Genomic DNA, 137,583 nt, shown 5'->3' on the forward strand with positions numbered 1-137,583 from the left:
GTTTTTCGCCCTTTGTTTTCATTGTAATACGTCAAGGGTTTTTTGCTGCTTATTTTCACTTTCATTTTGTGTGGTCCACTTTTTGTGTCAGTTTTTGTGAATATTGAATCCCTCGTGAGCATTTTCGCTATAAGGTAATGTTGATAAACACGTTTTTGTGAATTGGTCGGGGGAATACAAAATATATTATTCCCTAGTATAATGAAGAGAAATGTTATCCCGAAAAAATCCTTTATTATCAATTTAGAAACAAATGATGTAACGGGAATGTGAAGGGAAAACAATCATTAAAATGAGATTAACTTCAATGAAGTCAATATTATGGAATAAGTTACTAGCAAACACCTAAAAACTGTTTTCTATCAGTATTTAAATGCACCAGTGTATAAAGGATAGAAAAAAAAGTATCGAAGAGAAAAAACACATCCCAAATGTCTTACATATTTTCTTCCAAACTGAAAAACACAAAGGAAAAAACATTACACATGATATGAATACAAATAAAGAATAGAAGTAAATAGTACTTGCAAACTCCCTGATGGTATAGGTGAACAAATGAACCACTATATCAAACCAATGCCTGATGAAAGTATGCGGTTAAACTGTGAATATTATTTATGGACAACAAATTGTCTGATAAAGCCATAATGAATATCAAGATGCCGAGCAGTACTGAAATGAGACGAGCTGTTCCGAGCAGTACCGAAGTGAGACGAGCTGTCCCGACCGTCGGACAGCAATGATCGGAGAAGCCGCTACGGTCATTAAACCATGAAAAGCATTGTTTTACAATCGGTCCTCGCAATTTGCATTGACAAGGGCGATACCATATTTCGTTCTGTACAATAAAAGTAAAACCTATCCGACACTTTTTGGGCATATTTATCCGTAAACGGATACCGTTCTTATTCGTTCACCCCATACCGCAGAGAAACCTACTTATTGTATGATCCATATTTTTATCTGTATACTACATGAGGGTTGTATTTTATATGTATATTGCATACATGTGTGTATATAAGAACCACATGTAGAAAGTAGGATTGGTCATGTTTCCAGTGAAAACCGCAATAGCACAGGACATTATGAAGGCTTCTCGAAATCAATAACGTGGCTACAGGCGATTGCCATGAGAACATGTGCTTTTACACATTTCTTCAATCAATACGTCTTTTAAATTATGGAAGATTAGAAAACACTACCGGATGAAGGTTTTTGGCCAAGTGATAGAGTTCATTAGTTGAGTCTCCTCCCGGTCTGTGAAGCCGATACCTGAAACTATGTGCCATGTGGGCGTCTCGGACGTGGCTGCCATAATCATCTACAAGAACAATATTTTGCAATGGTTATCGTGTAGTATTGTATTTCGATGTTGCTATGATACATTGAGAATAACTATAGGGTTTATGAATAGATAATGTCAGTAAATAGCGGGATTTCTAGGATGTATACTTAAATGATTACAATAGAATTAACATTTATAAAACCATTGGAATCCCGTGTCAAAATGTTTCCAAGGATCCCAGTGCTACTCGTACGAAAAGGCTAAAACGACCACGTCTGAAAGTGTTACGTCGTATCCCACGCGCGGATTGTTGGGTTGCTGCATATCACGTGGGTATACATCGGATATTGCTTTCGTGAAACAATATTCAGTGAGTACTCATTTGAAGGAAGGCGTTGCTTGATCGGGAGTCCAGAAAATGAATAAATGAAACACATTTTCTACGTGAAATTGGGTTACTGTTAGATTGTGAATGTGAATACAGTTTTCTGACGGAAAATTACCTGTGCTGCATATAAACTTACATTTCTACATTTCTTTTGAAATTTGAAAATGCATCGTTCTATACACATATTTCAGATATCTCATTGACCGTAATGTCTTAATTCATAAATTACACGTGAATGTCAATGTGCGGCTTACAATTTGGATGTTACCGTGTTTGTGCAAAGGCAGGGACAGAACGTTACATTGCAGCAGGATAGTGCCCGCTCACACGTTGCACAGACTTTTGCAGACTTTTGAGGCAACAAATAACATTGCTGAATTGCCTTAGTGTTCAGTTTCTCCAGGTGTCTTCCAGACAGAATATATTGTGGATGAGAGGGTTGGGCGCCTACGATAGGACAAGAACCAGCCACTAACGCTAGTTCGGTCCGGCCTGGTCCTTTTTTCTTTTTTTTTTTTTGGGGAGATAACATTCTCCAGGCTGTTTTCAATGATCTTGTGTCTTTAATGTTCCGCCGCTGTTTGGTCTGCATCACTCCAAATGGTGGTCACACCCTAAATTGATATTGTAAATTGAGTTGTTCCACCACCTTCTTTTAGACTGTGTCGTGAGCAGGTATGTCAACGCATTACTTATGATTAAACATAGATTAGACGAATAACCAAATATTATATCGTTTACAACATTTACCCCACTTTCTTAGAAGCACAGTTTCCTATTTCCGCTAGCATTATATAAACTTGACAAATATATAATTGGTTTTAATGGATATTCCAAACTTAGTAATGTATTTAAAAAGACGAACGTTTCCTGACTATGGTTACTTACTAAAAATCAAGATGTTTTTTGTGTGTAATTACATTTTTTATACAAATTCTATTTCAGGCACCTTATCGCCATGGCCACAGTTAACAATGTTACCGATATTGGAATTATATCAGCATTTTGTTAGAGCCTTTTCCACCAGTATAATGCCCCAACTCGATTAAGGAAAAGGTCATACGGCTTTAGTGGTTATGGTAATGAGAACAGTAAATTACATTTTTGTCAAACTTGACAAGTAATACGACGCCAAAACATAATGTCTATCTCTTAGTTGAAATGATGCTGCCGAATCCTTTCGTAGAAAATTTGCAAAGAAATCCATTTAATTCGATCGATCTCCGCCTCTGTTCCTTTAAGTCACTGATTAAATCGCCAAGCATCATCCTTAGCATTGGAATTGGAAATATCGACTTCGAAGGAAATCCGAAAAAATCTGGTTTTTCTCCGTGATTGTGCAGACAAGATGGGCTTCAGCTTCTTCAGAAAACAATTGATGTTTTTCTTCAAGGGCACGGCTTGTTCCGTAAAACAGCTGAACATATCTTCTTGGACTACTCTGACAGTTTGTCTTCTTCTAAATTGATGTTTTGAATATTGATACTCCACATTTCAACACCAATAATCTCACGGTAAAGAAAGGAAAGAAAAAAATTGTCTTCGAATTGAAATTTGTTTTTGTGTCTAAGTAGAGTTGTATATGGTTTGTACACAATGTTTTCTATAGTTTTCTGTTGTCTCTACAGTTTTGCTATGTATTCACATTAGACGTCATTGTACACTAACGAAAAGTCAACTCTTAGACTTAAGTATACATGCACACATGGACAAGGACAGGTATGAACAGACATACAGGAGAGACACGTATAGCAGGCATACAAATAGAGGCAATCATAGAAAGGCACACTCGTACAGCACAAACACAGTTAGACAGGCTTACAACAGAGACACGTATTGGCACTCATACCGACATTTACAGGCACCTTAAGCATAGCATCAGACGTACTGACACACCAACAGCACATGCATAGGTAGCCAAACACCAGAACTCTCAGGTTTGATTTTAAATTGAAATCATATCTATGTAAATATTTGGCACACTGGACAAGGACTGTCGAGGTGTTGAAGTTTCATGCGAATTATTTATAGTGAAAATAAACCAGATATGTCAGGTAACACGAACAACTCCAGATTTGACAACGTGGCGCCTGCCAATGTACAATGGATGACGAACATGTGGCAAGTCGCCAGTTATGAGGTTGGTGATATATACACAGTCCACTTAGGTCACTCTGTTCACGACAACCCATAAATCAGAACTATTTCTCGACACTCCCGCTGGTGTTCAGTTTGTGTTGCTGCCACTTGGGAAGTGTTGTTTCAATCACCAATATTTCCAAGCAATGTTCATGTTACATTCTGGTCCATGTGTGTACTGTTGGAGACCGAATACTCCACGGCCTTTGTATTAACGTGTCTTGTCGTTAACTGTTAGCGAATGTTCTTTCCACCTCAGTCAGTAATGGATTAGGTTTATCACAGCCACGCAAAGAATATGACAAGGAATGTTTTAGGGGTACAGTGCCAACACTGGATCCCCATGGGAACGTTAATGGCGTGTATTTGTTTTGGAATATTGTGCACAGTAGAATTCTTCATTAATCTAGTATATCATTTGAATTTATTACTATAATGGTTGTACACGTATCAAGGGGATATTTCTTAGTGCATCTTGCATAATCGTCCCTTCGTGTTGGAATGTTGAGTTCCGATTGGTTCACATGACCTTGGTGAAATGCTTTACATCGGACATCATTTTTGTCACTGATGCATAAAATTTGGGAAACAAATTCACATGTCTACCATAAAACTTCGTGAAAGCTTTACTGAGGCCTTGAATGTTGTAACCTTCATCAAACAACTTCTGAGCAAAAGTGGTATGACGCTCCCGGAAATCCTGATAACAAGAGCACGCTCGATTGTACCCGGTCAAGGAAGTAAAAGGTTTACATGACTGGATTTATCATATGTTCTCACGAAAATGGAATAGTGTCAGCTCTTGGCAATGCAAATGATAAATCCATACTCAAACGTTAACCCCCCTGTCTTCCTAAACAGGCGACAAGGCATCCAAGTATATAACCGGTATTGACGTGATCGACATTAAGTTTATGGGCAATTAAACATCAAAACCCTCTGCCTTCATACAAGCCAAACAAATCTTGGAACAGTTCGAAAACTCAAAATAGCAGGTATAAGTATAAAATCGATCCACGTATCCAGTGGCTTCGAAACTCCTAAAGTGAAGACAATGTCCCAAAGACAAAAAGTGAGAATACTAGGGCCAACATTGGTGTCGGGATAAACAGAAAGCTGCTGCTATTTACTTCCGTGTAATTAAACTGGGAACCTCCATCACACGCTCTGACACAGCCGCAAAGACGAAACACTCAAGAGGTAAAAGGGCCTCCTTTAAGAACCTTAAGTGCACAGGGGAGCAAAGGTAATTTGATAAAGTAATGCCAAATAGTTCCATGCGTGAATTATACATCCGCACGTAAGTGGAATTTGCGCACAGTTTGGCAAGTCAAAGTGTATTGTGAGAAATCAAACATCTTCATTTTCGCATTGATAACTTTAACATAATCTGTCTGGACATGATTGATATAGATATGACCCATATTACATATATACATGTGTGTGTGTGTGTGTGTGTGTGTGTGTGTGTGTGTGTGTGTGTGTGTGTGTGTGTGTGTGTGTGTGTGTGTGTGTGTGTGTCATGTATGGATCATGTGTCATTTGGCCACAATCAAATGAACTGAACTGATCTTATCTTACCTTACCGTTGTATGTAAGATATCGAAGGCCTAATGATATTATACTATATTGCTGTCAAAACTAAATGTTTTCAAAGACTTTGTAAGCGAAGATTCAGAGTAAATACATGTATATCGATTTTATGCATTTATAAAATCAATGAAATGTATTTTCAAAATCAACAAAGAACTAGTAATTATTATTATCGGTACCATAAGATCAGTTCAGTTCATTTAATTGTTGCCAAAGTTGCATGACCCATATTACATATATATTAACAAGTGAAAGTGACCAATTTCCCCACTTTCAACGAATTTTCGTATTTATACGTATAGTATGTGAACCTGCTATATGTAAATATGAAACGTTTAACTTCAAAATCCCATAGAGGATGACTTAGCCTTACCGCTTCTAATCAATATCCTGTCAATTATTGCTTTATCTGTTACATCGTTGCAAGTAGCCATGGTTAGGTTTAAAACCAATTGACAGTATTGTATTTCCCTATGCAATTACAACAGTTTGAGATAGTTCATATGGGTTTTATCCTCTCTTTGTAGTGTTAATACACTTATTTGGCAAGCACATAGTATTGGACAGTAGTATCGATTGCATACAAGCTCCAGCTCCGAGCTAAAACATATTTGTCCATACATGATCACATGAGTCCAACACATTTGCCTTTATCGGAGCATTACAAAAATCACTCGTTTTCCAATACTTCAAAAGGAACCATTACATGTGGATGTTCCTTCCACGGCTATCAGTTTGTCCCTGTAGAGGATAACAAAGGGGAGAGTTTGTAACACAGCTTTAAACATTCCATCAATACCACTTCATATTTCAGACAGCGCCAACAGGATATTAAACAATAGCCCAAACTATATCTCTACAGTTAGAATTATTCATCATCAGAAGTTTTATCATTTGTATTTTGATGTTCATGTCTTTACCGACAATGCTCCTGGAGGAGATTCCGGAGAGCGTGTATTGGGGACCTGTTCGACACATATGTATACGTGATTACTTATTGATGCGCACATAGACACAAAGTGGCACAAAAAATGCAGTCGTAGTTTCCTTAATGTTTGGGAAGCAGATTCAAAGATTTTGTATTCAGACGTCTGTTTGGGCTACCGTAAACTGTCCAGACAAGAGTTTCAAGTGTCCTGATATTATCTGACAAACATTCTCAATTGTGAAAATAACTATGTGAGGAGCTGTTGTGATGTGAAAAGGTACATCAGGGGCGGGATATACGGACCCTTATTTTCTAACATCTGGTGCTACCGCTGAATTTCCAGCAATCCATTCATATTATGTTTCTCACTGTGGGTTCTTTTTTTTCTTTTTCTTTTTTGGCAATTCTATGGAAGTTGTTTCGGCAGATAATCGAGATTGATTGTATCCTGGCTGTAGCACATAATATTTACAAAACTCAGATCTTTTTTTCTGTGAACATTGAAGAGAGTAAGTTGCGTTGAACGTCCGTGGTCGGTTGTTTTCATTCACCATCCGAGATGAATACCAGAATGTTTCAGCTGTATTGTACATCTTTTATGAGTATCCAACGATACTCAAAACGCAGAGAGGTCGCTTGTCTTGAAGATGGCCAGAGCTCCATTGTATAATCAACTTTGACAGCCGGTCTACGTTCAAATCAAATACTGTATACCATTCCAATGGACGTAAGCTTTTGAAAGATAGAGTGATATATAAATTGAACAGTTGTTGTAACGGATTGCATGGCGATTGAGCTTTGTAGTGAATATTGAAACAGGCATTTATTCTTTTTTTGTATCACAGGGATTTAAGAGCCGAGGTTCGTTAAATGTTTTACAGGTTTTGTTACATTTATATGTTGTCGCATTTATGTTCCATCCTACTGAGGAGTAATGGGATATGTATATTTATACTATTTTGACATCCGACGTCACCTACTTGTACAATGTCATGCCTTTCCAACATAACAGTTAATGTCCATCGGACACATTTTTTTTTAAATAGAAAGGTTTGAATGTTTAATCTGTACCACTTAATTTGGGTCTATTTGATGTTTATTACCCGCGGGAAACAGTAATTTCAGGGGACGAGGACATGATGTGAACAACTGCCTCTGAGCCTCTTTCATTGTGACAGTTTCTCATTCTATGCCAGCAGAAACGTTCGGCATGTTGATTTCTGTTGTGGGGTTTTTTCAGGACTGGTACGGAGTATTACTGGTAGTGCAGCAAACTTTAACAGAACCCTTTTCTATGTTATGAATTCAAATTAATTCATATTCATATATATGCTGTTGTTTAACTGGATATGTATCTACAGTGTATGTTTAGTGGTGAACCAATTAATAATGAATATTACAGAAACAAATTTCATATTTTAATGTGTTTATCACTACTAATATTATTGTATTATAATATCAAATGCTCAGCGTTCCTTTTCTATCAGGGGTGGTGGGGTAGCCTAGTGGTTCAAACGTTGACTCGTCACGCCGAAGACCGGGGTTCTATTCCCCACATGGGTGCAATGTGTGAAGCCCATTTCTGGTGTCCCCCGCCGTGATATTGCTGGAACATTGCTAAAAGCGGCGTAAAACCATACTCATTCACTCACCTTTCACATCGTATACATCCGTTAATGTCATTTATATTTCTTTAACATTGTGAAACCATACTGTTATTTGTTCAAGTAAATTAACGTGTTTATCACCATCAACGTCTATTGTTTTCTGCAATTTGCTGTATTTTCACATGTCAACTGGAACAAAAGCAACGAAGAGAACCCTGTAATGTAGGTGAAGTTGCCCAGTAATCAATGTAGTGATTGGAACCTGTGCCCGACAGACATTTCATTCTCTGTTCCACCAGACAGTCAATTAAGCTCTTTTAAGTCTATTCTTTGATCTCCGATACGTCGCGAGTAATTTTTTATAAACATAAATATTTCAGTTCTTGCAAATTAGATGAATATATCTCTAATTCATTAGCTAAAATAATTTGTAAAAAGAAGATGTACAATGCCAGTCTTATCGCCACAGCAGCTCGTTTTCATTCATGTCTGAACAAGCAAGTGCATCCCATGAAATGTCCAATGTAACCCAGGTGGCCTACTGATCTGTAATTCCCATGAATTGGCTGAAACTGGAAAGACACAAATACTTTAATCTTTACAACGCTGTGGCATGTTATTTAAATGACTGTAAATAGTATTTATCGTGACACATGCTTGACTTCAGTGAATCTTGGACCAGATTGTGTTGGATAAGAATGGCTCCAGACGTAACATCGCAGGACGAATACAAAGACAATGCAGCACAACACAGCTTGATAAAAGGTTTGAAACAGTTATTTACATAGTAAGGATCAATTCAAAGGCTACAGGTTCTCCCACAATCTGAGTCACAGATGTAACAGATTTGCTTCATCGTTGATAATTACACATGTGATAAAGGGTGTTTAAACAGGGCTGAGTGATGATGGGGTCGTGACAAGGACGTTTTGTCGATACCCTGATGACGCTGCTGATGGCTATTTGAGGCCAAACAACAAATATTACGGGAGTATTGATGGTTTACGTCTATATTGATGACTCCAATATTTACCTTCAAATTGATTTGCAAAACTAATATTAAATGTATTAATGCCTTTTCCTTTCCCGTGTATAAAATCACCACTAATAGGTTTATCTAAATAAGAAAACAGCTAAGAAAATAGATAACAGTTTCATTTCCGGTAAAATCGAATGGTGAAGCAAATCTGACTGCACATCGAACACAGCTAGCATAGGCCATTCATCACACGGGTTATTTCTTTCACTTTGACGTTTCTTGCATGCTCTGAGGAAGGATTGCTTTCTAGTGCTCTCATTTTCCAAACTAAAGCATAGACCTAGTCTGTTTTGTAAGCTGTTATACATATGTAAGGTAGTTTGACAAGTGTGTCTACATAATTCACGAACTTCTGGTACATTACTCCAGTGATTTTTAACTGATAACTCTTTACTTCTTAAAAAAGTGCAAGCACCCGATCCCAATAAATATCGTCTTTGAACAACTTGATGTGTGTGGGTTTTTTAAATATGACTAACACAGTTGGATTTCTCAGAGACAACCAAGTGTTTCAGTGTTTTAGTTAAATTTTGAAAGCAGATTCATTGTCTTTATGGATTCAGTCATGTCCAAGCCCATCAATGATGTTTCCTGCTTGACTGTGTTGAATTTTCCATCGTAAGGGATAACTATTTCAAAGTAAAATCTGTTAAGGATCTTTTAAATAATGTCAATTATCATTTTGTCATCGAATTCTTCAAAGAAATAGAAAAGATAGATGAATTTTGATTCATATGTTTTGTACATACATGCATTTTTAGTATTGGTGATATAAATGAGAAACTGAATTTGTGAGTGGCTGTACATTCGAAGAGGGTTGACGTAGCGTAAAAATATTGTCCTCCTGAGAGGGTACGTAAGTCCCAAAACATTTCAAGTAAATTTAAGTCTACCAGGTTTTTAATCGTAGCATTTTTGTCATTTTAATGTATGGCTAAATCTCAGCATAAACGCCAATGGCTGAAGGGATGGTGTAAGTCAAGCTAAGGTCCATGCACGTAGCAAAGGCACTGTAAGTGCTGATGGTCCTTAGTAATACTATGGTGATCACCTTCAATTGTTGGCGATTACTAGCCCATTTTTACATTGTATTGTCCCAAAATAGTTTTCTGCTTTTAAAGATATATGCTAGCAAGTTTTAACTCATTTTGTGATAATCTAGTAATTTTACTGTCCTTCGTTGACAGGGTTATATATATTATATGTATATATTATGAATTTAGAACTAGTTTTAGTCAAGATATGGCTGAAATATTGCCGATGTGACTTTAAATTTTAACTCACACACTCACTCATTATATTTTCCCTTCAACCGAGATGTCGAACCAATGTGTCACATCTCCAGACGTTTTTGTCTAATATCTAATGCTATACTTATATTTTCATATAGAGCTATATATTCTTCTCCTCCAAAGTTTAGACTCACTTAAAACACTCACTATTTGTTATGTATATATACACTAAACGCCAAAAGAAACGTTACCCTCCTTCCTTAATGACGAAGGTACCTATCTTCAACTGGTGTTGTGATGCGTGGACGTCCACTTCTTGGTCTGTCTATAGTCACCCTATTCTGTCTGAAGCCCTGAATAAGTCTTAAAACCGTGATACGGTGGCATCCGAGGGCGTTGGCAATAGCATTGTATGTCGACCCCATCTGCACCATTCCAATGGCTCTTTCTCTCTTGTCAGCTGTTAATCGTGGCATATTTCTCGTACTTGTGTATCATATCATCTTTTCTAGGCTCTCTTCATACCCCATAGAATCATTCTACATGTGAAATACTGCTTGTATATTGCTGCGTTTTGGCGATTGATATTGTAATATGTGTAAACAGAAAATGGGAAAATGTTACGAGCAAAAATGTCAACAAAGATCATTGAAGATGTTTTAAAAGACTGAAATCATAGGAATGATTTTTTTACAATTTAACACACTCTACAATAGTTGCTTCTTGTTTTAATGGTTGAAAACTGGTGACATAAAATGGTTTACCTTTGTCTCTTATTGGTTTATTTCGGCATTGGACGAAAATATGACAATTTAACTCTTCTGAAAAAGATGCATTTCACCTAAATACGAATGCGTTTGAGAATTGTTTTCGCGAAGTGCATAAAGCTGTGTTGTTAAGCTTTCTTGTAAACTAATACCTTCTAAAATATCTTTGATTGTTTTTAAGTAGTTCATAAAGGTAGGAGGGCAACGTTTCTTTTAGCGTGTAGTGTATATGGTTACATTGAAGATTCATTTCTCCACTAACTTGGGGGAACCAACTGCAAACGTTATGCAGCTGAACTGCACGAGGATCATGCATCAAATTGCTGAATAACATGTGCAAATATCATGCATGTGAACAGCTGCGTTGCGGTGAAAAGTTTTGTTAAGAATTCGCCAATTTACACTGATTTTCATCATTTACTGAACTCATGACAATAATCTTTTCAACGTTACGAATTTGTTTTACAATACATCAGTTCATGTGTAAACAGTACCTTTAAACAGTATGGCATATTTTGCAAACTTTAGTTTGGAACAGCTGCCTGAAGTAAGTGGCTATATTTATTCTAGTGAGTCTAAACTTTTGATGAGAAGTATATATTAAACGAGAGACTCCCTCTCACGTCAAGAAGGGACACACAGCATTGCCATAGGTTAGTCTCCCGTGTCGATAAGCATATATTTTTTTTTCCGAGCACGCACAGAACAGAACAGTGTCCATGTCTTTATGAGGAAGTTTTGTGTTGCGTGGTATCTGAGCCATGGGGGGTAGCCTTCACTGTGGGCAGATCATCAATACAAAAATATTTTCCGTATCATGCATAAAATGTCTACACATGTTTTACACACACGCATGCTATTGTATTGTTCCTTGTTTTATTGCGAGTGGTTCCAATACCACAGCTCCTCTCAATGCCTTAGCATTGTGTTTGTACAATCGCCGAGTCCAGGGTGTAGTTTTATGGAGTAGTGCAGCTGTTTGGATCAAAGGAATTGATGATGAACAACCTGCTATACAGACATGCTTGGCCAATACATCTTCGCTGTACAAGGTCGCTGGCAGTCTGCGCTTACACGTAATGGCATGGAAATAATGGCAGGGAGAAGACACGTCATGTTACCTGCTTATCAGATGTCTCATCAAAAACTGAACGGGTCTTTATGTGTGATGTTCAAGAATGTTAACATCCTTGCATGTGTATTGTATTTGCTAATACAATAGCTTTAAACATAATCTTTCTATGTTGATTGTGTAATAAACAGTCTAAGAAATAATGATGAGCATTTGCGCATGGGTTATCACATACACAGGAAGGATCTGTGATTAGCCTTACTTTCTACAGATCGTAATTGAATCTGCTAGCTCTATGATGTATTCCCGTAATATTATGTAGTGTGTTGAGTTTTCTAATACCGTAAGAAAAGTACAGTGAAGCTGAGTTATAGGAATTTTTATTTCTTGTTCTTGGCAATGTGATATTGCCTGAATTTCTCACATGATAACGACTCCTGGCGATTACGCACTAAGGAATTATTTCCTTTAGGTATATTGGACTTTTCTTGTTCTGAACATTATAGAACAGAGACAATCAAAGAAGAATATTTGGGAAGTCCGGTAATAATTATTGCAGCTTCCATCTGGAGCCTTTCCAATTGTAAGCTTAGTTCTTTTCCACCACCATCCCAGACTTCGCATTTGTACTCAAAGTGAGGTCTTATGAAAACTGTGAAAATCGTGGTTGTCCAATCATTTAATCTTCTGAGATTTATGTTTACTGAGGTTTGAATCTGTTAAGATTTTCAGAAGCTTTGCCTAATAATGCAAAAGAGCAAATAGTCGAGTTATGCAATCTTAATCATCACCAATATCGTGTACATAAGCAGTGAATAGAAACGATCCCCGAGGGACTCTAGTTTGGAGTAACCTTGGTTTAGACATGACCTCATTGACAAGCTTTAAATAGCAATTACATAATTGTGTAATTGCATAGCAAATCTAACATCCTACCTTTAATACCATAATTTCCAATTCATGTATAAGCCCTCTGTGGCAAACTCGATCAAAAGCCTTAGAAACATCACAAAAGACCATACAATATTGGTCTTTATCGTAAAGATAGTTAGATATATGTTTAAATGCAACTCTTTTAAACAATTTACCTTATAAGTGATGTTGGTCTGTAGTTCTTCAGTTTTATCACCTTTCTTGAATACAGGCATTACATGCGCTAATTTCCATTTTGATGGATACACACCTTTTCACAATGACAATTCAAAAAGCAAACTTGTTCCACTTATCGAATGACCAGTTCCTGTTAAAAGCTTATGACCTATTCTGTCGGGACCCGCAGCTTTATTCGGTGGCAAACGTTTCATTATATCAGAAATTTCCTGTTTAATCATTGTGATAAATTCTAAAGTGGAATGTGTACGTGTATCAAAGGAAGAGTCGTCTGTAACGTCATGACTATCATGGGACATAACAAATATATCAAGGGAAGTAATTCACGTATTGATTCCTACCTCGTTAGGAAGAGAAAGCCGCAATAACTCGGTGCGCCAGAGTTGTATACTCCCCAGGGAGTTGAGATTGATAATGCGATGTGCCGTTGAGATTGACATCCAATGATCGAGGGAAAAAATACCAGCGCCTTGAGCATGCACTAGTGCGTGGATATGTGCGCTATATAAATATAAATACATGTATCCTATAATAAATTCCTTACACATTTTAATTTAAGATAGGGAAGTCCACCTCATACATACGTCATCTTATGCATCTGACGGTGTTCCGTAGTCTGTAGTCTGTACATGGGGAAACAGAAAACCCTTCCCTGAAGGGCAAGTTTGCAGTTTAGCGGATCGAATGATTGGTTGGCTTGTACTACATATATTGAATTAAGTGAAACAATTCAATACATGGCCACATATTGTCAAATAGATAAACTGTTTGCATAATTGCACTCATAATGTTATCATAATAATGGAATATTATCAACACGTGGCAATTATTAATCCATATGCAACCCTCTGTACTCCTAAACACGCAACAAAACGTCGTGGTTTTAAGCCATGGCCAGTATGGACGTTATTGACATAACGTTTATGGCCAGCACACTATACCTTCATATAGCCCATACGCATCTTGGAACAGTAGGGAAACTGAAAACATCAAAGAAAGTGCTTAAATTGATTAGGTATCCACTAGCTTAGACACCCTGAAAGTGAGGACGACGTCCCAAAGACAATGGAATGGGAACACGAAGAACACATTTCCCTCCATGTGTTCACAGTAACGGAAAGCTGTACCTATTTACATGCGTGTAACTGAACTTGAAATCTCCATCACATGCTCTGGCCACGTCTTAATAACTAAACATTATTAAGTTTAAAGGGCCTTCTTTAAAACTTAAGTGTATGGGCAAGCAAAATTAATTTGACAAGCAATTCATTTTCAAATTTTCCTACAGAGGTTGGTGTGCAGCGTGTAATTAAATATGTTTACAAATTGTGCTTGTTTAACCTTCATACATCACTTTCATTTTATCCTCTGCCACGAAATATTAATTACATATTATTTATTTATTCGTCATTCAAAGTACACTTCATTTATTCAATTAACTGAATTAACCATAATTAGATTATGTTTCTTTATGTAATTATAAGCAGCATGAGGTAGTCCACGTAGGGTTAACCTCTCGTTTTTGTGTTGATACGCTTGTGTTTTGGCAAGACACAGCTCTGGAAAAAAGTGTCGACTGCATGTTATCTCACTAGCTCAAAAGAGGAGTGTTTCAAATAAAACATACTTGCCCAAACGTGATTATAAGATTCAAACACATTTGCCCTTACTTAAGTGTTACAATCATCATTCGTTTTTCAATGCTTGAATTGGACCCATCAGGTGATTCAGATAGCTTAACACGGAGTAGCTGTGGAATGAATTGAACCAGGGACTTCACTGTGAGGAGAACCATACACTGGATGCCACACAATATTTAACTATAACTACTTTATACCTACTGTATGTATGCATCAAATGTCACTTCTTACTCCACGCAACCCCATGTTGTTGAATAATAGCCAATCCTACTATTAAAATGGTTCAAAATGCTTATCATTTTGGCGGCGACGGACTTGATCAACATTTCTGCTAAGTGCGATACAGGATAGCGTGTGTATTGTGGACATGGGGGCCACATATGTAAACGTGATTACAGTTTGATGCCCGCATGGAGACCAAATTGAGGCATGAAATGTTGTCGTAGTTTCCTTAATGTTTGGAGTGCAACTTCAAAGAATTGGTATTCCGATCTCCGTTTCAGATATTGTAGTCTGTCTAGACTAAGTGCTCTACACATTGATTGCTCAACTTTGAGGGTCCCGGTATACCCAAAGGTTATAAATAACTTCCAAATGGACATTAAATGTAAGGCTTGCTGTGCCCACTATAATGTTCCCCTTTGTAGGTGGAGGCATGGGCAATCTTCAGAGGTAAGCCTGTCCACCTTGGGGTTATTTGAAACATTAACCAGTAACAAACTGCTGCATCTAGACATCTGAATTATTAAGCAAAAACCACTTTGCATCTCTACTGGGAAACTGATGAGGCAAAGCAAAGCTTTTATTATTCCTGTGAGTGAGCTGTAATTTAGTAACTGCAATTATGTGAGTGTAGGTTGTAACAGGTAGGGCATTACGTGCTGATCCTTCCTGTGAACACCTGCTGTCATCAGTCCATTCATATAATGCTCACTAGTGTTTTGTATTTTACGTCCAATGAAATGTGTTTTTGGATTGAAATCGAGATTGATTATCCTCATATTTAGGAATAGGTGAAGACATGCCTTTGTTGACACATGTCATCGTATCCCAATTGCAATCGATGTTCATGATGTTAACGCATTAATTTCAACGTGGGAATCAACAGGTGACAAAACATATGGGTATTTCCATTCCCCATCGGAGGTGAATGCCAGATGGTGCATCCTTTACAAGGGTCGAATGATACTGTAAACACATTGAGACCACGTGTCTGGAAAATGGCCACAGCCCTTATTCTAAGCAGTCATGTTATTCAAAGAGACATACGCTTCAGTATCCAACAGTTATACATCTACAGAAAAACACAACATATAACATGCAGTGAGTGTGAACAGATGTACCGTACTTATGGCTCTTTGTGGGTGCATATAGAGAAACTGAAGGCAATGTGTTCAGTCTGCATATCATAGGTCTTCAACCGATGTTTTCTTATCATTCTGGACAAAAGACACTGTTGCAAATATATATACTCCCCATCACTAGTGTAAATGTAGCCATTTACTTAAGTCAACTGTTCTAAAATAAAGTTTGCAAAATTTGCCATACTGTTACTTTTTACACATGAACTGATGTATTGTAAAACAAATTTGTAATTTTGAAAATATTATTGTCATGAGTTCAATAAATGACTAAACTCAGTAAAAATTGACGAATTCGTAACAAAACTTTACACCAAAACGCAGCTGTTCACATGCACGATATTTGCGCATGCCTAACAGCAATTTGATGATTGATCCTCGTGCAATTCATCTGCATAAGGTTTTCAGTCGGTTCCCCCAAGTTAGTGGAGAAATTCATCTTCGATGTAACCATACATATATACATAACATATAGTGAGTGCTTTAAGTGAGTCTAAACTTTTGATGGGTAGTATACTTCAACGTCTCGACCTGTAGAGAGTTAACGAACTGTACCATTGATCTTGTGGATCACGCATTTCATATGAGATCCTTGTCTGTCATTTCAGCATTTAAATTCCAGAAATATGAATATCAATAGCAAGCAATACCCGAAGTCATATCACTTACAAAATGACATTCTTTCAAATGTAATGCTCATTGTCCATTAAACACAAGTGGCTCAACCACACAGTGTTTCGGTTTTTGTACTTTACATTAAAACCGCGACCATAATTGCTACTATTAGACGTTAACTTCCTCAGGAAACAGTAATTTCAGAGAACGAGGACATTGCATGGTGAGAACAAATGTTCTTCGATTTCGCTGTTTCACATTCCACGATGTGAAAAACGTCCAGCATGTTAGATGTCCGTTGTTCCTGTTGGACTGGATTGCAGCGCAGCAGACTGTTCTTTGTTTGTCAAAGTCCATTTCAAGAAATCACAGACTATAAACAAATATCAAGTCCGACTTGGATGTTTGTTTATCAAACAGCATGATACATTATCATGATATTAACCTTCACTATAACTTCCACTGAAATTATCCCATATGCATGTATTCGTTACCCTATCTATAAAATAGATAATAGTTGTAAAAATGGATCACTGAAAATCTGTAATGATGAACATATACATAATACTGTGTGACAAGATTAAAGACTTCAACTTTCCACAAATCAATATGTTCTTCATGTCTGCAATATTGCAGCACCGCTTTGAGGTGCAGTAGGGCATGATCCTTCTATCAAAATTGTAAAGAGCATCTGTCACGCAAGTTAAAGAATACCCGTAATGTTTGCGCAACATGTGCACAAGGTTTGGGAATTGTAAGTCGTAATCAAAGCACTTTCCAAAATAGTTATGTTGTTTTTCGCAAAATGATCCCAAAGCACTATGTCTGTAATCTCTTCTGTATGCCAGTTTAGTTTTCACCGTGTGACACACTTGAGCTCAGTGATTTCTTTACTGGATTGTTGTTGGATAGGAATGGTCCGAGACATAATACCACGGGGAAAAACTGCGTAAAATACAGCATGATGAAAATGAGAGTAATTCAGGCAGGAAAGATCAAGTCAAAGTATTGTGGTTCTGATCCTAGTCACAGATGTAATAAAATTACTTCATCTCGGATAATTTCGTGAGTCAAGACGGGGATGAGAGGTGATGTGATCGTGAGGACAATGTCGACACACTGGTGATGTCGATGATGAGACCAAAGAAGGAAAGGTTGTATTGGTGGCTTATGTTGATACAGTTTTCACAGTCAGTGTCATATACATTACATCTAAAACAGTGTGATACTGGTATATCTAAATAATCCTTGTATATGGTTGTCAGCTACGAAAATAGAAAGTTGTTTCATTTCCAGAAGCAAATCTGCAACCCACTTAGCATTGGCCATTAACTATACAGGTTATTTATGTCACTTCATCGTTTCTGGTCTTCTCTTATGAACTAATCAAGGATTATTTATGGGACTTTCAGTTTCTGAACTGTTCCCAAATCTGTTTATGTGTATGTGAGCTACATTGTCACATTTATTCTCATTACTCACAACACGTTGAGTGTCCATTATATGTAGATCTGTAGATATCGATTATTCCAGTGGCTTTTAGCTTGTAACTCTTAGCCTACGATACTATCTCTATATATATCTTTCATTTGGGATCAACGTGTTGTGATTACATAATGTTTTCATGCTTCAGTTGAATAGTGAAAGCCGATGTATTGACAGTGTGGGTATTGTCATGTCCCAGGCCATCACAGTGCTTTTGTCACAGTACAACTTTATATCGCGCAATTGATATGCTAATAAATGGACATGATTGTATCATTGTTTTGATGAAAGATTAATGCTTAAAGTTATCACACTCACGAAATGGTGTTTATATCAATATAATTCTGCGACAGCACCTTATTACCGTTCTATCTAAAGTCCTTTTATTATCCAGTAACACTCGAGATGAGCGTTATCTAAATACTGAACGAAAAGGATATCTTATGGAAAATGGTTAAAAACAATGTATTTGTTAATATCTACTGTATTTCACTAATATTGCTTATTTGCTCTACACATGTTTGCCTGCAGTCCCAATAGAACTACATTTAGTCAATATGGTGTGTGATTTTAAGTCGAGGGGATCCTAGACCAGGACGATGGGGTAGCCTAGTGGTTAGAGCGTTCGCTCGTCACGCCGAAGACCCGGCGATTCCCCAGAGGGTACAATGTGTGAAGCCCATTTTCTGGTGCGCCCGCCGTGATGTTGCTGGAATGTTGCAAAAATTAAACTCATTCACTCCTTGAGGAATGGTTCATTGTAACAGAAATATCCCGTGTGAAGACAGAAAACACATATAATGTCTATAGACTTATATAGCGAATTTTTTTCTTCGAGCTGAAATGTCAAACCAAGGTTTTTCGAAAAAGAATGTTAAGTAAATCTGGCATTTTCGTATACTGTGACAAAAAAGGGTGACATTTGAGGGGAATATAACGCATTTCCAGACGCTTGTCACTATCTTATTCCATAATGATGCCGTCTTTACGGGGAGCACTGCAATATTCAACAGGGGGTCACTCTCACGTCTGACATAAGGTACCTTACTATAAGCGAACAATCAGTTCCCAAGCAAGCTTGAAGCAGAACATACTTTTCGTCACTTTTATTAGATAGGAACAAAGTTGCGTCTAGTCCGCACCAAGGGCAGATAATCAATACAAAAGGTATTTCGCATCGTGCAAAAAGTGTCTAGACATAATTGTTTTCTCCATTGTTATACTGCGACCAGTTTAAATATCCTAGCTCCTCTAATTGTGTTGGTTGAATCGATGAGATTATGGAGCAGTTTTATGAAGTACAGTTGTATGGGTTACAGTAATGGATGAATAACGACATGCTGTAAAGGCATGTTTTGTCGTATTTTATACCTCGATGTATCTGGATCTGAGTGTTACAGTAAAACATGTGTGAATTTGTGCTGAGATCTCGTTGGTTGAAAAACGTGATTAAATGAGACTCCGAGATTGGACATGTGGGGTGGTATTCATAAAAGAACCTAAGTCTGACTTAAGTTTTGACTTAGGAACAATCTAAGTTTCTTTATGAGTACCGTCCCTGGTCTTTCTCGTTGAAAAACTTAAAGTAAATATCATCGATAAAATCCATCGATTTTTTGCCATGTTACGTTGGCCAATAAACAAAGCTATCACCTGATAAATGGGCCAGAAAACCCAGTAGTATGAATGTGCGTTTACTGATTTTGTCGAAAAGTAATATAAGCGACATAAGGATTAATTTTTGAATTAGAACTGCCGTGTAAAAGTGCAGAGATTCCGCTGCTTATAAGTAACGAATAGGTTTTGGAACTACAATTGTTCAGCAGCATAGTGACGGGCTGTTTTTATATCACGGACCAAACACGTCTTTTGTAGTTGACAGATAAATCATAATGCTCCAGTTTTGTACATCCTCAGAAACGGTTTCCAGTTGATGTATAGGGCAAACGCAATTGTGTGATTCTGACTTTATGAGCAAGTTGTTGGGAATCAATATCCAGTAGTGATGATAACAATTCTTTGTAGAAATCCGCAGAAGGATTGATATTGTATCCATTCTAGTATTATTATGACAGAAACCCATCATGGTATTTGCATCTATCCCTGCATTCAAAGACTTAGGTGATGCTTCTGAAGAAATCCTTCTCGTCATTCCTTCATTCAAAGGTCATTTCTGTCTCATAACTTAATTGTACAAAATGAGCGCTAAAATTACCAGTATATATTCCATTTACAAGGTTGCTAACAGTGTCGTCTGCTTAGACTTTTGCAAACTAATGGTCGTGTTTTGCTAGCGAGTTCAGCATTACATACAGATGAAAGTAATAACACTGAAGACATATCAGATCTTAAACTGTACTGTGTTTTATGAAATTAGGAACTGATATTTACATATTTGATGTTTAAATGTATAATATATGTCGTTTATTAGCCAATCATACATTTCTGCATGCAATCACATTGTATTTCTTCAGTCACACTTCAAAATGGCCCTGTGATCTTCCAACTTACTTCCCGATCTAGATCCACCATAACCGTAACGTGTTTAGGCGTACAATCGGTATGACGTTTAGGACCATTTTAGCATGAACTCTTTGCCCTCAAACAAGCCATACAAATCTTTAAATAGTTGGAAAACTCGAAAAAGCCCCGATATTTCTTAAATCGATCAATAAATCCTGAGGCTTCAAAACCCCGAAAGTGATGACAAAAAGTGAAACCACAAAGACCATATTTCCCGCTACGTGTTCAGGTAAACAGAAAACTGCTGGTATTCATTTGTGTGTAATTAAACTGAGAACCTCCACCACACGCTCTGACACAGCCGCAAAGATTAAACACTTCAGTGTTTAACAGGGATGCCTTGAATAACCTGAAGTGAAGGAGCAAACACAAATTAATTTGATAAAGCATTGCCAAAGTGAAACTCGTACACGGTTGGCAGGTCAAGTGTGTAGTGTGTAATTAAAAATCTTCATTTTTATAACTGTCGTTGTTTTTACATAGTTTTGTTTGGTCTTATGTCATGACATATTAGGTAAGTTATGGTATTGCGAACATTCATTTAAATGACTTTATGGATTCATAATCTTGATATAGTTACTCAGGAGATTCTCTAAAATAATCTCAGAAAACATTCAATTTGGAGGACATTTTCAAGAAACATCATTCTTTTTGCTTCTACAGCCTTGTCTTAAACACCATGTAGAAACATACACCTCCCAAGAATACCGCTTTTCAGCGTATTGATGAAATGGCTGGTGAATGCAAACATTTTTTAGGCCTGATACATGTGAATATAAAAACGTTTACCTTCCAAATCCCATTAAGAAAGAATTACCTTTACCGCTTCTAATAGATATCCTGCCAATTGTTGCTAGATCACATGAAGTAACCATGCTTAGGTTAAAAACCAGTTGAGGGGATTAAAGATTCTGTTTCTTTATGTAATTACAAGCAGCATGAGATAGTCCACATGGGTTTAGCCTCTCGTTTTAGTGTTGATACACTTTAGTGTTTGGCAAGCAAATAGCATTGGACAGTGGTATCGATTGCATAGAACCCCACTACGTACGCGATATTAGATGTTATTTTCCCTATGTGGCTATTACTCTCCGTTTGTAGAGGAGGATTCAGAGACAGCAATACAACAGTGGGATACAACAAGAATGAACTGCACATGTTGTACCTATGAATCCTACCAGAAAATCGAACCAGAGTCTTCACCACTGGTCAACCCCACTATTGTATCAATTAAACTGGATGTTTCGAGCTTTATAAATACTACTATTTTATGTGTACAAGTGTGTGTGCGTATGTGTATAAGTACTGTTCATGATATCATGGAGAAACATTTAGAGATGAAATGATGTCGTTCCATAGAGCCTTTACAGAAGTAATATTCTCCGCTTCAGATATTGTAGGCTGTCTAGACAAACGTTTGTGTGGGTGCTCTGCTCATTGAATGCTTTAATCCGAGGGTCACTGTGTACACACAGGTTATAAATCTTCCAAAAGGACATTAAATGTTAAGCTTGCAGTGCCCATTAAAATGTGGATATTGGCAATCTTTAGGGGTAAGGGTGTCTACATTGTTTATGGTCTATTGAGGTTAAACATTAACCTGTTTGAAATAGACATTTGGAATGTTAACCAAGATCCATTTTTCATCTCTGTTGGGGAATCTCATGATGCAAAGCAATACTTCCATTATCCGAGTGAGTGGGCTGTAATTTGCCGCCGGTGATAGGAACCACTTACAATAAAGATCGATTAACATGGAACAAAACGTATTCTATATCGTTTCAAGACAAAAAGTATCATCCAAACGTATGCTTAACAGACATGACATATAGTACACACATGTCACTCTGGTATCATCAGACAACTAGGTTCAACAGTAAAACCAACTGTTACTGTGTGAGTGGCATGTATGACAGGTAGGACACGTTGACCCTTTTCACGAACACCTGGTGTCATCACTGATTTTCCACAGTCTCTTCATATAATATTTATCACTGTGTTGTGTTTTGCATGTAATGGAATCTGTTTCGGATGAAAATCGAGACTGGTTATTATCTGGCGATTATATTTTATTTTTACAAAAACACAAACTCGTTTCTGTGAGCATTGAAAGTATTTTGGCGTTCAGTTGCCCTGGTGTTCTTCACTCATGAAATATGACGTTATGTCTATTCCCCATCAGATACGATGCCAGAGCATTTGTGTTTCAGTTTACATATTTTATCAGCTTCACTCGATACTCTAAACACAGGGAAATCACGTGTCTAGAATACATGCGCAATCAGAAACTCGAACCAGTTGAGGAGGATATGAACCTTGAATTCCAATCAACTATGTCATTCCAAGATACATAATAATCCTATCTAAAGAAAGTGTAGTATGTCATAAATGGAGGTATCGAATTGTGATTTTTGTTGTTGTGGTAATTGTGAAGGAAATGGTGACCGTTCATTCATTCTCTTATGACACAGGTCTTCTAGCACAGATTCCTTATGATTTGAGAACAAGATTGACACATTATTACGTAAATGTTTCCTTCTGTAACGACTGGGAGAACTGCTACAATAGTGTTTGGGATCATACACTTCAGATCCTGATCTGCCATTTCGGATTTCAATTCCTGAGCTTCAATTCAGTTTGTAATCCATGCCATTGTGACACCCAAAGTCACCAAAACTGACATGTCTTTTCAACATAATGCTTAACGACCATCAGACTGAAGTTATTCAACATCACACCGCTTTGATAATTGCTACTTTTACCTCCTCCTTCCCGTTCTGCAAGCAGTAATTTCAGGGGACGAGGACATTGCATGATGAGAACAAATGTCAATGAGCTTCTTCGATTGCCCTGTTCCCCATTTCATGATAAGGAAAACTAGATTCCGTTTTTTCCTGGACAGGTACAGAAAACCATTGCCAGTGCAGCAAACTGTTATTCAAGTGCCCTTCTTTATGTTGAGAATTGTTATCAGTTCCTGTTTGAAAATATTCTAGCATTTGGCTAAGATATAGACTTACTACTACCATGTTCACCGAGCATCGTTACACAATGTTTAACAGTTACGTCGATTAATAAAACAAAATGCAAAATCAAACCAAATATCAACAAAATTTAGAGTCCATTGTATGATTCCGACTACATCGTATCATGCGCTTACTGAATCATCTTGATAAGTGATGATGATGATGATGAAAAAGTGAAACCGCCCAATGTGTTTAAATTCACACTTTAGTGTATGCATAAGTATAGTGACACAGCCATCACTTCATTTTTCCAAAAATCAACTTTTTGTGTCAGCAACTTTGCAGTTCCTCTTGTATATGGTGTCAGAGGTACAATCAAGCATGATCTTTCCATCAAAACTGCAAAACGTGTCACGCAACCCATGCTTGAACATTTTTTATTACGATAACAACACCCAAGGCCTTAGTAGAGCTTTCAGAAACGTTTTATGATATAAATGTGGAAAACACATTTCCAAATCTGGCGCTTCATTGATTAGTCTGTTGACCGATGCAATTCCCCATTTTGACATATACCATAATGTTCCCCGTCTGTTCTAGTCAACACTTATCTTTACGACCTTTGCTCATATGTTCATAGTTATTCATACACATATACATTATAGTACATATCGATGGAAATGTACAAGGGACAGAGTGTTTAGCAGATAGTACTATGACTATTAAAATGACATTGTCTCTCTTATTATCAATGTGACCATGAAAAATACTCGTTTCATTTATTTACGTATTTAATATATTATTTTCCCCTCTGATGTCATTTTTGTATAAGGACATAAGACCTGTTCAAATCTATATTGTATCTACAAGTAGCTTCACATGTCAAACAAAGAAAGACCCCTGCAGTGAAAGTGAACTTTCCGAGTAATCAATGTAGTGACTGGGGCCGGTTCCTGAATCAGAAAAAAGGCCTGACATTCCATTTCCTGATTCTCCAGAAAGCAATTAAACTTCTTTTTCTGTCTATTCTTTGATCTCCGTTACGTCCTCGGTTAACGTTTTAAATAATGCATGCATCATTTATTCCATCTAAATACCGTACGTAATTAAATGTCTAATTCAAGTGCTATAATAGGTCTTAAAAGTAAGAAGTACATTGCTATTCTCATCGCCACCTCATATGTCTTCATTCAAGTCTTTATTTACAAGTACACCCTATACAAATGTCCAATGTGCCCCAGGTGGCAAGTAATCTTAAATTTCCGCAAATTGGCTGCAAATAGGTAGACGCCAATGCCGTAATCTTTCCAGTGCTATTTATGTGAATGTAAATAGTATTCATGGTGAGACACACTTGACTGCAGTGAATCTCTGACTAGATTGTCGGATAGGAATGGTACCAGACATAATACCGCAGGGAAGGACTGAGGACAAAACAGCGTCATAAAATAGAGACAGTGATTTATACATGAAGGATCAATTCCGAGCCTCCAAGCTCTCACAATCCGAGTCACTAGTGTAATATAATTGCTATATCTTTTGAAATTACACATGTGATAGAAGGGTTTAAAAACTGGGATGAGGATTAAGAGGACCCAGTATCGACACTCCGATGATGATGAAGAGGAGGGTATGTAAATGCAGAAGAATAATGGTTGTGTTGGTGGCTTACGTTCATGATGCCTGCACTGTTGACAGACTTATTGATAACAATAATTAGAGATAAAGCTAATGACCTTATACATTTATTCCAATAGACCATTATATGGTTGTCAGCAAAGAAAATAGAAGACAGTTTCATTTCTGGTAAAATCGAATGCTGGAGCAAATCTGACTACACATCCAAGACAGTTAGCAAGGCCATTATTCACGCGGGTTATTTCTTTCGCTTCGACGTTTCTTGCCTGCTGAAAGGAACTGAAGGATTGATTTCAAGCGCTTCCATTTTCGGAACTAAAGGCAAAATCTATGAATCAAAATATTTCCGGGTTTCTGGTAAATGTTGAAATCAGATGTAGCAACTGAGTTTCATAATATATGTGTCCACAATACGCTATATGACAACTACCTATTGCGCTGTAGATATTCCTTACGTTCCGGTTCATCGCCACTCAGGGTTACAATTATCCACTACCACTCGAGAAGAAAGTCAACTTAATACTAAACGGAGAGGATTTATGGATGTTAACAACATTGTATTTGTCAAGCTACACTGCCTTTCACTAATATTTCAGTGTTGGTGCACATACGTTTCTTCTGATAACGCCCTGGGCCTCTCATTGTCAGTATTATATGTTGATTACAAGTTCAGAAGCCCAGAGGAAAGTTTCATTGCACTGGAAGTATCCTGTGCGACGATAGAAAAGACGGTTGAAAGTAGATGTAACTCATTGGCTCCAGACTAGCTGGACACTCACCAAAGGTGTTCTCCTGTTGAATGACCTTAAAAGCCTTTGACCCAAATCGATAGTAATCTTGCGAACGCATGCCTATTGATCCTTCAATTTCCCTTTCAGCTGAGACGTCAGACCATGTGTTTTGATAGATAATATTTAGCAAATTCTCAAAGTCAATTATACAAAAAGGTGTATATACCTAAAGGGTATCGAGATTGACAGATATGGTGGAAGGGCTCTGTAAAATATATATGAATGTGAGGTGAGATTTTACTGGTTGAAAAACGTAGATAATTGAGATTGATATTTCGGTCATCTGGTCTTTCTCCTTGAATGCCATTTACCTGAGGCAAAGTGAAAAAGAACATTCCTAAAACTATAATTACATAATACTAATATTAAAAAACCAGTCTTGCCTATAATAAGAAACAAACATTTCATTTGTTGTGTAGGCCAAAATTTCATGAATGATCAAGTGAAATTTCGTGATTTCACAAATTGTTCTCAAAAGGGTAAGCATAGCTTGCCCTTGAAACACACAATAACCTGCATAAACATCGACTCAGTTCTTGTACATTATATAAGACCAATATCCAGTTTTGACAATCCTCAGACACAGATTGCATTTGGTGTAAAGGACAAAAGCGAACGCAGTTCTATGAAACAGTATCAAATGGTGATGATGATAAGTGTTTGGCCATGTAAAACTCTCAGATAGTTTGATAATTTATTTTATTTTTTATGTCACAATGACAGAAACCACTCGTATTTTTTTATCCCTGTGTTTTACGACCTTGGCGTTTCTGGTGCTGTAAAGGCATGTATCGTACAACTGTAATATTACTGAAACAAATATATACTCATGATATAGTCACAATTGTACAATCGACTGCTTACAGACAGACAGATAAAGATATATTCAGAGCCTCTTCAGTCCGTGTGCATGAAAGGGACGGTCGATGAAGTTTGTTACAAAATGACGACCACATTACGCCATAATAGGAAAGTAATGTATACTGTCGTGCCTTACATTTTCTTATTTAAAGTAGGAGAATACAAGTTGATATTTTGTTTTATTCAGACCGCATCCAGGGGAAACTATAAACCATCCCGTTTCGCTAAGTTGAATTAAAAACAAATCTTGAGAAGTAGTTTTACTGATCGTGCAGTGCAAATGAATACCCAGTCTTCACTATTCTCAGAAACAATTTCAGTTTGGTGTAACGAGAAAACAGCTTTGAAATCTATATGAATGAAGAAGTTAAACGGGAAAGGATGTCCTGCCTTCCCGATAAGAACTGTCATTCACAAATTGTACCTAACCAACGTTTCAAGTATAATTCTGTGCCAACTATGGTCAAAAGAGTAAAAGACTTACATAACAGCCTTTATCAGTATGTTCCTGGGAAATGTGGATGATTAATGACTCTTTGCTCTGTAAATTATAAATGGTCACCCAGTCCTAAATTCGCAATAATTCCAGTTTTACTACCTGTATTGAGTGATCGAGTCGACTTTACAGGGAAAACTTTGTATTCACACAAGACATGCAAATCTTTGAACTGTTAGAAAACTCAAAATATGAACTACATTTCTAAATCGATTAATGCATCCAGTGACTTCGAGTCCCAGAAAATGAGGATAAAATCCTGAACGCAATGGAAAGAAAACACGATGACCACATAAGTGAACATAATGTTGCTGCTATTTACGTGTATGTAAATGACCGGAGAACCATCGCCTCTAAGCTCGTTTCGTACAAGATCTACAAGGTGTTCAGTGTGTAAACAATCATGTCCATTTTAGAATGTTCAAACTTTATACATAGATTTGTATCATCTCATACTGTGGAGTATCAATTATTTATTGTAATACATTTTTAATATCAATAAATACATGTTTAAATCACTGAATAAATTGTGTCTATTTACCCGCGATACTCGCTAAAACAGTATTAGAAAATATTCAGTTTAGAACAAATTATAATATATTGTTAGGATAACAAATAGTGCTGCATTAAATACAGAAATGAAGAAACAGTAACAACTCAGGGTGACCTATTTTCCGAATTTCAAAAAGATTTATACCATGGCTTGGCAATTTTACATTCACCACTTAACCGTTCAACATGTGAATATAAACCTTTACCTCCAAATCCCGTTAAGAATGCATTAACTTAACCTCTTGTAATAGATATCCTGTCAATCTTCGCTTGATAACACACGGTTAAGTTACGATGAAATAGGGCAGGATTGAAGATCCCGCTACTTTATGTACTTACAACAGTATGAGATAGTCCACATGGGTTTAGCCTCTCGTTTTAGTGTTGATACACTTACGTTTTTGTCAAGCAAATATCATTGGACTGTGGTATTGATTGCATATAACCTCGAGAGCTTCAGCCTGATATGTTACCGATAAAACGTATTTGCCCATACGTGGTCATATGATCCCAACATATTTGCCTTTATTGGAGCATTACAAACATCACTCATTTTCCAATGCTTCAAAAGGAACCATTAGATGATATTGTCCCTCTGTGTCTAATACCCTAGAATGATTCAAGGACAGAGGGTGATTGGGTTTAACGAGTTTTTACACTGCTTTTACATAACCCATTAATACCACACTGGCAGCCAGGAAGGATTTAGAATCGGCGTCTCACCGTGTGCCAGTGTCATCAATCGAAACAGGGTCTTCAGTGTAAGAAGGACTAATGAACCCCACAATCATATGTATGGAACTAGCTGGTTTGGTGACGTGTTATTACTATATCCACTACTTTTTACGTTGTCGTAAGAGGCGACTAATGGGATCGGGTGGCCAGGATTGGTTGACACATATCATCGTAGATCGTTGCTCATGGATCATTGAATTGTCTGGTCAAGATTCGATTATTTACATACCTCCACAATACAGCTGGAATATTGCTGAGCGAGGCGTTAAACAAGAAATACAACCTTTTACGTAATGTGACTACAACAAGATGTAGAATAGTACAAATTTAACAGAAACTACAAAATCCTTTCCACCTATATAAAAACATCTCTCCAGAGCAGGTCCGGTTAGACGACTTTGAAAATAGTATTGCTGCCGGTTGTTCGCGAAAAGGTTACTCAAAACATTCAACATAAGAAACATTTATTACTTGTCATTTCACTAGGCAATACACACAACATACCATAATGATGACTGTCTTGACCAACATTTCTCCTTGATTAAATACAGCATATCGGTGTGTGTGGTGGACATGCATATTTCATGTATTTTATGTATTTTAAAGATGACCTTTTGATGGGCAGAGACAAATGTTTCAAAAATATGTCTGTTTCACATGTTGTAGTCTATGTTGAGAAACGTTTGAAGTGCTCTGTACATCGACTGCTTTAGTCAGAGGGTCACACTGTACAGGAACACCAGGTGTTATCACTAAATTCACGCATATAATGTTCATCGCTGTTTTGTTTTTGTGTCTTTGTTTTGGTATTTAGAGGAATCTGTTTTGAAAGATTATCAAGATGGAATTTTCTGTGGCATTTACATTTCATATTTACAAATTCAAATTCTTTTCTGCATTGATTGAAAGTATGTTTTCCTGGTGTTTTTTTCAAAAACTGTCATGAAATGTCTAGCTATTTCCATTTTCCCCCAGGTATTAGTAACATAACGTTTGAGTCTGTATGGTACATCCTTTAGGATCATCTAATGACACTATAAACTCTGAAAGGGCACGTGTCTGGAAGGTAGTCAGAGCCCTATTGTGGTGTATATGAGCACTGACAGAGTTCAAATCAGTTTTGTCATTCCAAGAATCATGACCGTCTGGAACCTTTAACAATATGTCAAGAGACAATACACTATCTCATACCAAGAATACCGAAATATATGCACCCTATTGTAAAAATGTTCCATTTATAATAAATACAGCTTATTTATTCGTTCGTTATAATAGAGGTATTTAAGGAGAAATTATTATGAATTTGAAAACAGTTTTGTCGCATTTATATTGAAATGTTTCTACAATAGAGTTTCAGATCTCCACCAATGTTGTTGATTGTGCACTTCATCTCAGATCCTGATTCAGACTCACACGTCCTGAATTAATAACAAAACATTCACTAGTTAATTTAAGACACTTTTTAACATGCTAAGTTAGCAAAGTTACAAAATGTATTGTTTTCAACATAATTGCGAAAGTTTAGGCGCAAGTTGTTTGACATTACAGTTGCGCTTTCTACTTTACGAAAGACCTAGTTCAATTGACATTTGCCACTATTAGCTGCTAGCTACCTAAGAAAACAGAATCTTTAGGGGATGAAGACATTGAACAAATGACACTGACCTACATCAATTTCCCCATTCCCCGTTTCATTCCCCATTTCTAGCTTACCTGGACAGGTTTACAAAGAATGTTGCAAACCTGCATACGGTACCCTGTGTCTTAAAACTTGTATTAGTTTCTATTTGTAAGTATTCCATTATTTGGCGGGGTAAACAACTCTACAGTCAGTATGTAAGGTACTGACTCTATTAATCACGAATATAATCATCAAAACCAAAAACAACAATCGAGAAACCTTGGAAAAAATAAAAAGGCAGTGTCCATTGTTCATTAGCAGGAACCTATTGAATCGCTGTAGTGAATAATGATGATGATACTAGATAGAAGAGTTTACTGCAACCGTTTTATCTGTTTATGTTCGTGCTTAGAACTATGCGTTGGGCAAGTGACACAAAATAGACACAGACTGTATGACGAGATGGAAAAAGACATCAACTTTCCACAAATCAGTTTTCTCTTCTTGTTAGCAACATTGGAGTACCTATTAATATGTGCACATTTCACATTCTCTGACGTACAGTAGAACATGCTCTTTCGATCAAATTTGCAAACTGATTCTGTCATACAACTCATGCTAAAACGTCTTTGATCATGGTTACAACATTCCAAGCCTCATTAAAGCTTTCAAAAACGTTTTACGGAAGAAATATGAAGAACGCATTTCCTAATGTGACGCCTCGGTGACAAATCTAACGACCGCCACAATTCCCTATTTTAACATGCATCGTATGTTTCCAGCCTGTTCTTGAAAGTGAACACTTTACGTGGCTTTAACACATTTACTTTATAGTGATCAAAGTGATTGACATACATATGCTCGGGAGAAAGGGGAATGGTACAAGAGGCTGCGTTCTATAGCAAGTTCTTATGGGTAGTGAAAGGTTATTGTAGTTCTTATTACTTTCATATTATAAAATCATATAGTTAGCCTTCATTTTACATCGTATACGTCCATTTATGCCAATAATATTTCTTTGATACAACCGGCTTAAAACTGTTCCAAATCGTGTTTTCTAACTATATAAAGTACATTGTACTTTCACTTCGCTATATTTTCACATTCTGATGCGAAATGAATCCTGATGTCGATTTGAACTTGGCCAGTAATCGATGTAGTGACTGGAACCTATTCCTGGATAAGAAAAAACTGGGATTGACAATCTATTTACTGATTCTCCAGAAAAGAGTAAACCTATTTTTCTGTCTTTTCTTTTATGGTTACATCGCCGGTTATTAATAATAAATGTTTCAGTTATAACGCCTTGTTGCGTGAACATGTGTTGAAGTTTTGTGCTAAAATAGGCACTGAACGTAAGATGTGCAATAATAGTCTTAACGTCACATGTCTTCACGAATACATCCAAATCAAATATGAGCGACTGTGCTGAAAATAGGCAGACACCAGTATTTCAAAATTTACCATACTGTGAAGTGTTATTTTTGTGACTGTATATTCACCGATTGTTACACTTTACTGAGGTTGGATAGGAATGTCTCCAAACATAATACAATCTGGAAATACATCGATACATATAACGTGATAGAACGTAGGGCCGGTATTTACACAGGAAAGGTCAATTCTAAGGCACCAAGCTCTCTCCCTGAGTCACATATGTACTGTAATTGCTACATTGTAGGTATTTACACTGTTGATAGAAGAGCATATAAAGGCAGGGGCGACTTAAAATGCGTTCATGAAGGGGACAAAATGTTGACACACTGGCACTTCTGATGATGGAAGGCTCAATGAAGACGTGATGGTACTCTTGGTCGCTTACATGTATGTTCAAAACAGATTTATGTCTGCGATGTTGATACACTAATCTAATGTATGAATTACTGGCACTTCGTTTCATTTGCATAAAATCAAAACAATTTGTGATACTGCCGTATACTAACCGTATATGTTTATCTCTTACGTATGATTGTCAACAACGAAAATAGAAGACTGGTAAAAGTTCTCTTAAAATCGAACGCTGGAGCAAATCTGATTACATATCTAGAGTTAGAACAGAGCATTATTCACAACTATTCTTTCACTTCTTGCTTGCTGCTGAAAAGAACTGAAGGTTTGATTTCAGGCGCTCTCATTTTCTGAACTAATGGTAAAATGTGTGCTGATTTCAAAACTATTCATGCGCATGAATGGTACTTACATATGGATTTCTAAATAAATCTCAATATCCCAAAGAGACCATTTCAAGTAGATCTGTTTACCCAACTGAATTCTAGTTGAAAAATATATCGAAACATAATATCCATCAATATCGTAATTCGTCCGGCTCGCTCAGAAATAATCATCTTTCAGCTAAATTTTGAAACCAGATGTCATGTTTGTACCTATCATTGATATGTTACATAGTTTTGTTATTGTTTCTTGTGATAATTCGCATATGGCAATTACTATTCTTGTCATATTTAGTACAAATTTAGTCATTGTTGAGGTTTTCTTCATTGTTTGAGGGTTTCTATTATTATGTTTTACAGATTAAGATGAAAATGCAGCAGAGAGGGTTCGGGTGATCCTGGCACAGTCAGGCTGGTAAGGCTCATCATCAGCTCAGGGCCCTCGCCCCCTCTACACGCAGCCCAGACAGCGAATGGGACTTCTTCCAGGAAACACTGCCTAGTCGAACCCACCAAGAACTTTCCGGAGAATATGAAGGCTCCCCAACACTGCAGCCTTCTGCATTACCCAGAGTGTCAGAAGGGCTGTGCTCCCGGTGGAGAACCCGGGCACTCTCCTGATCAGCGCCAAGAGATCAGGAGGTACCAAACCAAGAGCACCGAGAACAATGGGGAGCCTGACGACAGTGTACTTGGGATGCAATGCGAGACATTTCAAAGGCAAGGTCCGCATATTTATCATGCTTTTCCTGAATCTTGCCAATCACATTGCTGTCAAAAGGGACAGAAAATTCAATGATATAAATAAATTCACTGGCTTTATCAAAAAGGACAAGATCTGGTTTGTTGGCAGGAATTTTTCTGAGGCTATATATGGGCCTGTTCCACAGAAGTTTGAAAGCATCATTTTCCATGACGCCGTGGACATGTTCAGGGTCGTACCATGGATGGACCTCGGAGTCAAAGCCACAGGCATGGCGAAGACGGTAGTAAAAGCAGCGAGCCATGCCATCATGTCTCTTAAGATATGCTGTTTGTGCCAAGGAAGGACATCCACTGACAAGGTGTTGGACAGCCTCTGTAAATTCATTACACAGTCGACATTTTATATTGATATTTTCTTTAAGAATCACATTTTGGCGATTACGAGTGGGAAGTGACTGGTCCTGAGCAGCAAAAGGAAGCCCTCAGTTTCACATTTGAGACCAGCCGACTTCATCCAGGCGACGGGGTCGGTGGGGTTGCTATTCTGTTCCACACACTGCATGTACACAAGATGTAATGGCTTCTCAGAAAGCCTCTCCACAAAAGACCGACTCTGGGCAGACTTGGTGAAGGACTTCACCTGGTTTACTCCCATCGCTGTACCGTCCAGCAGTACATCGCCATCAACAAAATCAACCTGAAATTTCAGATTCTGTCCAACAACCTTGGCACGCTTAAAATAGCTGTGGAAATCCTTGCTTTCAGCATGAGTCCTGACATGCATCATCAGAGGATCATCCGATAAATAAATATGTGCAAAAGTACACAAAAGATTCTATCATTAAGGGCCTCCACATTAATCAAACCCCGACCTCCAGAATTGATTGGCATGTATAAACGGTTGAGAGAAGAACGAGGGTGGTGGGCTCTGTTATCAGACATGATCCTACTGGTCAGGCGGTCAAAACTCTGAATGTCTTGTTTTGTCCAATCAACTACTCCAAAAGAATAGGAGAGGACTGGCACAGCAAAAGTATTGGTGGCCTTGACCTTGTTTCGAGCATTTACCTCTGAGCTCCAGATTTTCTTTAAGCGAGATTTGTACTCGGCCCGAAGTTTGTCTTGCATTTGGGCTTTCTGGAGCTTGTCTCGAACTTGCATTCCAAGATGTAGGCCTGATCTTCCACATGATGCTCAATAACTCCTCCCCCCTGTAACTTGACCGATCCACCATTAACTACCTTGCCACGTTTCAAATGTAGAGTATTACATTTGTCGAGTCCAAATGTCATGCCAATATCATTAGAAAAGGACTCGACAAGGAGAACCTGCTCTTTCAAATTGGTATCTCCTTTGGCAAGGAGCTCGATGTCATCCATGTAAAGAAGGTGAGTAAGCGGTGTTGGGGATCTGCGCTGAGGAGGTCCGGGATGGTAACCCTCCTCTCTGTTGAGCAGAAAGCTCAAAGGACTTAGAGACAAACAAAAAGGCAAAGGACTGAAGGAGTCCCCCTAGAAAATTCCCCTTCTGATTGGAATAGATTCCGAAGTCTACACCTGCCCTTGCGAGTACATCTCAAGTTGAGTCGACCAGCAACTCATTAAAGACTTATTATTATTATAGGATATTTAGATAGCGCATATATCCAGGCAGCTAGTGCATGCTCATGGCGCTGGTATTTTGTCCCTCGATCATTGGATATCAATCTCAATTGCACATCGTATTATCAGTCTTATGCAACATACATTTATAAGCTTTTAAATGCCAATTCTTAAATGATGTGTTTATGTAATTAAAGGTCACATGCAACGCAAAACACAACTTTGCAGATTCTGATACCTTTCGGTATGGACTTACAGTAACAAATTATCAAAAATGCAAATTCAACTTATAAAGTTGAAAAATAACGCGATGAAAAAAACCCCGCGAAATTGTTGTTCAAACGATTCACTATTTTCACCCCAGCGCTGGGGTTTCCAACCACGCAGTAGTTCACCATCTCAGTATTTGTTGACTGGATCGAACTCAAATGGAGAGAGCATGTATTTACAAAACCGAACATCTCTATACACATTCTTGCTTGACAACGGTATAAGAATCCATACCGAAACGTCGCATCATATACAATAAAAGAAGTTGTTATCCATAAAGAATCTTACTTTCTTATTACTCACCATACTTCTAAAATGCCAATCAAACAGATCATCTCTGTATACACACACACAATGAGCCCTCAGGGTATCGGCAAATGAACTAGCCAATGAGAGACTTCGTTATACTTGAGTGCACACCCACCCGCTCTGACTGGGTTCGGTCTCCCGGGTGCTTCGTTTCGAGGGGAGTAAACCCAAGTACAAAATATTGCACTTTTGATTCGCGATGGTACGCTTATAATTTTGTTTATTTGTTTTTTCACAATCAGAAATGTATATTATATGTAATGAATAAGTGATAATTGTGTTTTAATTATGTTTGTTTGTTGGTTGCATGTGACCTTTAAGTATTAGAAAACATTTTTTGCCACTAAATGTAATTTGAAGTTCTATCCAATAACACTCTAGAAGAACGTCAACTAAATACTGAAAAGAGAGGATATATGAATGGAAAATTGTAAACAATGAAATTGTTAAGATACCCAGTCATTTACTAATAAGAGTTATTTTGATGCATATATGAGCACACTTGCTCAGTACTACATGTTAATCATGCATATGTTCAGGGAAACAAAGAGAAAAGGTCGTCGAGAAGATAGAATATACTAATATATGTAGATATTACAGATTATATCTGTTTGCGGCTCCAGATTACCTGGGCACTACCCAAAGGTGCTTCATTGTAATTTCCTTTTAGGTATCAGTGGTATCTATATGCGAGAACGAGAATATGACCCAATTCAGTCATACATCTACACATCCACATCAGTCATTTAATTTTGCTTCCCGTCGAGGCGTCCAACCAGGTCTTTCGATAAACAAAGTGAAGTTAATCGGGCATTCTTGAAGTCCACTGTGCCAAAACGTGTGAGATGTGAGGTGAAATGTAACGCATCTCCAGACGGGTTTCAATATCTAATTCCATATTGATATCATTTCGACGGAGAGCATTACAAAAGTGTACAGAAGGTCAGCCTCGTGTGACGAAGGGCCACGCAACATTGACAGAGGGTCAAAACTAGATAAGCAAGTAATCATTTCCCGAACACCAAGAGCAGAACTGTGCCGACTTCTTTGTGAGGTAGCAATATGTTACATACTATCTGAGCTCTAGGCTAATCCTCATCAAGGGCAGATAATCAATACAAAAATAGACTTTGAATGGCATGGAGAAGGGATACACATAAGGAAGAGACTTCTTTATTATGAGGAATACGTCTATAGATGTCAACTTCTTTATTATGAAGAACACGTCTATGGATGTCAACTTCTTTATTATGAGTAACACGTCTATGGATGTCAACTTCTTTATTATGAGGAACACGTCTATGGATGTCAACTTCTTTATTATGAAGAACACGTCTATGGGTGTCAACTTCTCTATTATGAGTAACACGTCTATGGATGTCAACTTCTTTATTATGAGGAACACGTCTATGGATGTCAACTTCTTTATTATGAGTAACACGTCTATGGATGTCAACTTCTTTATTATGAGGAACACGTCTATGGATGTCAACTTCTTTATTATGAGTAACACGTCTGTGGATGTCAACTTCTTTATTATGAGGAACACGTCTATGGATGTCAACTTCTTTATTATGAGTAACACGTCTATGGATGTAAACTTCTTAATTATGAAGAACACGTTTATGGATGTCAACTTCTTTATTATGGGGAATAAGTATGTGGATGTCATCTTCTTTATTATGAGGAACACGTTTATGGATGTCAACTTCTTAATTATGAAGAACACGTCTATGGATGTCAACTTCTTTATAATGAAGAACACGTCTATGGATGTCAACTTCTTTATTATGAGTAACACGTCTATAGATGTCAACTTCTTTATTATGAGGAACACGTTTATGGATGTCAACTTCTTTATTATGAGGAACACGTCTATGGATGTCAACTTCTCTATTATGAGGAACACGTCTATGGATGTCAACTTCTTAATTATGAGGAACACGTCTATGGATGTCAACTTCTGTATTATGAGAACACATGTTTCTCATAATAAAGTAGTTGACATCCATAAAAGTCTCTTCCTTTATCCACAAAATGTTTCGTAACTCGTGTAAAATGTGTAAGTGAGATTTGCAGACAGATGTCATTGTATTGTTCCCTGTATTATTGCGAGTGGTTCAAGTATCCTAGCTCCTCTCAGTGTGTTCGCAAACCGTTGTTTAAACCGTTGTGACAAGAGTGTAGTTTTATGAAGTGGTACAGCTGCGTGGATCCCAGGAATTGATTATACAGACATGCTGCGTCTTTTTGTGTACCTCAAGGGTCTGGATCTAATGAGATCCAAAAATCTAAAAACATTTACCCATGTCATAGTAAATATTATCATCAAATCTCAGTGGTGTAAGATAGCCTTTCCGACCACTGAGTGACTGATTATGGTTATTTAGGGCGTCTTTATCCAAGTTCCAGGAATATCACTCCAGAAATGGGTTTCACATATTGTAACCACATGGGGGATAGAACCCGACTTCCGGCATGACATTGGAACAACTTAACCAGTAGGCTCCCTGCTCACTCCGACCAGTTACACCCATCATAAACACACACACACACATATGAGTGAATAGCTACCAGAAAACAATTAAATATATGGTACCTTCCACAGCAAATCCTTTTTGGCACCAATACGTCAAATATTTATGTCTAACATAAAGATTTTTGAAAACATTACTGAGGTCTTTAATACCTTGGGTGCTGAGCCTCAAAACCATCGTTAATATCAAAATTGTAAATACAAACCTAAATCTTCAACCAAAATTCGTAATCTGGTATGACGCTTGTGTCCATTTCAAAAGGATGCACGCCGATGCATCTTATGGCTTCACACATCATTTTAGTTGACTGGGCGGATTGTAACAGCATCACTACGAATAACTTTATGACTGTCTGTTTCTGATGTTGTAGATCACAACGGCCGATAATTGTATATCTCACAGCCAGTACCATTAAGATACGTCCGTATACTTGGAACGGTGCCATATACGTTGTCGAAATGTGGTTAAGCTGAACAAATTAAGCGATAAATCGTAGCTGCAGACACACGAGTAGGAGATGAACATCTCTTTGTATGCAGACACACACCCCAAAGTTCTGTATCTTTCATCACTTCGGAGGAAATTTGCATATTTTCTGTTTTGGAACACCTCTGGCATAGACAGCGAGAAATAGAGATCGCTTGCAGATTTCCTAGGTGTTTTGTGGCTAAGAATAGTTTTATAAACCCCCAGGGTCTGACGTGGAAGAAACCAAGAGGAAGGGTAGAACCGAGATTTTAGACAATTTCCATTCTCACTGTTTCCTCATACAGCAAATGGAAGGTTAATTTAATAATCTGCTTCTAACGCCTGTTCAGCGAGGAATCTCCCTTAATTGAAAGAAAAAGCCTCTAAACAAATGAGCAAATCATGGGATTGATCCATACTTGGTGCCAAACTGCTGAAGCTTGTGCTTGAACGGGGCTTGCCGTTAGCAGAGACCAGATCTGTTGCTGGGGATGAAATGGGACACGCATCAACACTGAGTTGAATCCAAAGGGGGATATTTCATCTCTCCTCCTTGCTTTCCGCTCGGGAGTTTACAGAGGGGTGAGTACTGTCTATGTTGCCTCACTAGAGCGGAGTTACTCGTGTTGATTGATGACATGTCGTCCTCCAGTGCACGCTGTGCTATTATTGTCCTCAAACGAATAGTCGAGCATGCAGTGATCTTGAAATAGTGTTCCCGGTTAGGTGAAGAATGTGCACTCTGTCTCGAGAAATTGTAGGGTTTGCTGAACTGTATTTATTAAATGTCTTGTTGAGTGTGAAGAGTTGTATATTGGTATTGCTGTTATTTCGTCGTTCTCGATGTTTCTCTTTGACAGTGATACTTGAATAAGCGTTAACATCTAGTCACAGAAGTTAATGATGTACCTGTAAATGTATATGTCACTGTTAGAGCTCAACGTGTACTCCTCTTTATAATTAATCATATACCGCAACTGTATTTCGTTTTGAAGAAAAGTATCGTCTCAGAAGGGAAGAGGCAACATGTTTAACAAACTGAGCTGCTAGTAACCCAAGTCTTTCTTAAAACCAAATAGTTCAGTGATATGTTTGAATCATTTACTGGCGTGCTTTCACTGAAGATATTTAAGTGTTCGCGAAATAGTGTACTGCACATGTAAAAGAATTATTCTGTTTCTCATGGTAAACAAGCCAAAATAGGATCATAAAATGCCTGTAATGTCTGTTTAGATCTCAGAACATGATTATATTCATGCGGAAAGAATTGCCTTTTCTTTGAATGAATGTTAGTGTAAGGGACACGTCTGACTCGATCCTGTCTTCTAACTCTCTGTTCAACTCTTAAGATGTCAGAAAATTCACCAAATGAATACAGCAATGAAAAGGATCGATACTTTCAGGAAACTTTAAAATCGAAAAATGCGTCAGCTAAATTAACGTTGATGCTTTCATACGCCAAGCATTAGACATGTTTATCAAATATGAACGGTGTTGTTACCGTTATTCACGAAATAACGGTAGTTATGAGGAATTGAGTGGTTCAATGAGCTTCCAGTAATATTACTGCAGTAACTGTTCCATCATCTGCATATGGTAACATCTGGAATACGCTTATATCAAAGGAATTAAAGTCAGTTGTCGTTTTAAAGCAATTATGCAATGGTTAAGATTCAAAGAGGCAAGACTTCGACCAACTGAAAAGATGACGATAAAGAAAGGTGACGTTCATATTATTTGAAATAAACATCCATCCAATCTCAAACGTACCGAAGTTCGTTACAATCATATTGTTAGATCCATTTCTTCTAAATCCTCAGTTAATTTTAGTCTGAAACATGTTTGCGTAAAACACATCTAATCAAGAGGCTGTGGGAAATGTCATGTGTTGAATTAAAACGAATTATGCATTTCTTAATAGAAACAATGCACATTGAACTGACGCCTTTGCTGTGATTAACTCAGCATAATACATGTAATTCCTTACGCAAGTGTCAACGTTTGACTTGAGATTTATGCAAGACCTTAGCGTGTCTCTTCCAGACATCAAGGTATGTTTCCTCCATAGTCTAAGATAAGAACTATTAATCGTTGTGTGTGGAGGTGACATATCATTTTCTACTGTTCATTGAGAACCATATGCCCTGACGAAACCATTTTATCTTGATGGGGTCTATAAACGGTTAACAAGCAAGTAGAACAAAAAATATATGGAAATATGGAGATACATATGAGCTAGAGTCAAGTGTGTGAACCATATGCTTGTGGCTCGTATGTTTGAATCGATATGCATATAATACTTTCGGGTAAAACAACGAAAACCATTATGTGGAAATCAAATAGTCCATCGGGACATTTGAAAACACCTGGTATCATGTCTATTTGATTGTGATTTATAACCGCATGCTCATGATGTAGTCGGAATCGGAAAATCGACTCTCTTTTTAGCAGAATACTGATAGTTTTTTTATGAATACAAAATTGTTTTATCTCATTTGTTTACACTGGTGTTGAAAATATTAAGACATTGACTGTTCAATCGATGCAACACTTTGCGCTTTGACTATCAATATAAGAAACACTTTCCTATACAATGTTTCATTGCAGGAAGACACAAAATCGTACACAGTCTTGTTAGAAACTGATATAAATTGCACTACGTCGCAATAGATCACATCATATTGACGTTATAATGCAAAAATAGGAACAATTACCATTTCTGCCAGTGTTTGTGTCAATGGGTGCCAAACTGACGGTTGAACGCAGTCAGATAACTAAAACCAATCGATGCAAATTGTTTGCTGATCGCTGTCAGTAGGACTGAGTCGGGATCATTGATGATAACATGTTGGTTTAATGGTAATGCGAATCTGCTCTCTGCTGTTGTGGGCCGATTGAAATGGAAATGCAGAGTTGGGGCAAGTGGGTTGTAATTTAGTTATCAAATAGCCTTTAGTTTATGACTTCTTAATGCTTGTTTGGCATACCGTATATAGGTCACTATAAGCAGGACATGTTGGGTAACGTGTTTAAACGTTTTAGTTGGAACTAAGTCTCCGAAATCATGAACCCAATACAAAACGAAACATGCAAAATCATACAAAAACATCAAACTCAAATAATAGTAATATACGTAATTATGAGAATGGGTCACAACAATTGTTTATCTGTAAGATAGATCGATATATCTTGTTTGAGGAAAACGTTATATGATGAAAAATGTATATGCATATGGAGGTAAACATTGTGATCCATTGTCCGTTGCATATTTTATCTTTGAAAGAAAAGTTTGCTTTTTTAAACTATTATTACTTGATTATTCAACACACGTCATCTTTCGGAGGAACTGCTTCAGCGTCCATTAATCACGCTTTTGTAACCTACGTCATCTGTGGCAGGAACGTCATCTCGTTCTGAAAGCACATCAAAAGCATAACTTCGCTTCATTACCAGACAAACTTTGACACATATTGGTAGTTTCCAATACTGGAACCGAAATAGGATCACTTAATTCATCCACAGCAAATCTTCAACAATAAGATGAACTCAGTATGCAGCAAGGACTGCCTGTTAATGTTGATCCGAGAGACACTGACATTCTGACTACGTTGATAATGTAATGAAATTCAGTCTCCCGCCGACTGAACATCAAATAAAAAATGTAATAAAACAACATTGCAGTGAAATCGAAAGCTTAGCGAGATCTCACCTAATTCATTTTACATGTTTCCGTCAGAATTTTTAAGTCCTTCATTTTAAGTTGCAAATTAATTTTCTCAAAGCAGGCTTGGAACAAAGCGATAAAAACCTTTGATTGGAAACTCTAAGAATTGGAATATAGTTCATTTGAAACATGTTTATAATGTATTATTCAATGAATGGTGTGTGTTTTTAAATGAGAGGAATTTTACGTAAAGGTTTGAAACATGGATACAAGTATTTAGTTGCAGCTAATGTTGTTCTCTGTGTGAACTTGAACTCTCCTCTCTATGACCTTGACATGTTAGCTGGACACAGAGCTGTCCTGTCTGTTATCCGTTCCTGTTTTCTCATTATCCTGGTTCTGTATTCACTTTCAAAGACTCGGTGATATTCCGTTCCCCTCCGCTTTTTGATCTCTCTTTGTTATAGTGTTGACAATGACCGTGTTGACTATCCCCCACAATGACCTCTCTATAACCTTGTTCTGTTCTCTCTTTGACATTGGAGTGTTGTTTATATGACATTACGTTAGCCTCGTGTTGTTTTACTACAACATGACCAATTATAGTTTAAATGTAATTGGGGTAAATGTTAATTGTCTAAACCAGGTTTCAACTCAATTACGAGGAGTTAAGTTAAGGATTATACGACTTCCCACGATCATTGACCTCTGCATGGTTTCATCCGCGTGCTCATAACAGCCGTGGATCATGTATTTGTAGTTTAAGAGCACCCGCATAAAAATAATTAATTAGTTATAATTCTAGCAAGCACTTGTGTCATTGTCCGTGGAGGTGATTAATATGGTTTAAATGCCTCCATCTCAGAGACTACAAACATCTAAAGGACACATGTCAACAGTTGTGATCGTTAAAGCTTTAATAAATAGTATTATGGTCGACATGTGGAAGACCTTTCAAAATTTGACGCAACAGTGAATAAATATATACCTCATTCAATTCTCTGTTGAGTTGTACCCTCTTTACATGTCATTTAGAACGTCGCATCTAATGCAAAAAGAAGTTGTCTATCCATGAAAAAGTGTTCCTCTTGAGTTGTACCGTACGTTACCGTGTGTTTTCAGGAGGACCGTCGACAAGCGTTTCCATGTGTATATGACAGGAGTCACTGATTGGGTAGCATACGCTCACCTATTCGCGAACATCTCGTGTCATCACTTTTTAATAGTGATTAATTAACACTTGATCATGATATAGTCAGAATCGTACAACCGTGTGTGCTTTTATTGGATGTTTTATTTGGGATTTTGTAACTTTTATTGGAAAATCAAAAAGCCTTCATATGGCAAATGATTGAAAATGGCTATACCCCATGATTCTGGAATTTGTGCTTGAACTACCATATCTTTTCACACAAAGCGATCAAAACGCTTTGCCTGGTGTAATTATATTTCATAGCAGAGAAGCTGAAATGAAATATGACTGGGATATGCGACTTGACACATGTGATAGAGTGGCAATGCTGTGTCCAAATGCAGATTTATGTGGCCATTATGCCCATACATTCCAACCAGTGTAATCATTAAAGCAGCTCATAAAAGGAAGCTCTGCGTTGTGAACAAAATCTGTTTTAACGATAACATTGCATAATAGGAATGATATTGAATTTAATTAAACGTTCCTTTCTTGAATGCTTCAAGTGATTATGTAATCCTGTTGCGTAATACGATCGCACATCGCACGATATTGAGGGTAACACGGGTTCACTGACAGTACAGCGTGGTGATTGAGAGAACACGTATACCACAAGGAGAGAAAATGAGTCCAGGGAGAGAACACAATGTCATGGCGAGAACAACTCAAGGTCATGCAGCACAAGGTCATGGAGAGCATACATGGTTACTGGGAGAAGAGCATTAGGTCACAGAGTGAAAAACTAAATGTCATGCAATAAACAGCACAAGGCTATTAAGAGAATACATGGTTATTGGGAAAATACCAGAAAGTTATTCAGAGATGAGAGGTCGGGATCTCTGGAATTGTACCCCGTTGACGTGTATCGTTGTGTGTCTTTATCTGTGTCCAGTGGGTTCCGTTACCTGTGTCCAGAGAGTGTCTTTACCTGTGTTCAGTGTGTTTCTTTACCTGTGTCCAGTGTTTTTTACTTGTGTCCAGGGAGTTTCGAGTTTCTTTACCTGTGTCCAGTGTTTCTTTATTTGTGTCTAGGGAGTTTGAGGTCCTTTACCTGTGTCCAGTGTTTCTTTACTTGTGTCCAGGGAGTTTCGAGTTCCTTTACCTGTGTCCAGTGTTTCTTTACTTGTGTCCAGGGAGTTTCGAGTTCCTTTACCTGTGTCCAGTGTTTCTTTACTTGTGTCCAGGGAGTTTCGAGGTCCTTTACCTGTGTCCAGTGTTTCTTTACTTGTGTCCAGGGAGTTTCGAGGTCCTTTACCTGTGTCCAGTGTTTCTTTACTTGTGTCCAGGGAGTTTCGAGTTCCTTTACCTGTGTCCAGTGTTTCTTTACTTGTGTCCAGGGAGTTTTGAGTTCCTTTACCTGTGTCCAGTGTTTCTTTAACTATGTCTAGGGAGTTTCTTTACTTGTGTTAAGTGTGCATTTTTACGGTGTTCATTGTGTATATTTAACTGAGTTCAGTGTCTTTCTACACCATTTCTGGTGTCCCCCGCCGGGATGTTGCTGGAATATTGCTAAAAGCAGCATAAAACCAAACTCAGTCAGTCAGTCTTTCTACACCTCCGACATGAGTAGGACCATAGATTGCTCTCTGATTGATAGTTAACAATCATTACGACAATACACCGGCGTTATTATGTTGGTGAAATTTGAGTAACACGTGACGTAAAGCAGCTCATAAAAGGAAGCTCTGTGTTGTGAAATTTGGCGTAGCAGGTGACGTAGATTTGTGTATGATCAAAGTAACAATATCAAAATATGCAATTTGTGTCTAAGTCCAACTCTCTGTAGAAACCGATAAAACACATCTGGACTGCTGCTGACCGCTGTCGCTAGCAATGCATCATCTTTGATTACCAAGCCAAGGGTATTTGATCTCCATTCAATTATGAATTGTTCAATTATGACACCAAGGTTCTGTTTGAAATGGGCTCAAAGCAAGTTATTGTATCGAATTGCATGTGCATTATCAACCGTAATATCGACTGATATCCGTGTACATGAGGAAGTGTCATATGATCATTTAATGTACATTTCAAAGTGCATTTACTAATTTCACGTTCCTCAGGTAACAGAGTGCTTCGACGTAAAACAAATGTCATGGTACAACGATGTAATATGACAATGACATCGTGTTGCTTTAGTTGCACAAAATGCTTAGATCAGCAATATAAGCGTAAACAGAAATAGTTCACTTTTAACATATTATATTCTCATTAATCAGTTAAGAGGGGTCTTTCAGTACCAGCTGTGCATGCACCTCTGGAAGGTACAACAATCGATAAACCATTTCCGTAATGTGTTTGCTAGCATTGTTATGTGTAATTGAAAACCAGATTTGACAATTTAATATTCCTAACAGCTTCCACATTCACATGTATTTAAGCTAGCATAACAGTATGCTGCGCATGTCTCCCAAGTGTGAAGTTGCAAATGGATTATACAAATAACCCATGGAATTCTATTTAAGGTAGGTGGTGAGTTTTCAAGGAAATTATTGGAACATACATCTTATCATATATTAAGCCTACCACATGACTCTCCGGTGCGACATATCTTTTTTTCCCAAACCCTGAAATGTTTACGCATTCAGAGCAACATACTTATGTGTTTGCATCCACATTTTATTATGTTCATGCATATGTATACGTCATCTCTTGGGGCCGAAACACTTCCTTTCCTATGATAACTTCTTTGTTTTAACACGTTTCGTGCGGGACCAGTGCATGCTTGATTTTTTATGATTAAGTCAGTTATAATAAGTGTTAAACTATCGAACGGTTTGTCATAATCCTCTGATAGACCAATCGAAAACACGATGTTGTCCCTAACCTCTTTACTTTTGCGCCAGTCTGAATATCAAATTATATACCGAATTTATAACCTTTCGTTACTTTTAAGTGGAACTGCCACCGACCTGGACAACGTTACAACAATGAAATTAATATTTATAGGCTAAGAAATTGTAAATCCAATGCAAAGAAAATGCATTAAGGGACCTTGAATAGACTGTTCTAAACCTAAACCTATAAAAACAAATCGTTATCACCATCTACATGTAGTAGAGAAGTAGTGTTGTGTTATGTTTTTTTGTTGCCGCACTCAGCAATGTTTCAGCTGTATGACGATGGTTTACAATTTGATTTTTGACCAGACAATCCAGTTACTGAAATCATGCGCACGATGACAGCGGGTGTGATCACTCGATCCCGTTAATCGCCTCTTACGACAAGCATGGTTTTGATGAAGACCAATTATTCTAACCCAGATCTTCACGGTTTTGTTTTGTATTGAGTAGACGAATGCATAACCAAGTGAAACATCACTTCAGTTTGCAACCAGAGGAACTCATCAATCTGTTCACACGATTTAATACGAATCTGAACATTGTAAATCCTACTGCTCCATTCTGTTTGAAAATGATAAACAGACTGACATCCACACAGATCATGCATATCTGTCACGCCAAAATTATGTTATATACATTCAAACTATATGTGCATAAAATCCTTATTAACATACTTACCCCACTGTCAAGAGATAATATGAAAAAGTACAAAAAACATGAATAGTTAGGTGAGATGAAATCGGGTTTAACGTCGTGCTTGAGAATATTTCGCTCATATGACGACGTGCATGCGTGTGTATGTGTATGTGCGGCTGCTTGTACTAGCCCAGACTTAAGCTGGTTTTATAGTGCTAGCTCACTGAGATACCATGCCGCAGTGAAGCATGAATACCCCACTCAGACACATTATACTGACTCCGAACCGACCAGTCCTTGTTGTACCCATTAATGCCGAGCGCCAGGCAGGGACCAACAAGTACCATATTTTAACGTCTTTTGATATGACGCGGTCGGGGATCGAACTCGCGACCTTCCGCTCTCCGGGCGGACGCTCTAACCACTACACCACGGAGGCGGTCCGTGAATAGTTAACCGTAAAGAAGACAACATACAAGGACTAAGTAAGAGCATTTACGGTAGGTTTGCCGGTTCCAACAGGTCAAAAGCATATAAAATGAGTGTGAAATACAACAAATTCATTACGTCATTCTGAAATAACAGTAAATGTGTAGCACATATATCAGAAACACTATCCTTACACCCCATATAAGGAAGCAATAAGGCATCCCATTCATCGTCAATGGAAAATGCGATAGAAGCATATTAGAATGGTCATCACTGGTCAACAGTGACTCATGCATTCATAAAATTTACATTGCTATAATCCACAGAAAAATTAATTTATTTCTGAGCATAGTTAAGAATGATGTTACATTACCATGTCAGCTTGTCTCTTGTCAATGTGTCTGGAAGGGTCTGTACCATGAATTATAAAATGATACAATCAAACCGCCGCTAGTATAATTGATATCTTTGTTTATTCGCCATGCTACTTTGTCTGTTTCCTTTATTAAATGAATGAATGATGAACAGAACAATTCACCATCTCAGTGTACCTCCTACTGCTTATGGCTCCAGCCAAGCATGCATATACAACTGGTTCAGACAGCGTTACATATACACTTGACTACTGTTCGTACATTCATTATCCGACGAGACATGAAATATAGGGTAATTAGATGTGATATACTTCTCCTTGGATATATACTACAGAATTGATTACATGCATTATGATATATCTGTACATATATTCTTAATTTAGACAATAATAATGAACACAATGCAAGTTATATTGCTGTATACATATTTATGTGGACGTTAACTCCTTGGTTAGCGAATGTGTGTATGTGATCGTGTAACTTTGGAAACATATATTTTAGAACTTTCCCCAAACGAAACCAGACTCCAAAGACCACCAGGCCTGAGTTGAGCCTTTAGGAACGCATAATCAGCCATCCAGACCATATCTCCTGGCACGATACCGAAGTCCTCCCCAAAAAACATTGATCACTGGAAAAAGCAAACTTGGTAAAAACATTGAAGTCCAGGAAAACAATTCAATTGAAAGCGACTGAAACATCGACTTTGCCAAAGTGGACTTAACTGTGTCTCAGATAACAACCAGTCTGTGCGTGAGCTAACGTACAGACACATACACACAAACACGCATGCACACCAACACACGATTGTCATTTTATCACACTGTCATAGTCAGCTGTTTGTCAACACAACCAGCCGCATTGTTGTGATTTAAGTGCGATTTACTAAGTACACACCGTCCCAGAACCCGTCAATCAATGATCTTTCACGGTGATATTGTTATATTTCAGGCTTTTGCATGTGCAAGTTTTATAGTCTCCCTTGGAAATGTTCTGACGTCCATATCAGTATTAGCAGCACGTTAAAAAGAGAATGATTTAAGGTTGTGACGGGATCTGGCCTCCCATCTGGCAGATCTCTCTTTATTATACTAACTTACTTAAGGATGTTGTCACAAGAGAGCATCGTTCCCACGACTTCTTGTAAATGTGATTTTAGAATTCATTTCTTAACTACCACAAGAAAGGTCCATATATCAGGAGAGGGATATATATATATATATGTGTGTGTGTGTGTGCGTGTGTATGTGTGTGTGTGTGTGTGTATATATATATAGATAGATAGATAGATAGATAGATATATATATTCAGGAACAGTTTCTATATCTTTGTCACTAAGCCTATAATACAACTTCTCCAAGAAAGCTCCTGCTATGAAAGTGTTTTACTCAAGATACGTCAAAGGTCAAGGTCAGCATTCATACGTTTGTCACACATGGTTACGTAATTGACAGTGTCGGTTACCTCTACATGGCACATAATTGTTTAGGGTTAACAAATCGCTCCACATCATATAGCAATGGCAATGCTATTGAAGGCGAGAACACTTACATCTTACAATTATACTATCTGTGCATTGAGATTTAGAGAGACAAAACCCTATTCCCAAGATCGTGTGACAAGAGGAATGGCATCAACTTTGCCTGTATGTCGAGTAACATTACAGCAGTATCATCACTATTTGATTGTGGTTCATAGACACATGCTCAAGGTGCAGTAAGATTCATACAAGCGAATCTGCTGGGAAAGAATGTTGTCACTTATATTTATTATCATGAAATCCTATGTCATTCGTTGCCAGTTCTTGTTACAACTATCCTGAAACATGGTAGCTTTTGTATCTGAAGAGTATTGGCTAAAGTCACCGTCACTGTCAGTCACAGCAAGTAATAATCCCGATCGCATGGGAATTTTGCCTGTAGTCGTTAAGTGATTGTGATAAGTAGCGATTCTCATCCGAGTCTCTTGATATCAACTATACGAGTCGATAAATTTGTTGCGTGGATATCCTGGAGGGTACGTTTGACCCAAGCAAGCGATATGGAAGCCTCCAATGGAAGCCAGTTTCTATGTTAAATGTAGTTTTGTTATTTCCTTTGATTCCCATGTCTGTGCCAGTTTTGTACTGTTACCCATGAAGTAGTTCAAGTAATGAACCGGAACTCTATCATGGTTAGTGGTAAATTCTACGTCTTTGCTCCAGATTGTGCAAGCACTATTATTTGTTTATCTTCACTCTCAAATCGTCCTCTCTATCTTCCTCTCTCTACATTTTCCTTAGTACTAGCATCACGAACATACTAGCGGCCGGTGAAGACGGGAGAACTGTACAATGAATCAAGTGTTGCATGATTATGATACTATGCAATGCTGATTTCAATAAGCTTTAAGAAATATACAGTTTGCGACACAATGCGCTATATCAAATCTGAACCGTAAAGAATAAGTACGCTTCGTCCACGTCTAATGCGTCCTTTACAATAGCATTGATCGGAACAAAATCGAGAAATTCATGTCTTAGAGACTCCAGAGTTGATGCTTGGATATGCGTGTAAACCAAGTACAGATGACACACTGTACATCAATAGTGATTCCTAGTGCATCATAACGATAAGCCTAAAGTCACGAATATAGGGGCGGTGGGGTAGCCTAGGGGTGAGAGCGTTAGCTCGTTACGCCGAAGACCCGGGTACGAATCCCCACATGGGTACAATGTGTGAAGCCTATTTCTGGTGTCCCCCGCCGTGGTGTTGCTGGAATATTGCTAAAAGCTGCCTAAAACCAAACTCAGTCAGTCATTACATGAATAACAGCTGTCCCATTCTGTAACAAAATGACCGTCTTACTTGTTTATCAAACATAACCGGCTCATACTCTTTCCAACGTAAAGACATGTCTCAAGATTTATTATTCTTTCAGTGGTGGGTATTACCAGTTTCATAGTTCTGTTTTTTTCAAGAAACCAAACACTTTTCAAATCCTAAGAAATCTCTACTGAACACCCATTGTACATTCTAAACGTAATGTTCCAAAACGCGCGCACACACTCACACACACACACACGCACACAGAGAGAGAGAGAGGGGGAGAGAGAGAGAGAGAGAGAGAGAGAGAGAGAGAGAGAGAGAGAGAGTAACATTTGAGGTTACAATTCTCCGTGGAAGTTACAATCCTTGAAAGCATTACTTCGACACTATATCCCTGTTCTCTTATATGGCAATCAGTTTAGGCTACACATCGCGTCTCTCTAGGCTCAAACTGTTATAAATGTCACTTCGTCCATTATCCCAAAGAAACCTCACCTCAGCCGGAGATCTGAAACACTCGCACAACAAATCTGCTAAAAGGAATCATGCATTACCATAATTATCTTACTGTGTTTTCAGAAAAAAAACCATAACACATAAACTGGTTTATGACCTCATTTCTGATGTCACCCTTGGAAGATACAGTTAAAGGTCATTATATCATGATGGCCTTTACAGCATCAGTGATGAAACAGTGCCATGCCCCATCCATTGGGATCCAAGCACATTACGATGTCTCACAGCTACCGTCGCATACCTATCCAGTATCCATATTAAATCAGGAACAATATCAGGGAATATCCTCAATGATGTGAACAGAAAGCAGTCACACTTGAGAATACTTCGAAGAATCGTATGATTGTTTCAAGGTTTGAAAGTTTATTGATGAGATTTAATCAGGAACAAATGCTGTTCATGATTCAATTTTGCAATGTGATTGGCCTGCGAATCTTCTTGTCTTATAAAGTTTGCCACACGACTGAATAAATTGTGAAGTTAAAACAACATATGTGATTCCCATTAACATGGAAACATGGAACCATGACACTGACGGAATACTTCCGCATTACTGTGGAAATCCCTACGCACAGAAGCGGTTTCTATCTTTCAGACACTTTAATCTTGATATCGTTTCCCGTTTGGAAAATCAAGGCGTCTGACTGCATGTTAGTCCAATGATATCTTCGCTGTGATTTTAGTATACAAAACGAAGAAATGCACATCCAAACTGTCGGCGTATCGATGTCGGCGTATCGATACGATTCATGTCTAAATAGTAACTGTCCACAGCAATTCATAGATTTAATTCAATATCACTATGACACATTGTCATAAGAGCATAGTTAGACAAACATACGATCAAGTCACTGTTTAAAGAAATATTATCCTATTCCACAGTACCACTTATCGTTGTATGGCTTGGAGTGTGAATTCACACGTATTGAGTGAAATTGTGTGTGGAGTCTCGGAGCTATAAAATACTTAATAATATAAAATACAAAGGAAAGTCCTGCAAGAGTTCATATAAATATGAAACCTCATAGAGTGAGGTCTCAAATTCCGAAGTGTGGTCTTCACTTCATGAACTTTCGTACACCAATGAAGGCAAAGTGAAAGTCAATTCTTTATTAATTTTCTATTTCTTCAAAGAACACAGACACTAGCATATAATGTGGCAGAAACTATGTAGAACACTTGTGCCTTTTGACTCATGAAAACATATATGAGCCAAATACAACGCATTTTCTGTATACCTTAAAAAAACGACACCAAGACTTCTTGGCATTACACCACTTTCTCGTGATGTGCTACAGGATATGATTTGTGTCGTAGCTTGCAGGTTTATTTTTCTCAAACACAGAGCCAAAGGTTAGAATGATAAAGAAAAATCCAGCAATAATCGAGCTGCCAATTAAAGAACGACTCTGTGTCCACAATGCCCAGGAGAGCAATCGCAGGTCCAGCTGACATTTACAGGGGCACTGTAAAACGTAACAAATGTTATGAGTAGTGCTTGGAAGAGATAGCTGTTATTGGCAGTCTAGAACTTGGGCGTTTGTCTTCTACAATTTGTCTAGGCCTTAACATTTTGTTTCAAATAAATGTTACGAGCAATCGTCTATATTCAATTGTCCTTATCTTAAACTGTATCATGTACAGAAAGAAATCTATGGTGTATGAGACAAGCAAATATGTGTGTCATTAGTATCATTAGAATAGTGGTGGGACAAGGGTGTTCTTTAGGTGAATATTCATTTATAATAAGTATCATTTGTTCGCGTCTAACATAACGGTATGTTACAATGAGTTACTTAAGAAGTATGTTAATATCTGCTACCGTAAATTCAGCGTTCTTCTTACCGCGTGTGTTCATGTGCAAGAACAAAAAAACATAAACCACAAGAGACGTAATATTTACTTATTATTGCATCCATTCATCATCGCCACATCTCTGCTGCATTATCCCTACCGTGGGTGTCACAATAGAATTCTAGATATACATATAGATAAACAAGATATACATAATTATGTTTCTATTGCATGTATGGTCATACTATAATGGAAAACGATCTCCTCTCCTGATCATAGGTCTATTTCACGTCTATACAAAACCTCCCACTAAGCCTTTAACTTAATTTGATTTAAGTAAATACGCTTGTTCTTGAGGGAAAGAACCCATGGACTCATTGTTAATAATTGATAGAGATCCTATAACGAGGGAATATACAGCAAGCGATTGGTCTGTGTATGTTTAGTCAAAAGGAACATTACGCCCTTTACATTAAGTAACCTCAAGAGTAGGTAGTTACGCCTAATGTTTTTCCATGGTATGTGATTACTCGTTGTTCATCAGGAAGCATGTATTTTGATCGTTGTACCGCCATATCCTCATGAAGCCTTCCGAAACCTACATGCATAGCAAAATATGAGACGCATGCCCTACTCTGTTCTTTTTAGCTAACAGATGTAGCAATTGATGAGTTAAGTTGCATCACTTTTTACCCTGTGAGTAGGCCAGTGTTTGTAAATACAGTTGCTAACGTCGATATTTAACCTTACGCTCACGTTGTCCAGCACTGACTTAGAGTATTGCTTACATTTATATACTGCTGTAAAATACATCCATGGTTATAATGGTAGCCGTCAGCATTATCGATGTACACACTGGTACTCTATTATTGTTCGCAACGATTTGTGACGTATCAATACGGAACAGCGAACATCACAGTCTCCGTTACAATCAGCATGGCGACAATACGTAGATGGTCCTTTCCGAAGAGTATTCCTAGCTGCACTTACTGATCTGTGAGTGTGTGCGTGTGTGCATATGTGTGTGTGCGTGCGTGCGTGCGTGCGTGTGTGTGTACCACTTATTCACCAAGATTCACATAGCCTTGATGTGTAAACTACACTTGTTTAACACCCTATCATGTATTCCAGAATGAAAAGAATATTTTCCAATGAATGTGATCACCGAGGAGAAGCAAATTAAATGAAATCTTCGTTTCATAACTGAACTTTATTACATTCCTGATTCAAGTTCATGAAATAAAGACAGAGTTATTGCCTTGAAAATTGATGTTATGACACTGTATGTGAAAAGGTCCAAAGTCCCGCTATGTATTATGAGCATAATGTATTGATTGTAACGCTACATCCCAAGGCACGATAATACTGCAAGTTAAGTGATATGTGGCGGGCCGACTTGACTTGGCAATCTGTAGTCTAACCAAAAGACAAATGAATAGAGGACACAACTAATACAATAATTCTTGGGTCAGACAGAGAATGTAATGCAGACCCGCATATTTAACAAGTCAATTGGATTCAACACCACTTTGCTGTCTTACAACGAGAAATCTGAAACAAATCCGGGTTGAATGATAAAGAAACAACGTCAATCTGAAGGCTGTGCAAACTCTTCTGAACAGGTTTTGATATTGTGAAACTGAAGTCAGGACTGAGGATGAAAGGAAAGCAAACTTAAGAAGAATCTCAAAGCTTAACCTAAAAAATACATAAAAGAAAACGATCAAACAGCTGAGGCGAAATGATGCCAATTTGAAGACGAAGTCACAAAACGGTAATGCAAGGCTATGATATAGGCATTACCATCTGTTGGGTTAGTGCAGATTACTGAATACTTCCACACTAGCTATAACCTGGGGATTCGTTCACACAATCCATGTTGACGATCCATTGATATTAGCAATGAATTCCACTCCAGGTAATAGAGAGTGTTACACAGGGTGTAGATCTAACATTGTCTTTTACCGTTCCTAATTTTTCTTTTGATGGGCGGTGTGTATGAACCACTACTGGGTTTTCTTTGTAGTTAACTGGTCGTTGGGATGCAGGGTAATTAGCTTAAGAGGAGTCCAAATGTTTATCAATAATCCTAGATAACTGTTGTGATCACTCAGTTTCATTTATGCTTTTTAAGTGAATATTAATTTAATGCATTCATTTTCTTTTTTCCTCTTGGCTTAGTATTTTATAATTATGAAATTAGCTCGTAAGTCGGTAATTTATTTTTAAGAACATAATTATATTTGAAAGAAATATAATTAAGCCAATCTGTGGTAGCAAATCTCTTTCATGCCATCATTATTATGCTTCTAAATAAACATCAAAAGTTGTAGTTATCTTTTTTAGCAGTTATTCAGAAATAAAACGGTGACCTGCCATGTGTATAGATAACTAGTTCAATTTGAAGTACCACGTCATTTGGCTTATTTGAATGAACAGTTTAAACGGAACACGCCATTACACCTACGTGGATGTAACCGGGGAAAAACATGTACTTTGTTTGTACTGACAAGTTCACTACTGACATACCAAGTGTTCCCCTGAGGGCGAGATTGCGACACGTCTCTTCCCAATACAACCCACGAATCATGTTTTTCTTCACATTCGCTTCCAAGCTGCGAACCACTGTTTGAAACCATTAATAATTCATCTGCTAAGACCCTATGATATTCACCCTCCCATCACAGATCCGTGCCCAAGAACAGACCTCGCTAGAGTCTACACCTCCCTGACCAGAATGTGAAACAGAGCCGACTAGAACCACGTGGGTATAAACTGCAGTGTTTAGCCATAAACTTGCAGACATTCTCCCGACAGTCAAGTGGATCGATTCTACTCGGGATGTGATGGTAGCCTTTTTAAACACTGCCAATGCCTCCTCCGCTTCCTTGTGAGATTCCGTGGAGCCTCGGGCGGTGTTCTTGTGACCTTGGCTACCTATGGAACAGTTGTGTTGTAAATCGGTTTTCAGACGTGGTGAGTGCTTCCAATTTGTTCTTTGCATGATATTAGTGTTCGCCGAGCAATCAGATTATCATTGATCCATGCCTACCATCATTCAACGCTGTTCAGACAGAGCAGCTGTAATAGACACGATATATGGTGTACACAGCTAGAAATACTAGCGTTCTTGTTGTTTGTTTCTGTTACAATTCTGAATAGCCTAAGGGATTCAATTCTGAATAGCCTAAGGGATTCAGATGAAGACAGGATTGTGACAGCGAGTGTCATCTGTTGCAATAACTTCAGACCTGACTGTGCTGCTGTACAGCGATCACTGAATGCAGCATCTCCACGGTGTGTGTACGTGACAAGTATTAGTTCCAAGGCATATGTATAATGGTTTTCAGTATTTCTTGTCCAACCTCCAGTTTTGACGGAATTAGTTACATGTTTCAAATCTTTTACAATTGAAAACCTGCCTGTCTAAACAGGTATTTGCGATACATTCAATACCTTAACTATAAAGCTATCGATCACTTACACGTTGAACAGATACAGAGAAATGCAAGATTAATGTAAACTCATTTGCCTGAAACGCTTTGGTAAATTGTAAAAAACTAATACATGGACATCTGAAAGTGAAATGATGTTCCTTCGGGAGATACTAGAATGTCGAGTTGTTTTACTATTAAATTAAGGACTTACGTGTAGTTGACCGTAGCTTCTTCCTTCTTCTTATCCTGATTTATACTGATGAGGAGAAGAATTATCTGTCTCTGGCACAGCTGACAAAATGGACCTTTGATATAAATAGACACAAATATCCATGGCAAGCCACTGGGGTGATTGCTGAAACCACATGGGTGACAGAGCATTGGTCGGTGATATCAGTAAAACCGTAGTCGGGCAAACTAAAGGACAATCAGTTGGATTATAAGACAACCAGTCATTTCTTTAGAAGAGCCGAAAAGCCTGACATTGATGAATTCCAAAAAGACTTCCCTTTTGATTGCGAAATTAAATTTCGTTTCTCATTTGATAGCTGTCGAACTGGTATTTTTTCGTCTAAGCAGACATTTCTTGGGATGCGAGCCTTCTGACTGTGGTCGAGCTGTGGTGCAATTTGCATGTGCGGTTACAATTCGTCCCTGGGTTCGTTTGGTAATAGCCCAAAATTTCCAGCTAAAGAACGATGTTTCGAGGAAATTATTAACGAAGCCCTTTGGGACAGTACGACGTGAATTATGTGTTGGATGGTTAGAAAAGTTCAGTCGAGAAAAGGTATCTCTGGGGAATTTGTGTCAGCTTTCTTGCATGTTGGAAAGGTGGCATATATTTTGTGATGACTGGAGATAACGAACTGTTGTGCATCTGGACAGATGGTTCACGGGCTGACTCAACATCAAAGGAAAGATTCACCATGGTAATATTCTAATTTACTGTTACATCACATACAAAAGTTCTACATTATCTCAAAAGGAGCAAATCAATGTTGTTGTGATAAGAGAATTTCGGGGAGTCTGGTTGATATGAAATATGACAGGGCGAGTGAAAAAATTATGAAAGAAAATATTAATCCTATAACAAAAAAAATCGAAAAGTAAGGGTGATATGAGGGCACACTTTATGCGACGTTATCGGGTTTACAACGTTTTGTGGGGTTAAAGGTTTGCCTTTGCATGTGTTTGTGACTGAAAGTAGGATACACTCAGCTTTCTACGAATACTTGGTATCATCACATTTTGATAAAGTTTTTCATACAAATGTACATGGAGCTATCGGATTCGAACAGCAGGGATTCGTTATGATTATGAAAATCAGCTGAGGCTGTGATTCACCCATCGATTTCGATGTGTTATGTGTTTAATTAGTATTATGGTTTCAATACATTGAGGTTGTCTATTGCATTACACAGAGTGCAAATAGTGACATCATTGAAGGTTTACAATTAATCATTGGTGCGCATATATACATAAGCAATATCGTTCGGAGTACTGGATGTCCGGATTCAAGGGGTATCGGCAATCGGGTTCAACTGTAAATAATCATATTTATGATGCTGAAAGCGCCTCGGGTTCAAAGTACATAATCTCTCTTTCTACGTATGATGAATGAACATATGCATGGTTTCTGTACATGTCATTTATTAACTAAAAAGCGTTAACATTTAGAATGTAAAATAAATTAGATAGTTCTCTTGTTAGTTGATTTGTTATTCATGAACAACCTTTTTTGTGAAAATATTTGGTAGCCAGGTTGATAAACCGTTTGCAATTACAAGAGTTCGAGTCCATAAGGGGTTGAACTTGTGAACAAATATTGTAACATTGACACATCATCTACTAACGTCAGCGCCAAGCAGTATACAAACTAACAGATATTTATTCCCTATGTAATACTGCTTTTCCCTGGAACTAGCGATTAGCAAACACGATCATGAGTTAGTTATAAGGGTAATAGAATTGACCCAAAGTTGCCAGCGTTCCCTGTGACGATTCAAAATTCAGCAAGTTCCGGCGGTCGATGTATCATCATTGAGCCGTCTTTACAGAAACAATAGAACTTCTTTCATCACCAGTGAATATTTCGCCCTCTCAAAATCTCTAGAGATTGAAGATAATTGGGAAGCTATGAACGTAGCGGTACAGTGTTTAACTGTTATCTCGTCCATTGATCCACGGGACTTATAAAGAAGTGCCCTCGATTCCAGATCTTCACGCGTAGGACGAGGCAAAGCAGTTGTTTTTGGACTGATCTAGACGATAGGAACGGGGGTGTTTTTAAAATCTCAATTACAGCAATGGGTGGATCTACGTGGGTTGAAAAAGAAACGAACTTTCCAGTCAATTTTGTCTGAAGAGGTGGTTGGTGCTGTGTAATACAATTTCTGAAAATAGGATAGATAGTTGCTTAAGGTCATATTTCAAACGTCAAATTAACGAGCTTGCGTCAGGGAAGATCGTTATTCTAAACTGTTGTGTAATGTAAAATGTATTTTCAGTAGTCAGTTAGAAATTAAAATTAAAATTGACGTTCCCCAGTCTACCATGTGGAGGTTATGTCAATTCTTGTTTCTTTCGGGACTACATGTATTTTCAATGTTGATATTTGAATAGGGAGGTAAAGGTCTCTCGGGACGTCTCGCTTTCCTGTCCTGAAGAGATGCATTGCAGCAGACATGGTTGTTAAGAATGGATCTGATTTTGATCCTTTAACCTATAATCGACATGTATTCGATTTTAGGCTCTTTTCAAAATTGTCGGTGACATGTGTAGATTGGAATGTTTGGTTTCTCGGTTCATGTTTTCTGTGTAAATGGAATTTCTTAAATGTTTAAATTTAATGAGTTATTTCTTTAGCGGTGCTTCACGGTTGCATGTTGCAGTAATACCAAAGGTTAATCATTCTGGTTGAGGCTACGCGCGCGTGTGTGTAGTGCATGCTACATTCGTGTTTACACGAGAGTTTCATGGCAACGTTGCCGCTGTATTCGTGACCTATACCCAGTATTGTCTTCCCGGTCAGATAGATAAATGACGATAAAATGTTAACGTTTCTCTTTCGAACGAAAAAGACCAATTCTCATCTTCCTTATGCCTTTCTAAAATTTTACGTACAGAATGATAAACTGATTTGGTTCATTATTATAAAATGTCTGGAAAAAGTCTCGATCAACTGTCAAGATTCCTCAGAGCGTTAGACAAAAAAAAAATGAAAGTTGTGTGAATGAATCACTGGAAATCACCGAGGAGACCGGCTGTTTGAATAAACAGCATGTTGGGCATGGCCAACACAAGGATCAAATCCGTTTTACGACATTGACCAATTGTCCATCCTAGATTATGTGTTAAGACTGGAACTATCCTGTTGTGTGCCTTGAAAACGTTTGCCAATAGCATGTGTTTTTCTTGTTTTTTCTGAAAATAAGTGAGGCAAGGTCGGTCCAGGTGCACATGTTGTCGTTCAAGATATTCCTTGTATACTACTCGCAAAACGCTTGTATGTCATGTGTAGTCAAAATATTTTAATGTTGTTCACCCTTGATGGGTAGCCTAGTAGTCTTATATACTGCAATTCGTCGGCAAGAGCTCTGTCCCAAAGTCTTGCAAGGTGGTGGGTTTGAATCCAAGGATTCTTTGAAGACGATTCTTATCCTGTCAGCCCCTAAGTTGTTGTTTCAATTATTTACAAACGACTCGATCAAGACTCGCCATTCGTTTTATTTTACAAAAATAATGTCGAAGCGTACTTGATTTATCCTCTCCGTGTATCAGTTGATTGATTGAAACATATTATATTCATGAAAGAAATGGTCTGGGCACAACTTAAACAACTTAGAGATGCCATTTTCCAGCAGTTACATGGATATATTTGCAGGTAAATAGACAGACTGTAAGAATCAGGAAAACTAACAGAGACCCTATCAAGGAAATCGATTAGTTTGGAATATATACATATGGACACATTTGAAAATATTCTGATTATCATTGATTGAGAAATCTGCATTGCCATGTAAAATTAGATTTATTTCTAATGATATTCTGTTATGTTCAATACTTTTCTAAATCAGCAAACATAACATCTCTCTGTGAAAATATAAAAAGAAATCTAAAAAAATAAATTATAATGTACAGCATTATCACATGGACAACCACATTGACATACTGGATCGGTTTGACTATTTGTTTGTACACGCAATAGTTCAGTGTGGTGGCGTATCAACTGTTGAACGTGGAAATTTTATATTTTGGCATCACCTTTTTTACCAGCTCATTTATCCAAGAATGCCAACTTATGCCAAGGAGGAACGCTGTGTCCTTTGAGTGTTTGTTCAGTTATTGATACTGAACTGCTGGGAAACCTTCCTGTGTCCTTGTATGCGTAAGGTTAGGGTTCCTGCCGTGAACAAAAACAATAATGAAAAAGGTGAGAAAATAATATTTCATAGACTCGGTTCCGGGCAAAAAACACTGAACGCCCTTTTGTTTCCAGCCGCAAAAATCGATGTTGTTTTACACAAATCATTCATTATCCGTCTTTAACAGTAGACATAGCCCCCGCTACATCAGAATACAACCAAGATTTAAGAGTCCAGATTTTACGTTACGTATCTTAGGGTCTGCTAAATGTTGGGGGAAAGTTAATGTTTTGCCAAAACATATATGCGACAAAGCCCCGTCAACAATCATAAGCAGTCCTGCGTTGTACGATCTGACAAACATAAATATACGTTTATGAACCAATATCAAGTAGTATCAATACCAGGCGTTATGGCAATGACAAGCGTATCCTATTTGCGAATTGATTCAAACTTCGTTCTAGAAAATTACAGTATACTGCTTACCGCAGTAAGCGGTTTGAAATAATTGTTCTCTGAATTGTTCGTATTTTAAAGAATGACGTAATATTCAGCAAATAGTATGTGGAAATTACTGCAGTCGTACAAAAAAACTGAAATGCTTCAAACCAGTCTGTATCAACGGAATTCGATCTCACAGTTCTGGTCAATGCTTGGTGCAGCCATCCTACAAAGAGCGGTTGACGTCACACGGCTCCCCATTCCATGAATTAGACGTTGCACTTGACGTTAGGTACTCCAGCCAATTCCTCACGAAAGGCAGCCACAAACTGACGTAAAATTGAGACACCTTGTTACTTCTAACGAGGGAAATGCCCCACAGATGTTCGATTGGATTAAGAGCTGGACTCCTTGCTGGCCAAGGAAGTGTCCCAATGTCATTCCACAACGTGATCTGTGAGGTCTAGCCTTATCATCCATGAAGACAAGTTTAGTGACTAATGCAGGATTGAAACCATCGTTGTTAACTGCCGTTTCCAGGAATTCATGGTGATAACTAAGTCTGTTCAGATTACCCTCAAGTAAAGTTTACAATGAAATGAAACATGTCTCCCACACCATTACCTGTCCCTTTACCAAATTGATGGATCTCTATAATGTGTATACCTGCCTCGAGACCTAAGTACGGTTGTCTACCGAAACCGACCTTCATCAAAAATCACCATGATGCCATGTTCGGGGTTAGACGTTGATTACAGCGTACCAGACGAGCCACTTCATGGGCGTGAGTTAACAAGGGGCGTTTGGTTGGTCTTCTTGGTCCATATACCACTGTTTTCAGACAATTGCTATGTTTCTGGCTCAAATCAGTCTGCTTGCAACTGTGAATTCTAATGGAAGCCGTCTGTATGTTCTCACCCTTGAAGGTCCAGGTTAGAATTGATCTTCAGTAACCCATGCTTGTCGTAAGAGGCGACTAACGGGATCGGGTGGTCAGGCTCGCTGACTTGGTCGACACGTCATCGGTTCCCAATTGCGCAGATCGATGCTCATGTTGTTGATCACTGGATTGTCTTGTCCAGACTCGACTATTTACAGACCGCCGCCATATTGCTGGAACATTGCTGAGTGCGGCGTACAACTAAACTCACTCACTGTATTTTCTCAGGACTCATCTTCAAATTACTGTGTGGTGACACCCAAGCTGACGCCCTTCAAGGCATTCCTGCATTTTGAATTCCCATATTTTACTATTTCGACACTTCTACAACGTACCATAATAATTTCAAAGGCAGCTTTGTTGAAAAATGTTTGCCTGCAATGTTCACGACCAACGTAAGTTTCAGACATTTCATAGGTATGGGGCTCCACGTGCTCTTCGTACAACATCAAATGATTTAAAGTAGTATCAACGAACGTATGGTGTCATACGTTTTATTATAAGGATACAACATATTCATTTTCAAGAAGCTATGTCCATTTGTGTCGGTGGTGTTTAATTATTTTTTTAGGTGTATAAATGGGGACAAACATACGATGTTTATGAGTAAAGGCACATGCAGGCTGAAATACTGAGATCAAGACATGACATATTTTTGGGATACATGTGTCTTTCTGAAAGTACAATGAAACAGCATTAGTCCAGAGGCCATGTACTTCAAACAGACATTACTCATTTCAAGTCAACCAACGGACACTTGGTAATCTGCAGTCTAAAAGTGTAATGAAATCGTCCGGACAGTCACACAACGGGCGGAGAAGATTTCTGAATGATGGGGCTTTGTTGCATACATTTGCTTGTTATTATCTAATTATTATCTAATCGTTGTCGTATATCTATCCATCTATCTATATCTTTAATATAAGCTTGCAATTGCGTATCACCCACAGCGATACTATTCATGGTATCTGCATACTTTCAAAAGAATAACTGTTTGTTCATAATTTCCCGATTGGTTTGAGTTTGCTCGAAAGGAAAACACACTGAACCCGAGATAGCTATGTACTGTGTGAGCAAGTGTCGCGGATCCGTTTAATGCACCATGATACTCTGTGCAGAGTAACATCACTTAGGCGAACCAGAAACCTACGATCCCATTCACTCTCATCGTGTTTCCGGGCTTGTTTGCTCCCTACTCCTACTCGTGGCTTTCACCAAAGATGTAAACGTTAAAGAGTGCATCACTTCGGGCTTCATCCACACATCAAGATCATCTAAGTAACTATCCTTAGCGGGGTTCAACATACGCACGCACTACTTTTATATGGTAAATACTACCAGTATATGGTAAATGACAGAATGATATAGGCTATTGGTTTGATATCCCTCGAATCCACTTATGATGAACCTTTCAACTGGTGTGTGATCATCTATTCTTTGACCTTTGTCATAGGGCAAATGTAAACCCTACCTACATTCTGGATTCGAATTGGTCCCAAGCAACCTATTTCCGTCGAGTGACCCCTGAGTAGATGAGATGGTCATACAAGGCTGGGTACACGCTATCATAACAGGCTTGTGTTAGTCTGGACCATACATTATTATTTTCACACCGCCATCTTATAACTGGAATTTTGTATTTATAAATATATATCGCCAATGCAAATGAATATCCCGTCTTCACTTTAGCTTCAGATATGTATCGATGATCTTAATTCAATTGTCGAAAGTCAAATAGCTAATATCCCTCCATTGATTTACCCACATGAAGCAGGATAAAGAAGCCAATGAAATTCATCGGTCGTTTCATATTAAAACTTTTGCACAAACATTGACAGGGATAAAACACTTCTGAAAACCAACTTGGATGACGTCGACCTCCAATAGTCAACTTGCCTTCATGTATACAAATAATACAGACGCTAGTTCACAGCTTTTAGGTGCTATTGCGCGCGCACTCTACGAAGATTTCAAAGTGCGTCATATGACACTTGCTACAAAGTTGTTTGATCAGGGTTAGAACAGTCAAAGCTTCAGTAAACAGCTTTCAAAACGTTGCATGGTAGAAACAACATGGTCGAGTGTGCTTCAAAGTTGTGCAATGACCACTCACATTAGTGTGTCAATGGCGCGTGTTCAACAAAAAGTCCAGTGACGTAAGGATCAATAAAAGAGCAGTCACCATACGGGAATTTAACCTTTCCTAAAATATAGTCACCTTTCACTTGTCTCTTTAAAATCACGGTAACTCATATTCATCAATGTCGGCCCATCGCTACAAGACACACTAAACGATAGATCCAAGCAGCGGTAGTCTCAATTCAATTACTTCACCATGAGCCAAAACACAGGAGTGCATAGCAGGTCTATACTTAACATCTAGATCGGGCCTCATTTTCACACCGGTGTAGTCTATAATTGAGTTCAGTGTGGTAACTTCTTCGGCCTAGCTCCAAATTTAATCAGGATTCTATATACCTGGTTGGTTCTCTTTCTACTTGGTTCATATTGATTCTTGAGTCTGCCCCAAGCCGACTGTATGGGCTTACCAAGGTGTAATTACACTGAGATTTTCAAAGGGCAAGTTTGGACTCTGAAAGAGCTCAGGTTCGGTTTTTATGAATTAGCAGAGGCTTTGATGAAAGAGGATTCATCTATATGCAGCCAAGTTTAGTCTCTTCTTACGTTTTTGCATGACCAACATACAGAACTGGAAATGGCTGATTGTTTTGTCAACTGAAGAATGCGCCCGAGACAAGACATTTCCGCAAACATCAGTGGTGTGATGTGTAAGAATTGGACCATCTGTGGATCTTGATCTGCCAGTAGTTCCTGCATTTATTGGTTTAGAACAATGATTAATAAATAGATATGATTTGTCACAGTTTTAACAATGTTCTTGCCTTAACACGACGGGGAATATCACATTGTATCCATTGTGTGGAATTGGCATGACTAGACAAATTAAGGCTACCATCACACTACGACAACATGTGCGTCTCATCTAAAATATGTGTAGGAATAAAATAAAACATTCGGTGAGGTTTTATTATCTAAACATGTACAAACCATATCCAGTTATCTTTAAGAACCTCTTCATACAAACGCTTTCATGGGTAGGACATTATTTATCTATTAATTTCAAGCAGTATATTTCAGCCGTGTTGCATTTGAGCTTAGCGAAACCAATAGACATTTAAAGACATCCACTTCGATTCGGCTGATCATATGCCCAAAGATGCAGTTTTAAACTGAGCTAACCAAACCCCGGCTTGGCCAAAAAAAATAACCTAACGAACCCCTTACAACAATTTAGTTTGTTATACACATGGTTAGCTATACGCATTTTGACTAGAATATACAGGAAATCATCTGGACCAAATCAACAGTCCGTTTTCTGGATCAGGTCGTTATTAGCGCGTTTGTGATAAACGTACTTTACTGTGTATAGATATATACCAGGATCCGCGGATCGTTGGTTCGAATCCCAGACTCCCTTACATCATCATCATTCGATCTCTGATCTACGATCTCTGTCATTCTGACTGTTCTAAACAAACCCACATGTCCTGACTTCTTGGACACGAGTCTGATGTACAGCCAAACACCTGAACTTAGTGACAGACACGGTATTGTGCATGTACCATCAATCGATTCCCTTGTTACAAGACATGGGTGTAGATACATGCATGAAACCGGTTCCTACGGCTATCTGACCAAGTCTGTCCCACCAAATTGATGTCAAAAGCTATTCCGTTAGCGTGATTTGATCCCAGACAAGAACCTTAGGCAAGTTCACAACTCCACGTGGCGCCTCAGTCCTTGATCAGAGTCGGAGTCGCTGGTTCCAGGATACCACGAGGGACAGACCTGTCTGTGATGAAGTGTAAACTCATTCTATAAATACCGTTCAAACTCACTGTCTATCTGTCACTGTCGGCTTATGTATTCACGTCGGTATTAGGCAAACAGCCAGTGGTGTATTAATATAATTTCACATATATATCGCTGCCGTGATTCAGTTTGAATTCATGATTGAACAGTGTGTCGTGTACAGGAGAACATATCGCCACATAGGCGGCGGAATTAACAGGACGTTGCCCACGAGCTATTTACGTGCTTAATGACTGGCGCGACCTAAACTGGTTGTTGCTTGTATCAGGCGAATTCTTCCCTATTGGACCTCATCTGTGTAGTGGATAGTAGCAGTATCTCAGTAGGCCAGCTAGAGATAATTGGTTTGATCGGGTCTAGTGCGCACGGAGAGCGAGAGAGAGAGAGAGAGAGAGAGGAGGGGAAGAGAGAGGGAGAAGAGAGAAGGGAGATTTACTATTTTTACGTTTAATGTGTCATGTACTTTCTTATGGATGTGGAAATGGTTTTCTAGCTTCTATTTATACCGACACAGAAATGATAGCGTATTGTACGTTGCTTTAAAAGGCTCGTATGTAAATAATTACATTATCGACAGGTTTTGAGATCTCGCTTCATACATAACCAACAGTGTACAGCATATATACGTAATGAGTATCAAACAATCAACCTTATGTGAATACGCTATGAATTATACTCCGATTCGGTTTCCTCCCTATATTGAGAGATACTAGTAACTATGGATGAAGACATGGAGTGTTTTAGTGCCATCTTTCCTCGAACACCTGGTGTCATTACTATTTGACGTCAGTGCAAAAGAATGCCCCGTTTTGACAAACCTAGGCAACAAATCCTATTTGGTGTAAATAGCGAAATAGCGAAAAGCTGGTAAGATCATTTGAATGGACCAATGATAAGGGATTTCGAATGCTCATGGTCACAATTGTACCACAGGATTATATGTTATGATCACTGAAACGGTTTGTGGTTTCAGTGAGATGCTACAATTGGACAGGAAATTTTGCTTCTTTGGTATGTGTTTCAGCTCAATAAATGCCTTTGGTTCATGTTGCATAGCCCGGTATCTCCCGTCTTAATATTGACGTAATATGTCCATAACATTGCTGTAATATAGCTAAAGAAGACATAAAACCATCCCCGCGTACTGATGTGGCATACATGTACTGAGCGACCCGTTACTGTGGTCGTTCCCCACTACAGTTGGTTGGCGACGTAGTGCTATAAACTCAAATACTGCAGCTCAGGGCCGTTTCATCTCAGTTATTCGTGCCATATTCACAGATGTTTTTCAATTACTTTTTCCAGTAATACGTTGTTGGAACCCACTTTTTTACTTTTATAGAATATCCTACATGAAGCCATACATTGTACTAGTGACAGAAGTGAAATATATTCAATTTGTCGTATTCCCCCAGGTACACTTACATCCATCGAAATCTATGAAAGTAACAAAGTTGAGATCATTAGGTTCTCCGTGCTGCTCAGCAGTTTTCCTCTGGGTACTATCACGCCATCCGCACGTTGTACAGCTCGTATGCGTGTCCACAGAACATTGTATCTGTCCGATTACTAGTCACCGATGTACTATTCTGTTCAGATTCCGTGTCAAGTGAGTGGGAACATACATACCACATGTCGCCTTTTCAATGTACAGTGGATCCCTACGTCACAATCAAATTTCTCCATATATGGGACTGTGAAGGTACACTACAATCAAATATATTCATATATGAGACGTTAGAACTTGGTCCCGACCACATGCATACGACATGGGCATATATTGGCTATCCAGGGGTAAGGACAACTGTTCCTAGACTCGACTGATCCGAGGACCCCTTCCAAAAAGTGATCTTAGCTACGACTCTGGTAACTCTTTGTTGTAATATAAGACTTCCGATCGTCAATTGCTTAGTGGAACGGGTCCCAGTATCACGAAGACGATCTCAGCACAAAGACGTAACTACGATAATCGTGGCGCTGAGATCGTTTTGGGACGGCCCCATGCTTCAAAAGATTTCACTGTGGGCAATAGGCGAGACACAATGGTATTTCTCAATATCATATCAGGATACGTTTGCAGGATAAGCAAGTATAGAGCACATACTGTGTACTGTTGTTTTGTTTCTGTTTGTTGTGCTTGTTGTTTAACGCCGCACTCAGCAATATCTCAGCAATATCTCAGCAATATGGCGGCGAGTCTGGGCCAGGCAGTCCAGTGATCAACATCATGAGCATTGATCTACATAGTCGGGATACAATGACATGTGTCATCCAAGTCAGCGAGTCCGACCATTCGATACCGTAAGTCGCCACTTACGACGAGCATGGGTTGCTGAAGAACAGAAGATCTTCACGGGTACGTCAATATTGGTAGCGCCATCGGGGTACAATCACATGCATTCATTCAAGTCACCGAGCTTGACATACGACATTTAGTCAACTCGAACCAGAAACACAAGCACCAATAGCCTGAACCGCGTCAACCAAATGGATAAAGGAGTATGACAATTGGTTTGACTCCGAATCTTGCAACCTTCCAGCTATAGACAACACCTAGAAATGGCTTCAGATGTCGTTTCGTTGAAGAGACCTGGGCCCCTTTTCAGAAAGCTCTCGTAAGCCTAAGATCTCGTAACTTTTCTCGTAGCATTAGCACCTCCTATGTTACAGTATAGGAGGCAGGAATGCTACGAAAAAAGTTACGAGATCTTAGGCTTATGAGAGCTTTGAGAAACGGGGCCCTGCACCTGGATCTAGCGTTAATTAACTTTTAGGCTAAACCGTAAAATACATAGGAAATGTAGCAGCATGGGGTTGGTCAGCACATATGATGGGGTATTGGTGCTAAATTCTCAATGTTATATTCAAACAGCGGTAGATATTGGTTACTTCTGGCACACCTAAGTGAGATTCACATTTCATTTTAAAGAGCATGCTCATCGGTAGTATGATTCCTGGCATACTATAGGCTCTGTCTCTCATCACAGAAACATAACAGAAACCTTCATTCCAAACTGAAAGTGATCTGACGAATATTCTCATTCACACTTTCTTTTCATTACGATTTTTAAATGCAACATCCGTGCTACAGTTATGTTTTAATCAATAGATTCACTATAACGCTGTACTCATATTACCCCAGGTAGGAAATATTTGCATCAGAATAGCCTTATATTTAAAGCTGGCTGGCTGGCTGAGTATGGTTTTACGCCGTTTTTAGCAATATTCCAGCAATATCACGGCGGGGGGACACCAGAAATGGGCTTCACAAGTTGTACCCATGCGGGGAATCGAACCCGGGCCTTCGGCGTGACGAGCGAACGCTTTAACCACTACGCTACCCCACCGCCCCTTATATTTCAAGGCATACGAAGGATTTGCCAAAACGGTTTCCTTTGCTTGAAGGAACTGTATCTATTTTAAGGCTGGCCCAAGATGCTGAGAGTTGTCAATGTTCCGTGTAAAGCTTCAGGGAATCTTAGTACCAAGCCTTAGCAGAGTATACCCTCAAGCCAATACCCTCTGCTGATAACTTAACATAGGTGACCTGTGGCGTGCTGATAGGAATTTTCAGCGTCCCTAAAGACCCAAAAATAGATGTAATTAAGGGGAAAGGAGAAAATCCTGGTAGTAAAATTAAACGTTGAAGTTCTTCCAGCCCTAATTACACCTGTCCTTGCGCCACAGTGTGATGTGTCACAGATCGATGATCTGAGCTGGCAAACGTGATTGTGAAAATGCGTCCCTGGCTCGTTAAGGGGTTTAAACTGCCGATTCATGGGCCCTCCGTAATTGCATTGAAGGAATTAGTCAACACTCAAAGGATCATAATGACTTGTCAATATGACCACAAGTCGGCTTTGATCAAGGTCAGTTGTGAAGGTGAAACACGGTTTGAAGAATATATTTTTTCAAAGTATTATAATTGGGATCGGTTTTAATATTTCAATAACAACCTATACGAAACGCTTTCCAGCATCTTATATACATGTATCTGATATATGTATCATATATAAGTATTTTACACAGAAGGATTTATGAAGAGTAGTCTTGCAGATTAACTGCTTTTTCATTGCAATGTAACTCTGTAAGGCGTACAATATAACGCGGAAAGAATTCTATGGTGTGCATAATTTTAGGTCTCGTAAATAAAATTGACAAAAGACTTTCCATATTCGTATTAGCTCGCTGCTTACAACAGAGGTTATTGTTCGTTTCCATCTATACCATGTGTTCGTGAATCACTTCCAAATTTAGTGAGTGAGTTTTAGTTTAGTTTTACGCCGCTTTTAGCAATATTCCAGCAATATCACGGCTGTGGACACCAGAAATGGGTTTCACATATTGTACTCATGTGGGGAATCGAACCCGGGTGATCGGCGTGACGAGCTGACGCTTTAACAACTAGGCTACCTCACCGCCACCTACCAAATTATAACGCTATATATAACTATATAACTATGTAATTACGGTATGATAGTGTGAATAATCTGTAACATATGTGTTACAACTTATATGTCCTGAACGAGTATACAATGTAATGTAAGACTTTCATGACGTGAATAATGTAAGCATGCATGTACAGCTTTCATGTTGTAAATAGTCTTATAACGTGTAATGTATGACTTTCAAAGCGTGACATATTTCATGACGTTCAAATCACTACCATCATTCCCAGGACATCAGAAATATAATATTGAGAGTTGTTTCCGCCATAGAGGTATTCATGTCACATAATATTCATGTCATTCGACTAGATCATGCAGCATACGTCCGTATGATGGTCAGACATGGACCACTTAGATGTATATATTTATTTACTAGTCCTCATTTTCTTTCCAAACTCGTGTGCATGGACAATGTAATGTTGTCATCTGATGCAAATACACTAAGTGTGTTGAGGATCTCAGGTGTTGTCAGCTGTCCCCTGTGAGACGTTGTGTCTGTATAATGAGGGTTACTAGTTACGGTGGCAGAAAACAACTCATCAAACATCTGCTGGTTGTTCTGGGACAAAGTGAAATATTTCTAGTACTGCCAGACACGGTGGTTGTAAATGTTGCTGGAAAAAAAACAAAAAACACAAATTTAGGTGGATGTGCATGGTGCATGCAGATGTGGATAAGGATGTGGATGAAAGTGGTGATGTAGATGTAGATGTAGATGTGGATGTAGATGTGGATGTGGATGTGGATGTAGATGTGTGGTGGATGTAGATGTAGATGTATATGTGTGGTGGATGTAGATGTATATGTGGATCTGGATGTGGATGTGGATGTGGATGTAGATGTAGATGTAGATGTGTGGTGGATGTAGATGTATATGTGGATGTAGATGTGGATGTAGATGTAGATGTAGATGTAGATGTAGATGTGGATGTGGATGTGGATGTGGATGTAGATGTTGATGTTGATGTTGATATTGAAGTGGATGTAGATGTTGATATGGATGTGGATGTAGATATGGAAGTGGATGTAGATGTTGATATGGATGTGGATGTAGATGTAGATGTGGATGTGGATGTGGATGTGGATGTAGATGTAGATGTAGATGTAGATGTGGATGTATATGGATGTAGATGTAGATATGGAAGTGGATGTAGATGTAGATGTGGATGTGGATGTAGATATGGATGTAGATGTGGATGTGGATGTAAATGTTAATGTGGATGTGGATGTGTGGTGACTGTGGATGTGTGTAGATGTGTGGTGGATATGGATGTAGATGTAGATGTAAATGTGGATGTAGATGTGGATGTGGATGTAAATGTAAATGTGGATGTGGATGTGTGGTGACTGTGGATGTGTGTAGATGTGTGGTGGATATGGATGTAGATGTGAGGTGAATGTGGATGTGAATGTGTGGTGGATATGAATGTAGATGTGTGTTGGATATGGATGTAGATGTGTGGTGAATGTGGATGTGGATGTAGATATGGAAGTGGATGTAGATGTAGATGTGGATGTGGATGTGGATGTGGATGTAGATATGGATGTAGATGTGGATGTGGATGTAAATGCGGATGTGGATGTGTGGTGACTGTGGATGTGTGTAGATGTGTGGTGGATATGGATGTAGATGTGTGGTGAATGTGGATGTGGATGTGTGTTGGATGTGGATGTGGATGTAGATGTGGATGTAGATGTGTGGTGGATGTGGATGTAGATGTGTGGTGAATGTGGAAGTAGATGTGGATGTTGATGTAGATGTGTGATGGATGTGGATGTAGATGTGGATGTAGATGTGGATGTAGATGTGTGGTGGATGTGGATGTAGATGTGTGGTGGATGTGGATGCGTGGTGGATGTGTGTGTGGATGTAGATGTGTGGTGGATGTGGATGTAGATGTGTGATGGATGTGGATGTGTGTGTGGATGTAGATGTGTGATGGATGTGGATGTAGATAGAGATGTGTGATGGATGTGGATGTAGATAGAAATGTGTGATGGATGTGGATGTGTGTGTGGATGTAGATGTGTGATGGATGTGGATGTGTGTGTGGATGTAGATGTGTGATGGATGTGGATGTAGATAGAGATGTGTGGTGGGTGTGGATCTTTGTTTGTTTGCGCTTCCTTGTTTGTTTGTTTTTGTTTTGTGCTTTGTGAACCTGAAGCCAACAAGTCGGACATAGATTGCTCTTTCTTGATGTCAAGTAACATAAATGTTTGTGGAGGCACTGTAGAGTTTCTTCGTTCAGTGTGTGACCTCCATTTCTGGTGCTCGCCGACGTAATATTGCTGCAATATTACTTAACGTTATGGAAACCTAAACTCATTTACTCATATAACTCTATGGTTTGGTGTTGTAAAACTTTATGTTTGCATCTGATGGTCCATTGTAAATACCCATACGTGCACTTGTCTGTCGGTTCGTTGTAGCTAGTTACTGCATTGACGGCGTGTACTTTAATGGTTCCTCCACGGGATTAATGTTAGAAATATTATCAATTTGTACCGAGGCAAAATTCCAAGGGGATTGATATCTCTAGATTCCATTTCAGGAGAGGAAACTGGTCAAAGGAAACCATGATCGAGCAGCAAATGTTATCGCGCTATTTATAGTAGTAATTTAGCTCAAATGACATTAAATCGATTGCGCAGAACATGAATATCCGGGCAAACCATGAAATAGATTAACATGTTTCGTTCTTATCAAACATGTCATATACGTGTGGTGTTTGTCTGCAACCCTCGGTGGCATGTCTGCAGCATAATAAACACCTTTTGAAGAAAACTACGGAAGTCTGATCATGATGATGGTGATAGCTCTCTGGTGTCGCAAAACAGGCGTTTTATTCTGCATGTGGAGTGCCTTATCTTGATGAACATCCCCATCCGCATCCACATGCCCATTACATCCACTTCCACATCTACTTCCCAGTCCACACTCACATCTACATCTGCAGCAGCATACGCATGGACATCTACGTCCACAACAACAATGCACACACTCAAGAAAATACACAAACACACACACGTGTATCCGCATTTACATTAACAGCAACATCCACATCCACATCCACGACCATGTCTGCAGCAACATCCGCATGTACATCTACATCCACATCCATGTCTGCAGCAACATCCACATCCACATCCATGTCTGCAGCAACATCCGCATGTACATCTACATCCACATCCATGTCTGCAGCAACATCCACATCCGCATCCACATCCATGTCTGCAGCAACATCCGCATGCACATCTACATCCACAGCAACAATGCACACTCTCAAGCTAATAAACACACACGAATGCGGCCTTAAACGATATTTCACGTCATTTTACGTCATCTCATCAGAAGGCAATGGTATAAAGGTGTCCTTTAACTAGGCTGAGTTATGGGGCAGTGTAGCCTCTACTGGCCCCATGGCCACTCAGACCGCGGCGGTGAGGATTTGGCATCCAAATATAATCATTTAAGCGCCAGTAGTCTTAGGAAGGATGATATCCAAATCAATCTTCACACCGTCGAGATATGAGCTGTCCTGGGCATGTTTACAAGAGTATATGTTAGTTGTCATTGTAGTTCCTACAGTTACACTGATACTTACGGTCTTGTGGAGAAAGGAAACTTGTGGAGGTAGGTACTATGTTGCGTAAATGTATCGTTGCTGTTACTAATACTGCTCGGACTATCATTGGAGTTGCAAGTGTTACTAATACTGCTCGGTCTATCATTGCAATGTTACTAATACTGCTCGGACTATCATTGGAGTTGCAAGTGTTACTAATACTGCTCGGTCTATCATTGCAATGTTACTAATACTGCTCGGTCTATCATCGCAATGTTACTAATACTGCTCGGTCTATCATTGGAGTTGCTAGTGTTACTAATACTGCTCGGTCTACCATTGCAATGTTACTAATACTGTTCGGTCTATCATTGGAGTTGGTAGTGTTACTAATACTGCTCGGTCTACCATTGCAGTTGCTGAGGTTTGGCCTAGAATTTCAGTTGCTTGTCGTACGTTTACTGCTTTGTTTACTATTGAAATTGCTGCTATTGCTCAGATGCTGGGGGTGTCGGACTTGTTTCACCTTTGTATTGACACTGTCGCTCCCGGTCCAGATGGCGATGACTATCCAGACACATTCTGAGGCATTCTTATTGGTGATAGTCATGGCAGTTTTCTGTGACCCTATTTCTGGTAAATGTGAAGGTGTTGTCAACATCGTAGTTACAAGGGTGTACGAACCTCGGGTTTCTGCTACGTCTCCGCCGTACACATCGTCACATCGTATATACAGCAAGTGGGTGAACAGATTCATATACATTCAGTTTAGATACTTGCTCTGTTCGAAGATCAACACAAAAACACCAGTTTCACTTTGTATCACGGTATCCAGGATACAATGATAGGAATCCAAGTCAAAATGTTATGATATTTGTTTTGTAGCCAAACATATTACTCGGAAAGGTGTTTCATATAACTATGGTTAATCTGACATGACATGACATATTACGTATAGTAAAATGGTGGGATTGGGTGGCCCTTAACTTCTTTTGAGTGTTATATCATTGTTTCATTTAATATAAGAACTGAATACAATTCCGTATACTTTAAATTCGAATCGTAGATCGGATTCATATGAATGAGAAATTGGTTATCTTTTCACATGTATAACTCCTGAGTATCAGCGCTACTATGATTTGTGTCATTTGAGTCATTAATAAATGTTTGTTCACTAATGTTATAGTCAAAAAACGGACCGGTTGCCAAAATATCTTCAGTCTCTGATACATAAAAACACTATTTCTTTCCGAAATGCCATGATACATTATTCCAGCCAAAGTTGGAAATCAAAGGAACACCTGCGATACAGTGTCCAGTCTGAACCTGTGCATAACACATCAAGACGGTGGCAACATCTGTACCTAACAGTACTGCGTGATGAAACTAATGCCATCAGTTCCAGCTTATATCGTCTACATGTGCAAGTTTTTTGTTTTTGTTCAGTTTATAACATAAATGTGTTAGTTTGTAATCTTCTACAAAGATAGAGAACCGTGGTCTATTACGTGACTAGGTTTGTTTTAACCCCCACACAAGTTCACATCCACATTCATATTCACGTCCACATCCACATGTACAAGTCCACTTCCAAATATACAAGTCCTCATCCATCTCCACATCCAACATCACATCCAACCGCACACCACATCAAAGTCCACATCCACTTCCACATTATACAAGTCCTCATCCATCTCCACATCCAACATCACATCCAAACCCACACCACATCAAAGTCCACATCCACATCCACATTATACAAGTCCTCATCCATCTCCACATCCAACATCACATCCAACCCCACACCACATCAAAGTCCACATCCACATCCACATTATACAAGTCCTCATCCATCTCCACATCCAACATCACATCCAACCCAACACCACATCAAAGTCCACATCCATATTATAGAAGTCCACATCCAGTTCCACACCAGCATCACATCCAACCCCACACCACATCAAAGTCCACATCCACATTATAGAAGTCCACATCCAGTTCCACACCAACATCACATCCAACCCAACACCACATCAAAGTCCACATCCACATTATACAAGTCCACATCCAGTTCCACACCAACATCACATCCAACCCAACACCACATCAAAGTCCACATCCACATTATACAAGTCCACATCCAGTTCCACACCAACATCAACTTCTACATCCTCATATACATCCATATCCACATCCAAACGAACACAAACACATATACCCGCAAGTTTGTCTATAAATTACGGGTTTGTGTCACCTTATGCATGTCCTATATGTTCCATCCAAAATTACATTCTTTGTCATGATTCTTTCTATCAGTCATGAACCCTTGAAACACACATGTAAATTCACCAAACAAGTATAACATTTTGGTATAAAAAATATCCATTTGGAAAACAATCCTCCATACTTTTTCAGCTTGTTCAACAAATACAGTAATTTAGTTTTCGGAAAACGCTATCCGAAATATTCGAAACCCTTTGTAAGCGCTATTGTGTTATTGCATATAAATAGAAAAAAAATCATTTCTTATTCACGATTCCTTCCTTTCTAGAGATTACAATATTTTCAGTTTTGAAATTTGTTTTTTGTGCATTTCCATCGAGTTTTTCTTCACTTTTATGAACGTCGTATTTTTAGAAGCAAATTTGAAGCCAAAGCGGTGATAAAAATCTGCTAGTTTTTACACTTAACGTATTACGCCTGAGATTGATCTGTCTATATTTTGAATTAACTTATTCAACATTCAGACTTCCTTCAACGGTATGTCACCGACGCCAATTCCTAATGGTTTTTTGTTTTATCAGAGAGGACCTGTGTGAAGTACATTTACTCACGGGATCAGTAAAACTACTTGAAATGATTCCAACATCATTGACTTCTATTTCATATATACAAGTATGGGACACATTTGGGGATTGTCCACTGACAGAATCAATACCAGTGCCTCCTGATAAGGATTTCAATTTAATGTTTCGCATGCATGATTGATATGTGGCTATTTCAATATTCTCCATGTTTTACATGTTGCTGTACGGTTGTGAGATGTTGCTTGGAAGTCCTTAACTAACCATTGCCTCGGTTCTGTATTGGGACCGTTAATGTCCAGAGATTATATATTGTTTTCAATTACATCACCACATATTTCTTTTCCAAACAGAAAATTATTCCAGCTGAACTGTGTTGTGATGTTAGGGAGATAAAGCATATCAAGTGGATCGAAATACGAGTAAAGATTACATTTTCAATCAATCTTGATTTTAAAGGTTGAACTCCTGGAATGGAAAACGAACCGTGCGTGTGGTAATCATACTGTTCTCTGTAGATCAAAGATTGGTATCCTAGGATGATTTCATAGTATATACATATCCGGATGGTTTGGCTTGTTGGTGAATCTGAAACTAATGCTAACAATAGCACTAAGAAATATTGTTTTTACTTCTTACTTTGGAGTTTTGGTAGTCACATGACACATTGTATCATGTTGAGCCATGGCGTATAAGCGACCACCGTTTTGAACATTGTTGGGGATTTCCGCTGGATTTTTTTTCTGCACTACAGATACGCCAACTATTTGGCGAACACCCGGTGTCATTACTATTTTACAAGGATTTATATTCATATAGTTATGGTACAGTCGAAATCGTAGACTGCTTCAGGATGTCTTATGATTATGGAAATGTATTTGTCATTAATCAGATAAAACATGGAATATAACAATATTATATCTACAGACTGCGTTCTTTATTGTCCAGATTTATAAGTTAAAGAACCAGCACAATTCTATTGTATAGCGATTCAGAATTATCGACATATTCCAGATGGATAATCCGATAACAACGTTTAAGATCTATGGGCATTAAATTGCCTGCCAGCTTTGACGTGCGATGCGAGACTGAACATGATCCAATGAACGAACGTCTACAGCAGAGACTGTAGCAAACCACAACAGTCTGGAACCGACGGAACACGTTAAGCTATCATAGTTGATTGGCCCTTCGCCGTTCAAAACACCGGTATCCCCAGAAATGGAAAAATCGACCAGATCAACTTGATCCTATGTTCGTATTTGTGCACAAGTCCATACTAATCTTGATTTGCAAAATATATAAGAGGTGACTCTCTCGATGACGCTAAATGTCAAGCCTGATATCCGAGAATTAGGGTCCTCATATTCAGAAATATCTTAAAGACGTTCTGGACAAGAGGTGATCATTGATCGCTCTTTCTAAAAGCTGCTTAATGCACACATAAGGTTCATATAACTGTATTATAAGTAGCTGCAAGAAAGTGGTCTACCCTTTGCAATAGACCTTTCTCATTATGATTCGAAGCAATATAAAACAATGGTGTCATCTGCAAGAGGTAATTCAGGTAACTCATTGTGACGTGACGCAAGTCACGCATTAATGTTTGTCCTTAAGCCTTTGGCAATCGCTCTATGGCTTTTTTTAATAAGATAGGTCAAAGCATGAAAAAGATAAAATGATTCTGTCCACAGATCTCAGGGGGAAAGCACAGACATCCAATGTAGACAGCTGATAGATGAAAACTTATCGGCGCCATAAAGGCCAGGGTATTATATTGGTCATTTTTTGCCCACAGAATCCAAATGCCATCATTCAGAATTTGTTTTAAAAGTTATCAGACATGTTGACATACAACAATATTCTGGTGTTAGCGTATTTTGGTGTCATACGAAAACCAGAGTATTGACTAATATTGTGTCCACTTTACTGATTGATTTTAACGGTTGTTGGGAAGTTGTTTTCTATTGTTTGTAACTGCGCCAGGCTTTTACCCAAGCTGATTTCTTAGGATACCTAGATAAAGCTCAAATAAAGTAACTATGTTCACCTTGTATCACATATTCCTTAAAGTTCGCTATATCGACAATTGGCGCTAATTGTAGCCATGTGAATGCCCATGATCATGTCAAACGTCGGAGAAATATACAAAACAGGCTAGTTGTACCATTAGTACACGACCTATTACTTTACAGTAATATACAAAACAGGCTAGTTGTACCATTAGTACACGACCTATTACTTTACATTACTTTCATTCCAATATTTCAATGATTTCCACATTGGCCAAAACGTTTTCAGCCCAAAGTTGTCTTTCTCACACACTCACGAAATGACGAATTCCCATAAAGTGTTTAATACCGCAAATCTATGTATACGATGCTTGTTTGTGTATATCTATGCACGGAACCTCTCAGCGTGAATCGTCTATTTCTAAGTGCAGCTATTCCCATTTAGTATACGGACAATAAATACATTGAAATCCTTGAGTAATCAACCATCTACCTTTTTCATTACGGTTCTGTTACATGTAAAGAACCTCTACTGTTGCACATTACTTACTGTTGGTGTTGGGAAGATAGCGCCGGAGTTATATCTTTCCTAATCAACGGTATCATCATCTTCTCTATTATTGTTCTCTCGCCTCATCTCTTCTTATTACGGTTGACATGTAAAGGAGTCTGTCGCCCTTTCAGCTAAAACTCTGGTAATTCGATATTTCCTTTGGTCGTTTATACAAGGGAGTTACTGCCTCAATCTAAAGTAGATGTACCAGTGGATAGATTGATATGAATTTTTAGCACACAGGCGCTCGTTAAGTGTAATCCTAAGTCTTTCTGCTAATGTTTTTATAGATAAGATTGATGCTTTTTCGGCGATGTGACGTAAACTTATAGATATTTTAGTGAGACAATCCAGATATAGCTTAATGCCGCGCGGTTTACGCAGGTTGTAAACTGTAAAAAAATACCATTGAAGAGAAGATTGCATAACCCACTGTAAGACCATAAGAACGACTCCTGTTTAATATAACATCATTCAAGCTCAAGTTGAACTAAAGGTTTTTTCCGCGGACGTGTTAACTTTCGGGGTTTTGTTCTGAAATTAAAACTCTTGGCACCACTTCAGACATAATATTAGTCACGATCAATGTGTGGGCAACACAACCAAACCTGCCGCTCTCCCAACAGCTGAAAGAAAACAAGAGAACGGGACGAAAAACATATAATGTATATGTGCAAACACAGAAAACTGTAAAGAGGACTGACACCTAGTGTTCTAAACCGGACGCGAACACGATAATAATTTTTATATGTATCGACTGCAGACTAGGTGATGGCAGTAGTAACCGATAATTGAGTATGGAGTAGGACAGGGAGATATTTTTTGCCGATTTAGCGAGTGAGTGAGTGATTGATGCTAATTGAGATTGACCATGCTAAAATTCTTATTTGTTATCGGAATCAAATATTATCAACCACAGACGAATTCTAGCAGGACAGAAGTATTTGTCTTGTAAGACGCGTCGAGTTTAAGAAGGTAATAGTGAATGTGAGCATGATTGATTAAAAGATGCTCTGGACAACATGTTGAATTGTACAACATGCTCCAATGACACAGCCTGTCAGCGTTCTGTAGATAAAGACCCATTATGTCTCAGATCGGTGCAGTGGTATGCATCTCCACGCTGCTGGTACGTCATCTGCGACCGACAGCTCCTGCTTGATTCTGGGTGAAAACATAGAGCCCTCACGCGCTACTGGATCGGGTGGTCAGTCTCGTTGACTTGTTTCAATGCATGGCACCGTATCCTGATTGATTTGAGGATGGTGGGGTAGCCTTGTGGTTAAAGCGTTCACTCGTCACGCCGACGACCCGGGATCGATTCCCCACATGGGTACAATCTGTGAAGCCCATTTCTGGTGTCCCGCGCCGTGGTATTGCTGGAATATTGCTAAAAGTGGCGTAAAACTAATCTCACACACTCACTGATTGATTTGATTGATACGATGATTCTGCATACGATATTAACCACATGTAATTTGTATAAAGCATTAATACATAAGACAAAGTCACTACACACAGTTAGGTTTGTACAATGGAGATAATGTCATGACAGATATTTGTGCCACGCGCTGTATACATTAATCAGTTGGGGATAAACTGTGTGTATTTTAATACCACGATCCATTTCCAGTATGTGTCCGATGTAAATAGCTAGAGCAAATATGCTTCTAGGTATCAACAGAAATAATTATTTTCTTTCACCTCAAAGCCGTCTTGGACGAAGACGTATTTCGAAATCCTCTAACTGTTATATTCCTTCAGGCGACAGTGGTTATTTTCACTTGGCTCTTCAGCTTGTAAGAAGTCTTGATCCGAGCTAATAGGCTCCTTGTGCGGCATTGTTTTCTCTTGATACCATGAATATTTCATTAAGGATTGAATTTTCGTAATTGCGAAATCAACGGTTTATGGCAACTGGGTTTTTGGTGCCAGAGTGACAGTATGATTAATCGACCGGTTGACATTAGTGAACACAGAGGGAATGTGAACTGGACAAGCGTGATCCTGGATGGGTAGCGGTGACAATGGCATCTCTCGGTGTCGGCTTTCTAGTGCCCCAGGGCCGGTAGGGTGGCCTAGTGGTTAAAGCGTTCATTCGTCACGCTGAAGACCTGGGTTCGATGCCTCACATGGGTATGTGTGAAGCCCATTTTCTGGTGTCCCCCGCCGTGATATTGCTGGAATATTGCTAAAAGCGACATAAAACTAAATTCACTCACTCACTCACTCACTCACTCACACTCAATGCTACCTTCGGTGTGCATAACCACTCGTTACACAAACAAGAGTCACACAAGTGCCATTACTGTTACCAGTGGAGATCCGGGTTAGAATTTGTGTTCAGTAGCCTATGCCTGTCGTGAGATGCAACTCATTCACTCACTCACTCACTCTAGTGCCACATATTTCATGAATGACCGTGTGTACTTGGACATGTTACATCATAGGAGAAGGTCACGAGGGACTGACTCAGAACTGACATTGACGAGTTTGAAGCGTTTTTAAGCGCGTTGTGATCCATGAGATTCAGCGTAAGCGACAGCGCCAACTAGATTAGGTGATAGGGGTTTACATTGATGTAGACAGTTGTGTGCGACGTCCCCAGGAACTGGCTTTGTTCACGCCCTGTCTACATACATTTACCTTGAAGAGGGAGTGTGTTCAGGCAAACTTGAAGAGCTATCAAGTTTGATTTACTTCGTTCAAATACGATGTAATTTATATATTGGCTGCACCACCAATAGTTCCAGTACACATGACGTACGTATCAGACAAAATAGGGATATTTGTAGCAATGATCTCAACAGTCGAGGGTAGTTCCAGTACACATGACGTACGTATCAGACAAAATAGGGATATTTGTAGCAATGATCTCAACAGTCGAGGGTAAGTCCAGCGTATCAGACAAAATAGTGATATTTGTAGCAATGATCTCAACAGTCGAGGGTAGTTCCAGTACACATGACGTACGTATCAGACAAAATAGTGATATTTGTAGCAATGATCTCAACAGTCGAGGGTAGTTTCAGTACATATTACGTACGTATCAGACAAAATAGTGATATTTGTAGCAATGATCTTAACAGTCGAGGGTAGTTCCAGTACACATGACGTACGTATCAGACAAAATGGTGATATTTGTAGCAATGATCCCAACAGTCGAGGATAGTTCCAGTACATATGACGTACGTATCAGACAAAATAATGATATTTGTAGCAATGATCTCAACAGTCGAGGGTAGTTCCAGTACATATGACGTACGTATCAGACAAAATGGTGATATTTGTAGCAATGATCTCAACAGTCGAGGATAGTTCCAGTACATATGACGTGCGTATCAGACAAAACAGTGATATTTGTAGCAATGATCCCAACAGTCGAGGGTACGCTTACACGGAGAAACATAAATTTGAAGATCCGATTGATCTTACAAGCCAAATTTGTTCCGTCTTATCTGTTAACTACAATAGCTACATCTAAGCTTGAATTATTTTTGATTCCATAATATGAAAATGTCATTAATACCGTGGCATGCAACATGATGGATGCAGAGCAACTTATTGAAAAGGGAACAAAATAACCCTTTCCGTCACTGAAGTATCTTGTACGCGCACAGAAGAACAAATCCGTTCTTCATAAGTCACGGCCAGTTAAAATCATTGTACTTATCGTCAAAGATTTGGCTTTAGTAAATAAAGCACAATTGAATTACTTCTCATAACAATTTGCTGACTGATCTAATATTATGAAGGCTGAAACTCCAGTCTCGGAACGCAGCTGGAGTATATATATTGAACAGACCTAATTAGATCAAATGAGCACTCGTGACGTGGTAACCCTGGCCAGAGTTCAAAGAAATCCTTTGTGAATATTACTGGTATACATAAATGGATGATTACATTAGATTTCTAGCTTGGGAGCTCAGCTTTAAGTCTCATCTGAAGTTCAAGGTCACACACGTCAATAGGAGATACAACAGATGCAATTGACTTATCTTGAGATATAAAGAGTGTGAACTGGTATAACATAGCGTTTAACATGAACGTGCTGTAATGGGTATCAACTTTTATTAAAGGTATCATATGATATCATAAGTACCAACACCTGTAATGAATATCAACCGATGTAGTATATATCCTCTGCTGCAATGAGCGCGATCCGACATTATCATAACATCTGTTTAATGAGTATCATATGATGTAATAAGGCCATCTGGATGTACCATCCGATATAATACCATTTGATAAAATTACTATCGTATTGTACGTTTCATCTGATTAATTATGAATCTTCTAATATAACACGGATCATTTGATAAAATGAGTATCATCTGATATAATATATATCTTCTGAAATAATTAGATATGAGTATCCTCTGATATAATATGTATCTTCTGAAATAATTAGATATAAAGCGTATCCTCTGATTACTTCAGCATTACTTCAGATGATACTTATCATACCCCAGATATATATCTCCAAGAAGCCCTTTACTCTACTACTACTATTAGCTTCAGATCATTGCTCCGAAGATATTTATTCTAGTAGTTGGTAATATAATGTGTATCTCCTAATATAATGAGTATCCTGTAATACTAAGTACAACTGGCTTCAGATCGCATACAAACATTCTTATAGTTTGAGCAAAAAGCAACCGAATGCTGTTTTGAAATATCCATGATCAATTTAGTGAGTAATTCGTGCTCTATACAGCTATGCCTGGTCCATACGTTCATCAACATGCATGCTCTGTACAAAGGCACTGAGTGGTGATGTCTACATGCCAAAGGGACAATCAAAGTATTGATTACTTCAGCCATACAACTGTGTTGTGATAATGATGCCTTGTACACAAGGGTTCAAATGGAACTGACCGCCAGTTGCCCGTTGACTGCGAACACCATGCGGTCATCTGAAGCTATACGGCAGTAGTGTCAGGAGTTGGCATGAAGAACATATGAAGGGATGTGAAGGATGTAACAATTCGTTTGCGGACCTTTCTTCCGGGCTCAGTTTGCCATCATAGCCTAACATCGGTGTTGTGTGATGTACCTTGTGAATGCGTGTACCTACGTCTGAAAGTGATGTTCATACTGAATATAACTCAGCACTTTTGCATCCATTGTATTTCCAAAGTGCGGCGCGTGGCCTTGTGGTTAAAGCTTTCGAATTCGCTACGGTAGGTCCTAGTTCATTACTAAATAAAGATTAAACATGTGAAGCCCCATTTTCATTTTCCCCTTTCCGATATTGCTGGAACATTGTCTAAACCGGCGTAAAACAATACTCACTCACTCCATTTCCAAAGCGTCAACATAGTCCAAAGCAATGAAACAAAAAAAACGTTGCACAACATGTGTATGACTCAGGTTTTTCAAAATGACTTCCATTTATTCATCAGATGTATTTGTGCATGTTCTCTTCTGAACAGATGGCCAAGTTAATGTGCTATCAGCTTCTGTAGATTGTAACCTACACTGTACAAGAATGATTCAATTATAAACTATGAGGGATGTTTCAAGTCCCAGTGATTCTGGTAAGTCACAATATGCTTCTCGTCTTTGGTTATATAAATCAGTGCTCTGGAATAACAGACAGCCCAAATACCAAGAACTGAAACAAATGTCCATATTATTCATCTCAAGAGTATTTCCAATGCCAACAGTTCTCAATGCAAGGACATCATCCATTCCAGCAAAGAGCAGAAAGGACTAACCAGTAGCCCATCGATCCGTCACTGCCAAACACAATTGCATGCAGTCTTAACATTAGATCCGCTGATCCTCCACTGGTGTCGTGAAGACCCCCTGTCCAGTAACCCTAGGACCTCCTTTGTAAGGAGATCAGCAGCTCGCTGTAATCGCTCTAAGGTTGACATGGCAGGTTAGATCAGTGGAGGGGCCATGCATGGTTAATTAGAACAGCAGTGTTCTCTGATCAATCAGAAGATGCACCGTGAGACTAGATCTGGAGACGACGATACTTTGGTTGATAGGAAATATTTAATATGGCCCAGTTAAGAAATTATGCTTATCTATTAACGTATGTAAGTCTCCGATTGCAATAACATCAGACAGATCTCTTAAATTTAATTCAATGTGGGTTCCTGACAGACACTAAGAAGAACTCCACTATAAACAGTAGTTGGTGTAAATACTGATGTACGTTTTTCATATGATACTACTATTCTTGTTGTTTTCAATATTTCTGTAACTTTGTCCACCTCGATGCCATGCTATAGATCGTACCGTGGTGCCACAGACTGTATCCTCCTATCTGCTATTTATCATCAGCTACTGACCCCAGCCTGGTAGTTATGCGTCATGATGTGTCTTGGTTATGTGTTGGCTGTGTTCCTAATACTCTGTACTTACAGTGATGGGAAACTGGTCACTGATAACATCATCTCCGGCACTACCAAGACAACGGTTAATACTGTGCAGATAGAAATGGCATCTTAATCTGCGACTGGTTCTGTATCATTTTTTTCCGAAATACACGTGTGCGTGTGCACGTGTGTGTCTAAATACGGTTTCCTCTAAAGACTAATAACCTTTTCGGAAATGATTTCTCCCCAGAAACATAAATTTCGACCAGCCATCTTTGTTTTATTTTTTAAAAAGATGAAAGCTTGGCATGTGGCATTAACATAAACATAGCCCATAGTTGAATATGAGCTTTACTGTAATGTACTTTGGGATGGATGGATGGATGGATAGATGGGTGGGTGATTGTGTGGGTTGGGTGGGAGGGTTCTTGGATGGATCCCATATCTGATTTCCATCACATTCACTATCTATCAAACAGGGAAGAAAAGTGGTCTCCAAACAAATTAATTCTCATCCAATTTCAAGTGGGACTCCTCCGGTTATTGATCAAAGGGGCATCCTGTGGGCGTATACTGCACGTTGACCTTTCGCTAGTCCCGCTGTAACTGTACAGCGAGGAAATAATGAAACTCCGAAATGATAAAATCTGGTCTTGAGCAAATGGTTTGTAACGGTTCCATGTACATCTGTGTTTGTGAGTCGTTGGACATGAATACAGCCTGTCAGACATAGCTAGTGCGCCGATGAAACATACCTAGCAATGTTAGATCTAACATATCTAGCCCTATTTCAAGTACATTATTCATTCACCATGATTACAACAAAAATATGCCAGTACTGTTAGGTTTGATACATATTAAAATTGTTGTGACAATCACCTGTAATTTTATATAATCGGTAAAATTTATCTTGAACTTAAGAAATGAATAATTGGTGCACAAAAAGAATACAATTTCAGTTGAATACTGGAAAATTGTTTTGATATAAACCTTTTCTAGATTTGAAACATACTCTTTACCCTAAACGTCATTTCTATAGCATTTTAACGCCCACTACGCAAACTGTGCACAGGTCTTTATAAGATTACTTCATTCGAAATCAATACTGATAACAAAAAACACAAGCTTAACTTAACGTTATCAATACGCTCAAGCAGTCAAATCAATCACTGAAGAAATGAGTGTAAAATCCGAGTTAAGCTCCATCGTCCGTCATGAATTACATATCAGTGTCACAATGTGACGACGTGAAGATCTAACTGTTGAATGAATGTGCCTTTTTCTGGCGCGAGCATCCACGTTTGCTACATAAACCCCTATCGATCCGCCGCACTTGGCAAGTAATAGAAAATTTTGTCAATACATTTCATTAACGTCAACTTAATGCGCCTTTTCACTTCAACTCCACGGGAAGCTGCTAATGACTGTGTGTCTTGATCTACCACACACTCAAGTCCATGATTAACGTAATATTTGTAATTCTCTAACCTATTCAATGACTGTTGACCTTATCTATGGATCTCTCCCTTTCAGGTTAGACAGAACAGAGGACCATCCGTACTGCTGTAAATGACCCTCAGAAAGCTCTCTGACACTACGCCAGCATTTGATGGTATGTGAATAGATGTCCTTGAGGTAGTTTTCAAGAGGAATTTGCTCTCCAAGGATGAAAGGAACGTCTCTATGAAGAGGAATCGGATTCAATCGTTCTAGCAAACAAGTAATCAAGCTTAGAACAGCTTCAACGAGAACATGTTGACTCAGGAAGCTCTGTTATAACAAACTTAAAGCTGTTTCTTGGCATGAAAAACACAGCTGAGAATCAGCAATGAATACACGTGATTCAAGAGTTGTCTTCACGAACGAATTATTCACGGAAATTTAACAAGAGTTTTGAACAGATTGGCACATTGCACCCAGCCGATGAACCTCTCCGATTCCAAGGCGAGTTTTGGAAGAGCGTGCCAGTGAAGGTTCATACTCTGTGTCCTGACTTTTGAGGGATGCTCGATCGAGACAAGGCTTGACTGGAAAGATGTCTACAGGGAATACTGGAAGATAGAGGACTGATTGCTTTTCATATCCATCTCACTACCAGATATGGGTTGAGTGCAGTATTTGAATGATGGTAACCATATCATCAATATTCGAGATTCTCGTGAACTAAAACAAGACGTAAAAGTAACAGTTAATGTATCAAATTTAGTCAGCTGAATCTGTATTTACAAAAGCTGTGGCCATTACTAACCCTCGTGGTTTCTTACGATGAATGTGGATTTGGTTCCCTGCCATTAATGGACTGCTGATTAAATCTGCCTGTGCAACATTCCCCGTGAGGACCTTTCGCCTAAAAACAAAACGGAAGCCGAGGGTTGAATAACGGATTGAGATTCATGTGTCTGTGGATGTCTCCATCTTGCTGGGAATGTGTTCATGATTCACTCAGGAGAAACATGCGCTGTAACATACACGTGTTAACGTCTCTGACCTTCATATTTGGAGCTATCACTGTGGGGTCGCTGTGTCTGTCTGTGTCGACAGATTGCTGGCTTGTAACCAGAGAACATATCAAACCTTTCGATGAAGAAGGAAATATTATAAAAAATGCCTCTAAATTTTGGCTACAGACATGGTCTGGATTATGGAAATATTGTGTAAAGAATGAATATAGTAAGTAAACATTTGACTTTAAAATTCTTGGATTTACACTGACCCATTAGCTTAGCTTATACCACTGGTACAGAAATGTCATTATATACTCTTTAAAAAAAGTAGGGGAGCTTCAATTTTAATTTACGATTGAAAAATATGGGAGATACATCGGAGTTAATCAATGTTGATATGATAATAATGAATGTTTTGAGAGTATATCACCACTTGCACTTCCTTATGACCAGTTGTTTGTACAGTAATCTGAAATTTGCAGGTGTACGATTTTCAATTTTTTTTTCAAACCAAACGAAAGGGCTAGAAAGTAGAACAAACACTAACAACTGTGTGATACAAGATGATTGTCAAAATTAATGGTCTACAGTGATTTATCGCCCTTCTTGAAAACCGTCAAAATCAAGAATGACAACCCATGCACGTTTATGGGGCTACTACGTTGTACACGTTCATCCCATACGTTGTGTTTAGAGGTGGTGATCAAGAGAAATAGTGGTGCGTTCATAAGATGAATGTCATTGTAAAGTTTGTTAATGCTTATTCTTCCTATCCAAATTGAAAGTTCCGGTTCCCCTACTTTTCCTTTTTTGAAAAGTATAATTGAAGAATTGTATGTTTGATTTTAATGCCATGGCTAGCAAATTTTATAATTTAACGAAATGAAAAGAATACATTTGCGAAACAATATGCCTAAACAATGTACTGTTATGGGCATCCAATTATAATGGTCATTATTATGTATCATAATAACAACTGATGCCTTGAAGATGGGGTCCCCTGCTTAGTAAGTTTACACTTCAACCAAACCACCGATTCTAACTGCTAGAGACAGCACAAGTAGGCACTGGGAAGCCACGTGGTTAGAGCCAACCCTCTTTGAACCGAAAGCTCAGGTTCGATTCGCTTCATGATGACTGCGTGTGAAGTTCATTGCTGTTATCTTGCTGAACATATTGCTTTATAACGGCGTATTCATTCACTCAGACAGCACGTATTGTTTGATATATTACTACTATATTTATTGACAAAACTACACCAGGACTGACACAAACCCATCGATGTTTTCACAGACATAACTATATAACTAACTACACTATTCCCTTTAATCGGGGAATAACTTCAACGCATATATAATAAACTACCCTAATGTATTACCAGAATATTTCCTGTGTATTCATAAAACTATCCCGATGTATTCACAGAACAAATCGAACGTACTCACAGAACTATCCCGATGTATTCACAGAACAATTCCAACGTACTCACAGAACTATCCCGATGTATTCACAGAGCAATTTCAATGTACTCACAGAACTATCCCAATATATCCACAGAACAATTCCAACGTACTCACAGAACTATCCCGATGTATTCACAGAGCAATTCCAACGTACTCACAGAATTATCCCGATGTATTCACAGAGCAATTCCAACGTACTCACAGAACTATCCCAATATATTCACAGAACAATTCCAACGTACTCACAGAACTATCCCGATGTATTCACAGAACAATTCCAACGTACTCACAGAACTATCCCGATGTATTCACAGAACAATTCCAACGTACTCACAGAACTATCCCGATGTATTCACAGAGCAATTCCAACGTACTCACAGAACTATCCCAATGTATTCACAGAACAATTCCAACGTATTCACAGAACTATCCCGATGTATTCACAGAGCAATTCCAACGTACTCACAGAATTATCCCGATGTATTCACAGAGCAATTTCAACGTACTCACAGAACTATCCCAATATATTCACAGAACAATTTCAATGTACTCACAGAACTACCCCGATGTATTCACAGAACAATTCCAACGTACTCACAGAACTATCCCAATATATTCACAGAACAATTTCAATGTACTCACAGAACTACCCCGATGTATTCACAGAACAATTCCAACGTACTCACAGAACTATCCCAATATATTCACAGAACAATTCCCACGTACTCACAGAACTACCCCGATGTATTCACAGAACAATTCCAACGTACTCACAGAACTATCCCGATGTATTCACAGAGCAATTCCAACGTACTCACAAAACTATCCCGATGTATTCACAGAGCAATTCCAATGTACTGAAAGAACTATCCTAATGTATTCTGGTTGTAATGACTCCTATGTACTCTGCGAACAATCCAAACGTATTCACAAAGCAAATCCCTGACGCAGAGAACTATATTAACGTCCTCTAACACCCATGGATTCACACACCAAATGCATTTACAAATTGCTGTCTTTTTACATAACTGTACAAACGTATTACGACATTAGTGTCTTCACAGAACTACCATTTACAAAATAACTATATATTCACATAACGGTTTCTGACGTAGCCCGTGAAGATTTGGGATATAATTGTTCTTCAGCAATCCATGCTTGTCATAAGAGGCAACAAACGGGATCAGTTGGTCATTAATTTACTCATGTCATCGTAACCCAATTGCGTAGATAGATGTTCTTGCTGTTGATCACTGGGTTGTCTTGTTCAACTCGACTATTTACAGACGACCGCCATACAGCTGGAATATTGCGGTTTTAAACAACTACAAACAAACAATAAAGTGTCTAAGACCTAACACAGTATATTCGCTGAACTGTTCTGAACATTTAACTACCCAATGTATTACAAGATTAAGCAGTATATGACCACAACATGACGTCAATATATACACAGAAATGTTTCAGATCATTAGCAGAATTACACGTTTCTCTCTGTTTTCCGTTTTACATGATCTCTGGGATGTTTCTTGGAATGAGATTTCAGCTGAGACTTGAAGGTGTAATGTGAGCTCATACTGTGACTCCAGACTCCAATTCACAACATTAATGCCTGCATGTCAGCTGCCAACATGTTGTTTCTGCGACGTAGAAACAACATCACGCAAAGACAAACAATCTAAAAGTCAGTTTTTCATCATTTCTGTTTCTAATTTCAGTGGTGTCTGCCGTCTGTTCCCCCATAAGCTACCAAGTCGGTAACGAAGGACGAGAAAACGAGGCTGAAACGACCATGACGATAATTGGTAATCAATGCTTAAGTCTTCTTCACACGTTTTCATCGGACAGCTTTCTCAACAACGAAATTACGAAAAAACGCAAGGTGCATTACGTGCATTGCATAAGTTTGTTTCCACTGAGTTTGTCGAAATAAACTGCCAGGCAAAACAAAAAAAGTATACACCAGAAAATTGGATTTGGTCTCAAAATTGCAAACGTTGTCAAACCATTACAAGGCTGGAAAGTTAAAATTCACAATACACCTATGATACGTGTGTCAGATTCATCACCACGGAATGACCATTCCTTGTCTGCTTCATATCTAACCATCTTAACATGAGTGTACATTTTCTTTTCCGAGAGTGTATGACCGCCTCCGTGGTGAAGTGGTTAGAGCGTCCGCCCGGAGAGCGGAAGGTCGCGGGTTCGATCCCTGACCCTGTCATACCAAAAAAACGTTAAAATATGGTACTTGTTGGTCCCTGCCTGGCGCTCGGCATTAATGGGTACAACAAGGACTGGTCGGCTCGGAGTCAGTATAATGTGTCTGAGTAGGGTATTCATGCTTCACTGCGGCATGGTATCTCAGTGAGCTAGCACTATAAAACCAGCTTAAGTCTGGGCTAGTACAAGCAGCCCCACATACACATACACACGCATGCACGTCGTCATATGAGCGAAATATTCTCCAGCGCGACGTTAAACCCAATTTCACCTCACCTCCGAGAGTGTATACAGTAAACGCCAAAAAGAAACGTTACCCTCCTTCTTCAATGACGGAGGTACCTATCTTCAGCTGGCGTTGTGATGCGTGGACGTCCACTTCTTGGTCTGTCTACGGTGATCCCAGTCTGTCTGAAGCCCTGAATAACTCTTACAACCGTGATACGGTGGCATCCGAGGGCGTTGGCAACAGCATTGTATGTCGACCCCATCTGCACCATCCCAATGGTTCTTTCTCTCCCTTCAGCTGTTAATCGTGGCATATTTCTCGTACTTGTGTAGCAGATCATGTCTTCTAGTTTTTTAGTAATTCATAAGGGTAGGAGTGTAACGTTTCTTTTGGCGTCTAGTGTATGTGTTGGCATAATGTAACGCTTTGGCCAAGAACCAATTTCTTGACAGATAATTATTTTTAAAAAACGATCGTACTGGAACAAGAACAGAGACACCAAGTCTATATTTATTCCCCTCAGTAGAATGGGTATCTTCAGAGCAGAATGCACCACAACTGTCCCAAATATGACTTTATCCAATTATGTGTTAACCATTGTCATTACATCCTGCTTTGAATCGTTACTGGGCTGTACATCATGGCTGAAAACCGTCTCAGATGTTACATTTCCTTCTAATATCGACATTTCCATCAGAAAATACCACCATACCGTCTACCGCTAAAGTCAACAAACCTTCTAGTTGGTGGTAATATGTGGGCTTCGAATTGGTTTACAATGTAAATACATACATCCATACGATCGATTCACCAGCCTCAGACCGATCTCATCACAATCTGATCCGTGCGACTGATCCAATTTTCCTGCTACGCCTCTTAACTAGAAACGTTTGAACACTGTGATTTGAAGATACAGAACGGATTGGCATGGTTTGTAGCAGCACGTGCGTTCATTAGGGTACGTTCCTTTTTTCTTTAACAGGAGCCATGCGGGGATCGGTGCCTCTCCCTGTCACAGCGTTAATCTTGGCCTTAATTGCCGCTATCCTGAACGTCATGGGGAGTATCCACGCCGACGTCAAGACGTTAGTGTGTGCTGTATTTTACGTCCTAGCGGGTACGAGGTTTTGCCTTTCTTTGTGTAATGTACTGCTTCGTGTGTGTGCGTGCAAGCGTGCGTGCGTGCATCTGGGTCTGATAATGTGAGTGCGTGCATGCGAGCGTGTGTGTCTGAATGTTTAATCCACATATCTAAATATAAAACGGTATTTTGAATTACAAGTTCAAGGACCCTATCTACAAAGCGTTCGTAACGTTACGACCTGTCGTAACTCTGTAGTTTGCCATAGGCTTACGAATGTCGTAACCCTAAGAACGCTTTGTGGGTCGGGATCCTGGTCGGTAAATCAGTGGACGGTAACTGGCTGTTTTGACATTGTTGAACTAGCCTGCTTAATTTATGTAAAAATTGCAACAACAACAAAAAAGTTACAGTGCACTGTCCCCCCTTTGTAGACCTCAATTCTGGTTTTCCTCCAATACCAAAAAGAAACGCCATGATGTGACAAAACCTCTTCAAAGGGCTGTTGAACTAAACTCACCCTTAAATGATGCGGTTCCTTTGATCGCTTACCAAGGGCTCAAGGCCAATACACTATTAAAAGACTGTTGGAGAGTGTATGTTACGATTCAGACCATACCATAATGGGAGTAAGCTGGGCTCATAATATCATGAAGTGTCCCGCCATGCTGGTAGAGATTAAGTTGGTTAATGAATGTAAATTTTCAACCCTCAGCATTGAAAAAACGCCATGGTGCGTTGACCTTCCTTTGTAGTCGAGTGACTTGCTCCGACACAGCGGCAGCTTCATCAAAATACACTGGAGTACATATATCTGGATGTCTGAGGATATAAATATTCCTCATCCCTTCTCGCCTCCGACTGATCGATAAATACGAGGAAAAATTTAGGCTCAATATGCAGACTATGTTACACTTGACGTGTTCTGATAAACGGACTTATTTTTGGAATTTACTCAGCAACCACTTGACAAATATGCATTTGATTCAAACCTTAAAAATTCTGTTTAACATATATCGTGAGAAACGGTATTAGAAGCTCTTAAGAAGTCAATAAAGGGGGCATAAAATCTGCCGTTATGGTAGATGTTACATGGAAATAGTTTGTAATGGGGAGTAATGACCAGTGATCGAGTAGAATATAGTGAGTGAGTGAGTGGGTTTGGTTTGAATAACATTTTAGTTATATAATCGCCAGTCAGCTTCGTGTAGGATGAAAGCCTGACATTACACAGGCCATAGAATGTTACCAAGCGGTAGGGTGTGGACAAATAGAGAAATAAACACAGCGTACTGATTCGAACCCAGGATTATAGTGAGTGAGTGAGTTTAGTTTTACGCCGCACTCAGCAATATTCCAGTTATATGGCGGCAGTCTGTAGATAATAGAATCTGGACCAAACAATCCAGTGATCAACATCATGAACATCGATATACGCAAACAGGATACGATGACATGTGTCAACCAAGTCAGCGAGCCTGACCACCCGATTCCGTTAGTCGCCTCTTGTGACAAGCATGTGTTAGGTCAATTCTAACCCGGATCTTCACGGGTCGCAAGGACTATAGGTTTCTAGGGAACCCTTGACCCATCAGTGTTCTCTGGCATCCAGAGATGTGTTGCATCTCTGCATTATGATGACTGATCATCACCAGCAGTAAATGTTGTGTAGAAACAGCCGGCCAAATTCTTTGAAACTACCTGAAGACCCTGAGTGACAAGTGACAACACGGGTTGTCCAGCTATTTATGGCACCTTGATTGGCAGAGTTGTGACGTCATGCCAGAAATCCTGGGTTCTCTTCACAAACGTCCCTGATTATGTTCCCTGTTGGCATAGTTACTTGTTTGTCAGCACCATCCTCGTGCTCATGGGATTCTCAAAAAAGTGTATACCTCTCAGACCTGCATCACTTCAGGTTTTTTAACACGAAGCTGGGAGCGTTGGGGTAGCCTAGTGGTTGAAGCGTTCGCTCGTCGCGGAAAACCCGGGTTTGATTCCCCACATGCGTACAATGTGTGAAGCCCATTTCTGTTGTCCCACGCCGTGATATTGGTGGAATAGTGCTAAAAACCGCGTAAAACTAAACTCACTCAACACGTAGCTGAGACGTCATGACGTTTTAAACCAAAATCAACCACTCAGAATTACACGTTGTTAAGAACTCGCACATAGTTCATACACACAGTGTTTTAAAATGGCTTCATTGGAAGTGTTCCTATGCATTCTTCGATGACATGGGGAAGTCATTTTAAATTCCATCAGGGTCTGGGTTCAGATCCCTAAATTTCTACTTCTGAAAATTGATTATTTATAGATAAAAGAATAATATCTGCGGATAAGATATGCAACCACATCAGTGGCCTCGTGCACGGACATGCTGGCATAAAGGTGGATGAGTTCTCACGTAATCCCTATTTTATTCCGCTCTTTTCAGCTCGCCAAGCTTTCTTTCCTGAAGAAAAACTTCCTGTTTAGAACAGTTGATCAAAATGGATTCTCTTGTTCTGCTAATATATACTGCCGACATTCTGCGATTTAGGCAAATATTTGGTTGGAACGACGTTAGTTCATCGCGCTAAAGACCCAGGTTCGATTCCACACACGTTTGGAGACCATTATCGATACCATCCATTGTGCCTGCAATATTGGTAAAAGCTGTTTAAAGACAAATTCATTCGCTCTCGATACATTAGACTTTACTTTAGATTTCATGCGTTAAAAGCTTTTTATTTCTTGTAAATTTTCTTATTGTAAGCGATAAATGCTAGCCACCTATGTGATCTAGTGGATGCAGTGTTTGTCCAGAAAGCGGAAGGCTGGCTCAAAGGGCCACAGAAATACAATAGCAAATAATATTGTATTATTGAAGGATACTTTGGAGATTATGCCAGATTACAGAGAAGCCAGTTTAGAGGGACTACTACTTATCGATTGTACGGCGAGAATATTTCTCGTGATAATAACTAAAAACTAAAGTTACAAAACCCTTCCTCCCTTGTCATAAGAAAGCTCTGCTTAAAACAGAATCCATTTCACGATTCCGACTTTATCCTAAGCATTCAGTAACTCCTTCTGTTGGTTTACAGGACTCGCTCTGGCCGTCGGGATAATACTCTACATCTCTGCAATAAACGACGAGGTCGGCTACAGGGCCAGCTCCAAGAAAGAGGCTGGAGGCTTCGAATATGCCTACGGGTGGTCGTTTTTCTGTGCGGGAATTTCATTTATGTCTTCCGAGGTAGCGGCTGTGATTTCTGTGACTTTATATCTCCGGCGCAATGCTAAAGTGGAGGACATGATCCGAATTATTCCTGGATTAGAGGAAAAGGTGGATTCTGACATCATGAAAGAAGAAGGTATAAACAATCAAACTATAATCCTGTGAATGTTTCCGGTACCTGATTCCTGGTTTTCAAGTGATGACCATTTTTATTGGGAATAAGTTTTAGTGCTAGAGCCAACTCATTAAATGAGGTTATTTAATACGTTGTGGCATTGTAGTCAACGTTGACACGAGACCCTAATTGTTTCCACTGTGTTTCTAAGGCGATATATTAACGATGAATCATCATTGCAAAGTTAATTGCTTCCATGCGTTGTTATCTAATTGAAAAACAATGTTTGAGTTTATTGAATGAGCATTATTATTCTAATCAACAGATTGCCGTACAAGCTACAATAAAATCATTTTTATTTTCACTCAGATTAAACCAATTATGGTGGCAGTGGATGACGAATCTTCAGCTTCGCTGTATTTCAGTTGGGAGGGCTTTTATCATGATAGCAAATGAACACAGCATTAGCCTATATTGTGTTAGTTACAATAAAATCACGTTATTAAATTTATCAAAAGGACATTAATCCTCACGTAAGTATTTTCCGGAATAATTTCCATTTTCAAATCCAATGGAACATTCTCTCATTGTGACATGGTGTACATATGACCATCATTTGATTCCCCGTGTGTTGTCGTGAAGTCACATTTCTAGACGGGCTTTTTAAGCGTAGCTGTGTATGGATGAACTATGCTTCACCCACGATCTAAAGAGATATGCAATTGTATATAAACATGCTTACCACGTGCGTTTCCGTCGTAAATTGCCTCAGTTGTATACCACATCACTGAAATGAACATGGTTTTATCTTTCACAGCTGACTGAATACCCCTACCTAGTGAAGCTTGTACGATTACATGCTTGTCTATGACACACAGCTGTGCATGTCACAATATAAACTTGTAATGAATAATGTCAGGATGTTTACATGTCATATGAGATAACACAGGTTGATCCGATACTTGACTATCAAACACAGTTACAAATATCAAAGATGAAAATATCATATTTCTTACTCACATTCGTAAGGTATACAGTTGTTTGTATCAAACGTGAGATTAACACAGGTGCATATACTTGTCTATCACATATTTCACAGAGGACGATGGTACGTTTTTATCTCATATTTGTAAGGAATAATGTAAGGATGTTTACATGACATATGAGATAACACAGGTGGGTCGCACACCTGTCTGTCACATACAGTTAAATATATCACACTTGAAAGAAACACACGTTATCTCACATTTATTAGGAATACACCTGTTTCTGCCGAAGCTGCATGTACCTCGGTTGATCCTACGAGTTCATATCACGTCATTGCAGGCCACAAAAGTCAACGCTAACTACGGGCGGTGGGGTAGCCTAGTGGTTAAAGCGTTCACTCGTCATCCCGAAACCCGGGTTCGATTCCCCACATGGGTACAATGTGTGAAGCCCATTTCTGGTGTCCCCCGCCGTGATATTGCTGGATTTGCTAAAAGCGGCTTAAGACTAAATTCACTCACTCACTCAAACTCAGTGCTACCTACTGTGTGCAGAACCACTTGTTAGATAAAACTAGAGTCAGAACTACACCATAACTGTTACCCGTGAAGATCCGGGTTAGAATTGGTCTTCAGTAATCCATGCATCTCGTGAGAGGCGACTAACGGGATCGGGTGGTCAGGCTCGCTGACTTGGTTGACACATGTCATCGTATCCCAATTACGTAAATCGATGGTCATGATGTCAATCACTGGATTATCTGATTCAGACCCTTATACATGTATATAGTTGTGATATCGCTATATCTAAACCCATAACCTAATATATTGCTGGAATATCGTTAAGTGCGGCGTTAAACAACAAACAAACAATCATAACCCAGAAGTTACTACACTTTTTTTTTTATAGTATATTTATATAGCGCACATATCCACGCAACTGGTGCATGCTCAAGACGCTGGTACACTACACACTTGTGGTATACAACTGGGTCTGGTAGAGCTCCCTTTCAGCTGTATGTTCAGCAACTGTATAACAGTTAGTTTAGTATGAGTTAGGATACAGAACACACTCGTGCTGCCAGAGCTACAGATAACTTTTTGGGTCATTGAGTTATGTACTCGCTTGTGTTCATCTCAATTGGGTATCCTATTTTTCCATTGAGTAACCAAATAAATTGTACTCACCTCACTCAAAGACATTTTGGTATTTTGCCATTTTCCATTAATTTTAAAAATGTAATAAAGTTTAAATGTTAGTGTTTGTTATTTATATTTTATCTGTATTATGAGAAACTGCAAGTTGTCAAGTTCATTTCCTGAAATAGAACCTCTCAGTATACCTCAGTTGTTTTATCTAATCCCCGGTACGCAAGCTAAGATTTGACAGTTTTGTGTGTACGCATGTAAGATCACATTTATTGAGAATTTACAAAAGTTCAAGCGTACTTGTACGGAATAGACTTAATAGGAATTGAGTTTTCACATAAATATTTGCGTACTTTATGCAGATACGCACCTTATTTGTACCTCTCATACGCAATACCTGTTTTAATCGCAATAAGATTAAATGTCTCTAAAGCGGCGCAATCAGCATTCCTTCACTCACTCTATGATGTTGAATTTCCTGTGTAACTTTCCTGACAGCTTGCAGTGCGGTGTTGTTCAATGACGTTTGCGGAACACGAATGCGTCGACCATAATCTATCTAGTGTACGATGCTAGATATGAATTAGACATTGCCTTTCAGTAAGTAATCACCTGATATAATATGTTAAATCTGGAAGTATTGCTCCTTGCACTTTGAAGGTGTAATCCAAGTTATAACACACGTCACTTTTGACCACTCTCATGAATGCGGGGGCGGTGGGGTAGCCTAGTGGTTAAAGCGTTCGCTCGTCACGCCGAAGTCCCGGGTTCGATTCCCCACATGAGCAAAATTTGTGAAGCCCATTTCTGGTGTCCCCCCGCCGTGATATTGCTGGAATATTGCTAAAAGCGGCGTAAAATCAAACTCACTCACTCATGAATGCGTAGCTTCCAACCATGACAGCCATGACACTAATCACAGGGGTACACAAGGTGCGTGATCCAGACTACCAGAATTCCAACTTCCATTTTGTGGAAGCCTCCGTGTCTGGGTAAGTTGAATCATTGTCTTGATTTGCTGGTGATCAGGTAATTCGCGCGGAGAGTGTGGGCTGGAATCCCGGATGTGCCTCCAGCTCAATAAGTATTACAATTTGTAGTTTCATAAGAAAACATAGTCCCAAATGTCACATGTTTTATCTGATAGACTTAGTCATAGTCGGAGTCATATGAAGGGGAATGTCCCTTCGAGGGAGAAGAAGATTTAAATATGAAGAATACCAATGTGAATTATTTTATTCATTTAGAGGTCATCTGAGAGAATCGTCACAAAATGCTCAAGTTGTGTCCGATGGTTGATAAGGGTACACATGTATATCTGGTCAGACTCAAGGGTAATTAAGGTTGCTTCTACTTTCGAGCAGCCCAATCATCCATCTCAAGTTTGTAATATACCCATGCCAATAATGGTTGTCACCCCCCTCCCAACCCCAACCCCACACACACCTCGCCCCCACCCCACCCCACACCAAACCACACCACCTCTCCAATTAAAAAATTGAAGGGGGTGACAACCATTATTGGCATGAGTATATAACTGAGTTGAATGACTCTTGGAGAAAATGTATGTAGATTCTATTCTTTCCTCACATGTTTACTAACAGTTCTAGTTTGAGACCAGTTTTTATGTTGATCACCCCAACTTCTACTATGTTTGATTGTAACCATTACATGTTACACCACTGTGTTCTGTCCTTGTTCTCAGCAATAACGACTGTCAGATAGCATAAACGGCATTTTAATGGTATTTTGTCTTTATAACTGTTAGAAGCATTGTTTTCTGTCTAGACTTGGCACCGTAGATGAGTGTCGATCACAGAAGAGAACAGTAGTGATCAAACTGACCTTATCCAGCTTCTTAGGATGTTAACAGTTAGTTTATTCAACCCATCCTCTTGTACCAGTGTATTTTATCTCCCAATGTTATGATAAATAAACTGGAACCATTCCATACCTAGCTTCTTTTGAACCTGATTCTAATGCATGTCGTGCAATAAAATGACAGCCATAAGCGAGAGAAAATCTGAGCTAAACTATCGATAAGAGACATGCTGACGTCACCTTCGAAATGAATCTACGGTAACAATTAGGTCCAGGATGTTTTATCATAATAGAGATTATACCCCTGATAAACAAAGATCAGAGATGACTAAGAGTCCATGTGACACACATTTTTTTTGTTAACTTAAGGGCTTGTAGTTGATATTTTAAACTTGCCATATCATGTTGTGTGATTAGTTTAATAACTATTTCTTCATATAATGTTAAACTTTTAGCGAAGTGAGATTACTGTACATGCAGTCGATATGCGGCAACTGTGTATAGTTGTATAGTTGTGTTACGGTGTATCATTTGATGATAAACACAGTTTTAATTTAAATCTTTATATAGTTTTAATTTAAATTTTTATATGGAGGTGTATAGGTGCCTAGTTTGCATTGTAGTTTGCTGTCTCATATCATCCTATCTATATAACACACACTCGTTAAACTGGACGCCTAAACAATTAAATCAACAGTATGGGAGGAAACTAAACTGGAATCATCCGTATGCAAGCGGAACGGGATTTACAAAACATTCTTGTAGTACGTTATACCTGGAAGTATGTTTTGCACCACTATTTCCTGTGACTTTAGGGAATGTCTACATATAATATTTACCTGATGTATATAAGTGTCTTAGTTGCCACCAATAACCGATGAAAAGCTTCTGTAAGAAAGATGTGATTCGCGGGAGGGGGTGGCAAGGACAGGCGTAACTACTCGCCTCTTTCCGTGACCTACAAGAAGACTCGTACCCCTATCATTCGTAATTACACGCCTCTTTCCGTGACCTACAAGAAGACTCGTACCCCAATCATTCGTAACTACTCGCCTCTTTCCGTGACCTACAAGAAGACTAGTACCCCTATCATTCGTAACTACTCGCCTCTTTCCGTGACCTACAAGAAGACTCGTACCTCAATCATTCCTAACTACTCGCCTCCGAGTAGTTACGAATGGCTTGTATCGTGTAGTGCGACAAGATAGAGGAAGCGACCGGTTAACTGTTGAGTGAATAGTCATGTATACGTTACAATTATTTGATTGTCGATTTATATATTCCAATATGAGCATTACAGTGTTTTTAAAAAAACTTAAATCCGATTCGTCGAAAAATAATACAATGTATTATTTCTTTTTATTTAATATAAAAATAGTAAGAAAGTGATAGTTATTTCTAGGGGTATAGTTGCAAAACGTATCCAGCGACTGACTTGCTCGTAAACATGATATGCTGATGAAGAGGGGTGACGGGTTTTCTACAATAGGGTAATTTAGAGTTGACCTATTGCAAGACTAAACTGGCTGCTGTATGTAAATAATATATGTACTGACCAAAATATCACAACTACCTACGAATACTTCTGACTAAACCATTTACATTCTGGCCTTTTCATGTTTATTTTAAAGGTGCCTCTTCTCCGGTATCAATTCTTCAAATGTACGGTGTCCGGTTTAACGAGGGTGTGTTGTATGGTATCAGTACAGCTGTTTGTCACAGTGTTCGTCACGACATGCACTCCTTATATGGTGTAACGATGTGTGGGCCATCACGTGGGTTCATAGGCTGTAAGGCAAAGCATACTGTGATCTGTATAATGAGTTTTCATTGAATTCCATCGTTATCTTTAATAAAGTTTTACTATACCTTTGTGTTGTGTCTCATTTCAAAGCGGACGATGATGCTTGGTTGATTGGTTGTTTTGAATATATATGTAGCTATATGGCGGCAGTCTGTATATAGTCGAGTCTGGATCAAACATCTTGGGATACGATGACCTGTGTCAACCAAGTCAGCGAGTCTGACCACCCGATCCCGTTAGTCGCCTCTTACTACAAGCATGGGTAACTGAAGACCAATTCTATCCCGGAACTTCACGGGTAACAGATTCTAACCCAGATCTTTATGGGTCGGACGAGGATGCAGTCGGACAAGTTTTAAGACCCATTTATGGAGTGAGTGGGTTGGATTTTACGTCGCCTTTGGCTTTAGCAATATTCCAGCAATGTCACGGCGGAGACACCAGAAATGGGCTTCACACATTGTACACATGTGGGGAATCGAAACCGGAACTTAGTCTCGACGAGCGAACGTTTTTAACGCCTAGGCTACCCCCACCATCTCCATGTTGGGAGTAGTTGATAAGCAGAACTGCAAATGCTGTTCTCGAAATTTCATAAGACTATTTTATCAAGTCACACAACCATGACGTCACCACAGGCGTGTTCGGGGTACACAACATATTATTCCACCGGCCAGATGAACATTCAAATTTAATACCCGAAATACTGGAAATATATCCAGGGGCATTTGCTAAACGTTGGAAAGTTTGAACTTAAATTACCATCTTATTTTCTTATTTTTCACCGAAGCAAGGTTCAAGCCGAACGTTGATACCCGTATCAAATACACAACTACAGAATAATCATCTTTTGTATGTTTAATTTTATCCAAATTAAGAATAGGTGTGTACGTTCTTAGAGTTCAGTCGGAATCTTACAATGCATTCTGCTTCAGTAAAGATTAAAGGGTTGTGTGGCTTGTATTTGACACAGACTGTGTTAGCTCATACCATGTCTGATTGTGGCTTGTCTTGACTGATTCTTGCATGCACAGGCTAAAACTCGAGTATCATTTCAACAATAAAACTATATTGTGTCAACCCGCCGTGATGTTGCTGGAATATTGCTGAAAGCGGTATAAAACCATACTTACTCACTCATTCACTCACTATATGATGGCAATGGCGATGCATATGTGAAGTATATATGGCATGAAATAATGGCAGACAAGAAATGAATAATAATAAGTTTGTTGTGATGGTTGTTTGTTTGTTGTTTTACGTCGCACTCAGCAATATTCCAGCTATATGGCGTCGATCTGTACATAATCGATTTCGGACCAGACAATCCAGTGATCAACATCATTAGCATCGAATCTACGTAATTGGGATACGATGACACGTGTCAACCAAGTCAGCGAGCCTGACCACCCGATCCCGTTTGTCGCTTCTTACGACAAGCATGGGTTATTGAAGACCAATAATTATTCTAACCCGGAACTTCTTGTTATGGAAGCCCATCAACAAATATTTTTGAAAGTTATACATGTTAACATGACATTTTTCACGTGCAAGTGTTGAGACATTGTACAATACACAATTCTAAGAGAGGCTAAATGAGAGAAAAGGACGTCATTTCGAACCCTTCAAGAAAATGTTAACATGAAACAAATAATTTATGCTGAACTTTAACCATATATTTTACTATCTTTTGCAGCAAACATTACCTTTGGTCTAAGATTTGCTCATGTTTAATCATTTCGAATAAATACCTAAACGTCTTTGGTCAACATTTCTCTGTGTTGTTTTAAATGAAACTGCAACATGCAAAAGTTTGTATGAATACAATTATATTACTTCATAATCATATTATAACACTTCTGACAACTTTCAAAATGATTTTAGAAATCTTTACATATCTGAACCTATAAAATATTTAGATATAAAGAGCCCTTCTCTGCTTCATTTTTGTTTTTGTCACTTCCAGTATATTTCTGTAGGACTCCATGTACTTGATTAAATTAAAAGCGACAAAACCCCTTCTGTAGTAATGAAGATTAACTGGTATATCATGAGTATGTGTTCATGAAACACTTAGATATAATGTTGATACCTTGATGATTTCACCATCAAAAACACACGCAAAGGCAAGAAAAATTGTTCACCTAAAAAGCAGGAAAATATGTTTCAAGTCGAAACAGCGAAATGCATCGGACATGATTTTCGACGCTGATAAGTCGGATTTAGAAATAACCTTCACATATCTAACCTTAATGTCCTTCAGAGCTTTGAATGCTGAAACCTGTATCAGATAACTTCTCAGCAAAAGTCGTATGGCGCTCTTTGAAATCGTGTCACATGTCAACAACAAATGCTGGAGCTGTTGGAATATTAATCGACTTAAAGGGGTTGATGACTGTTGGAAAGTTGGCGTCATCACTCTTGTCATACAGTCTTGTGGAGAGCGTTCTGTCAATCCGAATCTTTATCCATATATCTAAATGAGAAACAGACTTGGGGGTCTCACGGGTCTTCTTTATTTCTAGTTTAGGAGGGTAAATCAGTGGAAGGGAGTTGACTATTTTGATTGTTATGGAACGATAGGTGATATTTAACGACATCAAAGCAATTTATCAACAAAATGATGCGAATGTACGCGTGGGATGGGAGAGTTACGTCCCTTGACCTTGGACGTTAACCACTAAATATCTTGCAGATCACAGGGGCTTGTATTGCTGAAAATAATACAAGCCCCTGTAGTGCAGATATAATATCAGTTTTTCAAATCCGTTTCTTTTATAGCCTTTTCGACTAACAATGACCTTTTCACATTGGAGTAAGGGCATTAATCTGTTCATATATCAATAAGCATCTGGATTATCTTCAGCGAGAAGTGTACAAGTCCTGTACAACCACATGGCACGCGAAGGGCAAAGGTCGTTTGAGGACTGACTGACTGACTGAGTATGGTTTTACGCCGCTTTTAGCAATATTCCAGCAACATCACGGCGGGGGACACCAGAAATGGGCTTCACACATTGTACCCATGTGGGGATTCGAACCCGGGTCTTCGGCGTGACGAGCCAACGCTTTAACCTCGTTGGAGGAATGAATTTCAAAATATGTATCATAATATATATAGCATGATTTGAAACAAGCGCTCTAGAAATCAAATTTGAAAACACATTATTCCAGCATTAGGTAAAAGGGACATTTCAATATGGCTTTTGGGGATTTGGGGATTTCCATTGGGGGCTGAGGGTGAGCGAGGGGTACATAGGTAAACCAGCTGCTGTTCTGTCTAGGTCTTGACGTTGTGTTTGTTTGTTTGTTGTTTAACGCCACAATCGGCAATATTACAGTTACATGGCGGTGGTATGTAAATAATCGAGCCTGTACCAGACCATCCAGTGATCAACATGATGAACATCGATCTACGCAGTTGGGATACGATGACATGTGTCAACCAAGTCGAGCATAGCTGACCGATACCGTTAGTCGTGCATGGGTTGCTGAAGGCCAATCTAACCCGGATCTTCACGGGTTCGGTATTGTGACGATCATCATGCCTGATACTGGGTAAATGTTGGGCAACAGGAGCCATCATAATAACTATAAGACGAAGCATATCCGGAACACTATCTCCGTGGCTCAGTGGACAGAGTGTTAGACTGGACAGCGAAAAGTCGGTGTTTCGATCTTCCTGGACTGAGTCATAACAAAAGACGGTTGAAGAAGGTATGATGTTTTCCTAGCTTCCTGGAGCACGCCGTTTGGTAAAACAAGAAATGATCGGCTCTTGAGTCAGTATGCCGCATCTAAGTAGGACATCCATGTTAAAATGAGACATGGTATCTCATCAGTTGGGCTATTTAAATCATAAAAGCGGCATTAGCCAGGACACCAACACCAGAAACCGCCATAAATCTTTGAATTATTTTTCCAATCGTACAAATATAGTTTAAAGTTTTTAATAATTATTGCTTTTATTAAATGAATGATAAGATAACATTTCGGGGTTTCCACATTGCACACAAGACATGTTAGTGTTGGTGCAGTAAGTTGGGACAACGTTATTAAAACATTTTCTTCACTGAAAATATCGTCATTGCACTTGGTTTCCTGATATGATATGAACATGAAATACTATAATTCGACCTATCAATAAAATTACACGCGCAAACTCACATGCACACATAGGCACGCAGGGATGAGTATGTATGTACATATACTGGCAGCATAAGATGAAAACACACGCAGGAACATCTTGCCTGAAAACAGACACAGACTGAATCTCTGCAAACTTTCTGTCCACACAACGATGATTGCCGTAGCAACTACATAACAATAGAATAACATTTCTTGTTGGTTCCATTTTAGGTCACGACCAGAAATGGGTGTACCCTGTCTTCTTTCCAGTAACTATAATATGCATGTTTACATACGCAGCAATATATAATACATATACAGTCATAACATCTGCCTCTCAGTACAACAGAGGTGCAGATAAGCTGCGTATCCGAGTAAATTACGCAAGTATTATGTGAAAACTCAATTCCTATTAAGTCTAGTGCGTACAAGTACGCTTGAATTTTTGTAAATACTCAATAAATATGATCTTTCATGCGTACACACTAAAATGTGATGGAGGTTGCTGAGGATAGAGCTAATATCTGAGGTACACTGAGAGGTTCTATTTCAGCTCACGAACTTGGCAACTTGCAGTGTTCCTTGTCGTTTCTCATATTACAGATCAACTACAAATAACCAACACGTTAACTATAACATTTAAACTTTACTATATTTTTACAATTAATGGAAAATGGCAAAAATACCCAATTGAGTTTGAGTGAAGTGGGTACAATTTATTTGGTAACTCAAATGAAAATTAGGATACCCAATTGAGATAACAAAAGCGAGTACATAACTCAATGGCCCAAAATGTTATCTATAGCTCTAGTACATGTTCTAGTAATAATAATTTATTAACAGGCGCTGTAACAAAAGCAGCATAAAATGGTGTACATTTAGGGGTACGGCAAACAGATGGCCACACCTTGAGATGGTCTCATTTTTAACTCTCACACAGATAATATAAACTGATTCATTGGTAAAAGCCCATATGCACTACTCAAAGCGGGTTAAAGAACAGCAAAGTTAGCATGTCACGTCAAGTTGATACGGATTCACTCAGATCTGAGAACCGTTTTTGGTATCAAAATGCAATGAACTCTCCCTTACAACAACAGGTCCCTAGTTATCAAAATGGCTGCCACCAGTAGAATCTATCCAAGAAGTAACGGTATAATCTTTTCTGTGATTCTGCAAACACGACCAGCTATACTTTGATTAATTCATGTGTTTTGAAGACATCATAGTATGCTTTGTCGTATTTAGGTATTTAAAAGAGCCGTGCAACCGAAATGGTCCATAAACCAAAGTTCGTAGTGTCTGATGCTTTTATGCAGAAATGTTCAGTTTTCGTTCATTGAGATGATAATCTGTGTGTACGGGTGCACCATGTTATTGTAACCTAGATACACTAGTGTTACCTCTTCTTCGATTGTGGTATATATAGACATATCTCTTGGGTTTAAATCGGTCACACTTGTCACATATAACTTGAACAGCAGCCATAAACAGTCTGTAAACATGCCACATCTCGTGGATTCCTGTCATTCCAACCAAGATCAATCTGACCTAAGTTTCATATTAAATAGCTCATTTTTTTCTCATCAGCAGTAATATTGTAAGTTTGAGCATATATATCCCAGGGCTCCAGATAATTTTTAATGACCAAGAGTACGTACTCCTTATTTTTTCTATATAGGAGTACTGGAAAACAATAAGAGTACATTTAGAGGACTGAATGGGATTTAATGGCGTATCAGTAATCTTGTGTTTCGTTTCATATATGCACCACAACATTGCTACTCTTTAGTAAACAGGTCAGTAGACAATAAAACAATACTTTTTCAGATAAATACGTCTGTAAATGATTCTGAAACCGTACACCATTGCTGTGGTCCGTATCTGTTACGTTTTTATATTTGTTTCCTACCGTATCGTGCATATTTTATATCCGTACATACACCGATACGGCCCTTATCTTGAGCCCTGTATATCCCTTATTTTACCTTTTCTGTTCATACTTTTCATTGGTAATTGTAAAACTATTTTTATGTAGGAAGGCTTTTCCTAGGAGACGTACCTATATCCCAATAATATGGATTGAGCAACAACAATGCAGTTGAGAAGGCTCAACCAGAGACCATATACTAGTAATAGATAATAATATAGGTCTCTGGCTCAACATACAACATGTACAAAGCTCTGTCACTTCACAACCACAGATCTTGTGCGTATCATTGGTTGCTAGAGTTGATGGTATTCAGGCTAGGGTAGGTTACCCCTAACTCTATCCTTAGCCCTTTCTGGGCAAACACTTGCTAATCAAAAACCCCTTTGCAATCCTTAGGAACCTTATTACAATCTTTGGGGGTAGTTTTGAGGTAGGGTATTGGCTGCTAACATCTTTTTGAATGAATCCAGTTTAATTTGAGGAAACTCAGAACAATTTTTATTAAGTTTCATGAGAATATGGTGTTAATTATCTGTAAAAGTACCTGCCGTCCAGTGCTTAGGTTAGTTGATATTATTAACTCAGCTACAAGCTAAAATTACATCTAAAGCAGGGAAACTAGTGTGTTAAATCCTAGACCAAACTATGGCACCAGGAGAAGACAATTTAGCATGTCAACACAATCCAACACCCTCAGATTTTGCAACACTTTTCATTATGGCAGCAACTCAGACCAATGATATGGCACTTTAAAAAACAATTCGTTGACTTTCCTTATCAGATGTTGAGTGGTGTATTTCTTCAAAAAGAATACAACAGATAGTGTCTACTGTTACCATTTATTCTTTAGGACTTCTTGATGGCTAACATTGTCATGATTATACATTTGTTTTTCTTTCAGGTGATAAAATATCTGCCTATGAGAAAAGGGAAATAAGAAGAAGAATTCGCAAATTACAAGACACAATATCTGAAAACAAGATTGAACTAGTCAAAGAAATAATAGCTGGAGACATTGATGTTGATTTTTACTACAGAGGCCAAACGGCATTACAGCTAGCAGTCCGAGAAGGCCACTTTGAAATATGCCGTCTGCTAATAGACAAAGGGGGCAGACGTCAACAAAACAGATGCAGAAATGAACTCACTACTGAACAGTGCATGTTGGAGAGGTCATGGGAATATTGCACAGTTGCTCATAGAAAACAGAGCCGATGTTGACCTTTGTAATGATAATGGCGCGTCACCATTGAACGTTTGTGCCCTGAAAGGCCGACAGGATATCTTGAGGTTCTTGATACAATCTAATTGTGACCTTGATATTCTGAACAGTCGTGGTCAGACAGCATTGTTTACATCAGTGCAGCAGGGAAATGTTGAAATCGTGAAGATTCTTCTTGAGGCTGGGTGTAGTAAAAACACCAGTGATCACTCCAACAGAACCCCTCTGATCCTTGCAGCTAGTCAAGGGGATGTTGAAGCAACCCACATCCTCCTGCAGTCAGGTGAGTGAGAGACTAGATGTTGTTTCTTTCTGTCTTTCTTTTACACTGCACTCAGCAAGATTCCAGCTACACGATAGCAGTCTGTAAACCAGACCGGACAATCCAGTGATTGACATCATGAACATTATCTACACAATTGGGATACAATGACATGCATCAACCAAGTTAGTGAGGCTTGATCCTGTTTTTCGCCTCTTACAAAAAGCATGCTTTACAAAGACAAATTCCTACCCAGATTTTAACAAGAAGAATATTGTTATCTAAGGACCCTGATTGGGTAAAGTGTTTAGCATAAAACAATTTCCTTAAATAAAAGATGAGTCAATTTTTTTATCTTAAAAATTTAACATATGATGGCTGTTAAAATCTACTTTTAGCGTAATTTATAATTTTATCATGTTTAGTATTTATCTTTAAAGACTCAACAAATTCAGGTCAGTTTTTGTTTTTTGAAAAACACAAATCTCATTAAGGACACAAAAGCAGAACCGGCTGTCCCCATGATTCCATGAGGACAAAAACAAAGAAGACACACATTCTCATTGCAATGACTTCACGTTGTAGATTCAGCGTGTAAGCAAATCAGCTATTCATGTGCTTTATTGACTGAAAAGGCTAGGAAATATTGACTCCAGACTAAAGGCCCAAATGTGAAGTGTGACCATGCTCAAGTGAGGAATAGCCTTACCATGGTGGAGGCCCATCTTCAAGTGGTAGACTGCCCCAGTCCTATGTGGTTGAATCTCATAGTCTTTCACAGCTTAAAGTACCCTAACTCATGTTTGGGCAACTAACTGCATCTGGTGGTTAGGCTTGGTTGACACATGTCATCATATCACAATTGCATGGATCGATGTTCATGCCGTTGATCATTGGATTATCTGGTCCAGGCCCAATTATTTACAGAACGCGGCCATGTATCTGGAATATTGCTGAGCATGGCGTTAAACTAAACTCACTCACATAAAGTACCCCTCAAGATCCATAAGATATTTGAGTGTTGTTCGATTGTTACATGTATATGGGTGTAAGAGCAGATAAAGCATTTCTGCAATTTTGCTGACCACATAGTTCTAGTGTTCATACAGTTTTGCCGTCACTATGCAACTAGTCATGCTCCAGTAAATCCAAGTGAACAAAGTGAATAATAAGGGTAACCCCTAACATGTTTTCAATTCCCATTACTCTGTGCAGGAATTCAAATCAGACTGTTTTTGAACATTTAATCTCATTTGTTACCATAGATGTGTAAAATCAGTGTAGTGTCATACATTCATTATGTTAGTATTAATTTTCTTTAGAAATATGAATAGCAGTAGTCTTGGCTTAGATAAGGGAAAATGTCTCTAAATGCTGCTAAAAGGTAGGGCCACTTCAACTGAATACTGCATTCCACATAACTTGAATTATGTATGAAATCTTAGATCATTGTAATTGTAAGTAAGGAAAGAATCCTATAATACAATTTTTTCTCTTTTTTTCAGCAATGTTGGTAAAAGTGAATTCTTCAAAGAAAATGTCATGTTTCAAAGGATTCCATTTTCAACAGACTTATCATGCTCATGCTCAACTTTTCAGGCTGTGACATTAACCGACAAGACCGACTTGGTCAGACTGCCTTGTATCACTGTGCATCTCAAGGTCACTTAGAGGTAGCCATGGCCCTCATTAAAGCTGGAGCAGACGTCAACCTAGCCACCATTAAAGGATTCTCTCCTCTTCTTGGTAGGAAAATGTAGTGAAATAGTGTGTGTTGTTTGATTTGGTCTTTGGTTAGACCTTGAGATGTTTTAGTTATGGGAAGAGTAAGTGAGTTTGCTGTTACCCTCATGTTTGACAATATTCAAAGCAGGGAAGCCAGAAATGTGCTTCACACGTATACCCATTGGGGATTTGGAATCCAGGTCTTTGGCATAACAAGCAAAAACTTAACAACTATGCTACATCAACACTCATGTAGGATAAAAGGGAAAAGATGAACCTTTCCACATGTGAGTCTATTTATATATTTTATGTCTTTATTTTGCTGACATTGCAAAATACATATAAAAATGGATGTTAAAAGTAACAAACAAGAGGCTTTGTGTTTGGTATTGTTACAACCAGGTCAATACATTTTGAAGACTGCAGTCCAACCTAATTTAAATGCAATAAATGTTTCAACAATCATGATGATCATAGCGTTCTTGCTAATTTTCAGAAATGGTTGCTTGGATACTTAATATAGTATAAACGGCTTAGCGGCTGAAACCGATTGGTTGATAAATCATGCTGCAAGTGCCAACAGTATTGCAAAGTCTGAATATACTGAAAGAAATTTATATTCATCAAGAAGTTTGTTTAAGGAGACAGTCAAGTTCTTGTCCAGCAATTCTCCCACCAAAGTTAGATTTCTGTAATCATTTACATTTTTGTAGCAACCAAATCTGTGTAATGAATTCTCATGTAATATGACTATCATCTAGCTTCAGCTCACACTGCTAGATGACCCTCACAGACAGAATTTGTTGTAATCATATTAATATAGCCAAAGCAATTTCGAATGAAGTTCCAGTATGTTCTTTTGTTTTGTCAGTGTTTGCAGGATGACTTTTATTTGATAATGACCTCTTGTTGTGGTGCTCTCTTTTCAGATTCCATTCGAAACAATCACATTGAAGTAGCAAAGGCGTTGATAGAAGCCAGGTGTAATATCAACTTGAAAGACAGGCTTCATCATGCCCCTATACATGAGGCCATCAGACAAGGTAAGTCCTTTACATGAGGCCATCAGACAAGGTAACTCCATTACCTGAGGCCATCAGACAAGGTAAGTCCTATACATGAGGCCATCAGACAAGCTAAGTCCTATACATGAGGCCATCAGACAAGGTAAGTCCTTTACATGGGGCCATCAGACAAGGTAAGTCCTCTACATGAGGCCATCAGACAAGGTAAGTCCTTTACATGAGGCCATCAGACAAGGTAAGTCCTTTACCTGAGGCCATCAGAGAAGGTAAGTCCTTTATATGAGGCCATCAGACAAGGTAAGTCCTTTACATGAGGCCATCAGAGAAGGTAAGTCCTTTACATTAGGCTACTTGCGGACATAAGGATCAAGACAAATGAAAACTTATCTTTAGTGATGATATATTTAGAAGGTATTGAACAGACAGTGTATATTCAATCTCTTACCTCCAAATACAGACTTGATATCAGTTGCTGAAAACTTCTTTTATTATTCCGTCAGTGTCCCAGTATTTTGGAGATCCAGGAAAGCCGTCCATCAACATTGTCGAGCTGCTGGTGTCGGCTGGAGCAGACCTTAGCATCTGTGACAGCGAGGGCTGGACTCCACTCTACCAGGCTGCGTCCAGTGGAGACCTTGGTCAGTGGCGGTCAAACTCATGTCATAGTCATAGTAACAGTCAGTGTTATAGTAATTGTCAGTGTTATAGTAATGGTCAGTGTCACAGTAATTGTCAGTGTTATTGTAATTGTCAGTGTTATAGTAATGGTCAGTGTTATAGTAATTGTCAGTGTCATAGTAATGGTGAGTGTCATAGTAATGGTCAGTGTTATAGTAATTGTTAGTGTTATAGTAATGGTCAGTGTCATAGTAATGGTCAGTGTTATAGTAATGGTGAGTGTTATAGTAATGGTGAGTGTTATAGTAATGGTGAGTGTTATAGTAATTGTCAGTGTCATAGTAATGGTGAGTGTCATAGTAATGGTCAGTGTTATAGTAATTGTTAGTGTTATAGTAATGGTCAGTGTTATAGTAATGGTCAGTGTTATAGTAATGGTCAGTGTTATAGTAATGGTCAGTGTTATAGTAACTGTCAGTGTCATAGTAATGGTCAGTGTTATAGTAATGGTCAGTGTTATAGTAATGGTGAGTGTTATAGTAACTGTCAGTGTCATAGTAATGGTCAGTGTCATAGTAATGGTCAGTGTTATAGTAATGGTGAGTGTTATAGTAATGGTCAGTGTTATAGTAATTTTTAGTGTTATAGTAACTGTCAGTGTCATAGTAATGGTCAGTGTTATAGTAATGGTCAGTGTTATAGTAATGGTCAGTGTTATAGTAATGGTTAGTGTTATAGTAACTGTCAGTGTCATAGTAATAGTCAGTGTCATAGTAATGGTCAGTGTTATAGTAATTGTTAGTGTTATAGTAATGGTCAGTGTCATAGTAATGGTCAGTGTTATAGTAATGGTCAGTGTTATAGTAATGGTCAGTGTTATAGTAATGGTGAGTGTTATAGTAACTGTCAATGTCATAGTAATGGTCAGTGTTATAGTAATTGTCAGTGTCATAGTAATGGTCAGTGTTATAGAAATTGTTGGTGTTATAGTAACTGTCAGTGTCATAGTAATGGTCAGTGTTATAGTAACAGTCAGTGTTATAGTAATTGTTGGTGTTATAGTAACTGTCAGTGTCATAGTAATGGTCAGTGTTATAGTAACAGTCAGTGTTATAGTAATTGTTGGTGTTATAGTAACTGTCAGTGTCATAATAATGGTCAGTGTTATAGTAACAGTCAGTGTTATAGTAATGGTCAGTGTTATAGTAATGGTCAGTGTCATAGTAATGGTCAGTGTCATAGTAATGGTCAGTGTTATAGTAACTGTCAGTGTCGTAGTAATGGTTAGTGTTATAGTAATGGTCAGTGTTATAGTAATGGTCAGTGTTATAGTAATGGTCAGTGTCATAGTAATGGTCAGTGTCATAGTAATGGTCAGTGTTATAGTAATGGTCAGTGTTATAGTAATGGTCAGTGTCATAGTAATGGTCAGTGTTATAGTAATGGTCAGTGTTATAGTAATTGTTAGTGTTACAGTAATGGTCAGTGTTATAGTTATTGTTGGTGTTATAGTAACAGTCAGTGTTATAGTGACTGTCAATATTACAGACAAGGATAGGTCACATTTATAGTCAATGACAGTGCTAATCACATACACAGACAGTCACAGTCATGGATTGTCACAGACAGCTAGCTGAAGTATACTTACATATCTCAACTAACAACTACTGTAACCTACAATCTGTCCATGTATTTTCAGTGTCAGTTGGTAACCAGTGTTTCATAAGATAATGTTTGTTAGGATTCCTTCATCCCTATCATTTAGCTCAGGAATCAACAACTTGTCTTCAACAAAGAGTTTCCATGCATTGTTAAAATCTTTTAATCTTTTGTAGAAATAACAAAATTGTTGTTAAACAACGGTGCATCCTTGGAAGTGTCCACAACAGCAGGGGAGACAATCCTACATGGCGGCGTGTACGGAAACAACCCAGACATAGTTGAACTGCTGATCCAGTCAGGTGGGTCGCTCTGTGTCCACTGAAAACAAGGAATGTCCATATTTCAAACCCAACTAATTGTAGGCATCATCAGTTCTGTGAAGATTTGGTTAGAATTAATCTTCAGCAAATCATGCCCCTTGTAAGACTAACAGCACTGGGTGGGCAGATGTGCTGACTTGTTGGATGCTTGTCATCGATTACCATTTGTCTAGATCCATACTCATGATCTAAGCCGATAGATGTCTGATCCAGACTTGATTAGGTATTTGCTGACACTGTCATAAAACTGAAATATCGCTGAGTGCAGCATTAAAAATCAAAGTAAACCAACTTCAAAAGTGTCATGTTATATAATTATTTTATGATGACAACTGAAATTATTAATCCCACTGAATGATAAGAGGGTATGAGATAAGAGGGAATCAATATGAGCTGTTACCAGGAACGATTCTAAGATGACAAAAAAAAACACCATCAAATAATTCAGTGAAATGACATTCCTTGTGTATTAGTTTGTTGCAACCAAAATTAAAGAATTCAGCAATTTGTGAAAAATTTACATTAGTTTTGCAACAAAGTGTGATATCAGAATCATCCTCTTGCATAGAAGCTTATACGCATGCTTTAACTGGATAGCATGAGAAGTAAAATCGCCTGAACGGTTACTGATGGACCACACCTTTATGTCTGTATGTCCTTATTCTTACTGCTTTGAATTTCAATAGGTTGCAAGGTCAACCAGGTGAACTCCCAAGGTCAACACCCTCTCATGGCAGCTGTAATGTCAAGGTCACATCTAACGGTAGGTTTTGTTCCACAAAGCTAAGACAAACAAATCTTGATATTGGTACAACTTGCTAAATGCATAAATAAACACATGTTATTGATTCCATTGTTCAACTTATTGACTGTCAATGGTAATACATGGGAGAAATATAGATATGTATGTAACCCTGTAAGCCCAGTTGAATTACACCTTTGTACTTGTGTTATATAAATGGTCTTCTTTCAGATTGTGAAGGCTCTGATTGCAGCTGGTAGTGACTTGAATCTCCCGGAGAACAATGAGCAGCTAAGCCCTCTCCATGCCACCGTCCATCACCACCACCATGAGGCTGCCATCTTGCTAATCAACGCAGGTAAATCTTCCAACAAGTTGTATGTGACAGTGTTTTAATGACAGAGTATATAGCAGGTGTCTTGTGTACCCCACTGTGATATTGCTGGAATATTGCTAAAATCAGCATAAAACCATACTCACCCATCATTTTTCACTGAATTCCATTTATTTCAAAGACAGGGTACTGGGGGCCAGTGCTTCAAGTCATGATGAGTGAAAAGAAACCTGATTGAGGTTTGAATCCCAGTTATGTTTCACCAACAACACCATGCCTCTGATCAAGTTTTTCGTAAATGTGGTGATTATGTCTGAGATCTGGTATATGACTTTGGACTGTCCCTTCACATCAAGGTGACAAGCCATGATATGACTGGGATACTGTTTACAGCAGTGTTAAACCCAACTCGCTCGCTCATTCGCTTGCTCATTCACTCACTCATGAACAATCACCCACAACAATCAGTGAATAACACTCATGAACAATCACTCACTCAAGGACAATCAAGAACATTCACGAACAATCGCTCACTCATAAACAATTGCTCACTCACTCAAGAACAATCAATCAAGAACAATCAATCATGAACAATCAATCATGAACACCCTCAAGAACAATCAATCAAGAACAATCCATCAAGAACACCCACAAACAATTACTTATGAACAATCACTCCCTCACAAACAATAACTCACTCATTAATAATAACTCGCTCACGAACACTCACTCACTCAAGAACAATCAATCAAGAACACTGGCTCACTCATTAACAATTACTCACTCAAGAACAATCAATGAATAACACTCATGAACAATCAATCACTCATGAACAATCACTCATGAGCAATCACTCACTCAAGGACAATCAAGAACATTCACGAACAATCGCTCACTCATAAACAATTGCTCACTCACTCAAGAACAATCAATAAATAACACTCATGAACAATCAATCACTCACTCATGAACAATCACTCATGAACAATCACTCACTCAAGAACAATCACTCACTCAAGAACAATCAATCACGAACAAACAATCACGAACACCCACAAACAATTACTCATGAACAATCACTCATGAACAAACAATCACTCATGAACAATCACTCACTCGCTCAAGAACAATCAATCAAGAACAATTAATCAAGAGCACCCACAAAAAATTACTCATGAACAATCACTTACTCATTAATAATCACTCACTCAAGAACACTTACTCAAGAACAATCAATCAAGAACACCCACAAACAATTACTCATGAACAATCACCCACTCACAAACAATCACTCACTCATTAATAATAACTCGCTCACGAACACTCACTCACTCAAGAACAATCAATCAAGAACACTGGCTCACTCATTAACAATCACTCACTCAAGAACAATCACTCACTCAAGAACAATCAATGAATAACACTCATGAACAATCAATCACTCACTCATTAACAATCAATCACTCACTCATTAACAATCAATCACTCATGAACAATCACTCACTCAAGGACAATCAATGAATAACACTCATGAACAATCAATCACTAACTCATGAACAATCAATCACTCACTCATTAACAATCACTCACTCAAGGACAATCAAGAACACTCACAAACAATCACTCACGAACAATCACTCACTCACTCATAAACAATTGCTCACTCACGAACAATCACTTACTCATGAACAATCGATCAATCAAGAGCAATCACTTAAGGTCCACAATACAAAGTATACTGAAGACACTGCCTTCTCCAGGTTGTGACATCAACAGCGTCAACAGTCGAGACCAGACCCCACTACACAATGCGTGTGAAAAAGGCAAGACAGACATTGTAGCTCACATCCTGAAGCAGCCCCATCTCAACCCTGATGGTATCAAGTCGACCGCCCTCCCTCTCCATGCAGCAGCTGTCAACGGCCATGTGAACATCGTTCAGATGCTGCTAGAGGCCAAGTTTAACATCAACCAGGTCAACATTAAGTTTAATTCCACACTCAGTAATGTTAGAGCTTTCTCACGGCAGCTTAGAGCTTTTATGTGTCGGGTAACTGTTAATTTATAACAGTAGTGGAAATCTAAAAAGTTGGATTTTAATCACCCAACCATCATTTTGGTCTGAAACAGTCAACCGTTTTGGTTTTTTTTTTGACAAATTATATTTAACATGATATATTTCATAACAGAGATATGGTTGTTTCTATGCTGTGAGTGACAATAAATATTTTACGTGAAATGGAAGAGGTGTAATAATGAACTATCCAATTATTTTCAGCTCAGTGATGGCGGCCTCACTGCATTGCAAGCTGGAATTCAGGAAAACAAATACTCGGTGAGCAAGACCTTGTTGCAATATGGCTGCGATGTTGACGCCCATGCCAAGGTGAAGCGACTTATGAAGTGTTGTCTGCTTCAGGATGACGCACATCCACACTTTGCCCTTGAACCCCTCTTCCTGGCCTTGACCCACAAGGACCTTGACCTTATGCAGCTGCTGCTTCAGTTCTACATCCATATACCCTACAAGGTCATTAAAATGCTGAATCATATTCTCAAACAGTCCCAAGAACTTAGGTTCCATTACAGTGCCCAGAGCAAGAAGAACATCCTTGAGTTCTTCTCTCAAGCTTTGAAACAACCCAGACTCCTCCAGGAGGTCTGTCGATGCAACATCAGAGCAGTGTTGGGGTCATGGCCACAGGTCAAGGTCACGACCTTACCCATTGCAAATAAACTGAAAAATTACGTTTTGATGACAGACACTTTCTTGACATTGGAGGAACAGGAAAAGCTAGAAGAGGATCAGCTTGATCAGAATGGGTTTGTCACTGTGTGAAGGGCTGGCCGACACTTGTCTATGGTGCTAATTACTGTTGTAGATTTTCTGGTGCTCAAGCCCAGCACATTATACCCTGGCAAAGTACTTAGGTCGTTAGACCAAGATATATGATGTGTGATGTTATCATGTGGGCTGGCTGAAACCCGTATCAGTTTCTCTTTTCTTCAAATTTGGATCACATACATGTATCATCTTTCCTTGCGAAAACAGGGGCCACATGTGGCCGAGTCATCGTGGGCACTGCAGTTAGCTGTATAGAGTTGCTTGCGAGGAAACAATTACTGTGGGTTCAAATCCAAGTTCGGAAAGTGCTAAACATGTGAGACCTTCAGGACTTTGGGCTTCCCTTCGACATTAATCTGTGACACCATGATGAAACAGAAATTCTATTGAAAGCAGTGTTCACAAAGCTTACATGCCATCATGTAACTTAAGTGCTGTTAAAATCAACCGAAAACCAAACTCAGTCACTTACACACTCAGTCACTCAATGCTAAAATTCAGAAGTCAAAAAGTGTGTCAGTCTGTTGCTACAAGACAGTCACAAAGAGACGGTCACAAAGTATGAAGTCTGATAGCACAGATACGTGACAGTTCTGGCTGCTCTGTACAGTTCATACCATCATGTACCAGTTATCCTCAAGAACTCCGCATCATCATACTGCCATGTCCTACCCAGACAGTGGATGAATCCTGGCATCTGACCGTTTCCGTAGAACTTCATGTACTCAAGAGAAGACAATGTCATCATATAGCGCTTCTGACTGTACCTTGTATCCATTGTTCATGTTGTGTAATTGTTGATATCTATCACTTGTCACCTTGTATGACCATCGCCTGTAATACTTACGTTGCCAAAATGACTCTTAGGAGTCTACAAAACAGCCTAAGATCATGGAGTCTCTCGATCAACATCAGATCAGCCAATCAGTGTGGATGCTTCCCAATCCTTGGTGAGCAAAACGTTTGGAGCTGCATATATGATTTCTGTATGTTGAAAATGAAAGTAATTCAGATTGTTATGGATATTTAAACCCAGCTGTTACTTAGAGTTGTGATCTGCATTTTGAAATGTGTGCTTTATAATGGGAACATTTGGTTTCATGTGAATGTTGTTTATCTGAATTTAGGATGATAGATATGTATGTATTTAGTAATTCAGCTTCTTGGCCTGGAGAACAATTGTAGGTTGGCTGAATCAGTCACCTGGTGTATAATACAGCAATATTTACAATTTACATTTACATCTCAGAAGAAATACATTTTTAAGAAACATGGTCAATGCTTGTAAAGTGTCCTGTTTGTATTTAATATATTACACAAGAGAGTTAATAGAGATAACATCAGAAAGGGTTTGAAGATATGTTAATCTTAGGTCATGATACTTTTTACAAAATATACCAAACGTGGAACTCATCTTCCTTAACCCAAAGATGACATTGCAGACATAAAGATTTTTGTACAAGGTTGGGTTTTTTTCAATGTAGATTACTGATACTGCAATCGTGAAGAGATATCCTAAATTTACATAAACATTGGTGGCTGTTGATTATGTTATTGAAGATTGTCTTAACCTTGAATCATTCATCAAATGATTCATCAAATGATTCAAGGTTAAGGTGGAGCAGTGGATTAGCCTAGTGGTTAAAACATTTGCTCGTCATGCCAAAGACCAGGGTTTGATTACCCACATGGATACAGTGTGTGAAGTCCATTTCTGGTGTCCCCTGCCATGATATTGCTGGAATATTGCTAAAAGTCACGTAAATCCATACTCACTAACTCACTCGAATGGCATCTATAATATATTGTGGTTTTGTTTTGTTTGATGTTAAGCACCCCTTTCAGCAATAGCCCAGCTATGTCAGAGAGGCCAGTAAATAATCAAATCCAGTGATTAATATCATGAGCACCATCCATACATCTGAAGTAAGGTGAGGCTTCATCAACCAAGTCTGACCATCTGAGTCACCTCGTTGTGTTCTGTATTAGGTTCCCAGCATTCTCTTCCCACAGAGGTTACTTGTCATATCTTCCTACGATGCTTTGTTCTAATACGGCCATATTTCCTGGTTCTCGTAAAATCCCCGATCGGCCAAAAATCGCAACACAAATTATCTCCCTTCTTTCTATCCAATCAGAACACATGTTACATCGACTTAGATCCAACTTGACTAATGCAAGCAAATGTGGGGCCACAAATATTCCTCCTCTGTCGGAGACTTTTGTTTATGTGACACACAAGACATTTAATGGCTAGCTTGTCCGTTTTCAAGAGGGCGATGGAGACGCCATTGATCCGCTATTACATGACTGAGTTCTGTCTAGAAGAAACATTTGCGGGGAAGAGATTCTAGTTTTCCCGAAGCATACGGAAATTACCGAGTCCTTGCGAATGATCACTTTTGAAACAACGCTGCTGATTGCACAACTAAATCTGATTGCAACCAATCACGAATCCTGAACACTCGCACCATGAAAGGGTCGTATTAGAACAGAGGTTCGTAGGAAGATATGACAAGTAACCTCTGTGGGAAGAGAATGGGTTCCCAGGGACCTACAATTACAAGGGCTCCCCATAGGGTATATTGTACTAAACAAATATGGCTGTCCCAGCCGTGGTCTTACCGTGGTGAGGGAACGTTCTGACCACTACTGGAATGAGTGGTAAGCATTCAGTGGGGCCTCAGATTGGAGGGTGTGAGATATCACCAGTTGAAAGGTCCTGCATATAATAAGATTGAACCCCCTGTTGACCAGTTTAGTATTACATCCTTGATTATTTCCAGGGCTTTTATTTTGACACATAAATTTCTATCTTCAAGACTCAAAATGAGTCAAGTGGAACTGTTTCACAGCTCATTTTGCACTAGTGGTTTCTGTAAAAAACATAGTTTTGGGAGAAAAAGCAGTCTTATATTTTTATTATCTGAGAACAACAATCTAATCATTCTGTTGTATCCCCATGTTGTATTCCCCAAATACCACTTGTGACAGCGTGGTATTTGTTTCGATGTTGTAAATACCATTATATTTGATGTTTAGGGACTGTTCATAATTCATGGCTTTTTTGTTGGGTGATGATGATTTTAAGGGGAGGTCACCCATTTTGTTCTGGGGAGGGGGTCGGGGGTCATCAATTTTGTACACATGTACTAGGGGGGTCATCAATTTTGTACATAAAATATTAAAAAATTATTCTTAAAAGTTATGGGTAGGGGTCATTGATTTTGTACATGATATGCAAGGGGGTTCACTTACTTTGTACGTAAATTTAGGGGGGGGTGTTTATTCACATTGTACATGCTTCTGCATAAAAATCATCAGCCCCCCCTTGCCATAAATTATGAACGGTCCCTTACTGTTATCCAGTCAGTTTTACTGAAAGCTATCCAAGGGAGATAACTTACACCATTTCTACTTACCTCATGACAACTCTACTGCAATTGTTGGCATGCAGCTGAGACAGTCTAATCACTCTTTGTTGTTGTTGTCCTAGTTGGTCAGATTTCAAACTGGGAAGTTTTTATTAAAAAAAATTAAATTTCATTGGTAATTTGATCCTGTTTCCCTAATTATCCCTGTATATTTTCATTGATCATTTTTGACATTTCACATTTGAATTTTTGTGACATCATAGCTGCATTGTTGAAGTTTCATCATGCGCTGATTGACAGAGCCTCCTGCAGCAATATATTTCAGTTGATAGGTTCCCAGTCTGAAAATGATTAAATTAAAAATTATTCCAGTTGTTGAACAGTAAGGATTACTTTTGGAATGTTCATAATAAATGTTTTTTCAAAAGTTTTTGTGTTTTATGTTTCTGATATACAAATCATTTACAGACTCGCTTTGTAGGTATCATTAATAGGTTATAAAAGTATTATTATAGTATGACCAGAAATTATTGAGAATTTTAGGAATATGTTTATTTGGATTTCTAGTATAAACAACCTTGGCCAGCTATCAAGTGCTTGGTTTCATTCAAGAGAGACAACTCTGTTAATCCTTTTTCATTAGTTTGTGAAGAGTTATCCCCCCTTTGTTTACTTGCTAGCAGACATTTTCAGTGATCCTCAGTATGGATGATTTAGAGAAGAGGAAGTTGATTTTAGAGTATTATAACAAGGACATCAGATCAGCTAAAGTGATTTCAAGTAGAACAGGCATCCCTTTGTCCACTGTTTATCGTGTTTTCAAATATATTGCAAATGGATATGGCATTTAGCACCAGGGAGGCGCAGGTAGGCCCAAAAAATTAACTGTCGGTGACAGGAGGCAGCTTGGTATTCTTGTTTTTAAAAACAAACGAAGGAGTTTAGAAAACTTAAGGCTGGATATGATTGATAGAGGAACTGTGGCTGTCTGTAAGGAGACAATTAGAACTGAGCTGCATGCAATGGGTTGGCAGAAAAGTCGAGGAATTCCATCACCGATCATGAAACCTGAACAAAAGGAGCGAAGGTTGACCTGGTGCTTACAGCATAGAAATTTTAACTGGGACATATGAAAGTTCTGTGTGGCTGTTTCCTAATACACTGAAATTCTGGACAAACTGAAAAACCTTTGTATCAGCGCCCAAAGTACAGTCCGAAATTTAACATGTCTTGGGTGGCATATCTGTGTTAGGGGCAACGCCCCTCTGTGTATTTGAAGGGAATATGAACAGTGAGCGGTACACAGATATTCTCTAGGGACATTTACTTCCATCTGCTCACATGTTCTATGGAAATGTTTGGATTTTCCAGCAGGACAACGACCCAAAACAGGCCTGGTTTCGGACCCAAAATATGACATTATTAGATTGGCCAAGCTATAGCCCTGACTTAAATCAAATAGAAAATGTTTGGGGACTTATGAAGGAAAGTGTCAATAAGAAATATCTGACAAATATTTCTGAAATGAAAGAAGAGGTGGTCCGATATTGGGACAGCATGGACCACGACTTTCTAACTTCTTTGATCAGTAGTATGCCCCGCCGCATTGAAGCCTGCATTGCTACCCATGGTGACTTGACAAAATACTAACTGTTCACCTGTCTTTGAATAAGGAGTTATGTTCTGCTAATATTCACATTTAATACGTGAGTAATGAGTGAAAAAAATACACAAATTTACAATCTTTAAATTCTCAATAATTTCTGGTTGTACTGTAAATATTGATGTACGTGGAATTATTTTCTTACCTCCATTGCTATGATCAGAATTGTTTTGTTTACAATTGATAAACCGGATTAATGTAATCCATGGTAATGCGATAACTGAACAAGAGTCAGTTGGGATGTTTGCATCTCAAAGTAGTATCAAAGCCTGATATTGTGCAGCTCTAAAGGACTTGCCACTTTGGTGAAACCCAGGACGAAATTTTCTATTCATCCAGTGTTCCGTGTCCATTTCAGTCTCTTCTGAGTTGGCATGTTGTCTGATACCACACACCACAATCGGCAATATTTAAGTTCTTGGTCTGTGGCAGCTGCTTATATATAAAGCCTTACAAATATTTTGCTTGGTTTACAGATCTGCCACACAAAAGGAACATTCACAAAAGGAACAAAATTTCGAGTGGCAAAGACTTGATGATGAATTTGGCATGACCATATTTTCATTCTCAATGCCCATAAACCAAAGTCTAAATTATGTCTGGCCAATTTGAGACTCCATCAGAAAGCCCAGCTATTGGCATCATGAGCAAATTCAAAGGGAACAACAGCACACGATAGCACAGCACAGCGGTAGGGTAGCCTAGTGGTTAAAGCATGCGCTCGTCACGCCAAAGACCCAGGTTCGATTCTCCACATGGGTGCAATGTGTGAAGCCCATTTCTGGAGTCCCCTGCCGTGATATTGCTGGAATATTGCTAAAAGTAGCGCAAAACCATACTCACAGCATGATGGCACATAATCAGGCCACGATGTCACACATGGCAGGATAGCACACAATCAGAGCACAATGGCATACATGGCAGGATAGCACACTATCAGAGCACAATTGCACACAATCAGAGCACAATGTCACACATGGCAGGATAGCACACAATCAGAGCACAATGGCATACATGGCAGGATAGCACATTATCAGGGGAGGATGGCACACTATCAGAGCATGCAGAATGCTAAATTATTAACATATGCAAACTCCCCAGCCAGGTATAATATTTCAAGAAGCAGGTGTAAAATAGATGTCCTGGGCCCCTACCACAAAGCAATCTGAGCACAATTACGACCACAACTTTCATGCATTTATAATTCCTCAGCAGTCATAGCTCTTTCATGGTTTGCTGGAACAAGGAACTGACATGCGTTCCTTACTCCGTCAGATGCCAGTCTCAGTTCATATCATCACACATCACTTGAAAACCTGAATATTCAAAGTCTATTCACTTACAGAAATCGTGTAGTGTTGATGAATTTTAGGGGCTGTTGCTTAGCTTGCATGTCAAAGTAGTCCTTCTTCCCAAATGAGAATGGGGTTTTAGTTAGTGTTGGGAATTGGTTAAAATCTCATAATTGATGATTGGTTCATCACAAACGATCAATCATCGAAAATAATTGGTTAGCGTTATTTATCAAATTGTCCTGGTTATGTTTGTTAATGCACAAAAAATAAAGAAAAAACACATAGTTCTTTCGAGCTTTTTGCAAATTGCACAAAATGCATTTGCAAATTTTACATCTTTAAAGGATGACTAGTATGTTAGGAACCTAAAGCTCCTGGAGTCTTTAAGATAAATTCAATCCTGACATGGAATGAGCTGGTAGTGCTTATGAAATGTAACAGACAAAACTCAACCTTGTGAAAAATATTGTTAAAGCGAAATAAGTGTTCCAAAATTGTTTGTGATCGATTATGAGAAAACATGATCGATTGCTTGGTCGTTTAGTCATTGTGACCAATCTTCGATTATTTCAATTAATCGGACCACCACTAGTTTCAGTTCCCCCCGATGTGTAAGCCCAGTTTGGAGCCCTGACTTCGCTGGTACATGTATGTTGCTGATAGTGGCATGAACCTTACTCTCAGTAAATGTACAAAATAATTTCACAAAACTGATCAGAAATTCGATATCTTTACTGTTTAATTATGTAATGATGGCGTATATGTACAGTCAATGAACACAGCTACAGATCACAAATACAAACAAGAGTTGCCATGGTTACATAATGAAGATCTTTAAACTTTGATTCTTCGTCCAGCTGCAAGATTTGGCTTGCTGTATTCAAGCAGTTAATACATATTAGACAATATGTAACATCTGATTTATCAAGCCAATCACATAACTTGACTCAACATATTTCAGCACTGAGATTAATAAAATGAAATGACTGACATGCCTCAACATTAAATGAGTGAATGTTCTTTCATACCAAGCAATACAGTGGTCGATAGCATGAGCATCAAGTAAGATGCCATCAGTCAGAAAAGCAATTATAAAAGATGCAAAACGTGTATGGTTGAAAAGTTATCTTCTGCAAGATTTGTGAGATTTCATGTGATGTTTGAATGAAACTTGATTTTACAGAGTATGACTAATTCATATCTAAAAGAAATGCTTGTCATTTTCATCAGAAGGGATGTCATGAATATTTTCAGAATTGTGCTCAACTGGTGATAATTGAGGTTGGTTTAAAGAATTACAGTTATGTAACGGTTTAGTAACAAAGCAAGCCCAAAAGTGACACAGATGATAAGTTTTTCTTTAAAGTTTTTTACAGGTTTTGTGCCAACAGTTTAAGGATCGTAGTGAAGTCACAACCAGATAAAAACAATATCCTGGTACAGTTAGCGAACATAACTCTGCATAGCTGATTAGGATTAAAACCTGACCATGTCACACAAGTGCCTGTTTGTGGGGATGTGAGTCATTAACATGTGACAACAGTGCCCCCTTCTGGAGTTATGAACTCCAGTGCCCATATTGAATATTTGGGTTATCACATGGCGGAAGATGGTAGAACAGATGACAGATTGTAACATTGTATAAACTCTGCTAGGCTATGACTAGTTGAGCTTATAATCCTGAATCTTCTTCTGTAGCGACTTCTTTTAATAATACTTTTAAATAATTTCAAGTCCCATTCAATCTGAGACTCATCATCTAATCATTTATCATCCATTTCATTTGAATGCTACTGATTAGAGAATCAAGTCTTCCTCTCCACCACTCTCATCCATCCCACCAAGAATGGCGGTAGAGTATATAAGTCAAGCTTCTGTGAACAGTTTCACCCTTCTTTGAAAACTCAAATACTGATGCTAAGATTCTTATAAAATGCCCATCAATTATGAAAATGTACAAACAATCACTACTTTATTAATGACAAACAGTTTCCACATTCACTGTATATGATTCTCTTTTCAGCCAAATCCCAAACAAATATACACCCATGATAATCTTCAGCGACAGACAAGACTTCTCCAGCAAGGTGATGTGGTCAGTGCAAGGATACATGACATCACGTGTATATTGCTCCACAATAAAATAGTTCCACACACTATCATCACATAAAACAGCAATCAGTCTGCTGTTACATCTTGTCCATGAAATGAGATTGTCCATCTTTGTCAAGCCTCCTGGTGAGGACATCACAGCCAGTTTCTGTCACAAGCAGAGTGTGTTCAAACTGAGCTGACCGGCGGCCATCTTGTGTCACAGCAGTCCAGTTGTCTGGCCACATTTCGTCCCTCCATGTTCCTGTAATCACAACAATGGTTTTTCATGGATGTCAACTTCTGATGTGGACATGCATCAAACATTGATAAGAATATAGTAAGGGACACCTCATAGATGATCTGTTGTAATCTGAGATGCTAGATCAACCTTCTTGAAAAGTTCAAGCAATATATTTCTCAACATGTGATGAGAACATTTCTCCTTTTAAAGAAATCACTTCAATATTTTTTTTGTTTATGTAGTTAGAAACTTAAAATGATACCTCTATAAATGCAAAATAACAAATGCAAAAATCTATTGAAATCAATTGTGGTAAATATATAAGCCAACAATAATGTAATTTTTATTAAAATTGATATTTTATAACAATCCTGACTCATCAAGGTAACTAAGCATGAGTCAGGATACAAGAAAATACAACTTCACATGCGTTTATTTAATGACAAACATAAACTCTGTAGGCAATGACAAGAAATCACTGACATCGTCTGGAGCACAATAAAGAAACACAAACTCCCCATGAACAGTATCAGCCATTCTGGAAAATTTGGGAAGGGGTTGTTGTTATTTCAAATATATATGCAAAAACTTGTCCTTGGTTAATCAATCAAATGCCATGGAATCTTTCCCTCTTAAATGTTGAGTAGAATATTTACTAAATCTTCATGAAAGCAAAAGTCAATATTATTTTTCCCCAACCCCAACCTTCTCTACCTCTTCCAACAAGCATTAAGTGTCGTCTACTATCTGTCACATCTATCGGTCTGTAACTGTCTGTAGTAGAACTTCCGAATTACGGTCCCATGGGGTTTATCTCAGTAGGTTGGTTGGTTGGTTCGTTGTTTAATGCCGCACTCAGCAATATTCCAGCTATATGGTGGCTATCTGTAAATAATCGTGTCTGGACCAGACAATCCAGTGATAAACAGCATGAACATCAATCTATGCAATACGGATATGAAGACATGTGTCAACCAAGTCAGCGATCCTGACCACCCAATCCTGTTTGTACGACAAGCATGGCTTGCTGAAGATCTTTGCTGGTAGAGGCTTATCTCAACCTCCAATGACCAGCTGTAAGAGCTTTTTGTACAACAAGATATTTTACTCCAATACAATATTTCTCTGCATTATGATTTCACAAACCCTTCAAAGGAGGACAGATCACCTGAAGGTACTTATTATAGACGTGTTGTCAGTTCTTCCTTCAGAAGGGTGTTGTATTGCAGAAAAGATTGGACATTAAACAAGACTGTTTGTGCATGATGTGAGCTACCTTTCAGACACCACCTTACCTTCTGAGATCATGGGCTCTATAGTAAAGCAGTGTCCCGGCTTCATCACACCTACAGCTTTATTCTCTGAAACACAACACATCAAACATACATCAGTATTACACTACAGGAGAGACAGGCTACTTCATCACACCTACAGCTTTATTCTCTGAAACACCACACATCAAACCTACATCAGTATTTCACTACAGGAGAGACAGGCTACTTCATCACACCTACAGCTTTATTCTCTGAAACACAACACATCAAACCTACATCAGTATTTCACTACAGGAGAGACAGGCTACTTCATCACACCTACAGCTCTATTCTCTGAAACACCACACATCAAACATACATCAGTATTTCACTACAGGAGAGACAGGCTACTTCATCACACCTACAGCTCTTTCTCTGAAACACAACACATCAAACATACATCAGTATTTCACTACAGGAGACAGGCTACTTCATCACACCTACAGCTTTATTCTCTGAAACACAACACATCAAACATACATCAGTATTTCACTACAGGAGAGACAGGCTACTTCATCACACCTACAGCTTTATTCTCTTAAACACCACACATCAAACATACATCAGTATTTCACTACAGGAGAGACAGGCTACTTCATCACACCTACAGCTTTATTCTCTGAAACACAACACATCAAACATACATCAGTATTTCACTACAGGAGAGACAGGCTACTTCATCTCAAACATACATCAGTATTTCACTACAGGAGAGACAGGCTACTTCATCACACTTACAGCTCTATTCTCTGAAACACCACACATCAAACATACATCAGTATTTCACTACAGGAGAGACAGGCTACTTCATCACACCTACAGCTTTATTCTCTGAAACACCACACATCAAACATACATCAGTATTTCACACAGGAGAGACAGGCTACTTCATCACACCTACAGCTCTATTCTCTGAAACACAACACATCAAACATACATCAGTATTTCACTACAGGAGAGACAGGCTACTTCATCACACCTACAGCTCTATTCTCTGAAACACAACACATCAAACATACATCAGTATTTCACTACAGGAGAGACAGGCTACTTCATCACACCTACAGCTTTATTCTCTGAAACACAACACATCAAACATACATCAGTATTTCACTACAGGAGAGACAGGCTACTTCATCACACCTACAGCTTTATTCTCTGAAACACAACACATCAAACATACATCAGTACAGTGAACTCTGTCAATACCGGCCTCTCTTAACACGGCACTCTGTCTACATCGGCACAAAGTTTCAGTCCCGCAGAAATGCACGCTATTATCATTTAGAAACTTCTGTAAACATCGCATCTGTCTATTCAGGATATCGCATTGTTTTTCAGTCCCAACGAACAAGTTGTTATGAAAACGAATCTGTAAAACCGGCACATGAAAGACGACGGCGTAACCCTTTGATGCAATTAGGTCCAAATGATGTAACAACACAATTCGGCTCTGACTCGAGATTATTCAGAAACGGAAGTGTTAATCAGTATCTTGTTAATCAGTGAGTGGTACGTAACACTTACCCAGAGTAATTAATACATATAGTGGGCAGTTTGACTGTATAAACAAGCAAGTGTTTACATTTTGTTGATTCGCTGGGTATTGACTCGAGATTATTCAGAAACGGAAGTGTCAATCAGTTTCTTGTTAATTAGTGAGTGGCACGGTCACTTACATAGAGGCTTAATCGTTTGATGCGTGTATCGCCTCGAAAAGCTCTGAACATCAACAATATCACTGTACTCTTGCCCAGAGAGTATTTTCACATTTGTAAGAAGCGCATTTTATTGGATAAAGATTGGTTTCTAACGACGCTTTTCACTACACTCTGCTTATAAGGGTCGTGATTGGTCAAAATCAGACACGTGACCTAAGCAGCCAATCATATTATGGAAATGGATACCGTCCCTCAGAAAGCGAAAAAAGTTTTAGATTAAGACAAAGTTTTGGGTAAATAATGCTATTCTGAACATATTAAGAAAGACATCGCTACCTATAATGTGGAATCATGGAACGTATTGGACATATCGTGCTAGGTTATGGCCTATGACAAAAATGCTTCACGCATATATTTTCACATTAAGCATCGTGGTGAAAGCCGCAGATGTAACTTGTCAGTGACTTGACTTACATTGCATGATCGCTCAAAAGAATGGAAATAGTAATTTTATATGTGCGTTTGACAACTTTTATGAATGTTATTGTTGATTTCAATTTATTTAATGATTTCCTCGATGTTTGAAACATCGTTACTTTGCTCTTTGACAATGCTATTGTAGACCCGGCTGCGTCAAGCATAAACAAGAATCGTTGTTTGCAATAACATTGCTAAAAAATAGTTTATAATTTTAATTCTGCCGATAATATATGATCAGTTGAAATTTAATAAGAGATTTCAGACATTTTTATTTGATTTAAACAACATGAATGTGCATTCAGGCACTGCCTTGTTTCTTATTCAAACATCTTGTTAATGCTAACGTTGACAGTACGACAGCTTAACTTCCGTGTAGCGGCCATCATAGCGAAACCTAGCTAAACCGGCACTCTGTCAAAACCGGCATTTTACTTTGTCCCGACTGATGCCGTATTGACAGAGTACACTGTATTTCACTACAGGAGAGACAGGCTACTTCATCACACCTACAGCTTTATTCTCTGAAACACAACACATCAAACATACATCAGTATTTCACTACAGGAGAGACAGGCTACTTCATCACACCTACAGTTTTATTCTCTGAAACACAACACATCAAACATACATCAGTATTTCACTACAGGAGAGACAGGCTACTTCATCACACCTACAGCTCTATTCTCTGAAACACAACACATCAAACATACATCAGTATTTCACTACAGGAGAGACAGGCTACTTCATCACACCTACAGCTTTATTCTCTGAAACACAACACATCAAACATACATCAGTATTTCACTACAGGAGAGACAGGCTACTTCATCACACCTACAGCTTTATTCTCTTAAACACCACACATCAAACATACATCAGTATTTCACTACAGGAGAGACAGGCTACTTCATCACACCTACAGCTTTATTCTCTGAAACACAACACATCAAACATACATCAGTATTTCACTACAGGAGAGACAGGCTACTTCATCACACCTACAGCTTTATTCTCTGAAACACAACACATCAAACATACATCAGTATTTCACTACAGGAGAGACAGGCTACTTCATCACACCTACAGTTTTATTCTCTGAAACACAACACACATCAAACATACATCAGTATTTCACTACAGGAGAGACAGGCTACTTCATCACACCTACAGCTCTATTCTCTGAAACACAACACATCAAACATACATCAGTATTTCACTACAGGAGAGACAGGCTACTTCATCACACTTACAGCTCTATTCTCTGAAACACCACACATCAAACATACATCAGTATTTCACTACAGGAGAGACAGGCTACTTCATCACACCTACAGCTTTATTCTCTGAAACACCACACATCAAACATACATCAGTATTTCACTACAGGAGAGACAGGCTACTTCATCACACCTACAGCTCTATTCTCTGAAACACAACACATCAAACATACATCAGTATTTCACTACAGGAGAGACAGGCTACTTCATCACACCTACAGCTCTATTCTCTGAAACACAACACATCAAACATACATCAGTATTTCACTACAGGAGAGACAGGCTACTTCATCACACCTACAGCTTTATTCTCTGAAACACAACACATCAAACATACATCAGTATTTCACTACAGGAGAGACAGGCTACTTCATCACACCTACAGCTTTATTCTCTGAAACACAACACATCAAACATACATCAGTACAGTGAACTCTGTCAATACCGCCCTTCTTAACACCGCACTCTGTCTACATCGGCACAAAGTTTCAGTCCCGCAGAAATGCACGTTATTATCATTTAGAAACTTCTGTAAACATCGGCATCTGTCTATTCAGGATATCGGCATTGTTTTTCAGTCCCAACGAACAAGTTGTTATGAAAACGAATCTGTAAAACCGGCACATGAAAGGCAGCGTAACCCTTTGATGCAATTAGGTCCAAATGATGTAACAACACAATTCGCATCTGACTCCCCAGATTATTCAGAAGCGGGAAGTGTTAATCAGTATCTTGTTAATCAGTGAGTGGTGCAGTAACTTTTACCCAGAGTAATTAATACATATAGTGGGCAGTTTGACTGTATAAACAAGCAAGTGTTTACATTTTGTTGATTCAAGGGTATTGACTCGAGATTATTCAGAAACGGGAAGTGTCAATCAGTTTCTTGTTAATTAGTGAGTGGCACGCGTCACTTACATAGAGTGCTTAATCGTTTGATGGTGTATCGTTCGAAAGCTCTGAACATCAACAATATCACTGTACTCTTGCCGAGTATTTTCACATTTGTAAGAAGCGATTTTATTGGATAAAGATTGGTTTCTAACGACGCTTTTTTCACTACACTCTGCTTATAAGGGTCGTGATTGGTCAAAATCAGACACGTGACCTAAGCAGCCAATCATATTATGGAAATGGATACCGCCCTCGTGAAGCGAAAAGTTTTAGATTAAGACAAAAGTTTTGGGTAAATAATGCTATTCTGAACATATTAAGAAAGACATCGCTACCTATACGTAAAATCATGGAACGTATTGGACATATCGTGCTAGGTTATGGCCTATGACAAAAATGCTTCACGATATATTTTCACATTAAGCATCGTGTGAAAGCCGAGATGTAACTTGTCAGTGACTTGACTTACATTGCATGATCGCTCAAAAGAATGGAAATAGTAATTTTATATGTACGTTTGACAACTTTTATGAATGTTATTGTTGATTTCAATTTATTTAATGATTTCCTCGATGTTTGAAACATCGTTACTTTTGCTCTTTGACAATGCTATTGTAGACCACGTCAAGCATAAACAAGAATCGTTGTTTGCAATAACATTCACGAAAAATAGTTTATAATTTTAATTCTGCCGATAATATATGATCAGTTGAAATTTAATAAGAGATTTCAGACATTTTTATTTGATTTAAACAACATGAATGTGCATTCAGGCACTGCCTTGTTTCTTATTCAAACATCTTGTTAATGCTAACGTGACAGTGACGACAGCTTAACTTCCGTGGTGCAGGGCGTCATAAAGCGAACCTAGCTAAACCCGGCACTCTGTCAAAACCGGCATTTTTACTTGGTCCCGACTGATGCCGGTATTGACAGAGTACACTGTATTTCACTACAGGAGAGACAGGCTACTTCATCACACCTACAGCTTTATTCTCTGAAACACAACACATCAAACATACATCAGTATTTCACTACAGGAGAGACAGGCTACTTCATCACACCTACAGTTTTATTCTCTGAAACACAACACATCAAACATACATCAGTATTTCACTACAGGAGAGACAGGCTACTTCATCACACCTACAGTTTTATTCTCTGAAACACAACACATCAAACATACATCAGTATTTCACTACAGGAGAGACAGGCTACTTCATCACACCTACAGCTTTATTCTCTGAAACACAACACATCAAACATACATCAGTATTTCACTACAGGAGACACAGGCTACTTCATCACACCTACAGCTTTATTCTCTGAAACACAACACATCAAACATACATCAGTATTTCACTACAGGAGAGACAGGCTACTTCATCACACCTACAGCTTTATTATTCTCTGAAACACAACACATCAAACATACATCAGTATTTCACTACAGGAGACAGGCTACTTCATCACACCTACAGCCTCTATTCCTCTGAAACACCACACATCAAACATACATCAGTATTTCACTACAGGAGAGACAGGCTACTTTATCACACCTACAGCTTTATTCTCTGAAACACCACACATCAAACATGCATCAGTATTTCACTACAGGAGAGACAGGCTACTTCATCACACCTACAGCTCTATTCTCTGAAACACAACACATCAAACATACATCAGTATTTCACTACAGGAGACAGGCTACTTCATCACACCTACAGCTTTATTCTCTGAAACACAACACATCAAACATACATCAGTATTTCACTACAGGAGAGACAGGCTACTTCATCACACCTACAGCTTTATTCTCTGAAACACAACACATCAAACATACATCAGTATTTCACTACAGGAGAGACAGGCTACTTCATCACACCTACAGCTTTTATTCTCTGAAACACAACACATCAAACATACATCAGTATTTCACTACAGGAGAGACAGGCTACTTCATCACACCTACAGCTTTATTCTCTGAAACACAACACATCAAACATACATCAGTATTTCACTACAGGAGAGACAGGCTACTTCATCACACCTACAGCTTTATTCTCTGAAACACCACACATCAAACCTACATCAGTATTTCACTACAGGAGAGACAGGCTACTTCATCACACCTACAGCTTTATTCTCTGAAACACCACACATCAAACCTACATCAGTATTTCACTACAGGAGAGACAGGCTACTTCATCACACCTACAGCTCTATTCTCTGAAACACCACACATCAAACATACATCAGTATTTCACTACAATAGAGACAGGTTACTTCATCACAACAGGGTACGACATGAGAAATGTGTCTAGAGTCAGTGAGTTAAGATTTTAAGTCACATTGTATTTCAGCCATATCGCGTCTCACGGACTAGAGGAAGACTCAAAGCAGAAGAAAATATCACTAGTTGTAATTGCATTGTATTGTATTGTGAAACACAGGAACTGATTGTGATACACTGGGACTGTGGTAAGTCTGCATTACAGTATGGAAGCTAATGTCATCTCAGTGCTGAGGTCTCTTTGTGCAACAAAACCAGTTGATGTGACCAATGCTGGTTGTTCTAGTGCTAGACTGGTTATTGCTACTTCCACAAATTATAACCCTTCCGTACTCCACAACAGATGACACTTACTTGCATAGTGAGGAACGCTGGGAGCAGTGTGGAACAGTCTGGAACACAACAGGGCACAGTGTATTCACAGCAATGTTGTAGAGCGTGGTATCACTGAATACACCTCGACTATCATCGTTTGCTTATTCTTTGTTATGTTTTTACTTACAGCTTGTTTTTCAAAACTTTAACTGATGCTCAAAACAAATCTTGAAAACAATCAGACTCTTTGATCATGTTTTTGTAATAAAATATAGGACAATAATTGGAAATAAAATTAATTTAAACACACTGCTCAAATAATTTCAAGTATTTATTTAAAAGGTACTGAATGCAGATTAAAAATACAATGTGGGAAACAATGTGGAGAATCAGAACCTTAAAAAATATCACAAATTTGAACCACAAATACACTATACTTTACTACTCTGTCTGAAATCCCTGAAACATCCCTCAAATAAATAGAAAGATGCATTGAACAGGGTTCTGTCCATGAAATGCAATGTGTGGCACGGGACTGCTTGTCAGTCTTCCACAAAGTACAGGAGTTACTGATCACCCTCATGCTATGTGTGGAACGGGTCCCTGGACTGGATTCAAGTACAAACAGCAACTCACTGATGGATGCCATGTCCACAGTAACTTCTAACGACAGAGTAGCCGTGGGCTTGAGCGTGTTTCTGGATGACATTGCCTATTTCCCGATATCGCACACCAGGTTTTACTGAAACACAATGTCCAAAATGAATCATTTTTTAGACACTAAGGAAAATTCCTACTTAATGACATCAGCCTGTAAATTATCATGTCTGGCCCAGAGAATCCAGAATTCATATTGTCCAACACATTCCACAGCATCGTACTAAGATGTCATGCAATCAACATAGTAACTGAAAATGACCAGCCAATCCACTTGATCACACACTACTAGGAACAATTCTAACCAAAAATCCCTCCAGAAATGCTTTCAGTAAAGTTGTGTCCGTGATGATGATTACACATTTATGTTTGCCATAGCTCCATACCTACTGCATAGGACCATAGTTAAGCTGATCTCGTAGTCATAGGTAAGCCAAGGTCCTATCTTGACCCTCAAAATCAGTATCAATATGTAATGGCCAGTACATAAGGAGAATGAAAAGCCCATTTCTAGTGTCCCTGCCGTGATAATGCTGGAATATTGTCAAAAGCAGCGTAACTAAACTCACTCACGTAAGTAGAAACCACCAACCTTTGTATTTTGAAAAACAAATTACCTACCTTCCTCTATTGCATGCTGTAAACTACCTTCCCAATTTCTTGCTATTTTCATCAACTGTACCCAACAAAATGTCTCATGTGATCTTGTCCATGGTGACAAACAGTGATATCAACTGGAAAATTTTAATGCTCTTTTATAATCAACTTCACCCACAAAAATGTCTCATTCAGATCTCCATGGTAAACCATGAATCCTATTCAAACACTGAAGCATCCGTGATATCAACTGGAAATATTCCGCTAAAGCAACCTGGGACTATAATGTCACTTTTATTATAAATATTTTCATTATTTTGTAGATTGTATTTAGATCCATATTATTGATTATATGCTATTATTATGTAAAATTCTAAAGTGACGATTTTCACTTCATTGCAGCTGAGGTCAAGTGGCATGTCAGCAATGCAGATTGAGGCTATCCTATTCAAATCCTGTTTGCTCACTTGTTGCCTTCATACTTGTTCTTTCATTCACCCCCAATATTGTTACCTCCA

At 38.6% G+C, this 137,583-nt stretch overlaps 3 protein-coding genes across 4 annotated transcripts in view; 2 read left to right on the forward strand and 1 right to left on the reverse strand.

Annotated features, from left to right (window-relative positions):
• Positions 1 to 38,719: 38,719 nt before the first annotated feature.
• LOC124291696 (voltage-dependent calcium channel gamma-5 subunit-like) lies at positions 38,720 to 96,641 on the forward strand. 2 transcript variants are annotated; one of them, XM_046728749.1, is made up of 5 exons: positions 38,720 to 39,087; positions 87,091 to 88,227; positions 91,183 to 91,269; positions 92,899 to 93,033; positions 96,087 to 96,641. In XM_046728749.1, the coding sequence occupies exons 2-5, from the start codon at positions 87,951 to 87,953 to the stop codon at positions 96,383 to 96,385; spliced, it is 798 nt and encodes a 265-aa protein (XP_046584705.1). In that variant the 5' UTR covers positions 38,720 to 39,087; positions 87,091 to 87,950; the 3' UTR covers positions 96,386 to 96,641. The 2 variants fall into 2 exon arrangements, with proteins under 2 accessions (XP_046584705.1, XP_046584706.1); XM_046728750.1 differs by lacking the exon at positions 38,720 to 39,087 and adding an exon at positions 55,414 to 55,736.
• A 10,695-nt stretch (positions 96,642 to 107,336) lies between these two features.
• On the forward strand, positions 107,337 to 121,233 carry LOC124291695 (ankyrin-1-like). The gene is given in 11 exon segments (XM_046728748.1): positions 107,337 to 107,376; positions 109,058 to 109,260; positions 109,262 to 109,661; positions 111,240 to 111,386; positions 112,295 to 112,408; positions 112,891 to 113,028; positions 114,844 to 114,969; positions 115,677 to 115,753; positions 115,964 to 116,090; positions 117,827 to 118,041; positions 118,345 to 121,233. Coding segments are annotated over 11 exon segments (2,145 nt in total). The 5' UTR covers positions 107,337 to 107,339; the 3' UTR covers positions 118,906 to 121,233.
• A 4,727-nt stretch (positions 121,234 to 125,960) lies between these two features.
• Positions 125,961 to 137,583, reverse strand: part of LOC124291767 (methionine aminopeptidase 1-like) — a 22,300-nt gene continuing 10,677 nt past the window's right edge. Inside the window, 5 exon segments of the mRNA XM_046728839.1 lie at positions 125,961 to 127,599; positions 128,874 to 128,939; positions 135,851 to 135,888; positions 136,448 to 136,553; positions 137,090 to 137,195. Coding sequence (XP_046584795.1) covers positions 127,433 to 127,599; positions 128,874 to 128,939; positions 135,851 to 135,888; positions 136,448 to 136,553; positions 137,090 to 137,195 — 483 coding nt within the window. The 3' untranslated portion in view covers positions 125,961 to 127,432.

Source organism: Haliotis rubra, unplaced genomic scaffold (genome assembly GCF_003918875.1).
Source record: "Haliotis rubra isolate DU_JTF1 unplaced genomic scaffold, ASM391887v1 Scf5, whole genome shotgun sequence".
NCBI classification, from domain to species: Eukaryota; Metazoa; Mollusca; class Gastropoda; order Lepetellida; family Haliotidae; genus Haliotis; species Haliotis rubra.

What these genes read in the sequence shown, in the direction of transcription:
- LOC124291696 (XM_046728749.1), top strand. Translation starts at nt 87,951, where the DNA reads ATGTGTCTGTGGATGTCTCCATCTTGCTGGGAATGTGTTCATGATTCA. An exon ending in AACGACCATGACGATAATTG is followed by an intron (nt 91,270 to 92,898) that starts GTAATCAATGCT and finishes TTTCTTTAACAG; the next exon opens with GAGCCATGCGGGGATCGGTG. An exon ending in TGTATTTTACGTCCTAGCGG is followed by an intron (nt 93,034 to 96,086) that starts GTACGAGGTTTT and finishes GTTGGTTTACAG; the next exon opens with GACTCGCTCTGGCCGTCGGG.